This window comes from Phyllostomus discolor, chromosome X (genome assembly GCF_004126475.2).
Source record: "Phyllostomus discolor isolate MPI-MPIP mPhyDis1 chromosome X, mPhyDis1.pri.v3, whole genome shotgun sequence".
NCBI classification, from domain to species: Eukaryota; Metazoa; Chordata; class Mammalia; order Chiroptera; family Phyllostomidae; genus Phyllostomus; species Phyllostomus discolor.
This window is the reverse complement of record NC_050198.1, coordinates 43830874-43975052: the sequence shown is the minus strand read 5'-3', so window position 1 is coordinate 43975052 and position 144179 is coordinate 43830874.

Here is a 144179-nt window from a genome sequence, read left to right as displayed (position 1 = left end):
GAATGTTAAATGGTGAAACCACTGTGGAATATTTTGGTGGTTCCTCAAAAAGTTACAGAGAGAATTATCATGTGACTCTTAGCTATATATCCAAAAGAATTGAAAACACACCTACACACAAAATTCTACACAAATGAGTGTCATATCACTATTCATAATAGCCTTTATTCATTGTGCCCAAAAAGTGGACACAACCCAAATGTCCATCAATTGAGGAATGAATATAACTTCAAAATATGGTTTATCCATACAATGGGATATTATTTATCCACAAAAAGGAATGAAGTAATGACACATGCTACAACATATATGAGCCTTGAAAACATTGAGCTCAGTGAAAGAAAGCAGACACCAGAGTATATTATATCATATATCATTCCATTTATATATTCTGATTATAATAGGCAAATCCATAGAGTGTTTGCCAGGAGTTAATGGGAGTACAGAATGGAGAGTGACTGATAATAGATTCAAGGTTCTTTTTGGGCTGATGAAAATGTTCTGGATTTAGATAATGGTTGATTATCTAAGCTGTGAAATATAAGAACTACTAATTTATATACTTTAAAATGGTGAATTGTATTTATATGAATTGTACTTCAGTAAAGTTATTACAGAAAACTTTCACTCACTAGCTTTAAAATTCATTGATGTTTCATTGAAACAGCAATTAGATCCATTGTTTACAAGATAGCACAACAAAATTTTTTCCAGGAGGACTATTTTATCACTGGCATTTAGAATTGCTGCTTCATAGTGAGAAATAGCAGAGACTGGATAATTGTTAGAGAAATTACACTGGAACACATTCATCACTCTAGTTGGGTGAGAATCACCAAACCTCCAGAAAAAGATACACAGAAAGGACTCGGTGTTAGGCCAGAAAGCATTCAACATCAGTGGTTTGCTAGCTTTTGACCTTTATCCCCAGCACCTCCACTAGATGGGGATCAGAGAGATAAAGAGCTGTAATGAGCCTGATGCGTTAACAGCATGAGGAAATAGTATATGGACCACATAGGAAGTTGTAATTCTATGGTGGCATATAGTTTCTTGTGTATGTCTGTGAAAAGCAAGTTGGTACTAACCTCGTGTCTTTAAAAATGGTGATAAAGTGGTGGCAGGAAGATAGAGAAACTGTACTTAAACAACAATAAAAAGAAAAAAAAATTCTAAGAAGCCATCAGTTGAGGCTTACTAGCCACAGACTGAATGCACTGGCATAAAAGTCATTGATGATATTATCTATTCTATCCATTTCAAAAGCATATTATCTATTTAAATAACTCAGTGATATGACATATTTTATAAGCCTTTTCAAACAATAAGCTACTGTATAACTTTGATACTGTTACTATTACTAACATAATATAAATGCCCTTTTTGCTTAAAAATGATAAAAACATTTTTATTTTCAAGAAGAGCATGAAAAAGACATTAAAATTAGAACCTGAACTGAACATCAGAATTATTCTGAATTATATTTCTTAAAAAGCAAGTAAGAACGAAGGTTAACTTTGATGTAAACGATGATTGAAAACCAACAGCATATTTAAAGTTACCATCTCTCTCATATCTACACATAGGGACCTTTAGTCTTTTTTCCAGTCCCGGAAAAAGTTTGAGTAAAATAATGTAGGTATTTTTAATTTTATCCTATGGAAAGGGAAGTTAAAATACAGAAAAAGGAAACATTTTATATATTGGAAGAGAAAAAACTCATAATTCAACAATAAATTAATATTAACTGTCCCATTCTGATTTGATGATTGAAATGAAGAATGTGTGACAAATTTTCATTTCTCAGACTCCAAACTGAAAAGTTGAGAGCTGGATTTATTTCACCCTTCACATCCTGTATTCTGCCTTGATAAAGAGGAGACAAAGGAAAACAATCCTTTAAGAGACTAAATATAGAGATTACATCCCATGGATAATGGAGATTTAACCCAATCTATATTTCTCACAACAGCATCAGGGTTTATGATGACCTATATCATTCAAATAAAGAATAAATTGTATTCAGTAAAGATTTAGTAACAATTGGATTTTATCATTCTCTGAGTCCTGAAAATTGGTAACCCATATTTATAGTGTACTGATGGTTCAGGAAAATATTCAATGATCTGCAACAGCTTCTTCATTCTCGACAGTATATAGTCAGTTTTCACCAATATATAAGCTGATTTTCTGATATGTATATTTCTTCTGGCCCTCCTTCCTGGTAGACAAAGGGGGGCATAGGGGCTTTGTTAATGGATCTGATTGAATGGCCTTATAAGTGTTTGTATTAACAAAGCCAATGTTAGGAGATTCTTTATTATGATTCATGGCCTCTTGTGGGCAATAGCACATGCTGAGCCACAACCACAGCCTTGGGTCTGGTTGCTTTGATTCTAGTCAGTGATCTGGAAATCTCTTCTAATGATAGGAGCACACAGATTAGTTTTGTAACAAGGCAACTTGTTTATTCTTGCTTGGGTCAAAGTGTTCACGAAAAGGGATGTGACTGAAAAGGTTCTATTTTGGGCAAGGCATGGTGAGCTGAAATGGTGTTGCTTTTCCCTGTCCTTATGAAAATAACTGAACAATTTTATGCTAAGTGGCTTTGGCTTTAGCCTTTACCCACCTGCTAATATCTAATATAAATGACTACCACTTACTGCTGTTAGACCAAGTCATTTACTTACCTTGTCATTTAATCCTCAGTAAACAAAGCTAAGAAGTATACATTATTGCTTCCATTTTAGAAATGATGAGACTGAGACTCTGAGAAGTCCAGGGGATAATAATATTGCCTACTTTTGTTGGGATATTGTGAAAATTCATGAATATGTATATAAGTATTGTACTGGTGGACTGGTGTGTGCATGTGTGTGCACGTGTGTGTGTGTGTGTGTGTGTGTGTGTGTGTGTGTGGCTAGTACCTGAGCATCAGTCGTGGGGAAGAAGAAGCCCTCTCAATAAATGAGAGCCATACCTCTTTTATCTCACATAGCACTATTTTGCTGATGCCTAATGGGTTCAATAAATAGTAGCTGAATTGAATTAAAATCTCACTACATAGATTTTGCAAGTTGAATTTTCTTCTATAATTGGCTTTCTGACAATTTTAATGGTAATTGGCTAATGGAAATAATAATGAATAATAATGGTTGTTTATTAATGGGGCAAGCATTTAGTACAGTTTTCACTCCTTACTATCAGCATTTAATTCACAAAAGGCTCATAAATTAACTATATAGAAGTTACATTACTAAATATGAATAATAATTACAATACATAATATTTCCCCTTTGATTAGCAAACGGACTCTTTATTATGTTTTAGATAATTACATGACATTTGATTGTATTTATTTATCATTTGTGAAAGGTGATTACATTTCCACAGGATATAATTTTTATCACATTATTTTAAAATTTGATTGCAATATTATGCAGTATAGAATTCAGTGTATTCAAATCACCCTGAATTCTCTCACATTCTTTGCTTCTAGAAAATTTGCACTTCTTTTTTTCTCTCGATATGAGCATGATAAATAGGAATCCAATATTAACAAGTACAATAATAGTATAAATCTGTCCAAATGCTCCAAATCAGAGACTTTGGAGCTTGAAATTGGAAACTTCTACTTGTGTCCTATTGCAATAGACATCTCTTTGAAAATCAGTCTCTTTTGGCCTTGGCTGGCATAGCTCAGTGGATTGAGAGTGGGCTGCGAACCAAAGTGTCGCAGGTTCGATTCCTAGCCAGGGCACATGCCTCGGTTGCAGGCCATGACCCCCAGCAACCTCACATTGATGTTTCTCTCTCTCTCTCTCTCTCTTTCTCCCTCCCTTCCCTCTCTAAAAATGGATAAATAAAATCTTTAAAAAATCAGTCTCTTTTGCTAATTAAGTGAAAATAATATATAAATGCAAACAATAATTAATGGATAGTATAAAATGACATAATATTATATAAGAATTACATATTATGATATAATAATGTACATAAAATAATCTAATAAATGAAAATGAAAATAACTGCAAATATTATTTCTAAACATCTCTAACTCCTGAAGAAGCTCAATAACTTGTAGTAATAGTTGCTAGCTTTCTTCTCCCTTGGCTTTGAATAATTGGATTGATAATGTCCCCCATTGCCCTGCTACAAGATTGACACTGCAAGTTTTGCTATAACAGGAAATCAGTAGCTGTGTTTGTGTTGCTTTAATACACTCAGACCTCCCTGCCTCCATTTTTATAATGTTATTTATGATGAAGGCAAGATCACAGGCTGTGCAAATTATGGTTATTGTGGCATTCAGGCATCCGCAGATATGGCACCCAGATGCTTATTCACAATTTGTCTTATTAAGTTGATTATCTAATTTCTTACAAGTTCTGCAATGTCTAAATAGCACCCTTTGGAGGAAAAGTTTCATAAAATTAGCACTGTCCTATGCAAGGCAACTGAGTTGGTTTAAAATAAAATTCTAGCAGAGGAATGTGCAGAGGCTACAATTATATGGTCTTACAAAGATTGTTAAGATATTAAAAGTGAAGCAAAGCTCCTTCATTTACTTATTTTATTTTGTCCCAAGGAGTTTAAATAATACTGCTAAATGTTATCTGGATAATGTCAGGACTTCAAGAAAATAACTCTCCTATTTAGATTTGGTCATGTAGTCTGTTTAACAACTATTCTCTTTATAATGTTATGTTTGGTTCCTAGGATTCCTTAGGGCATGCAGGGAGAATGGCATGGGCCTTTTGAATAATTAATATGGTTTTCAGAGCAGTAGTCATGGAAACCCAAGCAGTGTCACATATTTGGATTATAAGAATTAGGTAGATTTTAAACATTACATTTAACCAAAAGAGGTGGCTATCCCCAAAAGACAAAAACATTTTTCCCGATTTCTGGAGCACAGTGAAGTGAATAGGAGTTTATTTATTTTTTATTATTTGCTGTGTGAAATTAATTAATGTTTTATAATAAAACTGGTTTTGTATTTTTTATGTTTAAATTGCTTAATAGGTTTTCATTGCTCTATATTTGGATTCTCTGTTTAATTGAGATGTTTTTACACGCAAGATCCCCACCATACTTCATCTAGTGCTATTCATGATCAGAGGTTATTACTTTTTTTATTACACGAAAAAAATGTAGAACTTAAAATATTATAGGCCACTAACTATTTTGAGTATTTCTAAGGTATCACATCCTTTCCAATACTGTCCCAAACTGCTAATGATATTAGGATATAGGATTTTCAAGAGTGTTAGAAAATTGCTATTCACAAAAAAGTCTACATACAGTGTTCCCATGAAGTTCTGTTAGACAAGTTGTATGGCTCTTTTATTTATCTCAAAAACATGTATCTTCAGAATCAATATTGTTATTACCTAGTGAGTGCATGTATTGTATAAGATGTCAACCAGGCAAGAGAAAAATGGTATAATTCAGTCTTCTATAGTAGTGTACTTATAAAGAATAAGAATAAATGGAAGTTACAGAGTATAAACCCTCCAGTTTTATAAACCATGTTATGCTCTTGTTTTCTCAGGTTTATTCCATAAACAATTACGGTGTCCAAGATTCCCAAGCTTTTACTTTCCTAGACTGATAAAATAAGTGATTAGTATGACCATTAACAAAAAAAAAGAGGGGGTGGGAATAGTGAAAAGGAAAGAGGAAAACAAAAAATTATTTTTGTTAGACTTCTAATTTTCTGGAAATTATTTAAAATTGACTTCCTCACAAAAATGCCTCATCTCATGAAATCAGAAACATGTTTTGACTATTTGGTTGTGTGCTGCCCCTTGCCAAGTATTCCTGAGTAGTGCATCCCCTCCTTGTCAGACCAGAGTCTCCTCTTATATTGGTATTTTCTCTATGATCAATATGTTCTGTGGGATCATCTTTTATTCCATAAGTATCTTTACAACAGTGCCACAGTGTCTTACTTGCATTAGTTCGCACCTACTTTTTACCTCTCAGGCTATGCTTGTGTTTAATTAGGATCCTGACTACATTGTTGGCCTGGCTTCCATCTGTCTGTTGATAAATTGTAGTTCCTCTGTGATTCATTTTGGAATTACGAGATAAATGCTAGACTGATGCGTCAGCAAAAGCCCAAAATCTTTTCTCTGGTCTCACAGTTGCTGCATCATATTACTGTTTCTATTTAGTTATGTGTTGCACTTATTGTAGCTTTTATTGTATTAGCTTTTAATTTTTTTCTATGAACTGATCCAGTCAGAAAATTCGAACCTCTAATTCAAGGTGCCCTTTCTTATATCATTTTGCTTCTGGTTTTTTATTTTGGAAATTTACTGTCATGTTTACGAAATTCACCTGCTTGTAAGGGCTTGATGACTTATTCCAAATGCCTGTGCTGTCTCTTTAACATTCTTCCAGTCTTTTCCTTCTTTTATTATTTCTTAAGGGCCAAGTTGTCATTTAATAGTTTCCAATCATCTTCCTTCTCTCCCATCACGTTTTCTAGTTTGCTCTCACTGATCTTTGAGGGTTCTACTTGAGGGTCATCTGCTTTTTAAAAATATTATTTATTTTTAGAGAGTGGGGAAGGGAGGAAAAAAGAGAGGGAGAAAAACACTGATCATAGAGAAACATCAATTGTTTGCTTCTCACATGCGATGAACTGGGGAATGAACATGCAACCCAGGCATGTGCCTTGACCTGAATTGAATGGGCTAACTTTTGCTTGCAGAATGATGCCCAACAAACTAAGCCACACTGGTGAAGATCAGGGTCACCTCTTCTCCTGTTGTGATACCCATCCCTCCCAGAGTGAACCAAATATCCTGTGTGCAGACCTACTTTCATGTTTGTCCCCATTGTAATGAAACTGAAAGTTTCTTAAGGACTTGGACTTATTTTTTTCTACTTTCAGTCCTTTGTACAGTGTCCAGCAAATAGAAGGTGCTCAATAAATGTTCTTAGTAATATTAGTTTCATTTTAAACTCTGAAAAAATTGTCAAGATCCTTTATTTTGTTGCCTTGGATAACTTTTGTAACCTATAGATGTGGTATGTGGTGGAAAATACACTATGTGACCCTCTGAGACACGATATATTTTGCCTAGCTAGCACCCTGCAAGAAAAAAATATTTGAAAATGGACTGTGAAATATACTGATTTAACAAATTAAGGCCCTGGCTGGTGTTGTTCAGTGAATTGAGTGCAGGCCTATGAACCAAAATGTCACTGGTTCAATTCCCAGTCAGGGCACATGCCTGGGTTGCAGGCAAGATCCCCAATAGGGGCATGTGTGAGACAACCACACATTGATATTCCTCTCCCTCTCTTTCTATCTCCCTTACCCTCTATCTAAAAATAAAAAAAAATAAATCTTAAAAAATTTAATTATTTTTAATTTGTCACCTTAGGATGCACATGCATTAAAGAAACTTATTTTGAGAGTGTCAGTTATATAAATATTTGAATCTGACTTCCTAGGCAAATGTTTTAAAATGGTATCCCCTAAAAAAAATCACCACTGTCACCTTACATATAAATAAAAATATCGCCCCTGGAGAGGGACTTCAGGAGTTCCACGAGAAAGGACACCTTTTCCCAGAGGCTGTATTTGTGCATTACCCTAGTTAGAGATTTTGTTTCTAGTCTGGAGTCAGCTACACTTGAGCCATGATTGTGTTAGCATGGTAGCTAAGCTATTTTGAAGCAACAAACACTATGGCTGTTGTAAACTTAAGGAAACTGTCTCTGTGATCAGTAATGCAGAGGCAGACAAAATCAAATAGTAATTTGGACTAAAAATGATTGCTTTCCCCCCTTTTTATTGTTGTTCAAGAACAGTTATCTCTGTTTTTCCACCATCATTCCCTGTCACCCCAGCCATCCCTACCTCTCACCCTCAATCCTGCTCCCTTTTCTTTTATCCATGTGTCTTTACACATGTTCCTTGACAACACTAGCCCTTCCCATCCATTATCCACTTTCATCCCCTCTCTGGCTGATAGTTTGTTCTTAATTTCAATGTCTCTGGTGGTATTTTGCTTGCTTTTGTTTTATTGATTGGGTTCTACTTATAGGTGAGATAATATGGTATATTTCTTTCGCCACCTGGTTTATTTCACTTAGCATAATGCTCCCCAGATCCATCTAAGCTGTTGTGAAGGGTAGGAGGTCCTTCTTTCTTTCTGCTGCATACTACTCCATTGTGTAAATGTACCACAGTTTTTTGATCCACTCATTTACTGATAGGCAGTTAGGTTGCTTCCAACACTTGACTATTGCAAATTGTGCTGCTATGAACATTGGGGTGTATATGTTCTTTTGAACTGGTGTTTCAGGATTCTCAGGGTAGAGTCCCAGCAATGGAATTTCCAGGTCAAAAGGCAGTTCCATTTTTAGTGTTCTGAGGAAATTCCATACTGTTTTTCACAGTGGCTGCACCAGTCTGCATTCCCACCAACAATCAACTAGGGTTACTTTTTCTCCATAACCTTCCCAGCATTTGTGGCTTGTTGATTTGTATATAATGGCCATTATAACTGGTGTGAAGTAGTATCTAATTGTGGTTCTAATTTTCATCTCTCTGATGGCTAATGATGCTGAGCATCCTTTCATATGTTTCTGGGCCCTCTGTAAACCCTACTTGGAGAAGTGTCTCTTCAGGTCCTTTGGCCACTTTTTAATTGTAATTTGTTTTCCTGGAGTGATGTGAGTTCTTTATGTATTTTGGAGATCAAACCTTTCTCTAAGGTCTCATTGGCAAATATATTTTCCCATAAGGTTGGTACCCTTTACATTTTGCTGATGTTTTCTTTAGCCATGAAGAAGCATTTTTATTTTCATGAAGTCCCATTTATTTATTCTTTCCTTTATGTCCCTTGCTATAGGGGTAATATCAGTGAAAATATTGCTATGTGGAATATCTGAGATTTTCCTGCCTATGTTCTCCTCTAAGACTTTTATGGTGTCACGACTTATAATTAAGTCCTTTATCCATCTTGAGTTTATTTTTGTTTATGGTGTTAAGTTGGTGACCGAGTTTTTACAGGTAGCTGTCCAGATCTCCCAACACCATATGTTGAAGAGGTTATTTTCATTCTATTTTGTGCTTCTGCTCCCTTTGTCAAATATTAATTGACCATAAAGATGTCAGTTTATTTCTGAGCTTTTTGTTCTGTTCCATTGTTCTATATGTGTGTACTTATGCCAGTACTGCGCTGTTTTTTTTTTCATTTTAATCAATGTTCAAGTAAGTTTTCTCCCTATACTCCCAATCCCACCCACCCTCCCAAACCTCCCCACTTCCCTCCCATTACCACTCTCCCCCTAGTTTTTGTCCATGTGTCCTTTAAATTTGTTCATGTGAACCCTTCTCATTGTCCCCTGAAAATCCCTCTTCTCTCCCCTGTGGTCACTGTCAGCCTGTGCTTTATTTCAGTGTCTTTAGTAATATTTTGCTTATTTCTTTGTTTTGTTGTTTAGATTCCTGTTAAAGGTGAGATGATATGGTATTTGTCTTTCACTGCCAGGCTTGTTTCGCTTAGCATAATGCTTTCCAGCTCCATCCAAGCTGTTGCAAAGGGTAGGAGCTCCTTCTTTCTTTCTGCTGCATAGAGTTCCATTGTGTAAATGTACCATAGTTTTTTGATCCATTCATTTACTGATGGGCATCTTGGTTGCTTTCAGCATCTAGCTATTGTAAATTGTGCTGCTATGAACACTGGGATGCACAGGTTCTTTTGGATTGGTGTTTTAGTGTTCTTAGGATATAGTCCCAGCAGTGGAATTGCTGGGTCAAAAGGCAGATCCATTTTTAGTTTTCTGAGGTAGTTCCATACTGCTTTCCATAGTGGTTGTACCAGTCTGCAGTCCCACCAACAGTGCACTAGGGTCCCCTTTTCTCCATAACCTCTCCAACACTTGTTTGTTGCTTTGTTTATCATGGCCATTCTGGCTGGTTGGAAGTGGTATCTCATTGTGGTTTTTGTGTCTCTCTGATAGCTAGCGATATTGAACATCATTTCGTGTGTCTTTGGATTTTCTGTATGTTCTCCTTGGAGAAGTGTCTATTCAAGTCCTTTGCCCATTTTTTAATTGGATTCCTTGTCTTCTTAGAGTGTAGTCGTGTAAGTTTTTTATATATTTTGGAGATTAAACCCTTGTCTGAGGTATCATTGGCAAATATGTTTTTCAATACAGTTGGTTCTCTTTTTATTTTGATACTGTTTTCTTTAGCTGTGCAGAAGCTTTTAATTTTGATGAGGTTCCATTTGTTTCTTCTTTCCTTTATGTCCCTTGCTCTAGGGGACAAGTCAGTAAAAAAGTTTCTGCGTGAAATATCTGAGATTTTCCTACTTATGTTCTCCCCTAGGACTTTAATGGTGTCACGTTTTATATTTAAGTCTTTCATCCACATTGAATTTATTTTTGTGTAAGGTGTAAGTTGGTGTTCGAGTTTCTTTTTTTTTTTTTTGCACGTGGCTGTCCAGTTCTCTCAACACCATTTGATGAAGAGGCTATTTTTACTCCATTTTATGTTGCTGCCTCCTTTGTCAAATATTAATTGACCATAGAGACTTGGGTTTATTTCTGGGCACTCTGTTACGTTCCATTGTTCTATGTGTCCATTTTTATGCCAATACCAGACTGTTTTGATTACAGTGGCCTTGTAATCAAAACAGTTTAGTGTCGGATATTGTGATCCCTCCTACTTTACTCTCCTTTCTCAAAATTGCAGCAGCTATTCAGGGTCGTTTATGATTCCACATAAATTTTTGAAGTGTTTGTTCTATGTCTATGAAATATGCGATTGGTACTTTAATAGGAATTGCATTGAATGGGTAAATTGCTTTGGGTAGTATGGACATTTTGATTATATTAATTCTTCCAATCCATGAACACGGTATAAGTTTCCATTTGTTTGTGTCTTCCTTGATTTCTTTCCTGAGTGTTATATAGTTTTCTGAATACAGGTCTTTTACCTCTTTGGTTAGGTTTATTCCTAGATATTTTATTTTTCTTTTTTGGTCTTTCAAATGGGATTTTTTCCTTGATTTCTGCTTATTCTGTTTCATTTTTGGGGTACAGAAATGCCTTTGATTTCTGGATATTGACTATGTATCCCGCTGTTTTTCCAAATTCACTTATTAGGTCAAGCAGTTTTGGCGTGGAGTCTATAGGATTTTCTATGTACACTATCATGTCATCTGCAAACAGTGGCAGTTTTTCTTCTTCCTTTCTAATTTGGATGCCTTTTATTTCTTTTTCCTGTCTGATCACTGTGGCTAAAACTTCCAGTACTATATTGAATAGAAGTGGTGAAAGTGGACAGCCTTGTCTTGTTCCAGATCTTAGTGGAAAAGATTTTAATTTTTGCCCATTGAGTATGATGTTGGCTGTAGACATCTCATATATGGCCTTTATTATGTTGAGGAATGCTCCCTCTATTCCCACTTTGCTGAGTGTTTTTATCGTGAATGGGTGCTGTACCTTGTCAAATGCTTTTTCTGCATCTATTGATATGATCATGTGGTTTTTGTGTTTGCTTTTGTTTACGTGATGTAATACATTTACTGATTTGCAAATATTGTACCAACCTTGCATCCCTGGAACAAATCCCACTTGCTCATGGTGTATGATATTTGTAATGTATTGTTGGATGCGGTTTGCCAGTATTTTGCTGAGGATTTTAGCGTCAATGTTCATCAGTGATATTGGCCTGAAATTTTCTTTCTTTTTTGTGTCTTTATCTGGTTTTGGAAATAGGATGATTTTGGCCTCATAAAAGGATTTTGGGAGTCTCCCATCTTTTTGGATTTTTTGGAATAGTCTGTGAAGGATAGGGGTAAGCTCTTCCTTAAATGCTTTGTAGAATTCTCCTGTGAAACCATCTGTTCCAGGGCTTTTGTGTGTTGGGAGTTTTTTGATTACTGCTTCAATTTCTTTTGTTGTTATTGGTCTGTTCATGCTTTCTGCTTCTATTTCATTGAGTTTTGGAAGAGTATATTTTTCTAGAAATTTGTCCATTTCACCTAGGTTTTCAAATTTCTTGGCATACAGTTCTTTGTAGTAACTTCTTACAATCCTTTGTATTTCGGTGGTATCTGTTGTAATCTCTCCTCTTTCATTTCTGATTGTGTTTATTTGGGACTTCTCTATTTTTTTCTTGATGAGTCTACTTAAAGGCTTTTCAATTTTGTTTATCTTTTCAAAGAACCAGCTCTTGGATTCATTGACCCTTAGAATTGTGCTTTTAGTCTCTATGTCATTTAATTCTGCCCTGAACTTTGTTATTTCCTTCCTTCTGCTTGCTCTGGGCTGTGTTTGTTTTTCTTCCTCGAGTTGTTGTAGACTTAGGGTTACATTGTTTGTTTGGAATGTTTCTAACCTTTTTAGGTGGGCCTGTATCGCTATGAACTTCCCTCTCAGGACTGCCTTGCCTGTGTCCCATAAGTTTTGGGTTGTTGTGAGTTCGTTTTCATTTGTTTCCAGAAACCTTTTGATTTCTTCCCTAATATCATTCTCGACCCATTCATTGTTTAATAACATGCTATTTAATCTCCATGATTTTGAGTGTTTGGGGTTTTTTTTCCTTGGGGTTGGTTTCTAGCTTCAGTCCCTTGTGGTCTGAGAAAATGCTGGGTATGATTTCAGTTTTCTTGAAATATTTGAGGCCTGTTTTGTGTCCTATCATGTGGTCGATCTTTGATAATGCCCCGTGTACATTTGAAAAGAATGTGTATTTATCTTCTTTTGGATGGAGGGCTCTGTATATATCAGTAAAGTCCATTTCATCAAGGGTATTGTTCCATGCTACAATATCTTTGTTAATATTTTGTTTGGAAGATCTGTCCATTTTTGATAGTGGGGTGTTAAAATTCTTTACTATAATTGTGGTTCTGTCCATATCTTTCTTGAAGTCCTCCAAGATTTTCTTTATGTATTTGGGTGCTCCTATGTTGGGTTCATATATATTTACAATATTTATATCTTCTCAGTGGATTCTTCCCTTGAGTATTATGAAGTGACCTTCTGGGTCTCTCTTTAAGGACCTTTTTTGGAAGTTTATTTTGTCTGATATGAATATTGCTACCCTGGCTTTTTTTTTCTTGTCAATTTGCTTGGGAGATTTGTTTCTAGCCCTTCTCTTTCAGCCTGTGCAGGTCTTTTATCCTGAGGTGGGTCTCTTGTAGGCAGCGTATATGTGGGTCATTTTTTTTTTTATCCATTCAGCTATTCAATGTCTTTTGAATGGAGCATTTAATCCATTTACATTTAAGGTTATTATTGATAGGTACTCATTCATTGTCTTTTATGTATGAGTGGTCCCTTCTCTCACTCCCTCCTTCTCTCACTCCCTCCTTCTCTCTCTCTCTCTTTTCCTTCCCTTTCTTAGAGTGGTCCCTTTAGAATCTCTTGCAGAGCTGGTTTTGTGGAGGTGTATTCTTTTAGAATTCTTTTGTCTGAGAAGCTTCTTATTAGGCCTTCTATCTTGATTGAGACCCTTGCTGGGTAAAGTAGCTTTGGTTGCAGACCTCTGGTTCTCATTACTAGGAGTATTTCTTGTCATTCTCTTTTGGCTTGAAGTGTTTCCATTGAGAAGTCAGCTGTTAGCCTTATTGGGGCTCCCTTGTATGTTACTTCCTGTTTCCCTCTTGCTGCCTTTAAGATTCTCTCTTTGTCTTGGAATTTTGCCATTATAATAATGATGTGTCTTGAGGTGTCCTCTTTGGGTTCCTCTTGATTGGGACTCTTTGTGTTTGCTGGATTTGTGTGGCTTTTTCTCTCATCAAATTAGGGAAGTTTTCCTTCATTAGTTTTTCAACTAGGTTTTCGAACCCTTGCTCCTCTTTTTCTCCTTCTAGTATCCCTATTATACAGATATTATTAGGTTTCATATTATCTTGCGTTTCTCTTAATTCCTTTCATTCTTTCTGAGCCTCTTTTCCTTTTCTTGATCTTTCCAGGTGTTTTTTTCCACTTTGTCCTCTAGCTTGCTAATCCGATCTTCTGGTTCATCGATCCTGCTTTTCATTCCTTCTACTGTGTTCCTCAGTTCAGAAATGGCACTCTTCCTTTCCTCTTGGCCCATGTTGAGAGTTTCTATTTCCTTTTTCATGTTTATATAGTTTGCAGTGAGATTTTTATAGCTTCCCTCTAGTTTCTGATAGCTCATTGTGAGTTCATTGAACTTCCTGATAATCATTGTTTTGAACTCACTATCTGATACTTGAGCTGCCTCTATTTCATTTAGCATTATTCCTGAGGCTTCCTCCTTTCCCTTCATTTGGGGTTGTTTCTTTGTTTTCTCATTGTTCATGGGTTTCTTCTTGTTAGCCTCTGTTTCTTAAATTGATCTGTTCTGGTTCCCTGTGATTATGGTGTGAACTTCTGTGGTAGAATACATGTGAGATTCAGTGGTGCAGTCTCCTTCATGTATCCTGGTGTTCACAACTTCTCCCTATTCTTTTTTGTGATTAGTTGGAGGAGTGAGGCAAAATGGTTTAAGACAGCAAGACAGTATACTATGATATTTACATTAGCAGTCAGTAGAGAAGAGATGGGTTATCCTTTGGCTCCTTATAGTGTTAACTGTGATCCTCCACCACACTATCCACGTTTTAGAAAGGATGGAAAGAAGGTAAGACTCTTACTGGGGTCGAGAGGATTGTTAGTTGGATGTAGAAAGCTGTGAGGCTGTGGGAGGTCAAATTCTAAGGTAGGGTTTTAATAAAGTTTAGTAAATAGTAGTAGTTTGTAAAAGAATAGAGACCACCCCTGCAATAGTATAGTTCAGGAAATTGCAAAGTGGGTTAAGATTAGGTATGGGTGTTGAGTGGTATTTACAATTATATGAACTAGGCCTTATTAACTGTAATAGTAAAGCAACAGTCTTGTGATAGAATCAATGAGATCTAGATAACAAGAATAAGGAGTATAGAACCTTGAGAGGTGTATTAATGGAACACAGATGAAGGATAGTAAATTACAACACACTGTGACTGAGATACTAGGGGGAACCTATCAAATGACAGTATAAGCAGCCAAGCAAAGAAGATTATACAGAAAGAAAAAGAATACCAAAATACTATTAAAATAAAAAATGTCAGAAAAGTGAGAAAAAGATAATACAAATTTACAGTAACTTGCAAGATCAAAAAAAAAAAAGGAAAAAAGGCAGAGAATGGAGTGTAGGAGTGATAAATTTGGAGTGGAAGGAATAACATTAGGATGAATGGAAGAGAAACATAAGGGATTGAGAGATATAAAAATAATAAGAATTGAAAAATAAAATGTCACTTGAAACACAAGATAAAATCAATCAACAACAACCACAGAAACAAAACAAAACAAAACAAAACAAAACAAAACAAAAAACCTCTTGTTGGTTTCTAACTGGCCTGACCAGTTTTTCTGATTTTGCTGGCTTTATCTGGCTGAGGGGCATTCGAAATGCTTGTCACTCTTTCCAACCAAATCTCAGTAAGTCTCTCAGGTACTATCCCCAGGGCCAATCTGACTTTCCCCTACAGGACCCTGGGCTTTCCCGATGCACGGTGGCTTTCTGGAGCTCACTGCTGCGTTCTTCCAGGTTCCATGGTCCCTGAAGTGTTCCTGCGGGTTCCTGCGACTTTTTGGTTTCAGGATGCAAGCTCCTGGAATTGCAAGGAGACTTGCCCTTCTGCCAAATTAGGCCACGGCCGAGCTCTATGATCTCATGAAGCACCTGCAACGATTTTGGATGCACTGTGCCATCTCAAGGTATCATAAAAGGGCGCGCCCATCCACCAAATTTTTGAGTTTCGGGCTCTAGGAATGCACTACGTGCCTCGTCCCTTCCGGGTTCACAGCGCGAGAGTCAGGATTCCCGATGGGCGTCCGCTTCCACAGTTCAGCACCACAGGCTCCAGAAACCTGAAAACGCCCACGCCGTTTCCTGGATCTGGGCTGCAATGTCTGGGTTTTTCACCGATCCACACTCCCACCAGGCTAGGGGTGCGGGCACACTTCCAGGCTGCCCCTGGTCATGCTGGCTGAAGGCACTCACTTTTTTCCACTCCAACTGGTCTCTCTGTGCCTTCAAGCAACAAGGTCTCCCCTGATGTTGCTCAACCCCCATATTCCTGGGGAAGAGTAGGGACTCCCCTCTCCCGGGAGCCCTGAGGCAGACCTGGGAGCACTGGGCCTGGGGACTGCAACCCCCCTGGTCCCCGTGCTGATCCCTGGGTCCCTTTTTTCCTGAAGCAGTCTCCTTACCATCTGGTTTTTCAATGATCGCAATAATTTTTGATGTCCTGTTTTCAAAAATGTTTCAGTAACCTAGGCCACTTGCTCTGTTCCTCCACGGATCCACAAGTTTCCCCCCTCTTCACAGAAACTGAGAATCATGCTTCCTAGAGAAAAGCTGCCATCTATCCACCCTAGTACTGCACTGTTTTGATTGCTGTGGCCTTGCAATATAATTTGGTATCAGGTATTGTGTTCCTTCCTACTTTGTTCTTCTTTCTCATAATTGTTGTAGCTTTGGGGGGTCATTTATGGTTCCATATAAATTTTTGAGATATTTGTTCTATATCTGTGATCTATGTCATTGGTATTTTAATTGGGATTGCATTGAGTCTATAAATTGCTTTGAGTATTATGGACATTTTGATGATGCTAATTCTTTTGATACATGAACATGATATATGCTTTCATTTGCTTGTGTCTCCCTTAATTTCTTTCTTCAGTGTTGTGTATTTTGCTGAGTATGTCTTTTACTTCCTTGGTTAGGTTTATTCCTGGTACTTTATTTTTCAGTTTGCTATAGTAAATGGGATTTTCCCCCTGATTTCTGTTTATGATATTTTATTGTTGGTATACAAAAATGACTTTTATTTCTGAACATTGGCTTTATATCCCACTGTATCGCCAAATTCATTTATTAGGCAAAGTGGTTTTTCAGGTGGGGTCTATAGGATTTTCTATGTACACCATCATGTCATCTGCAAACAATGACAATTTTGCTCCTTTTTTTCCCAATTTTGATGCCTTTCATTTCTTTTCCTTGTCTGATTGCTGTGCCTAGGTCTTCCAATACTATGTTGAATAGAAGCTGTGAAAGTGTACATCCTTGTTCTGTTCCTGATCTTAATGGGAAAGCTTTTAGTTTTGCCCATTGAGTATGATGTTGGCTGTAGGTGTTTCATATATGGCCTTTATTATGTTGAGGTATACTCCCTCGACTCCAACTTTGCTGAGTGTTTTTATTATGAATGGGTGCTATACTTTATCAAATGTTTTTTTTCCAGATCTATTGATATGATTATGTGATTTTTGTCTTTCTTTTTGTTTATGAGATGCATTACATTTATTGCTTTGTGAATGTTATACCATCCTTGCATCCCTAGGATGAATCCCACTTGATCACTGTGTATGATATTGTTAATGCACTACTGGTTGGAGTTTGCAAATATTTTGGTGTGGATTTTAATGTCTCTGTTCATCAGCGATTTGTTCTGTAGTTTTCTTTCTTTGTTGTGTCCTTATCTGGTTTGAGGATTAGGGTTATGCTGCCTTATATACAGAGTTTGTCAGTGTTCCCTTTTCTTGTATTTTTGGAATAGTCTGTAAAGGATAGGGGTTAGCACTTTCTTATTTGTTTTATAAAATTCTCCTGTGAAATAATCTGGTCCAGGGCTTTTGTGTGCTGGGAGTTTTATTATTACTGTGTCAATTTTGTCATTTCTATCAGTCTGTTCAAGCTTTCTGCTTCTTCTTTGTTCAGTTTTAGAATACTATATGTTTGTAGAAATTTGTCTATTTCACTTAGGTTTTCCAATTTCTTAGCATATCGTTCTTCATAGTAATTTCTTACAATGCTTGTATTCCTCAGAAGAGGTAGCAGTTGTAATCTCTCCTCTTTCATTTCTGATTGCATTTATTTGGGTCCTCTCTCTCTTTTTTCTTTTTTTGATGCGTCTGCTTAAAGCCTTGTCTATTTGGTTTATCTTTTTAAAGAACCAGCTTCTGGAATTAACGATCCTTTGGATTTTGATTTTAGTCTCTATGTCATTTAATCCTGCTCCGATATTGGTTATTTTCCCCCTTCTACTTACTCTGGGCTTTGTTTGTTGCTGTTCCTACAGTTCTTGTATGTGTAGGGTTAGGTTGTTTATTTGAAATGTTTCCATGTTTTTTAGGTCAGCCTGTATTGCTATGAACTTCCCTCTCAGGACTGCCTTTGCTGTGTCCCATAGGATTTGGACTGTTGTGAGTTCATTTTCATTTGTTTCTAGAAATTTTTTTTTATTTCTTTTTAGATCTTATCCTTAACCCACTCATTGTTTAATAGCATGCTGTCCAATCCCCATGAATTCAAATGTTTTTGAGTTTTTTCCTTCACATTGGTTTCTACTGTCCATCCCTTGTAGTCTGAGAACATGCTTGATGTTTCACTTTTCTTGAATTGTTGGGGAATGTTATGTGGTCTATCTTTGAGAATGTTTCATATGCATTTGAAATGCATGTATATTTTGCTTCTTTGGGATGACAAGTTCTATATATCAGTTAAATCCATTTGATCTAGGGCATTGGTCAATGCCACAATATCCTTGTTGATGTGTGGTTTTGAAGATCTATTCATTTTTGACAGTGGGGTGTTAAATCCCATAGTATAAGTGTGTTACTGCCTATATCTTTCTTGAAGTCCTCCAAGATTTGCCTTATATCTTTGGGTGCTCTTATGTTGGGTGCACATATATTTATAATATTTATATCTTCTTGATGAATTCTTCCCTTGACTATCATGAAGTGTCCTTCTGGGTCTCTTTACGGCCTTTGTTTTGAAGTGTATTTTGTCTAAATATGGGTAGTCCACCTTTTTTTTCCTGTGCATTTGGTTGGAATACTTTTTCCAAACTCCTTATTTTGTCTTCCATTTTTATTGAGACCCTTGCTGGGTACAATAGTCTCTGTTGCAGGTCTTTGCTTTCCATTACTTGGAATATTACTTGCTATTCCCTTCTGGCTTTTAGTATTTCCATTGAGAATTCTGCTGCTAGCCCTGTCAGGGCTCTGTTGTATGTTATTTTCAGTTTCTTCATTGGTGCCTTTATGAGTCTGTCTTTGTCTTTGAATTTTGACATTTTAATTATGATGTGCCTAAGAGTGGGCCTTTTTGTGTTCTACTTGATTGGGACTCTCTGAGCTTCTTGGATTTGTATGACTTTTTCTTTCATCATATTAGGGAAGTTTTCCACCATTACTTCTTAAAACAGGTTTTCTATCCCTTGTTCTTCTTCTCATTCTGGTGTTCCTATTATATGGACATTATTATGTTTCATGTTGCCCTGCAGTTTCCTTAACACCTCTTCATTCTTTCTGAGTCCTTTTTTTTTCCTTTTCTTGCTCTCTCTGGGAGTTTTTTTTTTTCTACCTCGTGTGCCAGATTGCTGGTTTAATCCTTTGCTCCATCTAGCCTGCTTTTTATTCCTTCTACTGTGTTCTTCAATTCAGAAATTGTATTCTTCATTGCCTCTTGGCTCATGTTGATAGTTTCTATTTCTTTTTCATGTTGATATAGTTTGCAGTAAATTCATTGTAGTTTCCCTGTAGTTTTTGGTAATTCTCAGTGACCACATTAATCTTCCTATAGCCATTGTTTTGAACTCAGTACCTGATAGTTGACTTTCCTCTATTTCATTTAGTATTCTTTTTGAGGCTTTCTCCTTTTCATTCAGGGTTCATTTCTTTGTCTTCCCATTGTTAGTTTGTCTTCTTTTATGCCTCTGCTTCTTAAAGTGATCTGTTTTGACTCCCTGAGTTTGTGGTGTGAACTTCTAAGGTAGAAGACTTGTGAGATTCAGTGGTGCAGTCTCCTTGATCTCCTGACCTTGATTGTCTTGGGATGCCCTTTATGCCATTTATGTTGGCTCTCTGGATGTTATTGAGTTTTCATTGTTGTTGAGTCATTCTTTGGTGAGTCCTTCTGCCCTGCTGGTTGACTGAGGGACACTCTGCCAACCACGTCTTTTATGCTATTGTGCAGGTGCTGCCAGAACAAAACCACAAATCCAAGAGAACAAACCCACATCCATGAAAATACCTCCCCACCACAATCCCACTATCCACAGCTAATGAACCAGTATTAATAAGGGTATAAAGAGATTAAGATTTTTATTAGGAGAGAAATAAATGGTAGTATAAATTCTAGTGACTTAATATGCACAAAGTTGCTGGACAATAAATGAATGTTAGAAAGCTATGCAGAAAATAAAATATCACTAATCATGGAGAAGACCACAGTGGATTGTGTTTGGGTACCCTCTCGTATTTACCACTGGTTTTTATTTCTGTATCCACCTCTGTTGATGCCAGATGTTGAACATGTCTGACCTTAGACAGCCTGCTCCTAGAGTGCCAGGGATCTACTGTCTGCAGCTGTCTCCTTCAGTTGTTAATCTATTCACTCTGCACTCATCTGTCAGGCTTAAGCACCACAGAGAAGATTCAGAGCCTCTCCTGGGGGTAGGGCTATTGTTTCCCCCTAGGCTGTTGCTGCTCTGAAGGGAGAGATCTGCATGAGCACTATGGCTGCTGCCATAAGGGGGATGACTCAGCACTGGAATCCCTGCAGCTACTCTTTCAGCTCTCTCCCCAAAGCTTCTGCTTCCAGCCTCTACTCAGGTGTCCCTAGCCCACTCTGCCCCTACCTTTGCAAAAGCCACGGGTAAGTGGCTACAAATGAAAATGTGTGCATTGGCCCTTTAAACAGTTCTTTGCATTTCAAGCCATCAGTTTCTGACAGAGAGCAACCCTTCTGCTTTTTGCCACTGGTTGTGATCTGTGTACTTTTGGGGGCTCCAGTGCTCTAGCCTGGGAATCCCAGCTTACAGTTTGGACCCCATTCTTCTCAGGGGGATCCAACCGAATGCTTAATTGTCCCTGTGGTGCTACCAAATGTGGGCACCTGGCCAGCCCCCTCGAGTCTCCACTGCACTCCTGACCAAACAGGTTGTGCTGAGGCTGATTCTTCTGTGTAGCCCAATGTTTTCATTTTGACAACTAAGCAGTATTTTCAGTCTCCATATGCTGAACTGAAAGCCCAAGTATGTCTCTAACTGATGGCTGAAATGGTTGAATATAGCCTCCATGTTTGTTAACAGATTGTTTCCAATATATTTTGTCTATAAATGACATTGGAGTAGTAAACACATCCATAAGGAGCTAAATTTTACCTGAGATGTACAATGCAGAATTTTCCAAGTTCAATGCAAGGCCAAACACACTTTATTTCAGTGAACAGCAATGTGTATGTCATAGACACTTGTGTTTTGAAAAATAAAGTGATTGTTGTCATTTGCCATAGTAAAAATAGTGTTGTCTGTAGTAATATATTTAAATAATGCTATCAGTCATTTATGCGCCAATGTTTTTATTAAATCTAATAGTATAACAAGAATTTTTTGATACTCAGAGACTTAAATGAAAATTGGGCTAAATAAAATTAAAGAGTAATCACTGCATGCAGCATGTGGAAACTGAGTTAAAAGAGTTTTATGTTTTGTGACTGTGCCCAGGAAGCTTTCAAGGAACTACCAGCTTGGCTTTATTGCATTCAGTCTGCAAGATGGCCCAATAAACATGATAAAATATAAATATTTCTTTAGACTAAATAATTGTGAGATGCTATGAATGACAGTAAGTGGAAGAATTTGACATGGGGCTCTTGGTCTGCTGGGATTGACAAGGGGAGGATGTATAACATTCCTTTTGTAGTCACATTAAACTAATTTGGTGGGGGTCTGCATCTTTGGCATATATTAAGTATATATGGCTTTATAAAATTTCTAGCACTAAACTAGGCTATGTCCTCTGCTACCGAGTTGGCATTTTCTCAGAAACTTTAGTCTGAACTGAACATGCTTTGCTACTTATAACTAAGAGGCCACTATGGAACTAGCACTTTAGTTATTTCTCAAAAAAAAAAAATACTAGGTTTTCCTGGGTAAACTTGCCCATTCATATCCAGTGTCCTTTTGCCTATTGCCTCAAATTTGCTAGATGGTTGCTACTATTTATGAGTTAGTGAGGCCTATGGTCATCAAACTGAACTCAGCTCCTTGGAATCTCAACTTCTTTGGGGTTTATCCTTGCAGTGAGCTTATAAACCTTACCTAAAAAAAAAACTCTGAAAAAAATGACCTAAAAGAACTCTGAAAAAAAAAAGTTATTGGATATTTATTTTAAGATAAAGAACAAGTAAAATAAAATAAAAATAAATTTATCTTCTCTTTAAAAGCAATGCTTTAATTCAAACAGAACTGTGGAAAAGGTCAAAAATTTTTAAAGGAAACTATTTGAAATTACTTTTTTAAAGAATAAGCTTATAACAACTATATTAAAAAAAACTTAGATCAGTGGGTTGAAATTAAACAATTTTACTCTATATGAATAAGATATCCTACTATTAAAGCTTATTTCTTCTTTTAACTTTTTATTTTACATAGTTTCAGATGTACACAAAAGTTTTAAGAATCATGCTAAGAATTCTCATATACATGTTACCCATAATATCCAAATATTATTATTTCCACATTTACTTTTTCATCTCTGTCTGTCTATCTATCTTTGAAGTTTTTTTCTGAATTATTTGATAATAAGTTATAATACTCCTTTACCCTTAAATAGTTCAATGTATATTTTCTGAAAAAAAAAAAAGACATTCTCTTACAGAAGCATGGCATGCTATTCATAATCAGGAACTTAATATTGATATAATATTACTATTTAATCTAGACATGTTCAGATTTCACCAGTTGTCCCAATAATGTCCTTTATTGTGTAGTCACAAATGACCACACATATTGTATGATTCCATTTATATGAAATGTTCTGGGTACACAAATCCATAGAGACAGAAAGCATATTTTTAGTTGCGAGGGACCTAGGGAAGTAGAATGGGGAGCAACTGCTTACCTGGTGTGGGGCTTCCTTTTGGATAATAGAAATGTCCTGTAACTAGTGGTGATGGTTGTAAAACCCTATGAATATGATTTTAAAAGCCCACAGAATTAGCATTTGTTGATGATTCATTGATTATTCCACTGAACCAGTTATTATGGTGGATGCCAAATAGTCATTTTTTAAATTCCATTATTCTTTTGAAATTTATGTTGGGGCTCTGTACCCAAAACAAACTGCCTTCTCTTCTCCTTCATCCCTCCCTTCTGCCAACACTTCCTCCCTCCCTCCTACCTCCCTTTCCTTTCCTATGCTTTCTTCTTCCTCCCTTCCTTCCTTCCTCCTTCCTTCCTTCCTTCCTTCCTTCCTTCCTTCCTTCCTTCCTTCCTTCCTTCCTTCCTTCTTTCCTTTTTATTTTCATCTATTACTATGGATTCATATTTTGTCAATGGTTATATTTCTTTATTGTTATATGTTTTGAGGATTAAATTGTACCATTTTCTACCCATGACAGTCTTATTAAGGTGGCTTCTGTGTCCTTTTGAAAATTTTCCATCATTCTTTAAAGTCTTTCCTTACTTTATGCATAAAAAAAAATCCTGTTTCATCTTGTACTTTCTCTGTACCAACCCTGGAATCAGCAGTTTTCCAAGGAACATTTTCAGTGGAAAATTAGATTAAAACGACAATGAAGTATCACTTCACACCAGTCAGAATGTCCATTATACACAAATCAACAAGCCACAAATGCTGGGAAGGTTGTGGAGAAAAAGTAACCCTAGTTGATTGTTGGTGGGAATGCAGACTGGTGCAGCCACTGTGAAAAACAGTATGGAATTTCCTCAGAACACTAAAAATGGAACTGCCTTTTGACCTGGAAATTCCATTGCTGGGACTCTACCCTGAGAATCCTGAAACACCAGTTCAAAAGAACATATACACCCCAATGTTCATAGCAGCACAATTTACAATAGTCAAGTGTTGGAAGCAACCTAAGTGCCCATCAGTAAATGAGTGGATCAAAAAACTGTGGTACATTTACACAATGGACTAGTATGCAGCAGAAAGAAAGAAGGACCTCCTACTCTTCACGATAGCTTAGATGGATCTGGAGAGCATTATGTTAAGTGAGATAAGCCAGGCAGTGAAAGAAAAATACCATATGATCTCACCTATAAAATGAATCTAGTCAACAAAACAAATAAGCAAGCAAAATATAACCAAAGACGTTGAAATTAAGAACAAATGGACAGTAACCAGAGGGGTGGTGGTAGGGGATATTGTGGGGGAAACAGGGAAGGGTTGTCATGGAACATATATAAAGGACTCGTGGACAAAGCCAAATGGGGGTAGGATCAAGGGTGGCAGGTGGGAATGGCTGGTGTGGGGAAAGTGGAGACAAGTGTACTTGAACACCAATAAAAAAGAAAATAAATAAAATAAAAACAAATATGGGTAACTATGGGTGCTTATTATTACTGGAATAGAATTGATTCTAAGCTCTTTTAGCAGATTATATATATGTATATATATACATACATGTATACATACATATACACTCATATACACACATGTATTATATTTCTATAATGGCCGATTGCCTATTTTCAATATATATTCATATAGACTTCAATATATATTACATACAGACTTCAATACATGTCTATATATAATGTATAACTACAATGTGTGAATGTATGTGCACATACACACATTTTAAATCAGGAATCTGCACTCACACCTCTAATTCCTATCCCACATCACAAGGTTCACTCCATCTTCTTTAATTTCTGTACTTATAACTCCCTTCTCTGACATTGAGAAACTTGGATCTCATTAGTCATTGTATATTAACTCATTTTCTCAGCCCTATAATACACAGAAAGCAGTTTCAGAATTTGTAACTCATACCACTATGAAAAGAAACTTACTAACTAGTGTACAATAGCCATTTTTGTCTTTATCCTAAAGGTATATAGTTGTAAGATTGTATTACATATTGCCATATATGAGAGACCTATTGCCAATATCATACTCAATGGGCAAAAACTAAAATCTTCTCCACTAAGATCAGGAACAAGACAAAGTTGTCCACTTTCAATACTTCTATTCAACATAGTATTCAAAGTTTTAGCCACAGCAATCAGGCAAGAAAAAGAAATAAAAGACATCCAAATATGAAAGGAGGAACCAAAACTGTCACTGTTTGCAGATGACATGAGAGTAACATAGAAAATCCTATAGACTCCACCAAAAACACTACTCGACCTAATAAATGAATTTGGCAAAACAGAGGGATACAAAGTTAATATCCAGAAATCAAAGGCATTTTTGTATACCAACAATGAAACAGCAGAAGCAGAAATCAAGAAAAAAATCCCATTCGATATAGCAAAAAGAAAAATAAAATATCTAGGAATAAATCTAACCAAGGAGGTAAAAGACCTGTATGCAGAAAACTACACAACACTGAAGAAAGAAATCAAGGAACACACGAACAAATGAAAACATACACCATGTTCATGTATTGGAAGAATTAACATCATCAAAATGTCCATACTACCCAAAGCAATGTACACATTCAATGCAATATCTATTAAAGCACCAATGGCATATTTCACAGACATAGAACAAACACTTCAAAAATTTATATGGAACCATAAACAGCTCTGAATAGCTGCTGCAATTTTAAAAAAGAAGAGCAAATTGGCAGGATCACAATACCTGATACCAAACAGTATTACAAGGCCACTGTAATTAAAACAGCCTGGTACTGGCATAAAAACAGGCACATGGACCAATGGGAAAGAACAGAGAACAAAGAAATAAACCCAAGTCTCTACAGTCAATTTCTATTTGACAAAGGGGACAGCAACATAAAATGTAGTAAAAACAGCCTCTTCAACAAATAGTGTTGGGAGAACTGGACAGCTACATGCAAAAAAATGAAATTTGACCACCAGTTTACACCATACACAAAAATAAATTCAATGTGGATTAAAGATTTAAATGTAAGCCATGTCACCGTTAATGTCCTAGAGGAGAACATAGGCAGGAAAATCTCAGATATTTCTGGCAGAAACTTTTTTACTGATATGTAAAGCAAGGGACATAAAGGAAATAATAAACAAATGGGATCTCATCAAAATAACAAAAGCCTCTGCACAGCTAAAGAAAACAGTATTAAAATAAAAAGAGAACCAACTGTATAGGAAAACATATATTCCAATGATACCTCAGACAAGGGTTTAATCTCCAAAATATATAAGGAATTTACATGACTCCATTCTAAGAAGACAAACAACCCAATTAATAAATGGGCAAAGGAATTGAACAGACACTTCTCCAAGGTGGACACACAGAGGATCCAGAGACACACGAGAAGATGCTCAATATCACTAGCTATCAGAGAGATGCAAATTAAAACCACAATGATATGCCACTTTACACCAGTCAGAATGGCCATCATAAAGCAACAAACAAGTGTTGGAGAGGTTGTGGAGAAAAAGGGACCATAGTGCACTATTGGTGGGACTGCAGACTGGTACAACCACTATGGAAAACAGTATGGAACTTCCTCAGAAAACTAATAATGGATCTTCCTTTTGACCCAGCAATTCCCCTGCTAGGATTATATCCTAAAAACCCTGAAACACCAATCCAGAAGAACCTATACACCCTAATGTTCATAGCAGCACAATTTACAATATACAAGTGCTGGAAGCAACCTAGGTGCCCATCAGTAAATGAATGTATCAAAAAACTATGGTACATTTACACAATGGAATTCTATGCAGCAGAAAGGAGCCCCTACCCTTTTCAAAAGCATGGATGCACCTGGAAAGCATTATGCTAAGCGAAATAAGCCAGGCAGTGAAAGACAAATATCATATGATCTCACCTTTAACAGGAACTTAAACAACAAAACAAAGAAACAAGAAAAATATAACCAGAGACACTGAAATAGAGATCAGGCTGACAGTGACCAGAGGGGAGAGGGGAGGGAATCTCAGGGGAATTTCAAAGGAAAAGGGGAAGGGTTTACAGGAACAAGTATAAAGGACACATGGATAAAAAACTAGAGGCAGGTGGAAATGGGAGGGAGGAGGGGAGGGCTGGGTGGGTGGGCTGGGATGGGAGTAAAAGATAGAAAATTGTACTTCCAACAACAATTAAAATAAAATTTTAAAAAAAGTTTGGGTGGGAAGGAGACAGGCAGTCAAGAGGTTAGGATGCTCAGTAAGGCAGCAGACAGTGCAGGAGAGGTGGATTGGCTGAATGGGAAACTACTGAATTGAAGATAACTGTAAACGACTGCAGGGTTCCCATGACAAGAGAAGCTCCTAGTCTCACACAAGATCGTTCATTGGAAAGGGAAGCTAGAGCTGAGTAAGTGAGCCACATTGTTCCCTCTCTGACCCCTTCCCCACAGACAGTGTGACAATTCAGCAAACAGTGTTCCATCACCTGTGTGAGTGTCTAAGACCCCACCCCCTTACAACACAACAGGTGCATTAAGACAAATGGATATGGCCCAAATGAAAGAACAGATCAAACTCCAGAGAATGAGCTAAATGATGAGGAGATAGCCAACCTATCTGATGCAGAGTTCAAAATACTGGTAATCAAAATGCTCACAGAACTGAATGAGCTTGATCACAAAGTGAAGGAATAAATGAAGGTTACTCAAAGGAAAATAAAGCAAAATATACAGGCAAACAACAGTAAAAGGAGGAAAACTAGGACTCAAACCCATGTTCTGAAACAAAAGGAAGACAAAACATCCAACTGGAACAGAATGAAGAAACAAGTATTGAGCAACAACAACAACAACAAAAGAGAGGCTTAGGAAACTCTGGGACAATTTTAAATCCTCTAACATCAGAATTATAGGGGTGCCAAAAGGAGAAGAACAAGAGGAAGAAATTGAAAAGTTATTTGAACAAATAATGAAGGGAAATTTCCCCAATCTGTTGAAGGAAATAGACTTGAAGAAGTCCAGGAAGCTCAGAATCTCCCAAAGAATTTGGGCGCAAGTAGGAGCACACCAAGGCACATCATCATTAAGTTACCCAAGATTAAAGACAAAGAGACAATCTTAAAAGCAGCAAGAGGAAAGGAAAGATTTACCTACAGAGGTGTTCCCATAAGGCTATCAGCTGATTTCTCAAAGGAAACCTTGCAGGCAAGAAAGGGCTGGAAAGAAATAAAGGCAAGGACCTATATCCAAGATTACTCTATCCAGCAAAGCTATCATTTAGAATGGAAGGGCAGATAAAGTGCTTCTCAGATAAGGTCAAGTTAAAGGATTTCATTGTCATCAAGCCATTATTATATGAGATGTTAAAGGGACTTATCTAAGAAATTTAAGATCAAAAAGTATAAACAGTAAAATGACAACAAACTTCACAACTATCAACAACAGAACCTAAAAAAAGGAAAAACGATGAAAACAAAAACTAAGTAAACACCTAGAACAGGAACAGAATCAGAGAAATGGACATCACGTGAAGAGTTTTCAATGGGGAGGGGAAAGGGAAGAGAAGGGGAAAAGGTACAGGGAATAAGAAGCATAGTTAGTAGACACAAAATAGACAGGGAGAGGTTAAGAATAGTATAGAAAACAGATAATTCAAAGAACTTATGTGTACAACCCATGGACATGAACTAAGGGGGGTAATGCTGGATGGTTGAGGGGTGTAAGGTGGAGGGTGGATAAAGGGGAAAAATTGGGAAAACTGTAATAATAAATAAAATATACTTAGAAAAAGAAATGTTTCCTACCCTGAAGACCAAGTAAAATGGGCAGCTCCCATTGAATTCATAGAGGTGTAATCATGATCAGTGGAGGGGTAATGTGCACAAAATGATTGGGGCATAACCTTAGAAGTGATATGTGAACTTGTGACTTTTTCCATGCCAAATATACCTATACATGTTAACTCAGTATGTGTGTGTGGGTTCAGATTACAATAGAACCCCTGTTTTACTTAGATATGTGGCATGATTTTTTTTTCTCTTCTAATTACTCTTGCTGCCATCTGGGTATTGTCAATTAATCAGTATAAATGAGAAATCTGTATGTTGTTCCAAACATTAACAATTTTCAGCAGAATGTGTTTGGTCTATTTTTCTTTCTTCTTGAGCTTACTGTACTCAGTGTGCTGCAAGCACAGGGAGTGTCATCAAAATATATTGGAATTTTTATGATTTTCTTTTTGTAGTTGTTCATTTATACTAGTCCCCATTTTTCCCCTTACTCTCCCCTGCCTTCTTTCCCCCATTATTCCCTCCCCACACCCATCTAGTCACTGTCACTTTGTGTTTTATTTCCATGTCTCTGGTTCTATTTTGCATGTTTGTTTGTTTTGATGATTAGGTTCCACTTATAGGTGAGATCATATGGGATTTGTCTTTCACTACTTGGCTTATATCACTTAACATAATGCTCTCCAGATCCATACATGCTGTCCTGAAGGTTAGGAGTTCCCTCTTTATTTCTGCTACATGGTTTTCCATTGTGTAAATGTACCATAGTTTTTTGATTCACTCATTTACTGATGAGCCCTTAGGCTATTTCCAGCACTTGGATATTGTAAATTGCACTGCTATGAACATTGGGGTGTGTCTACAGCATTACCATCCTGAACACGCCTGATTTAGTCTGAATGTTGGGGTGCATAGGTTGTTTTGAATTGGTGTTTCAGGATTCTTCAGGTATAATCCCAGCAATGGAATTTCTGGTTCAAAAGGCAGTTCCATTTTCAGTTTCCTGAGGAAATTCTATACTGATTTCCACAGTGGCTGCACCAGTCTGTATTCCCACCAACATCGTACTAGGAATCCTTTTACTCCACAACTTTGTCAGCATTTGTTTATTTTCCTTGCATGGCCATTCTGTTCAGTGTGAAGTGGTAACTCTGAAGTTTTAATTTACATCATTCTGATGGCTAGTGATGCTCAGCATCCTTTCATATGTCTCTGGGAGCTCTGTATGTCCTCCTTGGAGAAGTAGCTATTTAGGTCCTTTGCCCATTTTAAAATGGATTATTTGTCTTCTTAGTGTGGAGGCCTGTGAGTTCTTTATATATTTTGGAGATCAAACCCTTGTCAAAGTATAATTGGGAAATATATTTTCCCATACAGTTCATTCCCTTCTCATTTTGGTGATGTTTTCATTACTATGGAGAATGTTTTTAATCTGATGAAGTCCCATTTGTTTATTTTTTTTCCTTTTTATCCTTTGCTTTAGGAGACATATCAGTGAAAACATTGCTGTGGGAATATTTGAAATTTTTCTACCTATGTTCTCTTCTAGGACTTTTATGGTGTCACAACTTGTATTTCAGTCTTTTATCCATCTTGAGTTAATTTTGTGTATGATATATTTTGGTGGTTGAGTTTCATTTTTTTGCATGTAGCTGTCCAGATCTCTCAGCACCATTTGTTGAGGAGGTTATTTTTAGTCGCTTTAATGTTTCTGTCCCCTTTGTTGTATACTAATTGACCATAGAAACTTGGGTTTATTTCTGGGCTCTCTATTCTTTTCTTTTAATCTATATGTCTGTTCTTATGCCAGTACCAGACTGCCAGGACCTGGCATAAGAACTGGCATAATATTTTGATTACAGTGGTCTTGCAGTACAGTTTGCTGCCAGGTATCGTGATCCCTCATTCTTTGTTCTTCTTTCTCAAGATTGCTGAAGCTATTAGGGGTCATTTATGGTTCCATGATTTTTTTTGAAATATTTGTACTATATTTGTAAAAGATGTCATTGGTATTTTTTTATATATAGATATGTTTTTTTAAGATTTTATTTATTTATTTTTAGAGAGGGAAGGGAGGGGGAGAGAGAGAGAGAGAGAGAGAGAGATAGAGACATCAATGTGTGGTTGCTGGGGGTTCTGGCCTGCAACCCAGAAATGTACCCTGGCTGGGAATCAAACCTGGGACACTTTGGTTCCCAGCTCGCGCTCAATCCACTGAGCTACGCCAGCCAGGCTGTCATTGGTAGTTTAATAAGGATTGCATTGAATCTATAGATTGCTTTGGGTACTATGGACATTTTGATGATGTTTATTCTTTCAATCCATGAGCATGGTACATACTTCCATTTGTTTGTGTCTTCTTTAATTTCTTTCTTCAGTGTTGTGTAGTTTTCTGAATACAAGTACTTTTTAAAAATATTTTATTTATTTATTTATAGAGAGGGTAAGGGAAGGAGAAAGCAGGAGAGAAACATCAATGTGTGGACACCCCCTGCTGGGTGTCTGTCCCACAAACCAGTCATGTGCCTTAGACTGGGATTCTAACCAGAGACTCTTTGGTTCACAGGCCCACACACAATCCACTAAGCCACAACAGACAGGGCCTGAGTACAGGTCTTTAGCCTCCTTAGGTTTATTCCTAGCCTCTTTATTTTCCTTCTTGCTATAGCAAAAATAAGATTTTTGCTAATTTTTTAAAAGATTTTATTTATTTATTTTTTTAGAGAGGGAAGGGTGGGAGAGAAACATCAATGTGCGGTTGCTGGAGGCGGTGGCCTGCAACCCAGGCATGTGCCCTGACTGGGAATTGAACCTGCGACACTTTGGTTCACAGCCTGCGCTCAATCCACTGAGCTACACCAGCCAGGGATTTTTTTGATAATTTCTTTTTCTAATATTTCCTTGTTGCTATACAAAAATGCCTTTGATATGTCAATATTGACTTTGTATCTTGCTGTTTTCCAAATCCACTTATTAGGTTGAATACGCTTTTGGTGGAGTCTATAGTGTTTTCTGTGTATACTACCATGTCATCTTCAAACAATAAGAGTTCTACTTCCTCCTTTCCATTTTGAAGACCTTTTTATTTGTTTTTCTTGTCTGATTGCTGTGGCTAGGACTTCCAATACTATGTTGAATAGAAGTAGTGAAAGTAGACAGCTTTGTCTTCTTCCCAATCTTATTGGGAAAGCTTTTAGTTTCTGCCCATTGAGTTTGATGTTGCCTGTATATTTCTCATATATGCCTTTTATTATGGTGAGGTATATACCCTGCACTTCCATTTTGCTGTGTGTTTTTATTATAAATTGGTGGTGTACTTTTCAAATTCTTTTTCAACATCATTGGCATGATTATGTGACTTTTGTCTTTTCCTTTTTTATGTGCTGTATTATGTTTATTGATTTGTGAATATTGTACCATCCTTGCATCCCTTGGATGAATCCCACTTGATCATGGTGTATGATCTTTTGAATGTATTGCTGGATGCAATTTGCCAATATTTTGATGAGGATTTTAGTGTCTGTGTTCATCAATGATATTAGCTTGTAGTTTTTTTTTCTTCATTGCCTCTTCATCTGGTTTGGGGATTAGGATGATGCTGGCCTTGTAGAAATGCTTGGGGGGACTTCTCTCTTCCTGAGTATTTGTAATAGTTTTAGAAGGATAAGTGTTAGCTCTTCATTGAATGTTTTATAAAATTATCCTGTGAAACCATCTAGTCCAGGCCTTTTGTGTGCCAGGAGTGTTTTTATTACAATTGAAATTATTTAAATTTCACTAGCTCTTATTGGTCTGTTCAGGCTGTCTACTTCTTCCTGATTCAGTTTTGGAAGATTATATATTTCTAGAAATTTTCCAATTTCACCCAGGTTTTTAAATTTCATGGCATATAGATGTTCATAATAATTTCTTACAATCCTTTGTGTTTCTGTGGTATCAGTTTTAATCTCTCCTCTTTCATTTTTAAAAGATTTTGCTCATTCATTTTTAGACAGAGGGAAAGGGATGTAGAAATACATAGAAACATCAATGTGTTGTTGCCTCTCACACACCTCATACTGGGTACATGGTCTGTAACCCATAACTGTGCCATGACTGGGAATTAAAGCAGAGATTCTTTGGTTTACATGTCAGCACTCAATCCACTGAACCACAGGCACCAGGGCTCTCCTCTTTCATTTTTTATTTTATTTATTTGGGTCCTCTCTTCTTTCTTCTTAATGAATGTTGTTAAAAGCTAGTCAAATTTGTTTATTTTTCCAAAGAACACCCTCCTGAATTTATTGGCCCTTTGAATTGTTCTTTTAATCTCTATGTCATTACATTCTTCTCTGATCTGTATTATTCCCTTCCTTTTCCTTGCTCCGGCCTTCATTTGTTGTTGTCCCTCCAGTTCTTGTAGATGTAGGGTTAGGTTGTTCTTTGGAAAGGTTTCTATCTTTCTTGGTGTGCCTGTATTGTTATCTACTTCCTTCTCAAGACTACCTTCACCATGTACCATAGGTTTTGGACAGTTATGTGTTCATTTACATTTTTCCAGAAACCTTTTTGATTTCTTCTTTGATCTCATTATCAATGTATTAATTATTTAATAGCATACTCTTCAGTCCCCATAAATTTGTCAGCTTGTTTTCTAGTTTCAAGCTCTTGTGGTCAAAGAAAATGCGTGATATGATTTCACTTTTCTAGAATTTTTTGAAGCTTGTTTTGTATGCTGTCTTGTGCTCTATCTTAGAAAATAGTCCATGTACATTTGAAAAGAATGTGTATTTTGCTTCCTTGTGATGAAAGATTCTACATATATCAGATAAGTCCACTTGATCTAGTGCCACGATATCCTTGTTGGTATTTTGTTTGGAAGATATATCCATTGTTGACAGTGGGGTATTAATATCCCCTACTATAAATGTGTTGCTGTCTATATCTTTCTTGAAGTCCTTTAAAATTTTTCTTATATATTTGTGTGGCCCTGTGTTGGGTGCATATATATTTGCAATGCTTATGTTTTCTTGATGGATTCTTCCCTTGAGTATTATGAAGTGACCTTCTGGGTCTCTCTTTATGGACCTTTTTTGGAAGTCTATTTTGTCTGATATGAGTATTGCTACCCCGGCTTATTTTTCCTGTCCGTTTTCTTGGAAGATTTGTTTCTAGCCCTTCACTTTCAGCCTGTGCAGGACTTTTATCCTGAGGTGGGTCTCTTTTAGGCAGCAGACATGTGGGTCATTTTTTCTTATCCACTCAGCTATTCAATGTCTTTTGAATGGAGCATTCAATCCATTTACATTTAAGGTTATTATTGATAGGTACTTATTCATTGTTTTTTATGTACGAGTGCCCCCCCCTTTTCCTTCTCTTCCTTAAAGCAGTCCCTTTAGAATCTCTTGCAGAGCTGGTTTTGTGGAGGTGTATTCTTTTAGACTTCTTTTGTCTGAGAAGCTTCTTATTAGGCCTTCTATCTTCATTGAGACCCTTGCTGGGTAAAGTAGCTTTGGTTGCAGACCTCTGGTTCTCATTACTAGGAGTATTTCTTGCCATTCTCTTTTGGCTTGAAGTGTTTCCATTGAGAAATCAGCTGTTAGCCTTATTGGGGCTCCCTTGTATGTTACTTCCTGTTTCTCCCTTGCTGCCTTTAAGATTCTCTCTTTGTCTTGAAATTTTGCCATTTTAATAATGATGTGTCTTGAGGTGGCCTCTTTGGGTTCCTCTTGATTGGGACTCTTTGTGTTTGCTGGATTTGTGTGACTTTTTCTCTCATCAAATTAGGGAAGTTTTCCTTCATTACTTTTTCAACTAGGTTTTCGAATCCTTGCTCCTCTTCTTCTCCTTCTAGTATCCCTATTATACAGATATTATTACGTTTCATATTGTCTTGCATTTCTCTTAATTCCTCTTCATTCTTTCTGAGCCTCTTTTCCTTTTCTTGCTCTTTCTGGGTGTTGTTTTCCACTTGGTCTTCTAGTTTGCTAATCCGATCTTCTGGTTCATCGATCCTGCTTTTCATTCCTTCTACTGTGTTCTTCAGTTCAGAAATGGCATTCTTCACTTCCTCTTGACCCTTGTTGAGAGTTTCTATTTCCTTTTTCATGTTTATATAGTTTGCAGTGTGATTGTTGTAGTTTCCCTCTAATTTCTGAAAGCTCATTGTGAGTTCATTGAACTTTCTGATAATCATTGTTTTGAACTCACTATCTGATACTTGAGTTGCCTCTATTTCATTTAGCATTTTCCCTGAGGCTTCCTCATTTCTCTTCAATTGGGGATTGTTTCTTTGTTTTCTCATTTTTCGTGGGCTTCTAATTGTTAGCCTCTGTTTCTTAAGTTGATCTGTTCTGGTTCCCTGTGATTATGGTGTGAACTTCTGTGGTAGAATACTTGTGAGATTCAGTGGTGCAATCTCCTTCGTGTATCCTAGTGTTCATGGCTTCTCCCTACTTTTTTTTTTTTTTTGTGATCAGTTGGAGGAGTAAGGTGAAATGGTTTAAGATGGTAAGACAGTATACTATGATATTTACATTAGCAGCCAGTAGAGAAGAGATGGGTTATCCTTTGGCTCCTTATAGTGTTAACTGTGATCCTCCACCCCACTATCCACGTTTTAGAAAGGATGGAAAGAAGGTAAGACTCTTACTGGGGACGAGAGGATTGTTAGTTGGATGTAGAAAGCTGTGAGGCTATGGGAGGTCCGATTCTAAGGTAGGGTTGGATTAAAGACTAGCAAATAGGAGTAATGTGTAAAAGAATAGAGACAACCCCCACAATAGTATAGTTCAGGAAATTGCAAAGTGGGCTGAGATCAGGTAGGGGTATTGAGTAGTATTTATAATTGTCGGGACTAGGTCTTATTAACAGTAATAGTAAAGTGACAGTCTTGTGGCAGAATCAATGAGATCTAGATAACAAGAATAAAGAGTATAGAACCTAGAGAGGTGTATTAATGGAACACAAATGAAGGGTAGTAAATTATCAACACACTGTGACTGAGATACCAGGGGGAACCTATCAAATGACAGTATAAGCAGCCAAGCAAAGAAGACTATACAGAAAGAAAAAGAATACCAAAATACTATTAAAATAAAAAATGTTGGAAAAGTGAGAAAAAGATAACACAAATTTACAGTAACTTGCAAGATCAAAAAAAAAAAAGGAAAAGAAAAGCTGAAGATGGAGTGCAGGAGAGATAAATTTGGAGTGGAAAGAATAATAGTAGGATGAATGGAAGAGAAACATAAGGGATTGAGAGATATAAAAATAATAAGAATTGAAAAATAAAATGTCACTTAAAACACAAGATAAAATCAATCAACCAACTACAGCCACAAAAACCAAACCAAACCAAATAAAAGAAAACAAATAAAAAAAACTCTTGTTGGTTTCTAACTGGGCTGACCAGTTTTTCTGATCTTGCTGGCTTCAGCTGGCTGAGGAACCTTTGAAATGCTTGTCACTCTTCCCAGCCAAATCTCAGCAAGTCTGTCAGGTACCCTGGGTGCTCCCGAGCACACACACTCTCCAGAGCTCACTGCTAAGTTCTTCTGTGCTCCAGGTTCCCTGCAGGGTTCCAGCTCTATGATCTCAGGAGGCACTCGCGATGTTTTGGGATTCACTGTGTCCTCCCTTGGAATCGTAAAACGGACCGCCCCTTCAGCAAATTTTTGAATTTTGGGCTGTAGGAATGCCCTAAGGTCCGTGTCCCTTCTGGGATCACAGTGCCAGAGTCAGGATTCCTGATGGCGTGCATGCCTCCACAGTTCCGCACCACAGGCTCCTGAAACCTGAGAACGCTGGTGCCCTTTCCCGGATCTGGGCTGCGATGTCTGGGTTTTCCACCAGTCCACACTCCCGCCAGGCTAGGGGTGCGCGTGCATTTCCAGGCCGCCCCTGGTTGGGCTGGCTGGAAATTTTTGAGTTTCGGGCTTTAGGAACGCACTAAGCACCAAGTCCCTTCCGGGATCACAGCTCCAGAGTCAGGATTCCCATTGGGGTGCTCACTTCCACAGTTCAGAACCGCAGGCTCCAGAAACCTGAGAACCCCCGTGCCCTTTCCTGGCTTTGGGTTTTCCACCAATCCACACTCCCACCAGGCTAGGGGTGCTGGTGCTCTTCCCGGCCACCCCTGGCTGGCTGGAGGCCCTCACTTCTCCCACGGCTCTGGGTGGGTGTTCACAGTCGCAGGGCGATTTTTTCCCAGTCTAACTGGCCTATCTGTGCCTTCAAGCAACAAGTTCTCCCCTGGAGTTGCTCAACCCTCCTATTCCTGGGAGGGAGCAGTGACTCCCCTCTCCTGGGAGCCCTGAGGCAGACCGAGGAGTGCCAGGCCTGGGGACTGCAAACCCCTGGTCCCTGCACTGATCCCTGGGTCCCTTTTGTCCTGAAGCAGTCTCCTTACTGTCTGGTTTTTCAATGATTGCAATAATTTTTGATATCCTGTTTTCAAAAATGAATCGGTAACCTACGCCACTTGCTCTGTTTCTCCACCAATCCGAGAAAGTCCCTCCTCTTCACAGAAGGCGAGAAACACGCTGCCTAGAGTAAAGCCGCCATCTTTCCCCTGATACTGCTTTCTTTAGCTGTGTAGCTTTTTAATTTGATGAGGTCCCATTTGTTTATTCTTTCCTTTATGTCCCTTGCTCTAGAGGACATGTCAGCAAAAATGTTTCGGCATGAAATATCTGAGATTTTCCAACCTATGTTCTCCTCTAGGACCTTAATGGTGTCACAGTTTATACTTAAGTCTTTTATCCATCTTGAATTTATTTTTCTATAAGGTTTAAGTTAGGGCTCTAGTTTCTTTTTCTTTTTCCCTGTAGCTGCCCAATTCTCCTAACACAATTTGTTGAAGAGGCTATTTTTTACTCCATTTTATGTTGCTGCCCCCTTTGTCAAATAGAAATTGACTGTAGAGACTTGGGTTTATTTCTTTGTTCTGTGTTCTGTCCCATTGGTCCATGTGCCTGTTTTTATGCCAGTACCAGGCTGTTTTGATTACAGTGGCCTTGTAATACAGTTTGGTATCAGGTATTGTGATCCTCCAAATTTGCTTTTCTTTCTTAAAATTGCAGCAGCTATTCAGAGTTGTTTATGGTTCCATATAAATTTTTGAAGTGTTTGTTCTATGTCTGTGAAATATGTCATTGGTGCTTTAATAGGTATTGCACTGAATGTGTACATTGCTTTGGGTAGTATAGACATTTTGATGATGTTAATTCTTCCAATACATGAACATGGTGTATGTTTCCATTTGTTTGTATCTTTCTTAATTACTTTCTTCAGTGTTGTGTAGTTTTCTGAGTGCAGGTATTTTACCTCTTTGGTTAGGTTTATTCCTAGGCATTTCATTTTTCTTTTTGCTATTCCAAATGGGATATTTTTTCTTGATTTCTGCTTCTGCTGTTTCATTGATGGTGTACAGAAATGCCTTTGATTTCTGGATATTGACTTTGTATCCAACTGTTTGCCAAATTCATTTATTAGGTCAATCAGCTTTTTGCCCAAGTCTGTAGGTATTTCTATGTGCATTATCATGTCATCTGAAACAGTGACAGTTTTGTTTCCTCCTTTCAAATTTGAATGCCTTTTGTTTCTTTTTCTTGTCTGATCACTGTGGCTGAAACTTCCAGTACTATATTGAATAGAAGTGATGAAAGTGGACACCCCTGTCTTGTTCCTGATCTTAGTGGAAAAGATTTTAATTTTTGCCCATTGAGTATGATGTTGGCTGTAGGTCTCTCATATATGGCCTTTATTATGTTGAGGAATGCTCCCTCTATTCCCACTTTGCAGAGTGTTTTTATCATAAGTAGGTGCTGTACGTTATCGAACGCTTTTTCTGCATCTATTGATATGATCATGTGGTTTTTGTCTTTGCTTTTGTTTACGTGATGTATTACATTTCCTGATTTGTGAATATTGTACCATCCTTGCATCCCTGGAATGAATCCCACTTGATCATGGTGTATGATTTCTTAGTGTATTCTTGGATGAGGTTTCCCAGTATTTTGCTGAGGACTTTAGCATCAATATCCATCAGTGATATTGGCCTGAAGTTTTCTTTCTTTGTTGTGTCTTTATCTGGTTTTGAAATTAGTATGATGTTGGCCTCATAAAAAGAGTTTGGGAGTCTTCCATATTTTTGGATTTTTTTGTAATAGTCTGTGAAGGATAGAGGTAAACTCTTCCTTAAGTGCTTTGTAGAATTTTCTTGTGAGACAATCTGGTCCATGGCTTTTGTGTGTTGGAAGTTTTTTGACTACTGCTTCAATTTTTTTTTTTTTTTTGCTGTTATTGGTCTGTTCAGGCTTTCTGCTTCTTTTTCATTAAGTGTTGGAGGATTGTATTTTTCTAGAAATGTGCCCATTTCACATAGGTTTTAAAATTTCTTGGCATACAGTTTTTCATAGTAATTTGTTACAATCCTTTGTATCTCTGTGGTATCAGTTGTAATCTCTTCTCTCATTTTTGACTGTGTTTACTTGGGTATTCTCTCTTTTTTTCTTGATGAGTCTGCTTAAAGACTTGTCAATTTTGTTTACCTTTTCAAAGATCCACCTCTTGGATTCATTAATCCTTAGAATTGTGCTTTTAGTCTCTATGTCATTTAATTCTGCTCTGATCTTGGTTATTTCCTTCCTTCTGCTTGCTCTGGGCTGTCTTTGTTGTTGTTCCTCGAGTTCTTGTAGATGTAGAGTTAGGTTGTTTGTTTGGAATGTTTCTACCTTTTTTAGGTGGGCCTGTATCGCTATGAACTTTCCTCTTAGGACTGCCTTGGCTCTGTCCCATAAGTTTTGGGTTGTTGTGAGTTCGTTTTCATTTGTTTCCAGAAACCTTTTGATTTCTTCCATAATATCATTCTTGACCCATTCATTGTTTAATAACATGCTATTTAATCTCCATGATTTTGAGCATTTGGGGTTTTTCCTTTGAAGTTTGATTCTAGTTTCAGGCCCTTGTGATCCAAGAAAATGCTTGGTATGATTTCAGTTTTGTTGAAATTTTTGAGGCTTGTTTTGTGTCCTATCATGTGGTCTATCTTTGAAAATGTGCCATGTACATTTGAAAAGAATGTGTATTTAGCTTCTTTTGGATGGAGGGCTCTGTATATGTCAGTTAAGTCCATTTCATCTAGGGTATTGTTCAATGCCTCAATATCTTTGTTGATATTTTGTTTGGAAGATCTGTCCATTTCTGACAGTGGGGTGTTAAAATTCTCCACTATAATTGTGTTGCTGTCAATATCTTTCTTGAAGTCCTCTAAGATTTTCTTTATGTATTTGGGTGCTCCTATATTAGGTGCACATATATATTTACAATATTTATGTGTTCTTGGTGGGTTCTTGTTTTGAGTATTACGAAGTGACATTCTGAGTGTCTATTTATGGCCCTTTTTTGGAAGTCTATTTTGTTTGATATGAGTATTGATTCCCCGGCTTTTTCTTCCTGTTTATTTGCTTGGGAAATTTGTTTCAGCCCTTGACTTTCAGCCTATACAGGTCTTTTATCCTGAGGCGGGTCTCTTGTAGGCAGCATATGTGTGGGCCATGCTTTCTTATCCATTCACCTATTCTATCCCTTTTGATTGGAGCATTTGATCCATTTACATTTAAGGTTATTATTGATAGGTACATATTCATTGCCATTTATATACATGTGTTCCTCTGTTTCTCTCTCTCTTTTCCTTCCTTTCCTTAAAGCAGCCCCTTTAGATTCTCTTGCAGAGCTGGCTTAGTGGAGTTGTATTCTTTTAGACTTCTTTTGTTTGGGAAGGTTTTTATTTGGCCTTCTATCTTGATTGAGAGCCTTTCTGGGTAAGGTAGCCTTGGTTACAGACCTCTGGTTCTCATTACTTGGAATATTTCTTGCCATTCTCTTCTAGCTTGGAGTTTTTCCATTGAGAAGTCAGCTGTCAGCTTTATTGGGGCTCCCTTGTATGTTATTTCCTGTTTCTCCCTTACTGCCTTTCAGATTCTCTCTTTGTCTTGAAATTTTGCCATTTTAATTATGATGTGTCTTGAGGTGGCCTCTTTGGGTTCCTCTTGATTGGGACTCTTTGTGTTTCCTGGATTTGTGTGACTTTTACTCTGATCAAATTAGGGAAGTTTGCATCAATAGTTTTTCTTCTAGGTTTTCTATCCCTTGCTCTTCTTCTTCTCCTTCTGCTATCCCTTTTATACATATATTATTATGTTTTATATTGTCTTGCATTTCTCTTAATCTCTCTTTATTCTTTCTGAGCATCTTTTCATCTTCTTGATCTTTCTGGGTGTTCTTTTCTACTGTGTCCTCCAATTCGGTAATCTGGTCTTCTGCTTTATCAATCCTGCTTTTCATTCCTTCTACTGTGTTCTTCAGAAATTGTATTCTTCATTTCCTCTTGGCCCTTGTTGATAGTTTCTATTTCCTTTTTCATGTTGACATAGTTAGCGGTGAGATCACTGTACCTTCCCTGTAGTTTCTGGTAGCTCATTGTGAGTTCATTGATCTTCCTGATAATCATTGTTTTCAACTCAATATCTGATAGTTGAGTTGCCTCTATTTCATTTAGCATTCTTTCTGAGGCTTCCTCCTTTCCCTTCATTTCGGAATTGTATCTCTGTTTTCTCATTGTTCGTGAGACTCTTCTTGTGAGCTTCTGTTTCTTAAATTGATCTGTTCTGATTCCCTGTGATTATGGTGTGAACTTCTGTGTAGAATACCTGTGAGGTTTAGTGGTGCAGTCTCCTTCCTGTATCCTGGTGTTCACAGCTCTCCCCTACTCTTTTTTTGTGATCAGTTATAGGAGTAAGGCAAAATGGTTTAAGACAGCAAGACAGCATTCTATGATATTTACAGGAGCAGCCAGTAGAATACAGATGGGAGATCCTTTGGCTACCTAGAGTGTTATCCGTGATCTTCCACCCCAGTAGCCACGTTTTAGAAAGGATGGAAAGAAGATAAGACTCTTATTGGGGAGGAAAGATTGTTAGTTGGATCTAGAAAGCTGTGAGGCTGTGGGAGGTCAGATTCTGAGGTAGGGTGGGAATAAAGAATACTAAATAGGAGTAGTCTGTAAAAAATAGAGATAACCCCTACAATAATAGAATTCAGGAAATTGTGAAGTGGGCTGAGATCTGCAAGGGATGTTGTTTAGTATTTACAATTGTTTGAAATAGGTCTTATTTGCAGTAATATTAAAGCAATAATCATGAGACGTAATCTATGAGATCTAGATAACAAAAATAAGGAGTATAGAACCTTGAGTGGTGTACTAATGGAACACAAATGAAGGACAGTAAATTATCAACACACTATGAATGAGATAACAAGGGTAACCTATCAAATGACAGTATAACCAGCCAAGCAAAGAAGATTATGCAGAAAGAAAAAGAATACCAAAGTACTATTAAAATAAAAAATGTCAGAAAAATGAGAAAATGATAAAACATATTTGCAGTAACTTGCAGGCTCAAAAATAAAAGGGAAAAAAAACAGAAGATGCAATGCAGGAGAGATAAATTTGGAGTGGAAGAGATAACACTAGGTTGAAAGGAAGAGAAACATAAGGAATTGAGAGTTATAAAAATAATAAGAATTAAAACATAAAAAGTTACTTAAAAAACAAGTAAAACCAAACAATCAAACAACAGCCAAAAAAAAAAAAAAAAGAGTATCCCTCTTGTTGGTTTCTAACTGGCCAAAGCAGTCTTTCTGGTCTTGCTGGCTTCCGCAGGCTGAGGGGCGATTGAAATGCTTTTCACTCTTCCCAGTCAGAACTCAGTCAATCTCTGGAGTACTGTACTGTCCCCAGGGCTAGCCATGCACTCTCCCCAGAGCTGAGCTGATGCCTTCTCACAGGGTCCTGGATGTGGGTATGGGCACTCCCAAGCATGCTCTGCATAGCTCACTGCCACAGTCTCTGGGCCCCAGGGTCCTGCAGAGCACCCGTGTCTTTTCCAGGTTCATGGTGTAAGCTCCAGGGATCACAAGGGGTTGCACCCTTCCCCCAATTTCCCTGCTGTGGGTTCCAGGAACCCTCGAAGTACCCACATCTTTTCCATGTTCACAGTGTGAGAGTCGGGAATCCCAAAGGGGCATATTCTTCCCTGAGTTCACCACCACAGGCTCCAGAATCCCATGAACACCCATGCCCTTTCCTTGTTCAGGGCTGTGGGGTCTGAGTCTTCCACAGAACCACACTCTCACTGGTTTGGGTGCACAGCCAGGCCACCCTTGGTCACAAAGGCTGGGGCACTCACTCTTCCCAGGGCTATGTGTGGGTGCTTGCAGCCCCTGTGTGATTGTCCCTCAGTCTTTACTCCCCTCTCTGTGCCTTCAAGCAACAAAGGCTCCCCCAGTGCTGCTCAATCCTTGTTGTCCTGGGATGGAGAGGTTGACTCTACTCTCTTCCGTGTGACCTGAGGCAGACCCTGGAGCACCGGGCTTGGGGGCTTCAACCTCTGTGCTCCCTGTGCTGATCCCTGGACCCTTATTATTCTGAAGCAGTCTCCTTACCGTCTGGTTTTTCAATGTCTGCTATAATTTTTGATGCCCTGTTTTTATAAATGTTGTGGTATTGTTGGCCCCTTGCTCTGTTCCTCCTCAGATCAGCCAATTTCTCTTCTGTGCATAGGGGTAGGGGAATACGCTCCCTCCTACAACGCCACCATCTTCCTGCTTCTCTTGAGGTCTATTTTATTTGATATAAGTACAGCTTTTCCCCTGTCTATTCACTTGGAATATGTTTTTTCCCCTTCACTTTCAGTCTTGTATGTATTGTTCTGAGGTGGGTCTCTTGAAGACAGCATATGTGTGGGTCATCTTTTCTTACCCATTCAGCTACTCTATGTGTTTTGATTAGAGCATTTAATCCATTTACATTTAAGGTTATTATTGATAAGTACTTTTTCATTGCCTTTTTGCCACTTTGTGCAGATGTTCCTATCCTTCTCACTCTTGTTCTTCCTTTTTCAAAAGCAATCCCTTTATCATATGTTGGAGTATTGGTTTGGTAGAAGTGTATTCTTTTAAGCCTTTTTTTTTTTCTGGGAAACTATTTATTTTCCCTTACTTTTTAAATGAGATCCTTGCTGAATAGAGTATTCTTGGTTTCAGGCCTTTGCTTTTCATTTCTTGGAGTATTTCTTTCCATTCCCTTCTGGGTTGTACTGTTTCTGTTGAGAAATCAGCTAGTTGTTTTATCAGAACTCATTTGTATGTTACTTCCTGTTTCTTCCTTTCTGCGATTGATATTCTGTTCTTGTCTTTGAACTTTGCCATTTTAATTATGATGTGTCTTGGAGTTGGCCTCTTTGGGTTCCTCTTGATTGGTACCCTCTGGGTTACACTTGGGCTTGTGTAACTTTTTGTCTCATAAAATTAGGGAAGTTTTCCATCATTACTTTGTCAAACAAGTTTTAGAAACTTTGCTCCTCTTCTTCTTCTGGTATCCCTATTTTATGGATATTATTACATTTCATGGTGCTCTGTAGCTCCCTTACCCCCTCTTTGTTCTTTTTGAGTCTTATTTCATTGTCTTGCTCTCTCTGGGATTTTTTTCTACTTTGTCCTCCAGCTTGTTGATTTGATCATCTGCTTCATCTGACCCACTTCTGATTCCTTCCACTGTGTTCTCCAATTCAGAAAATGCATTATTCATTTGCTCCTGGCTGTTATTGTAGTTTTTTTCTTTTCCCATGCTGATATAATTCACAGTAAGTTCCTTGTAGCTTACCTGTAGTTTTTTTGTAATTCTCACTGAGCTTGTTGAGCTTCCTTATAACCATTGTTTTGAACCCAATATCTGATAGTTTGCTTGCCTGTATTTCATTTAGCACTCTTCCTGGTGATTCCCCCTTCATTTTTCTTGGGAGTTGTTTCTTTGTCTCCCCATTTTGGGGGAGACTCTTCTTATTTGCTTCTCCTTCTGAAATTGATGTGCTTTGACTTCTTGTCCTTGTGGTGTGAACTTCTGTGGTAAGAGACCTGTGGGATTAATTGGTGCAGTCTTTATGATCTCCTCATTAGTGCTCTTGGGATGCCCTTTATGCCATTTATGTTGGCTCTCTGGATGTAATTGGGTTTTGATTGTTGTTTCTCATTCTTTGGTGGGTCCTTCCCTCCAGGTGGTTGACTGAGGGTTACTCCATCCAGCATGCATTTTTGGCTGTTTTGCAGGTGCTGCAAAAACAAAACCACAAAGCCCAGGAAACAAACTGACAACCACAAAAATAATTCCCCCTGCAGTCACACTACCAAAAGCAAACGAACCAGTATTAAAAAGGGTGTAAAGAGATTAGCACTAGTATAAGAATGGAGAGCAAATATGAGAAGACCTACTGAAAGAAAAATGATTTTTGAGAGGATTGAGGGAGGTGCACTAATAAGAGTAGGGAATGAGCATAATGTGCAGAGAGAATGTAAAATTTACATCATAAATAAAAAAAGGGAGTGAAGAAGAAAAATGGAATAATAGAAGGGAAGTATATAGTACTAGGTTTAAACAGAAATTAATAAAATAAAATAAAGTGAGAGAAAGAAAATGGAAGTAAAGCAAATAAATTAAAAAAGAAAGAACCAAATTGGAGAAAAAGTTCCACCACATCACCATCAATGACAAATATACTAAAATTTATATAGGTGGGATGGAAATAAGAGGGGGGATAAAGAGCAATAAAGTATAAAGGAAAGGGAAGTGGTTTTGAATTTATAGAGGGAGAAGGAATACTAAGAGTGAGGAATGAAAACCAGGCTAAGACAGGAAAAAAAAATTGAGTGGGAGGGGGACTGGATTGGGAGTAAAAAGGAGAAAACTGTATTTGAACAATGATTAAAAAAATAAATTAATTAAAAAAGTTAAATCTGAGATGAAAAGAAAAAGGAAGAAAAAAGGTTGGATGAAAGAGGGAACAAAAATGAAAAGAAATAAGGTAAGGCAGGGAAAAAATAAATTTTGAAACAAAAAAAAAGAGTAGGAGAGGGGAACTATAAAGTTTGAGATTTGAGATACAAAATTAATGAAGATATAGGAATAAAACTGAAGAAATGCAACAACAACTACCCAATCTAAAATCAAGGAGCAAAGATTGCCAAAGGTGGAGAGAGAATGTGGATATTTTAAGAGTGGGATAAAGAATGTGAAATGACCATTGAGAAGAAAATTGGTTTTGAGTGGCTGGATGGGGGAGAAATAATAAGAGTGCAGAATGGAAACAAGTTGTAGTAACAGAGAAAGCAAAATTTAAATTGAAAAATAATAAGAGGAAAGAAGGTAAAATGTATAAGAGAAAGGAGGGGCAAATATGTGAATTGAAGTAAATTATAGTATACAATGTAGTGAGTTAATATGCACAAATTTGAGGGACAATAAATAAATGTTACAAAGCTATATAAGAAAGAAAACATTGCAAATAATGGAGAAGACCATGATGGATTTCATCTCAGTAACATCTGGTATTTACCACTGTTTTTTCTTTCTGGATCTACTTCTGGTGATGTCAGATGGCATCCCAGTGTGGCCTTAGGCAGCCTGTTTGAGACTTCTGGAGGGGAGTGTCTGCCTGAGTAAGGTGTCTGCTACAGCTTGTGGGATGACTCAGCACTGGGATCCAGGTGGCTACTCAGTGCTCTACCCAAAGCCTCCATCCCCAGTCTCTCTTCAAGTGTCTCTAGTCCACTCTGCTCTCCCCCTTTGCTGGAACCCAGGGTAAGTGACTGCAAATGAAAATCTATGTGTTGGCCTTTTAAATAGGTCTTTGTGTCTCCAGCTGTCAATTTCTGGCAGAGAGAAACCCTGCTGCTTTTTTCAGCTGGATGTATCTGTGTACTTTTTGGACTCTGGTGCTCTAGCCTGGGGAGCCCAACTTGGGGTTTAGACTCCACATTCAGGAGTCTAGACTCCAGGAGTCTAGACTTGGAGTTTAGACTCCACATCTCTCAGTGGGGATCCAATGGGCCACTTAAATATCTCTCCAGTGCTTCAGCTTCAGCCTATGGGTGCCCAGCTAGGCCTTGTACATTTCCAACACACTACCTACCAGTTACATTGTGCTGTAGCTGTTTCTTCTGTGTGTCCATGGTTATTAGGCTTCTGTCCCATTATTGTTCAGTTGTTTGTTCCAGATGGTTTTTCCACTATTTTGTTGTAGTTCTAGATTGGTCCTGAGAGGAGGTTAGTGTAATTTCCACTCACTCCTCCACCAACTTGGATGTCCCAAAATATAATATTAGACTTAAGGTCCACCCACAGAAATGAGCCACAGGGAATAAGGTGGCATAAGTCATCATAATTAGCTGACACGAAACTTCTTGGGCAGTATTTAAATTGAAAGAAAACTTGACTGTGTATGTAAGATTGTCTACATGTCAATCCCCTGGCCTAACCATAGTGTGAAGAGTTCTGGAGCTCTGCCGGCAGGATACCTGAGTTTCAGTCACAACTCCACTATTGATAGCTCAAGGTCTTTAGCTAAGTTAATTCACCCATTATCACCTTAGTTTCTCTTTCCTTCCTTTCATTCCTTTCCTTTCTTCCCTTCCGTCCCTTCTTTCCCTCCCTTCCTACGTTCCTTCTTTCCTTCCTTTCTTCCTTCTTTCCTTCCTTCCTTCCTTCCTTCCTTCCTTCCTTCCTTCCTTCCTTCCTTCCTTCCTTCCTTCCTTCCTTCCTTTCTCTCTTTCTCTCTTTTTCTTTCTCAAGCTGATAATAGTTTATGCCCTACCTTTCTCAGTAAGTGTCAAATGAAAAACAGCACAACTTCTTTAAATACCAAAAAGTGGCATTAGCATGCTGGTTATTGTGGTGGCTTGTTTATTATTACCTACATCCCTTATTTAATAGCTTCCAACCATGATCAATGCTTTCAAGACTTAGACTGGATTTATTGCATCATTGAAAGAGAAATGTCCTTTTCTGAGAAGGCCAAGATTACATTCTATATAATGTTGTCTTCCCTAGAAGTGACCACTTTCAAGTACTTATTTTGCAGGCTCCTGAGCATTTGGCAAATGAAGTAGAACACTTTTGAAAAAACATCATTCCATTTAGGCAATTGTTTCAAAACACAGACACATCATTTCTGATCAGTAAGACTACAAACTGTTTTCAATGGGACTTTTTGTTCTTGTTGTTAAAAATGCAGTTTTCTCACAATTTGTTCTTATCTAAGGAGAATACTTACCTCCACATTTTCTCATTAGCTTTGCCTAAGACAGACTCACAGATGAAGGAGCCTTGGTGAGCCTGTTAGCTAAATAACTGGTGTTTGCCTCGTTATGTCAGATCTGAGGGAACTCCTGGTATTTCTTTTTATTCCCTGTCTAACACCATCAACTGAGCAGCTGCTGTGCACCCATGATCAGGCCAGTTATGAAAATGTGTTCAGGAGCCTGACAACACAAATCGTCTTTTATCTGAAGAGGCCAACTGATACTGCCTAGAGGTTGCAGTTCTGTGAATGGCAGATTTTGTTCCAGGATAGAGAGGTGAGGATCACCCAAATCTATAGGAACTATGTGTAGAACATGAAAATTAGTTTTTTTGGAAATGATTATGACATATGTGCTATAAATTTTCAAATGTAAATGATAAAATAGAGGTATGACTTTCACTGGGAATGTCAAATTAGGTATAATAAATATTGAATTACAAAACCAAAATGTTATTTATTCATTTTTATAGACAGGGGAAGAGAAAGCTATAGGGAGGGAGAGAAACACCAATTTGAGAGAAATATCAATAGGCTGCCTCCCACTTGCGCCCCAACACGGGACCAAACCCACAACCCAGCTGTATGCTCTAAGAATTGAACTGTTGACTCTTTGCTTTTTGCGATAACACCCAGCCAACTGAGCCACACTAGTCAGGGAAAAATTAGTTCTGATTTATTAACGAAGTTCCTAGAAGGGCTGATCTTGTTCCTTTTAGGCATCTCCCATTTTCCCCTTAGAAGATTCTTTGGTCCTTTCATTTTAATTTCATGTTGTCAAGTTATTCTCAGGATTGTGGGAAGAAAGTTTATTAAGCCCAAGGCCTGCTAATAGATAATATATGTTTTTTTTTCTAAATGTACTTTTAAAAATGCAGGTAAATACTCTCTATAGACCATATAAAATTCTAGCAGTTCCTTCAATAAATTTTCCTGGATATGTGATGACAGCTTTTATACATTGTTAAAAATAAAAATGATCTGTAAGATTCTGTGATTCTGGGAGTGCTGCTCGCCTGACTGGAGTGGTCTGCACATGATGTGGCTTGGGTTCCCTTAGGACCACTGGTATAAACCCCTCCAAAGTCAGCTGGATGAGGTTAGGGGCTGTGGCAAGTGGCCTCTATATAGAACACAGGTAAGTGCTTCCTGGGAGTCAGCTCTATACCCTTGGTCTCATCAACTCCATATGCTCCCAACTGAGCTCAGGCAGGGTGACCTATTCCTGACAGATTTGACATTGAGCAAGCCTATTGCTTCTCCTTCTCTAGGCCTTTTATTCACCCAAAAGTAGTCATGTGGTATTTTCTTTGCCTCTTATCCCAGCCTCCCTTTGCATCTTTTCTTACTTGGAAAGACAGAAGTATATTTTAAATAATTTAGTTTGGAACCCCACATTGCCCTAACAGTGTTTGAAATAGATTATTCTGTAGAACCTGCAGGGAGGCCCAGGTAAACTGCACAGAAAGACCTCCCAATATATTCAGGAAAACTTGGTGAGACTGTAGCTGAAACTTGACATGCTCAATTCAAGTCATTTGTGACCAACGATTTGTTCTATAAACCAGTAAGTTCCTGTGGTAGTCAAACAGTGAGTAGAGTGAGACCAATTTTATGTTGGTTTAACACTTTTTAAAAAATAGTGTATCATGGTTGTGATTTTCTATACTGACCAGGGGTCTAGAACATGGGTGTGAAAATGGGCCTGGTGGAAGATAAAACACACAACTCAAGGCCACCTGGTAACTAAAGAGAAAGTCTGGTGAAACACATAGTTTAGAAACCTTGGCTTAGGATCAGAATTGCCTACAGAGCTTGGAAAACTTACTTGTGTCCAGGATCCACACTAAGTAGTTAAGTCTGAACCTCTGGGGAGTGCTCTGGCATGGCTGTTTTCACAGGTCCTAGGGAATTTGTGTGTTCAGTCAGGAATGAGAGCCACTTGTGTGGTAGAGGAAGCACAAGATAGGATATTTAAACCTAGTGTCTGTCTCTCATTGGCATTGTGAACTTGGAAAAACCACTTAACCATTCTGAATCTCAACATCTTCATATATGGAATGGGAATTCAAGTAATAGCTACTATTTATCAATTATTTCCTATGTATTAGTCATGTGCTGATTGCAGTACATGTGCAATCTTGTTTAATCTTTTTAAGAAATCCTCAGAATATTTGAATACAATAGTTATCTCCATTAGACAGATATGGAACTGAGACTCGAAGAGTTTGGATAATTGTTCTGGGTCCTAAAAATAATGAGTATGCAAGCAAGACTCTAACCCAGATGACACTGACCACAGAGTCTAAGTTCTTACACATTATTCTAGAAAATAAGGATGACTGTTATCACAATTTCTTTGCAAAGGTATGAATTAAATGAAATAATATGTTATTTTTTTTTAAATTTTAAACATCAATATATGTTTAAATATCCTGTAAACTGTACATGGATATGCACATGGAGGTTTTTTGTTTTTTGTTTTTTGTTTTTTTTTAGCAGTGGTAGAAGTATGAAGACTAGTCTGGGCACTTGGGTTCATAAAATGTCAGCTTCAGCTGAGAAGCTGCAGACATGTAAAGAAAACTGTGAGTGGGATGTGGTTGAATGTTCATGGACCCTGTGCCTTGGTCAGAGTTATAGGGGAGTCCTTTGAAATTGTTTAGCCCAAGCTAGTCAGGACTTACCAGGGTCTGGAATCTAGTCAGAAATACATCTGAGATACCCTCTGGATGAGCTCTCTTTACCTTATGTTTATGCTTGCTAAATTTCATATTCTTGCTCAGTTTAGAGAACTAACTGTGCAACATCAGACACATAATTGATACTCATGAAGTGAATCATTAGGGAGGAAGTCAACAGGGAGAGAGAGGGAAGGAGAGACAGACAGACCAACAGGTGTCATGTTTGAATTAGACGCTTTGACTTGGTGGTAGATTGGTCACATACACCTAATCTCACTCCCAACCAAAATCACACCAAAACTATAATTAAAGGAATTTTAAAAGATATAAACCCAAGGTATTTGGAAAAGTGAAGAGGAAGTACAATTTTGGTAGTTGGAAAGCATTTGGGCAAATAATAACTGTATAGCAGATTTAGAAAACCAAGTCCTAGACCCAATTTATGGCATAGGCCCTTCAAAAGCCACAGGAATTGATGGTGCCTGTATCCCTGGAAGTGGTAGTGAATAAGGTCCAAAACATAGAGGATTGGTTGAAGGTTGTGTAAGGAGGTGTTAGATCCATAATCCCCCTTCCTCATTCTTATACTCCTTCATTTTCCACTCCTGCAGAAAATGGGAGGTTTATTCCCTAGAAAGGGTAAAACAAAGTTGCTATCCTGGGGTACTTTCCTGGAAATGGGGATGCTAAATAAAAACAGGCATGTATCAGCAACTAAATTCAGGGATGACTAGTCTAGTCTGCTTTCCCCAAGAATGCTGACATCCAGGAGAGAAAGAGAAATTTCCACAACTTTCCAGTGGGAGGGAGGAAGGGAAGGAAGAGGGAGAGGGTGGGGGAAGGAATCAGGTGTCATACAAAGGCATAGAAATCAAAATGGGCTTGAACTTTAGAGCAACACTGGAAGATAGAATACAGTTCTTAATTCTAAAAGAAAATTACTTCCACCTTAAGATTTCTACATAGCCAAATTATCAGTCAAGTGGGATGGTATAATGAAGACTTCTTCAGATATTCAAGATCTCAAACATTGTCTTCAAGCAGTCCTTTCTTGGTAAGCTGCCAGAAGATATGCTTTATTTATCAAAGTGAAGGAATAAATCAAGGGAAAGGATGACATCCATATAGGGAACAGGAACACCAACACAGGAGAGAGGAAAGCTTAGGTTGCAGGATGATGGTTATGAGGTTCCCAGATATAGAGGGGAGCAGTCTAGGTTGGAGTAGATCAGAAAGCTCCAAAAGAAATATATAAAAAAGATGAAACTGGTAGTTGATGTAAGTGAATGTATTGATGGTATTTTCACAATTGGTAGAGAGTTTGGGGTTGCATTAGTGAAAAGTGCATAGAGTATTAACAAAAATAAAAACAAAAAGCCAAACAAAAATAAAAACCAAAGATGATGATTAACTCCAAAGAGTTGTGCACAAAAGGGAAAATCATAGTTTGGTATGTACTTAATGTTGAATGGCATATATAATCACAAGAATGTGATTTTTTTTATGTACTTAAAATTTTTATATAAATATGTTGGAAATATGTAAGTACTTAATAGATTTTGGTTATTAACACCTTATCAGATGTATTGGAGAATATATTCTCCCAATCTGTGGGTTGTCTCTTTATTTTGTTGATAATTGCCTTTGCTCTGCAAAAATATTTTATTTTGATGTAGTCCAATTTGTTTATTTTTTTTCATTTGTTTCCCTTGCCTGGGGAAATATATCTGATAAAGAATAGCTATGGGCAATGTCCGAGATTGTGCTGCCTGTGTCATCTTCTACAATTTTTATGGTTTGGGGTCTAACATTTAAGTCATTGATTCATTTTGAATTTATTCTTGTGTATGGTGTAAGAAGGTTGTCCAGTTTCATCTTTCTGCATCTATCTGTCCAACTTTCCCAACACTATTTATTGAATAAACCATCTTTAGCCTATTGTATATGCTTCTTTCCTCTGTCAAATATTAATTGACTATAAAGGAGTGGGTTTATTTCTGAGCTCTCTATTCTGTTTCAATGACATCAACACCAAAAAAAAAAACCAATTTAAAATATGATCAAAAGAACTGAGTGGACACTTCTACAAAGAGGATATACAGATAGCTGATAGACAAATGAAAAGATGCTCAGTGTCACCAATTGCCAGAAAAGTGCAAGTTAAAACCACAATGAGATACCATCTCAAACCAGTCAGAATGGTTATCATTAATAAATCAAAAAATAGCAAATGCTGGCCAAGATGTGGAGAAAGGGGAACGCTTTTGTAGTATTGGTGGGAATTGTGACTGGTACAGCCACTGTGGAAAGCAGTGTGGAGATACCTCAAAGATTTAAAAATAGATCTGCCTTTTACCCAATGATTCCACATATGGGAATGCATCCAAAAGAACCCAAAAACACTAATTAGAAAGAACATAAGCACCACTATGTTCATTGCAGCACTATTTATAATTACCAAGATATGGAAACAGCCTAAGTATCCATCAATAGATGAGTAGATAAAACAGGCATAGGGAATTTTTACAATGGAATACTACTAGGCCATAAAAAGACAATTTAACATTTTGCAACAGTATAAATGGGTCTGAAGAATATTATGCTAAGTGAAATAAGCTAGTCAGAGAAAGACAAATACCATATGATTTCAATCATATGTTGAATGTAATGAACAAACTGAACAAACAAGCAAAAATGAGACAGATTCATAGATGGAGACTGGATGACAGCATGTTAGGGGGATGTTAGGGGTTGGAGGGATTGAGCAAAAAGGAAAAAAGACTCATAGACATGGATAGTACAGTGGTGCTTGCTGGGAGGAAATGGGTATAAAGGGACTAAATGGTTATGGAAAAACACAATAAAGATGAGATTTTTTAAAAACACCCATATGGAAGTTTCCAGTCAAGATGGAGGAATTGATAGAAACCCTTTGCTTTCTTGCACAACCAAAAGAAGGATAACAACCAATCTAAGATCAATAAAGAACCAGAAGTGCCAGAAAATCAAATTGCATGGAACTCCAAAAACTAAGGGATTAAAGAAACAGACAACCAGACCAGTAAGACAGGCAGACGGAGAGAAACCATGGCAAGGCAGTGGACCATATGGGTGGGGCTAGCTAGCAGGAAACTGAGACTCAGAGCTGACACTGGACTACAGCAGGGATTTCCATGGTGGGAGAAACTCCCAGTCTCACATGAGGGTTCTTTGGAAAGGAGGGATAGACCCAGGCAAGTGAGCTGCATTGTTCCCTCTCCTGCCCCTCACCCAAAGTCAGCACTGCAAGGAGGGTTGCCTTGCCCTGGTGAATACCAAAGTTCCCATCCCCTTAGAACTTAACAGGTGTGCCAAGACAAAGAAATAGGGTCCAAACGAGAGACCAGGGAAAAACTCCAGAAAGAGGCTAAGTGATGAGGAGATAGAAAACCTACTTGATAGAGAGTTCAAAGCCCTGGTAATCAAAATGCTCATAGAACTGATTTAGCTTGGTCACAAAATGAAGGAAAAAAATGAAGGATGCCCAAAGTGAAAGAAAGCAAAATATTCAGGGAACCAATAGTGACAGGAAGGAAATCTGGACTCAAATCAATGGTCTGGAGCAAAAGGAAGAAATAAACATCCTACTGGAACACAATGAAGAAACAAAAATTCAAAAAAGAAAATGAAGAGAGTCTTAGGAAACTCTCAGACAACTTTAAACATTCAAACATCCAAATTATAGTGATGCCAGAAGGAGAAGAACAAGAGCAAGAAGTTGAAAACTTACTTCAACAAATAATGAAGAAAAACTTCCCCAATCTGGTGAAGGAAATAGACTTCAGGAAGTCCAGGAAGCCCAGAGAGTCCCAAAGAAGTTGGACCCAAAGAGGAGCACACCAAGGCACATTATCATTAAGTTACCCAAGATTAAAGGTAAAGAGAGAATCTTAAAAGCAGCAAGAGGAAAGGAGGGAGTTACCTACAAGGCAGTGCCCATAAGGTTATCAGTAGATTTCTCAAAAGAAACCTTGCAGGGAAGAAGGTGCTGCAGAGAAGTATTTGAAGTCATGAAGTGCAAGGACCTACATCCAAGATTACTCTATCCAGCAAAGCTATCAGTTAGAATAGAAGGGCAGAAAAAGTGCTTCTCAGATAAGGTCAAGTTAATGGAGTTCATATCACCAAGCCATTATTATATGAAATGTTAAAGGGGCTTATGTAAAAAATTGAAGAAGATCAATAACTACAAACAGTAAAATGACAACAAACTCACAACTACTAACAAATGAACCTAAAAAAAGAATAATAATGAAAACAAAGACAAAGCAAACAACTAGAACAGGAACAGAATCAGAGAAATGGATATCACATAGAGGGTTTCAGTAGGGAGGGGAAGGGTAGGGATGCAGGGGAAGGTACAGGGAAGAAGAAGCATAATTTGTAGGCAGAAAATAGATGGGGAGAGGTCAAAAGTGGTATAGGAAACAGAGAATTCAAAGAACTTATATGTACAACCCATGGACATGAACTAAAGGGGGGTGCTGGATGGTTGTGGGGGAAGGATGGAGGGGGGTAAAGGGGAATATTGGGAAAACTGTAATAGCATAATCAATAAATTATAACTTAAAATAAAAATACAAGATTAAATAAAAGTAAACATGTTGGAAATTTGGAGGGATGGGAAGTATTTCAGTATGTGGTGAGAAAGGGAAATGTAAGAAGGATTAATGCTCATCTTCCTTAGAGGGGAAGCAATAGAAAATATTTGAAATTGGCAAATCAAGAACTGCAATACAATTGTGTTATTTGGAGAAATAGGGATAAGTTCCCAAAGAAGCAACTGAAGAATAGTTGCAAGTAGTTTACTCTTGAGGAGGGGGAAGAAGATGGGGGTGAAGTGCAGAGCTGGAGATTGCTGTTTGTTTTAAATCTTTTGGAACTAGTTCACTCTTTATAATTAAGTACATACACAAATTTGATACAACTTTAAGTATCCGCTGTTCTCATTGCAAACACAACCATGAAAAATGCACTGAGATAGAAACTGAACTAAGTAGAGATTGGCAAGATGGTGGAGAAGTGAGTGGAAGCCACACTAACCTCCATGTAATTCCAGGACCAATCTGGAATTACAACTAAATTGTGCAGAAATTACGCAGAACAAAGAACTGAACAATAGAGAGAGATAACACTTACAAACTGAGACAGACAGAAGAATCACCTTCAGCACAAGCTGTCTGGTTAAGGCTGTGCTGGAGACATGAGAGTACTGTCTGGGCACCTGAGATGGAGACTCAAGAGGGCTGGCTGGGTGCTGGAGAGATAATTAAGCAGCAGGTTGGTTCTCCCTGAGAGGAATGGAATCTAAACTACAAGCAGAGATCCCCAGCCTAGAACACCAGAGCCCAAAAAGTACACAGATAACAACCAGCATCAAAAAGCAGTAGCATTGCCCTCTGCCAGAGACAGACAGCTGGAGATGCAAAGAGTCGTTTAAAGGGCCAACACAAAAATATTCAATTGCTGTCACTTCCATGGGGTTCCAGCAAAGGCAGGAGCAGAGTGGGTTGGAGATGCCTTAGGAAAGACTGGGGACAGAAGCTTCCAGGAGAGAACAGAGTGAGTAGCCACAGGGATGCCAGTGCTGAGTCACCCCCCAAATGGTGGCAGCCATTGTGCTCAGGAAGAGCACTCCCCTCCAAGTGGCACCAGCCTGAAGGGAAACAACAGCCTCACCACCAAGAGAGACTCTTCCCCAGCTCTGTGGTGCTTAAGCCTAACTGCTTGGTACAGAGTAACTAGATTAATAAATAAAGGAGATAGCCACAAATGTACATCCTGGCAAAGGAAGGGCAGAGTAGACTAGAGACGTGTGAGGAGAGGCTGGGGACAGAGGCTTGGGGGAGAGAACTGAGAGAGCAGCCACCAGCATCCTGGTGCTCAGTTACCACCCCTACTGCAGCAGCCATCTTGCTCAGCCAAACCACTCCCCTCCAAGCAGCAGCAGCCTGAGGGAAAACAATAGCTCCAACCCCAAAAAGAATTCTTCCCTGCCCTATGGGGCTTAAGCCTGACTGCTGAGTGCAAAGTAACTAGATTAACAACTGAAGGAGACAACCATAGACAACCAATCTCTGGCAGTTTCATAGCAGGCTGCCTAAGGTCAGATGAGATCAACATCTGACATCACCAGAGGTAGATCAAGAAAGAAAAAAAAACAGTGGGAAATAATAGAGGCTACCAAGAAAAAATCCACTGTGGTTTTCACCATGATTAGCAGTATTTTCCTTCCTGCGTAGATTTTAACATTCATTTCTTGTCTAGCAACTTGGTGCATACTAAGTCACTAGAATTTATAGTATAGTTTATTTCTCTCCTTTCTTATAACACTCTTAATCTCTTTATACCCTTATTAATACTGGTTCATTTGCTGTTGATACTAAGATATTGGGTAGAAATATTTAGAAAATGTGGGTTTCTTCCTTGGGCCTTGTGGTTTTCTTCTGGCACCACCAGTACAACAGAATACAAGACATGGTGCACAGAGTGACCCTCAGTCAAATAGCCTCAGTGAAGGACACACCAAAGAAAGATATCAAAACAATAAAAACTCAGTGACCAAAGAGCCAACATAAATGACATCCCCAGATCACCAAGTTCAGGACACCAAGGAGACTGCACCACCAAATACCACAGGTCTCCTACCATAGAACTTTACACCACAAACCCAGGAAGTCAGAACAGATCAATTTAAGATGCAGAGGCTAACAAGGTGAGTCTCACAAAAGTGGGAAGACAAATAAACAAACCCTAAATGAAAGGAAAGGAAGAAGCCTCAGAAAGAATGCTAAATGAAATAGAGGCAAGTCAACTATCAGATACTGAGTTCAAAGCAATGTTTATAATAAAACTCAATGAGCTGATTGAGAATTACCAAAAACTACAGGGAAACTACAATGAAATTACTATAAACGATATCAACAAGAAAAAGGAAATATAAATTATCAACCACCGCCAAGAGGAAATGGACAATACATTTCTGAATTGAAGAACACAATAAAAGAATTGAAGGCAGGCTAGATGAAGCAGAGGGTTCAATCAGCAAGTTGGAGGACAAGGTATAAAAAAATTCCCAGGAAGAGCAAGAAAAGGGGAAAAGACTCAGAAAGAATGGAGAGATGTTAAGGGAACTGCATGACAACATGAAATGTATAATATCATTAAAATAGACATACCAGAAGGAGAAGAAGAACAAGGGATAAAAAACACGTTTGGAAAAGTAATGATGGAAATCTTCCCTCATGTGATGAAAAAAAAATGTCACACAAGTCCAGGAAGCACAGGCAGTCCCAATCCAGAGGAACCCAAAGCGCCCAACTCCAAGACACATCATAATTAAGATTGCAAAACACCGAAACAAAGAGAGAACCTTAAAGGCAGCAAGGGAGAAACAGGAAGCAACATGCAAGGGTGTCCTGATAAGGCTAGCAGCTGACTTCCAATGGAAATGCTCTAAGCAGAAAAGATTGGTAAGAAATATTCTAAGCAATGAAAACAACAGGACTGCAACCAAGACTACCTTATCCAGCAAAGCTGTCAGTTAAAATGGAAGGTGAAATAAGAAATTTCCCAGACAAAAGAAAGCTTAAAGAATACATCTCCACCAAACCAGCACTTCAAGGTATGCTAAAAAAGAAGAAAAATAGTGAGAGACAGAGGAACACAGGTACAGGAAGTAAAATGGCAATGAATACATATATATCAATAACAATCTTAAATGTAAATGGCTTAAATCCTCCAATCAAAACACACAGAGTAGCTGAATGGATATCATGACACACATATATGCTGCCTACAAGAGACCCACCTCAGAACAAAAGACCTACACAGACTGAAAGTGAAGAGTTAAGAAAAAAACATTCCAAGCACATAGGAAGAAAAGCTGGGGTAGCAATATTTATATCACACAAAATAGACTTCAAAATGAGAGCCATAAAAAAAGACTCAGAAGGTCACTTCATAATACTAAAGGGAAGAATCCATCAAGAAGACATAAACATTATAAACATATATGCACCCAACATAGGAGCACGCAAATACATAACTAAAATCTTGGAGGATGTCAGGACAGATATTGGCATGAACAACAATTATAGTAGGGGATTTTAACACCCCACTGTCAAAAATGGATAGATCTTCCAAAATATTAACAAATATATTATGTCATTAAACAATATCTGAGATCAAATGGAATATGATCCATTTTATCCCAAAGAACCAAATACACATTCTTTTTAAATGCACATGGAACACTTGCAAGGATAGACCACATGATAGAACACAAAACAAGCCTCAACAAATTCAAGAAAATTGAAAACATATGCACTCTCTACAACCACAAAGGACTGACACTAGACACCAACCTCAAGGAAAAAACTCAGAAACACTCAAATTCATGAAGATTGAATGAATGTATAATAGCATGCCATTATACAATGGATGGGTTAAGAGTGAGATCAAGGAAGAAATAAAAAAGTTTCTGGAAACAACCAAAAATGAATTCACAACAGTCCAAAATATATGGGGCACAGCAAAGACAGTCCTGAGAGGGAAGTTCATAGTGATACAGGCCTAGCTAAAAAAGATAGAAACATTTCAAATAAACAACCTAACCCTATACCTACAAAACTTGAGGGACAACAAAACCAGCCCAGAGCAAGTAGAAGGAAGGAAATAACCATGATCAGACAGAATTAAACAACAGAGGGCCTAAAACCACAATTCTAAGGATCAATAAATCTAGGAGCACTTCCCTTGAGCAGATAAACAAAGCTGGCAAGCTTTTAAGCAGACTCATCAAGAAAAAAAAAAAAAAAAAGAGAGGACCCAAATAAACACAATCAGAAATTAAAGAGGAGCAATTACAACTGATACCACAGAAATACAAAGGGTTAGAAAAAAATACTAGTTAGAACTATATGCCAAGAAATTTGAAAATATAGGTGAAATGGACAAATTTCTAAAAAATCTAATCTTCCAAAACTTAATAAAGAAGAAGCTGAAAGCCTGAACACACTTATGACAGCTACTGAAACCAATGCAGTAATAAAAAAGCTACTGTCACACAAAAGCCCTGGACTGGAGGGTTTCACAGGAGAAATTTACCAAAAAACAAAACAAAACAAAACAAAACCTTAAGGAAGAGCTAACCCTTATACTTCACAGACTATTCCAAAGAATCCAAGAAGCAAGAACACTCCCAAACTCTTTGTATGAAGCCAGCATCATCTTTGTCCAAAAACCAGAAAAATACACAAGGAAAGAAAACTACAGGCCAATATTGCTGATGAACATAGATGCTAAAGTACTCTAAAAAATATTGTCAAACTGCATTCAGCAATACATTAAAAAAATTGTACAGCATGATCAACTGGGATTCATTCCAGGGATGCAAGGATGGTACAATATTCATAAATCACTAAACATAATACATGACAAACAAAAGAAAAAGACAAAATCACATAATCATACCATTTGATGTGGAAAAAGCATTTGGTAAGGTTCATCATCCATTTATGATAAAAACACTCAGCAAAGTGGAATAGAGGGAGCATTCCTCAACATAATAAAGGCAATATATAAGACCTGCAGTCAACTTCATACTAAATGGGCAAAGCCTAAAATCTTTCCCACTAAGATCAAGAACAAGACAAGAATGTCCACTTTCCTCATTTCTATTCAACATAGTATTGGAAGTCCTAGGTACAGCAATCAGACAAGAAAAAGAAATAAAAGGCATCCAAATTGGAAAGCATTTAGCAAAATTGGCAGTATTTGCAGATAACATGATAGTGTACATAGAAAATTCTATAGATTCCACCAAAAAACTACTTGACCTAATGAGTGAATTTGGAAAAACTGTGGGATAAAAAGATAATGTTCAGAAATTAAAGGCATTTTTGTATACCAACAATGAAATGTCAGAAACAGAAATCAGGAAAAAATCAAATTTGCTAATGGAAACAAGAAAAATAAAGTACCTAGGAATACACCTAACCAAGGAGGTAAAATACCTGTACTCAGAAAACCACACAACACTGAAGAAATAAATTAAGGAAGACACAAACAAATGGAAACATGTACCATGTTCATGGATCAGAAGAATTAACATTATCAAAATGTCCATAGTACCCAAAGCAGTGTATAGATTCAATGCAATCCTTAGTAGAGTTTCAATGATATGTTTCACAGACATATAACAAACATTTCAAAAATTTACATGGAGTCATGAATGACCCCATATAGCTGCCCTAATTTTGAGAAAGAAGAACAAAGTAGGAAGGATCACAATACCTGACATCAAACTATGTTTTGAGGCCACTGTAATCAAAAGAGCCCGGTACTGGCATAAGAACAGACACATAGAACAATGGAACAGAATAGATATCCCAGAAGTAAACCCAAGACTCTATAGTCAATTAATATTTGACAAAGGGGACAAAACATAAAATAGAGCAAAAAATAGCCTCTTCAACAAATGGTGTTGGGAGATCTGGACAGCTACATGTAAAGAAATGAAACTCGATCACCAACTTACACAAAACACAAATATAAACTCAAGATGGATATTAGATTTAAATAAGTCGTGACACCTTAAAAGTCCTATTCCATGCAGCAATATTTTCACCAATATGCCATCTACAACAAGGGAAATAAAGGAAAGAATAAACAAATGGGATCTCATTAAAATAAAAAGCTTCAGCATGGCTAAAGAAAATAGCATTAAAATAAAAAGAGAAGCAACCTTATAGAAAAGCATATTTGCCAATTATACCTCAATAAGGGCCCGATTTCCAAAATATATAAAGAACTTGCATGACTCCTCTCCAGGGAGACAAATAACCCAATTAAAAATGGGCAAAGGTCTTGAACAGACACTTCTCTAAAGAGGACATACACAGAGCTCAGATACATGAAAAGATGCTCAGCACCACTTGTCATTAGAGAGGTGAAAATTAAAATCACAATTTGATACCATTTCACACTGGTGAGAATAGCCATCATAAACAAATCAACAAACAACAAGCATTGGAGAGGATGTGGAGAAAAGGGAATCCTAATGTACTGTTGGTGGAAATGCAAACTGGTGCAGCCACTGTGGAAAACAGTATGGAATTTCCTCAGAAAACTAAATATGAAAGTGCCTTTAGACGTGGCAATTGCATGGCTGGGACTATATACTAAGAACCCTGAAACACCAATTCAAAAGAACCTATCCACCCCAATGTTCATAGCACCATAATTCATGAAGCCAATTGTTGGAAACAACCTAAGTGCCTATCAGAAAATGAATGGATCAAAAATCTGGTACATTTACAGGATGGAATACTATGCAGCAGAAATAATGAAGGAGCTCTTACCTTTTGGGACAGCATGGATGGATTTGGAGAGCATTATACTAAGTGAAATCAGCTAGGTAGTGAAAAACTAATACCATGTGATCTCACCTATAAGTGGACCCTAATCAACAAAACAAACAAGCAAGCATAATATAGCCAGAGACCTTGAAATTAGAATTGACAGTAACCAGAGGGGTGGTGGGAGGAGATAATGCAAGGAAAAGGGGGAAGGGTTTTCTGGAACATGTATAAAAGACACATGGATAAAATCAAATGGGGTTATGATCAAGGGTGGGAATTGGGGATGGTTGGGTTGGGGGGTATTATTGCAGGGAAAATTGAGTCAACTGTACTTGAAGAACAATAAATTTTTTTAAAGTGAAATTTCATACTTATCAATGATGAAGCCCCCTTCCAAGAAACAATTACAAAGCACAAGAAAACTGTAAGCCAACAGTGTAAACAGAATTAAGTACAGTCAAAAATAATTTTCATAAAAATGGCATTTGAAGAAATGAAAAACTACACTCAATCAGAAATGTAAAAACTAATATCAAAATGTATAAGAAAAATGAAATGTATTAAAAAGTGAGTTGATAAAATACATGAAAGAAATTGAATAATCAAAATTACCTGAAAAATAAAGAATTGCATGGTGCACAAAAGGAGAAAAATTTTAAATAAAATGTTGTAAAAGACATTGAAGAAAGGTCGAAAAACAACCAAGAAAATGAAAATCACATTCCAAAAAAGAAAACGTGTCAAAGAGAAAGTAGTGGAAATGAAAGGAAGGCAAGGAAGGAGTAATAGTCATACTACTGAAGTTCCTGGAAAAGAAGAACAAAATACTGAAACAAAAAATGTTTAAAATCAGTATATATGAAAATGTTCCCTAAATAGAGAAAAACCTGAATCAATTCATTGGAAGGGTTTATCCAGAATAACCACCTTAAAGGTATATGATAATGAAACTATTAGATTGAAAGATAAAGACAAAACTCTCAAGGCCTCCATACTAAAACCATCAAATAATTTACAAAGGCAAGACAATGTGACCCACATTAAATTTACAAAATAAAGGCAACAATGGAGCAGAATTTTTAAAAATTTCAATGAAAAAAGTGGCTAAATTTTATATTTAGCCAGTCTATTACTCTATATCAAGGTTACGAGGGGAATAAAAAAAAAAAAAAACTTCTAGCATATACACACATAGGGAATTCTTCATTCATTAGTTCTCTCTGAAGTTTTTCTCATCTCTGTTTTCTGATTGGAAAGTGTAATATTAGAGCAGGGGTTGGGCAGAAGCATGACAGCATGCATGGGGATTTGGTAACTTTTCCCTTTCTACTTATAGTTATTTCATAGTTTTGGCATTCTCTATCTTCCAATTATGCTGAGCATTTGGTTTTACACAGAATTTACTTCTCATTTGCTGTGATTTCTATAGTTTGGGGGGATCTTTCAAGATAGCCAGCTATGCTACTGATGTTGCCCATAGTTAACTGAAATTTCTGGTTTGATTGTTTAATGTATCTAATCAGAAATTTCACATGGGGTGATTTCTTTCAGCTATTAAATAAAAAACTTACACAAAATTCCAAAGTCATCTGATTCCTAGCACTCCTTTGTAAGGGTTCACTGAGCATTTACTATTTATGATACACTGTGTGAAGTATTCTACTGGCCACTAAAAAAGTCTACGAAGTAACTATTATCCCCCTGTTACAGATGAGAAAAATGAGGCATATAGAAGCAGAGTAGTTTGCTCAAGGATCAAAAGTAAGGCTGTTCCATTCCAAAGTTGGAACTCTTAACTATGACTCTATATTACCTATTTCTCCTTTATCCTCTTCTCATTTTATTTCCTGAGTAGCCACTCATATCATCCTTGATTCCTCACGTTCACTCAGCACCATGAGCAATTTTCATCTGTCTATCTCCCAAAATATGTTCCCTTCAATTCATCTATAATTCTATGACTCTGGTTTAATCCAGAATCAACTCTCTCCTGGAAAACTGCCATAATAGCCTCACTCTTTTCACTATCACCATACCATCACCAATCCATTCCCAACACAGAAACCTGAGAAAATTATTAATAAAATACAAATCTTATCTTGTCACTGCCTGACTTAATTTCTTCAATGGATTCCCACTACACTCAGAATGAAATATACCTGTCCTTGCCTACTTCTTTCCTTTAAAACTGCATATCATTCCACTCTCCAACTATATTATTTTATCCATGTAAATACTGACCTCCTTTCTCTTCCTCAAACTTACATAACTTATTCACACTTCAGAGACTTTGCATTTGCTGTACAATTAGTATGGAATACTTTTTAAAACCGTTTTTATTGTTGTTCAAGTATAGTTGTCTCCATTTTCCCACCACCATGTTTCCCCTGCCCCATCCACCCCCAACTTCCACCCTCAATCCTACCCTCTTCAGCTTTGTCCATGCGTCCCTTATACATGTGCCTTGATAACACTTTCCCTTCTTTAGTATGGAATATTGTTATCCTGGTACTCCTTCAGATCTCTGATGAAATATCACTCCCTCTGAAAGACTTTCTGAGCCCCCTATCAAAGGTAGACTCAGATTAGCAATGGTTAATTTACCATTTAATGGGATCTGTCCTTATCTCATTAGTCAATGAATTTTTATTTGTGGCAGCCATTGTTCTTTGCTTTGTCTTGTTGTTGCTACTACCCTCAAGCATCTAGAACATATATCACATGGTAGCCATTCAGTAGAAATGTATTGAAAAAATAATGAATAATATATTGGCTATATTTTTGTATATCAATAATGGGGATATAAGTTCTAACAAGACATTTTTATGTTGCTTGATGAAAGAGGCATCTAGAGTTTGTCAGTGGCACCCTGAGATATTTAAATTTCTAAAGGCACTTTGATGGCTTATGGGACTTAGGTAAAATATTTTAGAATGAACTGTTTGTGGTATATGTGGATTCCAAGTACAAAAATCATTGCCTTAAGAACTTCCTACTCTCTAGTTGGAAGGGGAAAAAAGAGATGACTATATTACATGCATATGTAATTTATACTGAATGTCAAGTGAGGGTCATGAAGTTAAAGGCCGAGGGAGTTTAAAAAGCTGGAGAGTCCTTAAGGAGGATGAACTGAAAGGGAACTTGAAGGATGGAAAATGGTTAGAAAGTTTTTCATTATAGTTTTGTTCCTTAAGATTGCATTTGGAATAAACCCATGGAAGATTTGCATATAGGCCAGATTCGTCTAAAATGGAAACTCTTCTCTGACTCTGAGATATTTTAATAACCTCAGAAAGTCTTTTCCCTCACTGGGATACAATTTTAAAACATGAAGCAGATACCTTGTTAAACAGTACCACTAGTGGTCTCTAAGAGTTCTTTCAGCTTCTTAAGATGCCTCATTCCCTAGGCAAGGTGTAGCTTCACAACACTAAAACATCATTCATTAGCTACATACAAGGGTGGACAAAGGTAAGTTTATAGTTGAGAGACTGTGAAACACAATTTATTCCAGTATTATTATTTATCTATTAATTACTATACTACTTATTATTGTTATTAACATACTTTTGCCCACCTCTGTAAGTGCTATATCTGTAACTACAGTTAGTACTTAAGTTGCAAGTTCCTCCCACAGAACATAACAATGACCAAATAATAGAAAAGAAAAATAAAATATTTCCAAACATTTTTTAAATTGTGCAATCACAATCTCTTTGGTGGAGTCTCACTCTAGTAAATAACTCTTGGGGTGTTGGCAGGGAGTTTAGCGTGACAGACACTTGGAGAGGGAAGGAGGTGAATTCCAAGAAATAACAGTTGAGGAACATGTAAGAATCTGTTCCACCACATTAGAAAATAAGTTGAATTTTCGGCAAACATTTCCTACACCTGGTATCTTTTATATGGCAAGCTGCACATTTAATAAAGAAGCAGCTGCCACTATTGAACACTTAATCAATACTGGTAAGCTGACATCCTAAGAACTGCCAAACTGAAGGTTTTCCTTCCCTTCTACATTTACAAATAAAGTGTTCAAGATTTGACTAAAGCCTGACAACTTGAACAGAAAAATATCAAGATGCTACTTAAATGATATTTTCAGAGAATACGATTTTCTTCTGAGTAAAATTTATTATCACTAATAATATCATCGGATTAGTGGGTTTAGATAGGCAGAGAAGCAATGACTTTTCTGACCCCTTCTTAAAGCTGGCTTTTCCGTCTGTCTTGCAAAGCTGTAACCCTACTTGTTTTGGCCAAAGAGCAAATCTTTTTTTTTTTTTTATTTTAATCATTGTTCAAGTACAGTTTTCTCCCTTTTATTCCAATTCCAGCCCACCCATCCAACCCTTCCCACTTCCCTCCCATTACCACCCTCCCCCTAACTTTTGTCCATGTGTCCTTTAAATTTGTTCCTATAAACCCTTCCCATTCATCCCTGAAATTCCCTCTTCTCTCACCTCTGGTCACTGTCAGTCTGCCCCCCATTTCAGTGTCTTTGGCTGTATTTTGCTTATTTCTTTCTTTTGTTATTTAGGTGCCTGTTAAAGGTGAGATCATATGGTATTTATCTTTCACTGCCTGGCTTGTTTTGCTTAGCATAATGCTTTCCAGCTCCATCCAAGCTGTTACAAAGGGTAGGAGCTCCTTCTTTCTTTTTGCTGCATAGAATTCCATTATGTAAATGTACCATAATTTTTTGATCCATTCATTTATTGATGGGCATCTAGGTTGCTTCCAGCACCTAGCTATTGTAAATTGTGCTGCTATGAACATTGGGATGCGTAGGTTCTTTTGGATTGATATTTTAGTGTTCTTAGGATATAGTCCCAGCAGTGGAATTGCAGGGTGAAAAGGCAGATCCATTTTTAGTTTTCTGAGGAAGTTCCATACTGCTTTCCATAGTGGTTGTACCAGTCTGCAGTCCCACCAATAGTGCAATAGGGACCACTTTTCTCCACAACCTCTCCAACACTTGTTTGTTGCTTTGTTTATGATGGCCATTCTGTCTGGTGTGAAGTGGTATCTCATTGTGGTTTCAATTTGCATCTCTCTGATAGCTAGCGATATTGAACATTGTTTCATGTGTGTTTGGATCTTCTGTATGTCCCCCTTGGAGAAGTGTCTGTTCAAGTCCTTTGCCCATTTTTTAATTGGGTTACTTGTCTTCTTAGAGTGGAGTCATGTAAGTTCTTTATATATTTTGGAGATTAAACCCTTGTCTGAGGTATCATTGGAATATATGTTTTCCCATACACTTGGTTCTCTTTTAATTTTGATACTGTTTTCTTTAGCTGTGCAGAAGCTTTTAATTTTGATGAGGTCCCATTTGTTTATTCTTTCCTTTATGTCTCTTGCACTAGGAGACATGTCAGTAAAAAAGTTTCTGCGTGAAATATCCGAGATTTTCCTACCTACATTCTCTTCTAGGACTTTAATGGTGTCACACTTTATATTTAAGTCTTTTATCCACCTTGAATTTATTTTTGTATAAGGTGTAAGTTGGTGCTCGAGTTTCACTTTTTTGCAGGTAGCTGTCCAGTTCTTCAAACACCATTTGTTGAAGACGTTATTTTTATTCCATATTATGTTGCTGCTTCCTTTGTAAAATATTAATTGACCGTAGAGACTTAGGTTTATTTCTAGGATCTCTGTTCTGTTCCATTGGTCCATGTGCCTGTTTTTATGCCAGGACCAGGCTGTTTTGATTACAGCGGCCTTGTAGTATAGTTTAGTGTTGGGTATTGTGATCCCTCCTACTTTACTCTTCTTTCTCAAAATTGCAGCAGCTATTTGGGGTTGTTTATGGTTCCATATAAATTTTTGAAGTGTTTGTTCTATGTCTGTGAAATAACCCATTGGCACTTTAATAGGTATTGCATTGAATGTGTAAATTGCTTTGGGTAGTATGGACATTTTGATGATATTAATTCTTCCAATTCATGAACACGGTGTAAGTTTCTATTTGTTTGTGTCTTCCTTGATTTCTTTCCTCAGTGTTATGTAGTTTTCTGAATACAGGTCTTTTACCTGTTTTGTTAGGTTTATTCCTATATATTGTATTTTTCTTTATGCTATTTCACATGGGATTTTTTTCTTGATTTCTGCTTCTGTTGTTTCATTGTTGGTGTACAGAAATACCTTTGATTTCTGGATATTGACTTTGTATCCCACTGTTTTTCCAAATTCATTTATTAGGTCAAGCAGTTCTGTGGTGGAGTCTAGAGGATTTTCTATGTACACTATCATGTCATCTGAAACAGTGACAGTTTTGTTTCCTCCTTTCCAATTTGGGTGCCTTTTATTTCTTTTTGTTGTCTGATAGCTGTGGCTAAAACTTCCAGTACTATATTGAATAGAAGTGGTGAAAGTGGACATCCTTGTCTTGTTCCTGATCTTAGTGGAAAAGATTTTAATTTTTGCACATTGAGTATGATGTTGGCTGTAGGTCTCTCATATATGGCCTTTATTATGTTGAGGAATGCTCCCTCTATTCCCACTTTGCCATGTGTTTTTATCATGAATGGGTGCTGTACCTTATCAAATGCTTTTTCCACATCTATTGATATGATCATGTGGTTTTTGTCTTTGCTTTTGTTTATGTGATGTATTACACTTCCTGATTTGTGAATATTGTACCATCCTTGCATCCCTGGAATGAATCCCACTTGGTCATGGTGTATGATCTTTTTAATGTACTGTTGGATGTGGCTTTCCAGCATTTTGTTGAGGATTTTAGCCTCAATGTTCACCAGTGATATTGGCCTGAAGGTTTCTTTCTTTGTTGTGTCTTTATCTGGTTTTGGAATTAGGATGACGTTGGCCTCATAAAAAGAGTTTTGGACTCTTCCATATTTTTGGATTTTTTGAAATAGTCTGTGAAGGACAGGGATTAGTTCTTCCTAAAATGCTTTGTAAAATTCTCCTGTGAAAACATCTGGTCCTGAGCTTTTGTTAGTTGGGAGTTTTTTGATTACTGCTTCAATTTCTTTTGTTGTTATTGGTTTCTTCAGACTTTCTGCTTCTTTTCCATTGAGTTTTGGAAGACTATATTTTCCTAGAAATTTGTCCATTTCACCTAGGTTTTCAAATTTCTTGGCATACGGTTCTTCATAGTAATTTCTTACAATCCTTTGTATTTCTGTGGTATCGGTTGACATCTCTCCTCTTTCATTTCTGATTGTGTTTATTTGGGACTTCTCTCTTTTTTTCTTGATGAGCCTGCTTAAAGGCTTGTCAATTTTGTTTACCTTTTCAAAGATCCAGCTCTTGGATTCATTGATCCTTGGAATTGTGCTTTTAGTCTCTATGTCATTTAATTCTGCTTTGATCTTGGTTATTCCCTTCCTTCTGCTTGCTCTGGGCTGCCTTTGTTGTTGTTCCTCAAGTTCTTGTGGAGGTAGGGTTAGGTTGTTTGTTTGTAATGTTTCTACCTTTTTTAGGTGGACCTGTATCGCTATGAAGTTCCCTCTCAGTACTGCCTTGGCTGTGTCCATAAGTTTTGGGTTGTTATGAGTTTGTTTTTATTTGTTTCCAGGAACCTTTTTATTTCTTCCCTAATATCATTCTTGACCCATTTGTTGTTTAATAGCATGCTATTTAATCTCCATGATTTTGAGTGTTTTGGTTTTTTTTTTCCCTTGGGGTTGGTTTCTAGCTTCAGTCCCTTTTCATCCGAGAAAATGCTTGGTATGTTTTCAAGTTTTTTGAAATTGTTGAGGCTTGTTTTGTGCCCTATCATGTGGTCAATCTTTGAAAATATTCCATGTACATTTGAAAAGAATGTGTATTTAGCTTCTTTGGGATGGAGAGTTGTATATATATCAATAAAGCTCATTTCAACTAGGGTATTGTTCAATGCCACAATATCTTTGTTGATATTTTGTTTGGGACATCTGTCCATTTTTGATAGTGGGGTGTTAAAATCCCCCACAATAATTGTGTCGCTGTCAATATGTGTCTTGAAGTCCTCTAAGATTTTCTTTATGTATTTGGGTGCTTCTATGTTGGGTGCATATATATTTACAATATTTATTTCTTCTTGGTCGATTTTTCCCTTGAGTATTATGAAATGACCTTCTAGGTCTCTCTTTATGGCCTTTTTTTTTTTTTTTGAAGTCTGTTTTGTCTGATATAAGTATTGCTACTCTGGCTTTTTTTCCCTGTCCATTTGCTTAGAAAATTTGTTTCCAGCCCTTCAATTTCAGCCTGTACAGGTCTTTTATCCTGAGGTGGGTCTCTTGTAGGCAGCATATGTGTGGGTCATGTTTTCTTATCCAATCAGCTATTCTGTGTATTTTGATTGGAGCATTTAATCCATTTATATTGAAGGTTATTATTGATAGGTACTTATTCATTGCCTTTTATGTACATGTGTTCCTCTCTCACTCTCTCTTTTCCTTTCTTTCCTTAAAGCAGTCCCTTTAGCATCTCTTGCAGAGCTGGTTTAGTGGAGGTGTATTCTTTTAGACTTCTTTTGTCTGGGAAGCTTATTTTTTGGCCTTCTATCTTGATTGAGAACCTTGCTGGGTAAAGTAGCCTTGGTTGCAGACCTCTGGTTCTCAATACTTGGAATATTTCTTGCCATTCTCTTCTGGCTTGGAGTGTTTCCATTGAGAAGTCAGCTGTTAGCCTTACTGGGCCTCCCTTGTATGTTACTTCCTGTTTCTCCCTTCCTGCTTTTAAGATTCTCTCTTTGTCTTGGAATTTTGACATTTCAATTATGATGTGTCTTGAGGTCGATCTCTTTGGGTTCCTCTTGATTGGGACTCTGTGTTTCCTGGATTTGTGTGAATTTTTCTTTCATCAAATTAGGGAACTTTTCCATCATTACTTTTTCTAATAGGTTTTCTATCCCTTGCTCTTCTTCTTCTCCTTCTGGTATCCCTATTATATAGATATTATTACATTTTATATTTTCTGGCATTTCTCTTAATCCCTCTTCATTCTTCCTGAGCCTCTTTTCCTTTTCTTGCTCTTTCTGGGTGTTTTCTTCTACTTTGTCCTCTAGCTCGCTGATCTGATCTTCTGCCTCATCGATCCTGCTTTTCATTCCTTCTACTGTGTTCTTCAGTTCAGAAACTGTATTCTTCATTTCCTCTTGACCCTTGTTGAGAGTTTCTATTTCCTTTTTCATGGTGATGTAGGTTTCAGTGAGTTCATTGTAGCTTCCTTGTAGTTTTTGGTAGCTCATTGTGAGCTCATTGAGCTTTGTGACGATCATTGCTTTGAACTCAATATCTGATAATTGAATTGCCTCTATTTCATTTAGCATTCTTTCTGAGGCTTCCTTTTTTCCTTTCAGTTGGGGATTGTTTCTTTGTCTTCCCATTGTTTGTGAGACTCTTCTTGTTAACTTCAGCTTCTTAATTTGATCTGTCCTGGCTCCCTGGGTTTGTGGTGTGAACTTCTTTAGTAGAAAAGCAGTGAGTTTCAGTGGTGCAGTTTCCTTGATCTTCCAAGCTCACTGGTCTTGGGCTGTCATTTATGTTGGGTTTGTGTTTGCCTTTGGGTTTTGATTGTTGTTCGGTCTTTCTTTGGTGGTTCCTTCCCACCAGCTGGTTAAAAGAGGGTCACTCTGTCGACCACCTCCTGTATTTTGTTGTGATAGTGAAGGCAGGTTGTGTTGAAGCTGGTTCTTCCATGTGTATAAGGTTTAAAGAATTCTCTCTTTCTCTTGTTCAGTTGTTTCTATTGGGTACTGTCTCTACTGTTTAGTTGTATTTCCAGATAGGTCCTTGATTGAGGTGTGTGTGGTTACCACTTTTCCCTTCACCTTCTTCTGTTGTTATCTGTTAGTGGTTCCTTTGTTGTTGGGTTTCCTCTTCTAGTGGGTATCCTGGTGTTCACCACCTCCACCTATTCTTTTTTTGTCATCAGTTGGAGAGGGGAGGCAAAATGGTTTAAGACAGCAACAGAGTATTCCATGATATTTATAGTAGTGGCAAGTAGGGAAGAGATAGGAGATCCTTTGACTAGGTACAGTGTTAACTGTGATCTTTCACCAAGCTAGCTGCTTTTTAGAAAGAATGGAAAGAAGATAAGACTCTTGTTGGGGACAAAAGGATTGTGAGTTGGATCTATAAAGCAGGGAGGTTGTGGGAGGTCAGATTCTGAGGTAAGGTGAGAGTAAAGAATAGTAGATAGGCATAGTGTGTGAGAGAATAGAGTTAACCACTACAGTAATAGAGTTCAGGGAACTTTAAAATGGGCTAAGATCTGGGAGGGGGGTGTAGTGAAGTAATTACAATTGCATGGAGCAGCAGTTATTTACAATAATATTATGGCAACAATCATGTGACAGAATCTATGAGATCTAGGTAACAAGCATAGGGAGTACAGAACCTTGAATGGTGTGCTAATGGGACACATGTGAGTTAAAGGACAGTAGATTAGCAATACTGTATGGAGAGAGATATCAGGAGAAAGCTGTCAGGTCATAAAATATATCCAGCCTAGCAAAGCAGACTATACAAAAAGAAGAGGGATGCAAAAATACTATTAAAAAAGGGATGTAGGAATACTGGAAAAGTAATAATAATACAAATATGCAATAACTTGCAGGTTCTCTGTAATAGAATGAAATTTATCTCATTGCCCCAGCTGTTGTGATGCCACTTCTCTGGGTTCAACTTTGGTTTTTCCACAGATCCAGGATTTTGTCTCACTTGTAGGTATTTAGAAAAAAATTTTAAAAAGTGAAAATAGAAAAGACAGATGAAGGAAGGGATAAAATTAGAGGAGAGGAAGGAGGAAGGAATAAAACAAGAAAACAGGAAAGAGAGGAAAAAGAAATCAAAAGAGAATAAAAACAATAAAAATTTAAAAATTTAAATTTGTTAAAAAAAATAGAATCAAGTTAAAAAGTCTCTTGGTTTCAAAGTGGCCAAACCAGTTTTTCTGCTCTTGCTGGCTGCAGCAGGCTGAGGAGTGATTGGTATGGCTTTTCTTCCTTCGTCAGCAGCGCACACTGTCTTGGAAGCTAACGTGGCTCCTCAGCCATAAGCCCTGCGTGTGGGAATCAGGTCTCTCCCCAGGGTTACTGCTGTGGACTGGGGTGCAGGGATGCTCTCCCTGCACGTGTGCCCATGCACCCACGAGCCCACAGCTGGGTGGCAGGGAGGCTGGAGCAATTGATCACTTTAGGAGAATTCCCCAAACAGTGTCTGACTATTCACTCCTTCCTCTTGAGAAATTCCTCCTGTTCAAGCGTGCAGCTCCCCTCAGTGGCCTGGCTTCTCCAGCAGCCACCAATCTCTCCAGCCAGAATGGTGACTGTGGGGTTTGGGGCCTGCTGTGTGACCCAACCTCTCTGGTGTCCACAGCCTCCAAAGGTGCTCATAGCCCTTGTGTGTTTGCTAGAACCTGGATTCCTCCCAGTGCAGCTCAGACCTTGTTTGGCTGGGGAGGGAGCAGTTGTCCTGGCTCTTTCCCAAGGACTCTGTGGCAAACCCAGCAGTGGGCCCTGGGCCTGGGGCTGCAGCCCCTGGACCCGGTGCTGATCCCCGGGACCCTACCTTGTTTCAGCACTCTTCTTAGAGTCCAGTTTTTTGGTTCCGCCACAATCCTTTGTCCCCTATTTTCACATATGCTGAAGTATGTTGCTTGCTTGCTTCTCTACTCCATAGATCAGTCAGGATTTTCTCCTCTGAGCAGAGGGCAGCTGAATCTGCTCCTTCCTACTTTGATGCCATCTTAGCCCCTCCTCCAAAGAGCAATCCTTAAAGGGCACTTCATTGATACCATGTGGAATATCTATCTAAACACTTATCATGTTGGAAAATTCCATATGAGACTTTATCAAGTCTACTTAGCCTTAAAAAATCAAAACACCTGCAATTTTTCAGGTGCAAAGATTTCTCTATACAATTGCCACCAAATGTGGATGGGTAGTAGAAATAAAAAGGAAAAAAATGACTAGTTTCAACTGATAGAGGATTTCAAATTAATGTCATTCATCAAGTAAGTTTCATCTGTCATCATTTCAATACATCATATACAATAAAATTTTACACTTTAGTGAATAACAAAGTCATTGTGATTGATTGCTTTTGGTGGAAAAAGTCCATGACCAAACACACATATGCAAATTTAGATGATTATAGGGAAAGACGACTTTATTATTATTTTACATGAATTGTGCAAGCTCAAAGAATGCATATGATTTAAAAATCTAAATGCCAGGTCTCCAAAGAACAAATCTAGGTATTTCTAAAGCTCTATCATAAATAACTAAACCTAATGTATTTTTCAGCATTTGACACTTTAAAATCCCTTTTATAATTCAAGCCTATGCTACTTAAGTTACTGATATTTCCTTCTCATAATGCATAATGTAAGCCTGAGTACTGCTGTGAACCTGATATAAACCAGGAGACTGGTATATACAGTATGAAGCCAATGTTTCAAGGTCATACTGATCACCTATCTCCTGTGATTATTTTGTGTTCAATAGCATTTTGATCATTCTTAACCATGACCAAAAGCTTTTTTACATGGTAGAAAATCTCATGCCAAGCACAGCCACATGGAAGCAAATGGTTTGAGTTGATCAAACCATATGGCTTGAATTGAATGTTTAGTAAAGTTAAAACTGAGACTGATTTTTTAAAAAATAACAGTCTTGAATAACTGATGCTTGAAGGAAAAACCTTGAGTGTAGTGTTCAACTGTTTTACTTACATATTTTTCAATATATCACACTGTCAACAACATTACATTAAAAACACAATGTAAGCAATGGGAGGATGCTATTAAGGAAGGGATGTACTCCACTGTCAAATTATGCATGTCATATTGTCAGTAATGTATCTTGCATATGACACAATTTGTCTTTATTTCATAGAGTCACAATAAGTACACAGCTACATTTCCTTTGGAAGCCCACAGATGCTAAAACTAAGCATACTCATTTTGAAACAAACCCAGCCAACTTGGATGAATGTCTTTAAGAATCAAAAACTATTTAAGTTCTCTGTCATTGCTCTAGAGTCAAAATTGGAAAAAAAAAAAAAAAAACATGTGTTTGAGAAAGGTCTAATTATTTTTGCCAAAACAGAGGTGGGGTAATATAAAAAGAAATAAATATGATCATTTTAAGTATAACTCAGATATAGAAATTAATCATAATATAAAATGAAGTTTAGTTGATCCAGAGAAAGATTGCAAGGCATTCATTTACAATGAACAAGAATAAACTTATTTTGGAACTTCCAGCCAAGATCCTAATATAAGTATATACCGCCTGCTTCCTTGTACAACCACATCAAAACTACAACTAAAATATAGAATAGCCATCAACAAAAACCATCAGAAATTAAGTTAAATGGAAGTCTGACAACTATGGAATTAAAGAAATCATATCCATCAGGACTAGTAGGAGGGGCAGCGACATGGACCTGGCTGGTCCCACATCCACGTGTGGTGGATAAAAATTCAGGAGGGATCTCTTGGGAACATAGAGTACCAGCCCCACACCAGACCCCCTAGTCCAGAGTTCCAGTGCCAAGAAGGTAAGTCCCCACAACTTCTAGCTGCAAATACCAGTGGGCATTGTGTCAGTGGAAGGAACTTTGGAGTTCTATGCAGTTTCCCTTAAAGAACCCACATATAGACCTACTCAGACTCGCTCCCTCTGAGCTCCAGCACTGGAGTGCAGTTTGAAAGGCACCAGTGACATACGGGAAGGAACTAAAGTTTCTGGATCAAGGTAAGAGCTTGTGGACAGCTTTGTCCCAGACAGGATGGTGGGCAGAGGGCATTGTCTATTTTCTGAACCCACCCCTACAGAGCCACATACCTGACAGGTGGGCATTATATCTGAGATGCCATCATCTGGCTAATACAGTTTGCCCCACACTGGAGATCCCCCGAGACTCCTTCCCACCCCACATACTGGCCTACCCAAGCTGTTAATAGTGACTTTCCCATATAACTAGCTGGTCTTGGCTCATGCTTCCTAAATCCTATCAAACAAGTAACAGCTGACCTCAGTAAGAGGCGAAGCCCCATACCACTTGTTAAGTGGTCCCAGGCATGGCACTACCAACAGCCATCCCAGATTCACAGCTTGGCTTCACCTGGGAATCTCCAAGCTCAGCACAAGTAGCAGCTGTCTCAAATTACTTTACGCCTCATACAGGGTAGCCCTAGACAGAACACAGGTGGTGATGGCCTTGGTCTGAACCACCTAGGAAACCCAAGAGCCTGTGCACCCAGTGGACAGCTACAGACCACATTGGAGCACCACCACCATGCCCCTGCACAGCTTATCCTCCACAGAGGGCAGAGGTTGGTGGTCAGTGGTCACAGCATGTCTTTAAAATTGAATGGCCTGTGTACGCCCCCCACTAACCTGCCAATAGCAACCAAGGCTCAACTACAAGAGGAGGGTGTACTCAGTCCACACAAGGGGCATACCTTGAGTACCCAGATTGGGTGACAGAGGAAGATGTGCCACTGGGCCCTACAGGACACCTACTACATTAGGCCATACTACCAAAACAGAGAGTCATAACAGCCTTACCTAATATATAGAAACAAACACAGGGAGGCTGCCAAAATGAGGAAACAAAGAAACAAGGCCTAAATGGAAAAAGAAAACATCAAAACTACAGAAAAAGAACTAAAATAAATAGAGATAAGCAAACTATCAGATACATAGTTCAAAACACTGGTTATAAGGATGGTCAAGGAACTTTGTGAGGACCTCTACACCATAAAAAAGATCCAGTCAGAAACAAAGGATACACTAATTGATATAATGAAACAATTTACAGGGAAACAACAGTAGAGTGGATAAAGCTGAGAATCAAATCAATGATTTGGAACACAAGGAAGTAAAAAACAACTAATCAGAGAAAGAATAAAAAATAATCCAAAAGCTGGAGAATAGTATAAGCAGTCTCTGGGAAAACTTCAAGCTTTCCAACATTTGTATCATAAGTGTGTCAGGAGGAAAATAAAAAGCAAGAAATTGGAAATCTATTTGAAAAAGTAATGAAAGAAAATTTTGCTAATTTAATGAAGGAAATATACATGCAAGTCCAGGAAGTACAGTCCCAAACAAGATGGATGCAAAGAGGCCTATTCCAAGACACATCATAATTGAAATGAGAAAGGTTAAAGATACAGAAAGAATCTTATAAGAAGTAAGATAAAAACTGTCAGTTACTTACAGGGGAGTCCCCATAAACTGCCAGCTGATTTCCCAAAAGAAACATCAAAAGCTAGAAAGGATTGACAAGAAATATTCAAAGTCATGAAAAGCAGGGCCTTATAGCCAAGATTGCTCTGTGCAACAAAGCTACCATTTAGAATTGAAAGGCAGACAAAGAGCTTTCCAGGCAAGAAAAAACTAAAGGAGTTTCTCATCACCAAACCATTATTATATGAAATGTTAAAGGGACTTTTAAAAAAAGACTTTATTTATTTATTTATTTATTTATTTATTTATTTATTTATTTATAGAGAGATGGAAAGTGAGGAAGAAAGAGAGGGAGACAAATATCAATGTGTGGTTGCCTCCCATGTGTCCCCAACCTGGGGACCTGGCCTGCAATGCAGGCATGTGCCCTGACTGGAAACCAGTGACCCTTTGGTTTGTAGGCCTGAACGCAATCCACTGATTCACATCAGCTAAGTATAAAATGTTAAAGGGACTTACAGGAAAAAAAAAAAGAGGATCAAAACTACAAACAATAAAATGGTGATAAATGCATATCTATCAACAATTGAATCTAAAAAACAAACTGAGCAAATAAGAAAAGAGACAGAATCATGGATATGGAGAGAGTTTTGATGGCTGCGATATGAGAGAGGGCTTTGAGCAAATGGATGAAGAGGTAAGGGAATTAAGAAGTAAAAATAGGTAGTAAAAAAGAAAATTTTAAAATAAATGACCTACCCCTACATCTACAAAAACTTGAGGAACAACAACAAAGAATGTCCAGAGTGAGTAGTAGGAAGGCAATAATCAAGATCAGAGTAGAATTAAATGACATAGAGACTAAAAGAACAATCTAAAGGATCATTAAATTCAGGAGCTGGTTCATTGAATGTAAACAAAGTTGACAAGCCTTTAAGCAGACTAATCATGAAAAAAAAAAAAAGAGATGACCCAAATAAATAAAATCAGAAACAAAAGAGGCAAAATTACAACCCATATCACAGAAACACAAAGGATCATAAGAAATTACTCTGAACAACTATATGCCATGAAATATGAAAACCTGGGTGAAATGGACAAATTTCTATAAACATATAATCCTCTAAAATTAAGTCAAGAAGAAACAGAAGACCTGAATACACTGGTATCAGCTAGTGAAATTGAAGCAGTAATAAAAAAAAACCTCTTGCACACAAAATCGATTGGCTGAATGGCTTCACAGGAGGATTTTATTAAATATTTAGAGAAGAGCTAACCCCAATTCTTCTCAAGAGCTAACCCTAATTCTTCTCAAAAAAAAAAAAAAAAACAGACAAAAAAACCCCAACAAAACAAAAAAAAAGAGGGAAAGCTCCCAAATTTTTTATTGTTGTTCAATTACAGTTGTCCCCATTTGTCCACATTAGTTTCCCCCACCCTATACACACCCACTTCCCGTATTCAATCCCCTGATTGTCTTTGCCCATGGGTCTTTTATATATATTCCTTGATGACCCCTCCCCTTATTTCACCCATCATTCCCTCCCCCCTTCCCTCTGATTAATCTCAGTTTGTTCTTTATTTCCAATTATCTGGTTCTATTTTGCTTGCCTGATTGTTTTGTTGATTCGGTTCCAATTACACATGAGATCATGTGATATTTTTCTTTCAACACTAGGCATAATCTCACTTAGTATAATGCTCTCCAGCTCCATCCGTACCATTGTGAATGGTAGGAGTTCCTTCTTTCTTTTTGTTTCATAGTATTCCATTGTGTAAATTAGGCCAGTATTATCCTAATTCCAAAACCAGATAAAGATGACAACAAAGAAAACAATAGTCCAATATCACTGATGAACATAGAGGCTGAAGTACTCAACAAAATACTGGCAAAACACATCCAGATAGATTAAAAAGATCATACACCGTGATCAAGTGGCATTCATCCCAGGGATGCAAGGATGGTACAATATTTGCAATCAATAAACATAATACATCATATAAACAAAAGGAAAGACAAAAATCATACGATTATATCAATAGATATGGGAAAAACATTTGATAAGGCACAACACATATACATGATAAAAACACTCAGCAATGTGGGAGTAGAGGAAGCATACCTAAAAATAATAAAGGCCATATACCAAAAAACCTACAGCCAGCATCACAATCAATGGGGGGTGGAATAAAAGCTTTACCGCTAAGATCAGGCACAAGACAAGGGTGTGCACTTTTGCCACTTCTATTCAAAATAGTATTAGAAGTTCTAGCCACAGCAGACAAGAAAAATAAATAAAAGGGATCCAAACTGGAAAGGAAGAAGTAAAATTGTCACTGTTTGCAGATGACATGATAGTGTACATAGAAAACCCCGTAGAGTCCACAAAAAAACTATTCGACTTAATAAATGAAGTTGGCAAAACAGCAGAATACAAAGTCAATATTCAGAAATCAAAGGTATTTTTATACACCAAAAACGAATGATAAGAAACAGAAGTTAAGGGAAAAAATCCCATTTACTGTAGCAACAACAACAACAAAAATATTTAGGCATAAAATTAACCAAGGAGGTACAAGACCTGTACTCAGAAAACTATATAACACTAAATAAATAAATTAAGGAGGACACCAAGGCTGGTGTGTCTCAGTTGATACAGCCCTGACCTGTGGACCAAAGGGTCGCTGGTTCAATTCTCAGTCAGGGCACATGCCCAGGTTGCAGGCAAAGTTCTCAGTGTGGGGCACGTGAGAGGCAGCCACACATTGATGTTTCTCTCCCTCTCTTTTTCTCACCCTTCCCCTCTGTCTAAAAGTAAAAAAATAAAATATTTTTAAAAAGAAATTAAGAAGACACAAATAAATGGAAGCATATATGGTGCTCATTGATTGGAAAAATCAACTTTATTAAAATGGCCTTACCACCCAAATCAATCTGTAGGTTCAATGCAATCCTTATCAAAATACTGATGACATATTTTAATGGCATAGTATTAAATCCAGATATTTCAAAAAATTTAAGGAAGCATAAACGAGTCCAAACAGAGATTTTGAGAAAGAAGAACAAAGTAGGAGGGATCACAATATCTATTATCAAACTATATTACAAGGCCAAAGTAATTTAAAAAGTCTGCTATTAGTATAAGAACAGACACATAAACCAATGGAACAGAATAGAGAGCTCAGAAATAAACCCAGGTCTCCATGATCAATTAATATTTGACAAAGGGGGCAGCAACATAAACTGGAATAAAAATAGCCTTCTCAATAGATGGCGTTCAGAGATTTGGACAAGTACATGCAAAAAATTAAACTAAACCACCAACTAACATCATACACAAAAATAAACTCAAGATGGATAAAAGACTTAAATATAAATTTAAGACACCATAAAAGTCTTAGATGAAAACACAGGCAACAAAATTTCAGCTATCCCACACAGTAATATTTTCACCTATGCTTCCTCTGGGGCAAGAAATATAAAGGAAGGAATAAACAAATGGGAGTACATCAAATTAAAAATCTTTTGCATGGGTAAAGAAAACATCAACAAATGGAAAAAGAAGAAAACACATGGGAATGACACTTCAGGCAAAGGCTTGGTCTCCAAGATATATAAATAACTCACAAGACTCCATACCGGGAATACAAACAATCCAATTAAAAAAAAGTGGGCAAAGGACCTGAATAGGCACTTCTCCAAGGAAGACATATGGAGTGCCCATAGACATGTGAAAAAAAAAATGCTCAACATCAATAGCCATTAGAGACATGCAAATTAAAACCACAATGAGTTACCACTTCACACTACTCAGAATGGCCATCAGTAATAAAGAAACAAACAAGTGCTGGCGAGGTTGTGGAGAACAGGGAACCCTAGTACATTGTTAGTGGGAATGCAGATTATTGCAGCCACTGTGGAAAACAGTATGGAATTTCCTCAAAAAATAAAAATGGAACTGCCTTTTGATCTAGTGATCCCACTGCTGGGACTATACTCTAAGAATACTGAATTACCAATTCAAAATAACTTATGCACTCCAATGTTCATAGCAGAACAATTTACAATAGCCAAGTGCTGGAAGCAACATAAGTGCCCATCAGTAAATGAGTGGATCAAAAAAATGTGATACATTTACACAATAGAGCACTACATGCAGAAAGAAAGAAGGAACTCCTACCATTCACAACATCATGGATGGAACTAGAGAGCATTATGCTAAGTGAAATAATCCAGGAAGTGAAAAACAAATACTATATGATCTCACCCATAAGTGGAACCTAATAAACAAAACAAACAAATGAACAAAATATAACCAGAGACTTGAAAATAAAGAACCAACTGACAGTGAGCAGAGGGGAAGCAGGAGGATGATAACGGGAGAAAGAAAGGGAAAGAGCAAACAAAGGAATAAGAATAGAAGACTCATGGGCATGGACGATGGATGTAGGGATTGACTGTGTGTGTAGGGAGTATAGGGTATGGGAGAGCAATGGGAAAAAAGGCAGGGCAACTGTAACTGATTAACAATAAATATAAAATAAGAAATATAAATAGGTAGTTACAGCATAGCCATGGGGATGTAAAGTACAGTATAAGAAATGAAGTAGGCAAAGAACTTATATGCATGACCCATGGACCTGATCAATGATGGGGCGATTGCCTGAGGGAGTGTGGTGTGCTGGGTGTAGGGGGAAAGGAGGAAAAGTATCACAACTATAATAGCATAATCAATAAAATATAATTAAAAAGAAATTATTCTGAACATTAAACACAAACACTGTGCCACCAGGCATGTCAACCCTAGGTGTTAGTCTACACTCTTTATTGTTTAGAAGCTGCTAGTGAAAGTGGTAGGGTTTTGTTTGTTTATTTGCTTTTCTCCTGTGTAACCTCTGTTCTAACCCCATTAATGTTTTTAAATGCAGAAATGACTTGGTCTGATGGCTGGGGTGAATTCAGGTTTCCTATAGCATACATTGCACAAGCAGGGCTAAAGAAACTAATGCCATGGGACAGTGGCATCAAAGTAAGAATGCACTTCTCACCATGCCAGTTGGCCTTGGCACAGGAAGGATATTATTGGTCACTTTGCTTTGCTTTTGTCTCCGTGGGTTTGATTATTTCTTCATCCCCTTTTTCTTTGGATGAAATGGAGAGGAACCATGTCTTAAAAAGAGCTAGAAACCTGTCCACTATTTAAGTGGATGTAGCTCCCAATTGTCACATCTGGAGCTCTGTAGGGTGTAGAAAAAGTTTTGGAGCTGGAAATGATCTTATACATCATGGCTGATTGTGGTAGAGGTATTTTTCCTCTTTTTTAGGCTTTGGAAATGAGTTACTAACTATTTTTATGATGATGGAAGAGCTTCCTAATTATATGAAAATTAATTATTAGGAGCACGAGCATTTGAAGATTATGTTTCATACACTCAATCCACCAAATGTATGCACTCTCCAGTGTAAATAATAAATTTAAAATATTTACAATATTTACCATGGTCCCCAACACCTAGAGATAATGATTGATTATTTAACCTTCTAAAACACAAATTAATGTTGTCGCTATTGATAGATGAAACCTTTATATTGTATTGCACCATTTCGTATGATCAAAGTCATTTTTCCTAAATTTGTCTCTGCATAAAATTAAAATAATTTTCAATTACCAATAAGGTTTTCACAGGAAATGTGCTTATCTGAAGGTAATCAGTGCCCTGTGGGAACAGAGGTACTTTATTATACCTTTTGCTTTGTGACTCCTCAGGGGGGTGATTATCTTATGATAATCAAATACCCTCACCCCATTGTGCCTTATTGCTTAATTAGCTACTGTATGAAATGTAGTTCTGTTTGAGTCAATTTTATGTCTCTATAACTGTCCTAAGTTGCAGTTCCAAGATGAAAAAGGTGGATCAATTAACTATATATATTTTGTTTGATTAATCATAAAAAATCACTAAGGGGTTAAAGTGAAACCATTTTACTCCTGCAGATCATGTTTAGCGATTTAAAATTATTTTATGATCCTGATCAATGTAATTAATGAGAATGGCTATTAATTAGTTACATTAGCAGGTGAGCCATGAAAAATTTATTCACTTAATAATACCATAGAACAACATGAATTAAGTGTTCTTGTGTGGATTTTACCTGATGCACTGAAAGGAAGTCCCTGGCTAGCTCATATTGCTCTTAGAAATTACTGTTCTTCTTTCTTCATCCACATCTGCTTTCCCAACTCTTTCTAGGACCTTTCCTAGGGCAACACACAAAAGCAGTAGGGCTGAGATTTTATGTGCTATTAAACAGTTTTCAGCTTAAAAGCTCTTTTCTTTGTCGCAATGCCCTGCAAGTAGAGGTCTGGTACACTCCACTGAGGCACTCTCCATTTCACATTCACAAACTAGAGCTTCACCTGAGAAAATATGGTAATTCGGGATGCCTGCATTTTCATCTGCCCCATCTGATGTTGCTAACTAACCCTTTCTCTGGCTTCATAGTGAAAGACAGGGAGTGTTGATATAGCTATGCTACTGAGTTCTTCATTAGTAATTCTGAGCAGTTATTGGGAAGTTTTGTCATAAGGTGTATGTTCCCTGGGGAGTTAGTCAATATATACTGTCATCACCACAATTATATTATGCAGAAATACAAAAGGAGGTAAAAACAGTAACAGATAATTCCAGTAATCTCCTTGTTAAACTAGTGAGTCACAATGGTTATCTAAATGTCCACAAATACCTGTTAATAAGGTTTTCCTATGCACTGAGCTCCTAGATTTCATTAAACCCTGCTAACTGGCATTTAGGTCCTGCCTCAGTGTTCACCCTAATTGAAAGACTTGAAATACTAAAGAGTGATGCTAAAGTCAGGGGAAATCCAAATTCCTAGACCAAGGAGATGGTAACATAGCAGTGTTACTTCATGTTCTTTTCAGAAGCTATCTCTTCAGTGCCCATTGAATTTGGGTTAGTTCCATTGGATTTGTAGACAATTAAAGACAGACTAGACTAGATGAAAGGGTCTTTGTGCAGCTTTTCTGGCCCCTTGGCTAGGTAGCTACACCAATGCACAAGTTGCCATCAACTGGTACGGGGTGGGCTTTTATTCCTCCTGATGCACTGTAGCCCATTTTGTTGGTGTTAACTTATCTTTCAGAATTAACAATTGAGGAAGGTTTTGCTTCTTTGATGGTGAACTTAATTCTTTATTTTTGTTGTGACAATTACCACCTTGGTAATTTTCTGTTATTACTTTATTCACTTTCTTTTTTTTTTTCACATTTTTTATTGTCATTCTACCACAGTTGCATCCATTTTCCTTCCACCCCAGCCAGCCATCCCCACTTCCCACTCTTGATCCTACCCCCTTTGGTATTGTACATGTGTCCTTCATTCATGTTCCTGAAGCTCCTCCCCCCTTTTCCCACCATTATCCCCTCCCAATTTCCCTCTCGTTACTGTGGCTTAGTTCTTAATTTCAAGGTGTCTCATTATATTTTGATTACTTGTTTATTTTGTTGGTTATGTTCCACATATGCATGAGCTCATATGGTATTTTTCTTTCACTGTCTGACTGATTTCACTTGTTATAATGCTCTCCAGAACCCTCCATGCCTTTGAAAAGAGTAGGAGCTCCTTCTTTCTTTCTGCTGCTTAGTATTCAATCATGTAAATGTACCATAGTTTTTTTTTTTTTTGGCCCATTCATTTTTCTGATGGGCACTTATGTTGCTTCAAACACTTGGCTATTGTAAATTGTGCTGCTATGAACATTAGTGTACATAGGTTCTCTTGGATTGATGTTTTAGGGTTCTTAGGATCTAATCCCAGCAGTGGAATTGCTGGGTAAAAAGGCAGTTCCATTTTTAATTTTCTGAGGACATTCCATATGGTTTTCCACAGTGGCTGCACCAGTTTGCATCTCCACCAACAGTGCACCAGGGTCCCCTTTTCTCCACAACCTCTCCAACACTTGTTGTTTGTTGCCTTGTTTATTATGGTCATTCTCACCGATGTGAAGTGGTATCTCATTGTGGTTTTCATTTGTACCCCTCTGATGGATAGTGATGCTGAGCATCTTTTCATTTCTCTGGGCCCTTTGTAAGTCCTCCTTGGAGAAGTGCCTCTTCAAATCCTTTGCCCATCTTTTAATTGGGCTGTTTGTCTTCCTGGAGTGGAGTTATGTGAGTTCTTCATATATTTTGGAGATCGAGCCCTTGTATGAGGTATCATTGGAAAATATGTTTTCCCATATAGTTGATTCTTTTTTCATTTTAATGCTGTTTTCTTCAGCTATGAAGAAGCTTTTTTAATTTGAGGAAATCCCATTTCTTTATTCTTTCCTTTATGTCCTTTGCTCTATAGGATATATTGGTGAAAACATTGCTGTGTGCAATATATATTTTCCTACCCATGTTCTCTTTTAGGACTTTTATGGTGTCATGACTTATATTTAAGTCTAATATTCATCTTGCATTTATTTTTGTGTATGGTGTAAGTTGGTGATTAAGTTCAACTTTTTGCATGTGGCTGTCCAGATCTCCCAACACCATTTGCTGAAAAGGCTATTTTTGCTCCATTTTATGCTTCTGCCCCATTGTAAAATATTAATTGACCAGAGAGACTTGGGTTTATTTCTGGGTTATCTATTATGTTCCATTGGTCTATGTGTCTGTTCTTATTCCACTACCAGGCTAGCTCATATTGCTCTGATTTTAGTGGCCTCATAATATAGTTTGATGTCAAGTATTGTGATCCCTCCTACTTTGTTCTCTTCTTAAATATTTTATTTATTTATTTGTAGACAGAGGAGAAGAGATGGAGAAAGAGAGGGAGAGAAACATGGATGAGCAAGAGGTACATTGATTGGTTGCCTCTTGCATACCCCCAATTTGGGACCAGGACTACATCCCAGGCATGTGCCCTGACTAGACTGGTGAACCTTTGTTTCATAGTCCAGCACTCAATTCTCTGAACAATACCAGCCAGGGCTAAAATTTCTGTTCTATGCAATGACACATTCACAAATTTTGATATCATATTAGGCCACAAAGCAAACATCAAACTTTTTTATGAAGTATAAACAGTACAAATATCACTCTCCAATCACGATGTAATGAAACTTACAATCACTAAAGAAAATAAGAATTAGAATGTCACTTTGATATAGACAGTAAAGAAGCTCCAGTTAAATAACTTCCACATGAAAGAGGAAATAGGAACTGGAATTTAGATCAAGAGATGGGGATAAAAACAGTGCATATAAGGATCTATGTTATGCTACTTGACTGGTGTGGCTAAGTTGGTTGGGTGTTGTCCAACAAACTAAAGTGTTGCCGTTGGATTCTCAGTCAGGGCACAGGCCTGGGTTGTGGGTTCTGTACCCCAGTTGGGGTGCATGGAAGAGGCAACCAATCCATGTTTCTGTCTCAATCTATGTTTCTCTTCTTTCTTTCACTTTCCCTTCCCCTCCTTCAAAGAATGAAAAAATAAAATGTTTTTTAAAGAATCTACAGGATGCCCTGGCTGGCGTAGCTCAGTGGATTGAGTGCAGGCTGCGAACCAAAGTGTCGCAGGTTTGACTCCCAGACAGGACACATGTCTGGGTTGCAGGCCATGACCCCCAACAACTGCACATTGATGTTTCTCTCTCTCTCTATCTCCCTCCCTTCCCTCTCTAAAGATAAATAAATAAAATCTTAAAAAAAGAATCTACAGGATGCATTTAAAACAATGATCAGAGAGAAATTATTTGCAGTGAACCCTTTTACCAATAAATGTGAAAAGCTGGAAATAAATGAGAAAATATCCAGAGTGAGAAACTAGAAAATAACAACTTACTCTTAAAGAAAACAGGAAGAAGAGTCTCTGGGCAAAGATGGAGGCATAGGGAAATACACTTTATCCCCTCAAACAACAAAAGGAAGGACAACAACAAATTTAAAAGCAAAAAATAACCATAACTGTAAGAAAATTGAACTGTATGGAAGTCATACAACCAAGGAGTTAAAGAAACATTCATCCAGATGGGCAGGAGGAGTGGAGACAGGCAGCTGGTGTGAAGAAGACACGTGACAAGGCAGTGGTGTTCCAACATTTGAGTGCAGATAAACCAGGAGGAACAGCTTGGGGACAAGAAAGACCATGCAACCCAGGGTTCCACAGTGGGAAAATAAAGCTTCAAAACCTCTGATTATAAAAAAAAAAAAAAAAAAAAAAACTGAAAGGGTTACGGTGGGGAAGGGAGAAACTACCAGCCTCATAGGAGAGTTTGTTGGAGAGACTCACAGGGTCCTAGAATATATGCAAAACTACTGACCTGTGAATCAGCACCAGAAAGACACAATTTGCTTGTGGGTGGTGGGGGAAGTGACTGAAAGCCAGCTGACAGTCAAGAAAAGGGCATTGTTCCCTCTTGGACCCCCCCCCCCCCGCCACATACAGTGCCATAACACAGCAACATGGATTGCTGTGCCCTGGCAAATACCTAAGACTCTGCCCCTTACTAAGTAACAGGCAGCACTCAGACATATATATATAAAATGAACGAAGAGATCAAAGCTCCAAAAATAGAACTAACCGATGAAGAGATAGCCAACATATCAGATGCAGAGTTAAAAAACAAAACAAAACAAAACTGGTAATCAGGATGCTAACAGAAATGGTTGAGTATGGTCATGAAATAGAGGAAGAAGTAAAGACTATGCAACGTGAAATAAAGGAAAATGTGTGGGAAACCAACAGTGATGGGAGGGAAACTGGGAGTCAAATCAACAATTTGGAGCAGAAGGAAGCAATAAACGTTCAACTAGAACAGAATGAAGAAACAAGAATGCAAAAAAAAAAATGAAGAACATTTGAGGAATCTCCTGAACAACTAGAAACATTCCAACATCTGAATCATAGGGTGCCAGAAGGAGAAGAGGAAGAACAAGAAAATTAATACTTATTTGAAAACATAAGGAAGAAGAACTTCCCCAATCTAGCAAGGGAAATAGGCTTCCAGGAAGTCCAGGAAACTCAAAGAGTCTCAAAGAAATTGGACCCAAGGAAGCTCACACCAAGGCACATCATAATTACATTACCCAAGATTAAAGATAAGGAGAGAATCTTAAAAGCAGCAAGACAAAAGGAGACAGTTACCTACGAAGGAGCTCCCATAAGACTATCAGCTGATTTCTCAGAAGAAATCTTATAGGAAAGAAGGGACTGAAAAGAAGCATTCAAAGTCATGAAAAGCAAGGAACTACATCCAAGATGTCTCTATCCAGCAAAGCTATCATTTAGAATGGAAGGGCAGATAAAGTGCTTCCCAGATAAGGTCAAATTAAAGGAGTTCATCTTCACCAAGCCCTTATTATATGAAATGTTAAAGGGATTTACCTAAGAAAAGTAAGATTATAAAAATATGAACATTAAAATGACAACAAACTCACAACTATCAACAACTGAACCTACACACACACACACACAAAAGAAAAAACAGAAACAAACTAATCAAACAATTAGAACAGGAAAAGAAACACAGAAATTGAGATCACATAGAGGGTTATCAGTAGGGAGGAGGAAGGGGGATAATGTGGAAGAAGGTATAGGAGATAAGAAGCATAAATAGTAGTTACAAAATAGACAGGAGGTGGATAAAAAGAGTATGGGAAATGGAGAAGCCAAAGAACTTGTATGTACAACCTGTGAACATGAACTAAGTTGGGGGAATGCTGGTGGAGTGAGGGTAGTGCAGGACAGAGGGGACTAAAGGGGAGAAAAAAAATGGGACACCTGTAATATCATAATCAATAGCATATTTTAAAAAATCACAAGGAAGAAAATAAAAATAAAAATGGAAAATAATGAGATATTGAACAAAAATGTAGATCTAATCAATAAATCAAAATAGTGTGTTTTTTAAAATTACTATGAATAGAGAAATTGCTAGCTAACCTATTTTTAAAAGTTAGCTTATTATAAAACTTTACATTACCTGGCTGTTGTAGCTCAGTGGATTGAATGTGGGCCTGCAAAACAAAGGGTTGCCAGTTTGATTCCTAGTCTAGGGCACATGCCTGGGTTGTGGACCTGGTCCCCATTGGAGGGCTCTCAAGAGACAACCACACACTGACGTTTCTTTCCCTCTCTTTCTGCTTCCCTTCCTCTCTCTTTAAATATAAATACATAAAATCTTTAAAAACAACTTTATAAAAGAAAGGATGGGGAGGAAATATCCATTTGAAAAATAAGGAATTTAAAAATTCACAAAAGACTACTTTTGAGATACAAATGCAAAAGTTGAAAACTTAGATAAAAATTAATATTGGTAAATACATGTTGCCAAAATTTAGATCATTTGATCTGGAAAGCTTAAACAGAACATCCATGAAAGAAATAGAGAAAATTATTAATGAACTACCTCACGAAAGTGCACTAGGCCTTAAAGAAGGTTCCCACCATAACTGAGCCAAGTTGACATTCTGACCTCAGACTTCTATCCTTCAGAACTATAATCAGTAAATACCTGCTGTTTAAGGCACCTGGTTTGTGTTTTTCATAGATTAGCCTTAGCAGACTAAAACACTTAGGAAGCCTCTATAACAGATTTTTCAGTTTCTATAGCAATCACTTAATACTAAACCTAAATTTTATGTAACTGAAGATTTGAATAGGTAGGAAATACTTCTAGATTTTGTAGTACTGCCCAGCCATGATTATGAACATCCAATTATTATTTCAGAAAAGAGAAATGTCAAAGTAACAGAGGTTTCTAGTTGATACAATGCCACATAAATAAGTTTTTTCCTGATTTAGGCCTGAATTCATGAGAGTGAAATAAATAACTTGTTGTTTTTTATTAAGGCATTAACTCTGAGTGCACTTGATGATGTTTCTGGCATTCCACATGTTTGTTGTCCTAATACCAAAATAAAAATTTGGCTTTTTGTATCAAACTTCATATTTACAGTTATGAGAGGTAAAGAAAAACATTGAGGTCCTGATGTGGATCCTGGCTGGCAGGATCCGTGTGTCATGGCTGCAATGAACAAATTCACATGAACTACAGAAATCCTGTGGAGAAAAAGGGACAGCATGGCTGTTATCTAAGTGAGAGAGAGGGCCCTGGCCCCTGCCTGGACAGGTTTTTATTACTTTTCTGGGCACATTACATTGAGGATGGTCCTCATTTACTATGCACAGGTTTGCTGTAGGTGATTACCTTTTACAGAAAACAAAGGAAAGAATGTTGCCAATTACTTCAAAGAGAAGGATGTTACAGATCAAGGGGAAAAGTGGTTGAACTGGTTACAGTCCATATGTGGGAGGTTTAGCTCAGATTTTAGGAAGTTACAGTAAGCACTTGCTGCCTCAACTCAGGGTGAGGGAGTTTTAGCCAAAGAAAGCCTCATAGCAGCCTAGGTACAGTGCAGGCCTGATTCCCCACAGGAAAGCCTATCCATGGGCATGGCTCCTGTGTTCTGACTCATCCCCCCTGGCTTTTCTGTGTGGGTACTGAGCTACATTCCCACACTATGTAAAACAATTCCCTATAAGGTCCTACTATGTGCTGAGTATTTCAAGATGAAGAAATAAGATCTCAGAAAGGTAGAGTATCTGGCTCCTATGTTCACTCAGCTAATAAGTGCTTAGTAAATGGATCTATCATCCAAATATTCCAGATGGTACAGTTACACAATGGAATACTACACAGCAGAAGGAAAGAAGGAACCCTTATCCTTTGTGACAGTATGGATGGAACTGGAGAGCATTATGCTAAGTGAAATAAGCCAAGAAGTAAAAGACAAATACCATATGATCTCACCTATAAGTGAACTTAATCAACAAAACAAACAAGCAAACAAAATATAGCCAGAGACATTGAAATAAAGAATAAACTGACAGTAACCAGAGGGGAGGTGGAAGGGGATAATGGAGGGAAAATAGGGGAAGGTCCATCAAGAAACACATATAAAGGACAAATGGACAAAACCAAAGGGGGTAGGTTTGAGGGTGGGAGGTAGGGATGGGTCGGGTGGGGAGCCGAGTTGGGGTGAAAATGGAGACAACTGTACTCGAACAATTAAAAAAAAAAAACATGTTCTTTGCATTATTTCTGGTTGTCCCTAGAACAAGAGTACAAAATCATTTGAGGACTTGGTCTGTCTTAACTAAAGTGCAAAATTAAAGCACCACACAGAACTTTGTACAAATTCTAGAAGAATGCCCTGTGCATCATAGATATGTGACCTACTACAAACTGTTTCTTTCATCATCTGAAGATTTGTAACAGTGAATCCATGACATGGACACTTTGTTTTGTATTTAATTATAAGTAATTTTTTCTTTCTTCTTAGATAAGTTCTATAGCAGTAATGTGCCCAGAAGACCCTTGCTAGCTGATCAAATTTACAATGGGATTTGGACTCAAAATGTTTCCTATCTGCCATTCCAGTAAGAATAATAAAATGAATATTTTAAGAAGTTGCTGATAACCTTGCCAACTTTAGAACTCCTGCTAAAAATGTAATATTAAATATACACTATAAAGAGACAATTGTGTAATGTGCACTAGAAATCAACATTAAAAAATCTGCAATATACCTTTATTGCCTTTCCTGACGCCCAGGACTGAATATGACCCATAAGATTAAGGTCTTTTTTTGCCACTGATCTCTCTCTCTCTACATATATATCTGATATATGATTAGACACATTTACAACAAAGTCTTGATTGTTTATTGGTTTATACAGTCTGGCAATGTTTATTCCCAGGTTCACAACCCTGAATTTGAAATGCTCCAGTACATCACTGAATTGGTCCAGATGGTGTGATAAATCTACTGAAAAATTCTCAAAGCAAAATTAATTTTAATTAGTTTTTCTTAAAATAAATAGAAACCATTCAGTATGTATCTATAAAAGATGGGAAGGGTTTCATGAAGTCCAAGAAACACAGAGAGGGAATTACCTTTTCAGGATCAGTAGGAAATTGTGGCTTCCGTGTGACTTTTGAGAAGTTGCCTGTGGATGAGGCAAAATTTTTTTGTGTGTTTGTTTTTAATTTTTGTTTTGGTATAGGGGTCGGTGAAACATTTTAAATTCTTCTGAAGATGTCTATGAAATCTGCGTTTTTCATTCTCGTCCTGATATTCAATATTAGTTTGTAATGGCATATATGTAAAAGCACTTTTAGAAACAGGAATATTTAGTGCTGTGTAGAAAGTCTTTGAGCCAAATTCTGCCTTCAGTGTGTACTTATTTCCATTAAAAGAGAGTGATAACTATGCTTGCAGAGCTGAGGGAAAAATTTTAAATTCTGCCTCAGGAAGTCAGAATATTAGCAGCTGGGGATTTGAATTTCACTTTTCCCCAATGTTGACACTGACTTTCTTCTGGAGCATCACTAAGTAGTGATATCTACTTAAGTTCGATAATTTTTTAAAATTTCCCTCCACTAACCCAAATCCAGAGATATAAATCTAGGGCTTAGGGAGTGTCATATAGATTCTAAATATTCCTGAGGGTCTATGTGATCTTAATCACTTTTATATTTTATTTAAAAAGCAAGTGCTTCACGACATTGGAACATTAAATGGATTATACTCAGTCATGTGCAATGTATAATTTTTAAAATCTCTGATTAGTTTAACATGGATGATTTTCATTCTTTGATATGAACCCTTGATATAATTTATAGAAGCAATAAATACTTGAAATACTGTGTAAATGGTTTAGGAAATAGTATTAACACCTGTCTTATATGCTAGTTGAGTTATATGAAGCTCTGAATATATATGTGTATGTTTCTGAAAATTGATTTGTTTTATGTTCCATCTAAATTGGTGTATGTAGTGACTAGCTGGATTATAAGGGGTTGTCACTATTTTCTTAGCTTTTGATCCAAAACCAAATTTAAATTTTGGGGAGTTTTATAGCAGCATTCTTTCTTTTCTTCGCTTTTTAATTCTTGTGGAAGCAGCACTGCCAAAGTACTTCCCTTGCTAACTTTTCCCTTATTACCCCCACACATTTACCAATTCAGTCTGGACATTGTAACCAGGAAATAAATAACAAAATCTCTGCTAAAACCTGTACCCTGAGACAAAGACATAGGATATGGCCTTGGTGACATATGTCCTGTCAAGATATGGCACAGCCAATCCATGCTAGGACACAAGGATGAGGATTGTCAACAAATCAGATCTTTCCCTGCTTCTGTGGAAAGGCAGCCTCTAGCCCAGGGGATCAGACTTTTCGCTTATATGCATGGTCTGCCCTTTACCCCTCCCACATCCAGCTTGTCTTTGTGAAGGCAACAGTGAGTGTAAAGCAAAACATGTGAAAGCTTTTGGCTCTCCCCTAAGCATTTCCTGGGCCCCACTACTGAGTAATTGGAACCTTGCTAAACCTCACTTTCCTTTTCTGGAAACTAGAATTGTTTCGAGAATTAAGGAATAGAGAGAGAAAGCACATACCTGAGCTAGTGTAGGTGTATCATTATGATCACTGTTAATTTCCCTGCTATTAATAACCATAATTGTAAGTAACTTGGTATTGAGTCACAGGTGGTAAAAATCGTCTGTTTGTTGATCTTTTTGGTGACTTGTGTTAATAGCCAATCCATTAACAGAATCTAGGATGTCTGAATCCTACTTCAGGGCTTCTTCTACTGGGTCATGATGCTCTTACCCTCTCAATATCCCATGACAGATGATGTCTATATCTTTACTAATTTATTCTCCAAACAATAAAAAAGTAAAAAACCAACAAAATGCACCTAATTAGCATTTAAGGAGGACAGAGCAAGTTGTATTTCCATTTTCTCTTTTTCCACTTTCATTTTTGAGGGAGCCATAATATTTCTCTTTGTTTCTCATAATGTTTCTCTTTTATTCTGCAAGATGAGTGATTTATGGAGTCAACTAAGGACCCATGCCATCAACTGAATTACTGCAATTCCCAGTGCATTTCTAGTGGCTAACATGCTTGGAGAGGCTTGCAACTTGATGTGGCTGACATGTTGGGTGCTGCTGTAACTTGACATTTAGGAAATGGTATCATATTATCTCCTTATTGAATGACACTGGTCTCAACTTTTTGTTATAAGCCTTCACAAAGTTCATTGTGTTAAGAGTTAAAATGTATCTTTCATATATTTCATTTTCCCATGTAAACAATAAATCCTTCTTAAAAGGTAATTTTGGGAGCTTGTTAAATGGGAAATAAAGTTAAGAAGGAAATAACACTTTGAATGATCTGTATTAATGAACATGAAAGACGGCAGCTTATTGACATGTTTTATAATTCTTGTTACTCAAAGTAACAAGTCTTAAAAATATTGTCCTGTACTCCTAGTGTTCATAGTAGGAATGTAAGAAACAGGCCTATTTATGAACTATATAATGTAACTTTGGTTAGACACAAAACTGGAGCTTGGGCGCTCAGAGTTAAGTATATTGACCAGTAGGGAAGCCCCTGGGTAAGTAGCTGTTGTTTTAGGTAATGGAGTATATTCTATGGTACATTTTTGTCATGTATCATTATAATTTATTAAAATTGTCAGCAAGTGCCCTGGCCAGGTGGCTCAGTTGGTTGGAATGTCATTCTGTACACCAAAAGATTGCAGGTGCAATTCCTGGTTAGGGCACATACCTAGGATGCAAGTTCAACTGATCCATGTTTATCTATCACAACCATGTTTCTCTCTCCTCCTCTCCCTTCCTCTCTCTCTAAAATCAATAAACATGTCCTCAGGTGAGGATTAAAAATAATAATAATAGACAGCAAATGATGCTCTGAGAATGTTGTGATTTTGTGAATGATATGCCTTGGAAGGAAGGTGACACTTCCAGGAAAGCATTTGAATTTTGGAAGATGCCCTCTTGGGAGAAACTAGCTTGTTGCCTGCAGATTCTGGGTAGTTCTCTTTTTTGTTGTTGTTATTTTGTCTTCAATTTGTTAAAATTAAATACAAAATTCAGGTAGTATGGTCTAAGAGTTAGTATAAATCTATAAGAATGAAAAGTATATGTGTATATTAGTTTCCCAAGGCTTCTATAACAAATGTTTACACATTTAGTGCCTTAAGAAAACACAAGCCTGTCATTTGAAGACTGGAAGTCTAAAATGGGCCAGCAGAGTTGGGTTCCTTCTGGAGGTTCTAGGGGAGAATCCCTTTTCTTGTCTTTTCCACTTTCCAGAGGCTGCCTGCATTTCTTGGCTACTGGTACCATATAACTCTGATCTCTGCTTCTGTTGTGTCCTCACCCCTTCACCTTCCCTGACTCCACCTCCCCTGCCTCCTGCTTACAAGAACCCCTGTCCTAACATTGGACCCAAGCAGATAATCCAAAATAATTTTCACACATCAAGATCCAAACTTAATCCCTGTTGCAAAGTCCATTTTGCTACATGAGGCACACAGTCACAGAGTCCAGGGATTAGGATGTGGACATCTTTGGGGGCACATTATTCAACCTACCATAATATGATTAACCTTCATGTGCCTCATTTACTTCATTTGTGAAAGACTGATAAAATGCCCCTCCATCTTCTCATACCTATTAACAGTTCCACTCCTGGGGGTTTAGTGAAATACTTACTCCAAAGTTCTTTAAGCACCTTGGGAGATGGTTTCTATATGAATAAAATGTGGCTAACAATGATATGCTAGTTAAAATGTGAAACAGATGAAACTAAGACATTTTTTATTTATTTTTTTACATTTACAATTAGTACATTTTATTTTGTTCAAGTGATGCAGATATAAACCCGATTTTATTAATTCATTTATTTTAAAATTTATTTATTGATCATGCTACTATAGTTTTCACACTTTTTCTCCCCTTTACTTCCCTCTGCCCTGTACCACACTCCCTCCAAAATACCCACCCTTATGTCATGTCTACAGGTCACAAATATAAGTTCCTTCGATTTTTCATTCCCTATACTATTCTTAACCTCCCCTATCTATTCTGTACCTACCATTTTTGCTTCTTCTTTAAAAAATATATTTTATTGATTATGCTATTATGGTTGTCCAATTTTTTCTCCCCTTTAGTCCCCTCTGCCCTACAACACCTTCCACCAGCATTTCCCCACCTTAGTTCATGTCCATGGGTTGTACACATAAGTTCTTTGGTTTTTCCATTCCTCACACTATTCTTAACCTCTCCCTTTCTACTTTGTACCTACTATTTATGCTTTCTGCTCCTTACATCTCTTCCCTCATTCTACCCCCTCTACCTCTCCACTGACAACCCTCCATATGATCTCCATTTCTGTGATTCTGTTTCTGTTCTAGTTGTTTGTTTAGTTCATTTTTGTTTTTGTTTGTGTAGGTTCAGTTGTTGATAGTTGTGAGTTTGTTGTTGTTTTACTGTTCATATTTTTGATCATCTTCTTTTTCTTAGGTAAGTCCCTTTAACATTTCATGTAATAAGGGCTTGGTGATGATGAACTCCTTTAACTTGACCTTATCTGGGAAGCACTTTATCTGCCTTTCCATTCTAAATGATAGTTTTGCTGGATAGAGACATCTTGGATGTAGGCCCTTGTCCTTCGTGACTTTGAATACTTCTTTCTGGACCCTTCTTGCCTGTAAGGTTTCTTTTGGGAAATCAGCTGATAGTCTTATGGGAACTCCTTTCTAGGTAACTGTATCCTTTTTCTCTTGCTGCTTTTAAGATTCTCTGCTTATCTTTAATCTTGGGTAATGTAATTATGATGTGCCTTGGTGTGTGCTTCCTTGGGTCCAACTTCTTTGGGAATCTCTGGGCTTCCTGGACTTCCTGGAAGTCTATTTCCTTTGCCAGATTGGGGAAGTTCTCTATTATTTTTTCAAGTAAGTTTTCTATTTCTTGCTCTTCCTCTTCTCCTTTGGGCACTCATGTGATTCGGATGTTGGAATGTTTCAAATTGTCCAGGAAGTTCCTAAGCCTCTCATTTTTTGAACCCTTGTTTCTTCATTCTGTTCTGATTGAATATTTATTTCTTCCTCCTGCTCCAAATCATTGATTTGAGTCCTGGTTTTCCTCTCTTCATGGTTGGTTCCCCACATATTTTTTCTTTATTACACTTTGTGTTGCCTTTAATTTTTCCTGTATTTTGCAACTGTACTCAATATTTTCTGTGATTATCCTGATTACCAGTTTTTTGAACTCTTCATCTGATAGGTTGGCTATGTATTCATCACTTAGTTCTATTTTTGGAGCTTTGATCTGTTTTTTAATTTGGGTCATATTTCTTTGTCTCAGTGTTCCTGTTATTTTTTAAGGTGCAGAGCTTTTTGTATTCACTAAGGCAGGACAACTCAGGCCACTGCATTGTGGCACTTTCAGTCTGAATGAATGTTTCTTCTTTAACTCTTGGTTGTTGGACTTCCATACAGTTTGATTTTCTGGCAGTTCTGGTTGTTTATTCTTTTTAAATTTGTTGTTGTCCTTCTTTTGGCTGTGCAAAGAGGCAAAGTGTATCTACATATGCCTCCATTTTGGATGGAAGTCATTCTTTCTGTTTTCAATAGTTAAAGAAGCCAGATCCACACAGTTATTAATTTAGTGTCCAGAGATCACACAGCTAGTAGTTGGTGGAAGAATTAGAGTCCAGACATTAAATGTGGCCCAATGTGGTTTAGCTAATGAATTAACATAACTAGTGGGAGACTCAAGATGGAGTTTCAGTTAGACATAAAGAAAAGTGATGGCCCTGCCCTCTATTTCATGGAAAGGGTTAGAGAAGGCAGAGACAGAAGGAGAGAATAAGGCAAGTGTGTCACTTTTTGTTTGTGTACTTGGATAAATGAATTAACACAGGCAGAGAGTTTTTAGTCTGGGTTTCTACAATGCTAGATATCTGGATGATGTTTAACAGTTTAGCCAAAACCCAATATATTTCAAAATACATTTTTAATAAAATATTGGATTGTGCATAAACAGAACTTTAATGTAGGTAAGTAGAAAACAGAAAAATTCAAATCCATGATTGAGTGTATTATTGCCTTCAGCTGCAGGGGGAGGCAAGGAGGTATGTTCAGCATTCCTGAAGTTCTTTGAGATATTTGCTGTGGTGGATATCTTTAAACTTTTTCTAGCCACACACAGAATGTAGAAATTAACACAAGAATGTCTTAATTTGGCTTATTTTATATACAAAAAGAATAATGGGCTAAATAGACTGGAGTGAATGCCATATTTTTCCTTTATGGGAGAGAAGACACGATGATTCACAGAAGGCAAAGTCAAGCTCATTGAGCCTTCTTATGAGCAGAATAAGCATATGTCTTTTCATAATATTCTGCCTTCTAGTTGGTCTTTAAAGGTCCCCTAAAGTCACAAATATAAAAGATACAGAAAAATCAGAGATGATTCCTTGTAGTTTCACACACAGTAATTTCTTTTAGGGATTACAATGCAGAGCCACATTAATGGTTTGGCATTTTGTCTAAACTTTAACACACCGAGAATGACACTGGTAATATAAAATTCCATTATAACTCTTCCCAACTTATCACATGCCTCCTTTATGGGAGGTAATTATGGCAAAATTAATCAACTAAGGTGCCTGAGCTAATGACAGTTTTTCCTTGGCTTCTGAGAGCATTCTTGCATTTCATGATTCTGGGTATCGTGTATTAACTTTCTTAACCAAAAATGAGCTTGAATTCCCTCAGCATAAAATGACTGGAGAAAGAAGCAGAAACAATTTGTGCTGGGTGCCAAAGATCATATAATCTTGTTTCAGAAACTGAAGAATTGATGACAAAATTTTTAGAGCAGACCAAAAATCTATTCTAGTTAACGGAAATAGACTTGCCTTTTGGGAATTTAAAAGGTATGGGAAAATTATGTATAGGATCTCTTGTATAGAGTAATTCTTTCAGAAAATCTGGTTAGTCCTTTATCTTTGCCCAGAAATAAAGCTAAGAGTGAAGTTCAATAAAATATGAGTGAAAAATATGGAAGAAGTACCCTGCCACAGAAATTTGGATTCTGGTGACTCTGGAGGTTAGTTTCTACAAGTTCTGCTTGCTACGATAGGGCCAAAGTGTTCATCCTGCCAAGCAGGGATCACTCCTCACAGTGCTTAAAAACTGAAATATTGTATCTCACTTGTTTAATCTGGCCCCTAGCATTGCATCCACACATGGCATTAAAAGACATCACTGTCCTTCAAAAAGGTAATTTGACTTTCCATCTAATTCTACAGTAATGCCTGGGATTTTAGAAAAGTGTAGCTAAAAATAAATAAAACACAGTTTGTCAGTATCACAGGTGTGTGTGACAAGTGTGTTATTGCAAAGTTATGTGTAAATTAAGCTATCAACAGTCAATTCCCACTTTCTCATTGACTATTATTTCTAAATGGTTTGTCTTCATTTCCAATTGATCACCAATTGACAGTTTATCTTAAAAATTCATCTCCCTATCTCTGATGGTTCCCTAGCCTCTCCATTAAATTGTTCATGAGCTCTACCAACCCTTTATATATCTTATTTAAAGAAATGTGCTCATGTTTTCTTATGTCAAGTTTTTCCTAAGATAAATATATGGTTGCTATTTTTAAATTATATTTTATTGATTATGCTGTTACAATTGTCCCGATTCCCCACCTTTGCTTCCCTCCACCCAGTGCCCCCTACTCCATCAGGCAATCCCCTTACCATTGTTCATGTGCATGGGTTATGTGTATAAGTACTCTGGCTACTCCATTTTCTATACTGTACTTTATATCCCCATGGCTACTCTGGAACTACCTATTTGTACTTCTTAATCCCCTCACCTGTTCACCCATTCTCCCCTTCACCCCTCAGACAAGGTTTTATAGGAATATACAAATAAATTAGACATAAATCACTCTACTCAGGCCTAAGTACAAAAAAAATGTACAAAATCCTAAATGAATGTGGTGGACAAAGGTTTACCTTTGACCAGAGGATCTGAAAAGTATGTTAGAAGTGATGAGGATTTGAGGTGGATCTTAACAGATTAGTTAGGCTATATCAAGCAGTATAAGGCATTTCATAGAAAGGGAACAGCCTGAGTAAAAACAGGATACTAGAACACAGGGTTCCTGAAAGTGTGTTATGGGAGACAAAACTGGGGTGCAAATTGTTCTGGAGCTTAAATTCCAAGTCCAAACATCTTGCCTTGATTTTGAATACAATGGAGAGGGGTGGCAAGCTGTGATATTACTGAACTCTTACAGGGAGATGGTAAGGATTGTATATACCTCTAAATATCTCAATTCTCACCATACTCTTTGCATTTCTATTGTAAAGGGCTTAGGGTGAAGAGTCTCCTTTGCCTAATCAATTAAGGTCAATGCTCAGATAATTCTTTCCTGGGACAGCATCTGTTTCCATTTAATATTATTATTTACAAGCATCTCTTCACAAATCCTGCATCTTAGTGCATAACAAAGGATCCATTTCTTAAGGAGATTCCCACCAAAACCTCCCTATGGATGCCTTCAAGATTTTGCACCTGCAATTGGCTAATTGCCAGCACAACAGGTCACTTGAGCCCTCAAAATTAAATACTTAACTATAAGTGGGGAACTGCAATGATAAATGGATGGTTGAATTCACACTTGTGATTTCTATGGCCTCAAATATTAGAGAATTAAAATGAAGGAAGGCCACACAGAAGCCTAAAAATGAACCTTATGGTCGCCATTGTGTCTCTTGAGAAGAGTCTCTTCAATTTATCAACTAGGCTGAAAGACTGTCTTAAAATCTGTGATGTGATAATTATTATAGCTTCAAAAGGCAGCTTTGACGCAAACACAGTGATTATTTTATAACTCTGTGGAAGACTGACTCCCTCCTCCTCTTTCTCCCCCCTTCCTTTTCAAGGGCTAAATAAAAGGGGGGGAATAAAACAAAAGCCACATTCTCCATCACCTCAAATCACTTGGAAATTTTCACCAAGACAGTCATAAATATTTGCACATTGTTTATCTTCTCTTATTAATCTGAATATCTCTTTGTACCAAATGTCCAGTCCTAGTTTCTTCCTATTACTGGACTGATACAAGGAAAATAACCAAGTCATAAATCCAACTCTTAAAGAACCCACAAACCTTGGACAGGTCTGATGACACTGTTTCCTTTTTACTTTGAAAACTTCTAGAAATATTTTTTCCTGCATGTTCAGTGTCTATCTCTGCAAGCATCTTTGTTTGCTAATATGGCTGCATAATTTTTTTCAGTTTATGAATAATAGTGGTGGTTGGTGGCAGGTAGAGACATGCATATTGGGAAAGCAGTGCATATTCAATAGCTTTGGTAGAGTTTAATTCCTTATATTGGGGCACCCTTGCAGGAAATCACAAAGACTATAGCTTACAAAACCAGTGAACATGAGAGAGGGTTTTGTTAATAACAGCTTCTAATATATTGTGTAGGGGAAAGGTCTTCTTAGAAGAGAACTCACCTTGGACAGACTTGGTCAGATATATAGAATGAAGCTTAGGAAAAAGTCCTTAACTTCAGAACTGTACAATGTGTCTATGTACCTTACCATAAAACTTACATCAACTTTTGTATAGATTTTTAGTCATAAAAATGAGCCAGTATATAATTTTCTATAGCAGACAGAGAGGGGATTCATGTGCAAGCAAAAAAATTAAATTCCAATATATTTAAGTGTCATAAAGTGACTGATTAATAGCACAGAAAAAATAAATCCCAGAACAAAAGGCTTGCAAAGCTAATCCCTATTCACACACATACTGTTAGCAAGAAATATTTGAAATATATGTTTAAGACTTACTTGGAACTAAGTGCTTAGTGGAGAGCTCACCAATGTGAAAGATATAGCTCCTGATATCAAGATTATAATTATTTAGAGAAATAAGACTACTAACACGTAAAGATAATTAAGCAAATTAGATACTACCTAACAATGGCCAAATAAGTGTCACAGATTGTAACTAGAAGAGGATTTAGAGAAAGGACAATCCTTGAATACTGGAGTGGGAAAGTGAACCTTCATAGAGGAGTTGAAACTGGAGCCTTGCAATATGGAGAGGGTGCCAAAGGAGCCTAGGGAATGGAGGCAACATGAGACTCTGGGCTAGGAGTGCACTAAGCCCACTGAAAGGATAGTGAGTGTCTGAAACTGTTTGAAGAAATACCAAATTTAGGGAAGTAAAGGTAAATAAGTATGTAAAAGTAGTTTGGGGACATCAAGGAAGTTATGAGATATAGGCTGAGGAGTTTAGACTTTAGGCTTAGGGAAGAAGTGATTTGTGTCAAGGAATGGGATATAAACTGGATTGATGGGGAATTTACTACACATAGGAAAAAAACAATTGCATTTGGTCAGTGGGAGACAGTGGAGGGCATATGAAATAACAAACGAATGGTCAGGTAATAAAATAAGGTGATGTAAAAAATGTCTAAGTTTCAATACTTCTGGCCAAGATGGAGGTGTAGATAGATACACTTTGCTTCCTCACATAACCAATAGAATGATAAAAACAGATTTAAAAACAAATAAAAGATAACCAGAAATGCCAGAAAATTGAATTGTATGGGAGTCCAACAACCAAGGAGTTGAAGAGGAAACATTCACCCAGACTGGTAGGAGGGGAAGAGAAGGATAGCCAGGTCAGAGAGGACTCCAGGCAAGGAGGCAGCTAGAGGGCCAGGGCAGGTGAAGCAGCTGCTGGCAGACTGGGTTGTCCCACATTTGTGTGTGAATAAACCTGGAGGAACAACTGGGGAGATGGACAGATGGCTCAACCCAGGCTTCCAGAGCTGGGAAATAAAGTCTCAAAAGCTCTGACTGTAAAAACCTTTAGGGGTGGAGCTGGGGCTGGAGAAAGCCCCAGCCTCACAGGACAGTTCATTGGAGAGACCCACAGGGTCCTAAAATGTACACAAACGCACCCACCCAGGAATCAGCACCAGAATGGCCTAATTTGCTTGTAGGTAGTAGGGGAAGTGACTGAAAATCAATTGAGAGTTGGGCAAGTGACATTGTTCCCTCTCGGACCCCTCCCCCAGATACAGTGCCATAACACAGCAACATGGGTTGCCCCACCCTGGTAAATACCTAAGGCTCCACCTTCTACTGTGTAGCAGGAGCCATGGAGACAAAAACATGGCCAAAATGAAAGAACAGATCAAAGCTCCAAAAATGGAAGTAAATGATGAATACATAGCCAACCTATCAGATGAAAAGTTAAAAAAAATGGTAATCAGGATGCTCACAGAAATGGTTGAGCATGGTAACAAGGTAATGGGGGAAGTGAAGTCTATGCAAAGTGAAATAAAGGGAAATGTACAGGGAACCAACAGTGACAGGGAGTAAAGTGGAACTCAAATCAACGATTTGGAGCAGAAGGAAGAAATACACATTCAACCAGAGCAGAATGAATAAACAAGGATTCAAAAAAACTGAGGAGAGGCTTAGGAACCTCCTGGAAGTTGTCCAGGAACTTCCTGGAATGTCCAGGAAGGCATTCAAGTTTGAAACATTCCAACATCCGAATCACATGAGTGCCCGAAGGAGAAGAGGAAGAGCAAGAAATAGAAAACTTACTTGAAAAAATAATAGAGAACTTCCCCAATCTGGCAAAGGAAATAGACTTCCAGGAAGTCCAGGAAGCCCAGAGATTCCCAAAGAAGTTGTACCCAAGGAAGCACACACCAAGGCACATCATAATTACATTACCCAAGATTAAAGATAAGCAGAGAATCTTAAAAGCAGCAAGAGAAAAAGGATACAGTTACCTAGAAAGGAGTTCCCATAAGACTATCAGCTGATTTCCCAAAAGAAACCTTACAGGCAAGAAGGGTCCAGAAAGAAGTATTCAAAGTCACGAAGGACAAGGGCCTACATCCAAGATGTCTCTATCCAGCAAAACTATCATTTAGAATGGAAAGGCAGATAAAGTGCTTCCCAGATAAGGTCAAGTTAAAGGAGTTCATCATCACCAAGCCCTTATTACATGAAATGTTAAAGGGACTTACCTAAGAAAAAGAAGATGATCAAAAATATGAACAGTAAAACAACAACAAACTCACAACTATCAACAACTGAACCTACACAAACAAAAACAAAAATGAACTAAACAAACAACTAGAACAGAAACAGAATCACAGAAATGGAGATCATATGGAGGGTTGTCAGTGGAGAGGTAGAGGGGGTAGAATGAGGGAAGAGATGTAAGGAGCAGAAAGCATAAATAGTAGGTACAAAGTAGAAAGGGAGAGGTTAAGAATAGTGTGAGGAATGGAAAAACCAAAGAACTTATGTGTACAACCCATGGACATGAACTAAGGTGGGGAAATGCTGGTGGAAGGTGTTGTAGGGCAGAGGGGACTAAAGGGGAGAAAAAATTGGACAACCATAATAGCATAATCAATAAAATATATTTTTTAAAGAAGAAGCAAAAATGGTAGGTACAGAATAGATAGGGGAGGTTAAGAATAGTATAGGAAATGAAAAATCGAAGGAACTTATATTTGTGACCTGTAGACATGACATAAGGGTGGGTATTTTGGAGGGAGTGTGGTACAGGGCAGAGGGAAATAAAGGAGAGGAAAAATGGGACAAATGTAATAACACAATCAATAAAATATTCATTAAGGAAAGAAAACAGGAGTCCTGAGAAGAATTGGGACTTGTAATCACCAAGACTGCTTTGCAACCAAAAGTTCTGTGAATTCCTTTAGCTATGCCATGTTTGTGAAAATTAATTATTAATGAATATTATTTTGCCAGTGTGTCTTTTTTCATCCTTTAGTCTACTTTTAGGTTGTTATGACCTCTTGTAGGCAAATTGGTAGAGGATATATTAACTAAAAACACATAGTTTTCAAAACTCTAAAATAAAAGGACAGCATTTTTAATGTCCCTTCTATTTTTAATGTTGATGCAATACACTGTTACCTTACATTAACATGTACTAAAATCTTACTTGTGTATACCTTTTTAATTAGCTAATCTTGTAAGAACCTCATATAAAATATGTATCCCCAAGATGCCATAATGTTTGGTTGCTGGAAACATTTGGCTGCCACAAGAGATTAAACAAAGTTCCTCTGCATTATGATACAAAACTTTAAATTTAAAAATATTGGTTTATTTTAAGTTAACTTATGGTAGCGAGAGAATGATAAGCTTTTAAAGACAAGTGACATCTAGTGATTATATGTAGAGTATATATAATGAATTTGCCTTTCTCTCTCTATATACATATATGTATATATGTATGTATACATATATGTATATAATTTTACATTATTAGAAGAAGCTGAAAGTTATTTATAATATGAATTCTATTCTTCTTATAAGTAACTCATAAAAATACTACATATCTGTTTGAATCATGAAATAAAAACTCATTTTCTTACCTGGGGGACAAGGGAAGCTTATAACTTTTGACTGAATTAATCTTTTTTTTAATTACAATTTTATTCCTTTATAGATCTTTAGCTATAGATGACATATAGCAGAAATTGGTACAAGGTGGATTTTACAAGAAGGTCTCATTTTAGCCAGGAAGATTTATTTAGGCATGGTTATAAGTTTCTTACTGAAGAAAACAAATTGACCAAACAAGTATATTCTGCTATTGGAATATATGGGCAGGTCCTACACAGGGACAGAGTTCTAGTCAAAATGGATGCTTATTGAACAAAAATTTTGGAACTGAAATAATTTATTGTATCTTGTGTCTTGCTTCTGACAGTAGATCCATTCACCATTAGATCCATTCACCATTAGACAACCCATCATGGTGAAAGAGCTAATCACACTACCAGTTGAGGTTATGGCCTAACAATTTGGAAGCCAAAAATATTAAATAGGAATACCCAAGGATTCCAGGGGAATTGAGATGAACATTGTTTTCTTCTTGTTTTTTCCTCAGCTTTTTTATATACTATTTTCCTTCAACATGGCCATTTTTCTTCTTCAAAATCCCTCAAGCTTGATGTTTCGGAGAACTCCACAAATAGCTCTGCATACAATTCCTTCTACCTTTCAGAAAGACCCTATAATTTGTCCTGTACTAGTTCCTCTGGCCTCTCTTATCACAGGGCTGCAGACTCTCTTGCAAATTGCTCAGGTGTTATTATCAGTAAACCAGAGCTGTGAAAGGTGGGTGTTATTTATGGTAGTACAGTCTTGCTATTGAAGCAGAATGGGAATAAGGATATTTAACCAAATATAAGTTTGAACCCCTTGAGGTCTAATTATATAAGCAAAATCTCCCAGTTGCCCACCTTCAACATATTGTCCCAGGTAGCTCCAATGTCTTTGGTGTACATACTTTTCAACAGAGTTCTTAAAAATTGAGATAAAAAAGTGTTTTAGTTTTTATTCCTGCTACTAGCCCTCTATAAAGAGGGGGGTGACCAAAAGATGAGAGCTTGGTGGAAGAAGAAATGCTGAATTAATTTAAGATATATCTGTGTTGCTTATAATAGCATATTCCATGTATTCAATCTCTAAACAACCACGTGGGGAAGATTTATAATATTCTATGTATCTGAGTTCCCAGTTGCACAAGCTACATAGAGAAATCAAGAAGAAGCTACATACCTAAATATATAACCATACTTTTTTGTCATTTTAACTCTATAGGTGATTTTCCCAAGGGGCAGTCTTAGTGACTATTATTTCACACTTGACTATGTGGTTTTCTGAGTTCTGTGTTATCTACCAGCACATTTTTGTTTGTTCTAGCAATTTTGCCAAGAAATACTTAATTGGGATTATTGTCCTAACAAAGTATTTTCCTCAGTGTGATTAGAAGTTCATCATTTGCCCTGGCTGGCATAGCTCAGTGGATTGAGCACGGGCTGTGAACCAAAGTGTCGCGGGTTCAATTCCCAGTCAGGCCACATGCTTGGGTTGCAGGCCACGGCCCCCAGCAACTGCACATTGATGTTTCTCTCTCTCTCTTTCTCCCTCACTTCCCTCTCTAAAAAATAAATAAATAAAATCTTAAAAAAAAGAAGAAGTTCATCATTTGAGGGTTATAGTAACTACTACCTCAATGCAAACCTTTTTGTGCTCAGCTTGGGAGGATTAAGTCTTCAGCATGCCACTAACATGAATGAGCAGATGTAGTTATCATTGTGAAACCCTGTACATAGTACTTTAGGCAGAGCTGTCACCAGAATAGGAGTCAAGGGCATTATTTTTTCTTTTGGAGGTGACAGGGGCAGATTGTACCTTGGGACATTGGTTGCATAAAATAAGCCTTGTCTATCATCCCTACTCAGTGGTTTAGTTAACAATTAAAAAAAAACATACTTGATGGTTTGTGGATAGCAAATGTATGTAGAATGAACTAGGTGTCAGAAGAGTTGGGCTTGTAATAAAGATTGTTTTCATTTTTCCATGAATTCCTCTCTACCATACTATTTTTGTTCATGGGCTATACCTTAAAGTTCCCAAAAAGTGTATGTCCAGGATCCTTGAAAAATTTATATTAATCTATTCATTTGGGAGACACTGAAATTATAAATTGCTGCTTTTTGCCTCAACACATTAATTTCTGAATCACTCAGCATGCTCTGAGCTTAATAAAATATATAGCCATATCCTCTTTTATGGTGAGCTTTTGTTTGTAACTTACAGTGGCCTTACTCTGGAAAAGATGTCCAGATTGGGAGAGCTGGATGTTAGTTTTCCTAAGATTCTTATCATGCTTTGTGATAGTTACTTTATACACATCTCTAAATATGTATTAGCTGTTCTACCCCTACTGGGGCTCTTTTTCTTTCTTTAGAAGGTACTTTATTTTCCCCAAAGGAAAAGCAGTACCTCCTTTTCCTCCAAATAATAGCCAAACTTAACAACAGCTTATTTAATGAAAACCTTTTATCAGAGCTGCCAGATTATACCATACAGGATGGATGGGCAGTTTTCACCTCTTTTCTTCCCTGGTCTACCCTCTGTTGGTGATATCAGTGAGTATTTGCACACCCAACAACAGTCTTACAGAGCTAAATAATGATAGAAAGTACTCTCAAGGAAGAGCCTTCCAAGGTAGTAAAAGCTTATGAAACACACAAATGTATAATTTCAGAATAGGTGACCTCAGGGATCATGTCCTCGTCTGGCTGCTACAACATAAGTGATGCATGAACTAAGGACATATAGCTTTCTGAATTATGGTGCCTGTATTACAGCAGAAGCCCTCTTGGATTAGGACCAGGAATTTTTTGACTATTCAGAAAGTCAATGAAAGCGGGGAATTATTGAAAAATATATTATATAAAACATTTTATTTTACCTTTACATGTATAAAATATATATTCATGCACTAATTTTTGATGGTGTTTTTGAAATATTGGATGGCTAACTAGAGTTCTATATTGAATCTTTAGCATAATATATTTGCAGATTATTTCTTTGAAGTGAAGCAAGAGTTTAAAGGCATTTTAGCAAACCATCTCAGCCTTGACATTTTCTTCATCCTTTCCTTTTTATTTTTTGAATCCTTCACAGTTGTCTAATCCATAGTTTGACAGAAGTTTTTTAGTGATGCATTTTAATCAATTTTCTCCAGGCATTCAGCTTAGTTTTTAACAGTAACTCTGTTTTCCACTCATATTTAATCAGTTTATCTAATTTATATTATATTATATTATATTATATTTATTATTATTATGTCATGTCAATTATTATACTAATTCATGATAATGACTTACAACTACCATAAACAAGTTTGGGAACAAACTGAAAGCTTCATGGTAAGTGTATAACTCATCTAACCAGAACAGATGTGTGCAGGAACTTTACAGATGAGCCCATTAGCTATGAATATTGAGAGGTTTTTGACTAGCATGTGTTAAGACCATTCATTCATGTACTCACTGTATTTATTGATAACCAACTATGTGCTAGGAGCATATTAATAAATAAAATAGAATGCCCACCCACTAGGGGCTTACATTCTATTGGGAGAGGCAGAAGGAAACAAGTAAATATGATATAGAATTTTATTTTATTTACATGAGTTTTATTTACTTTAGTATTATTTGTATTACTTTTTTTATGTTAGACCATTAAAAGCATTAGGACTCATACCCTTTGCAACAGCATGGATGGAGCTGGAAAGCATTATGCTAAGTGAAACAAGCCAGGCAGTGAAAGACAAATACCACATGATATCACCTTTAACAGGAATCTAAACAACAAAACAAAACAAACAAAAAACTAGCAAAATATAACCAAAGACACTGAAATAGGGGATAGTCTGACAGTGGCCAGAGGGGAGAGAAGAGGGAATTTCAGGGGGGAATGGGTAGGGATTACAGGAACAAATTTGGAGGACACATGGACAAAAACTAGGGGTGGGGGGTAATGGGGGGGAAGGGGGGAGGGTTGGGTGGAGGGGCTGGAACGGGAGTAGGGGGGAGAAAACTGTACTTGAACAATGATTGAAATAAAAAAAAAGAAAAAAAAAGCATTAGGACTGTGCTTCTACTTTCCCCCTAGTTACTTTAATATTACCAGTTGTTTACTTAAAATCTAGATCTTTGGTGATAAAAATCATATATTCTAAAACTTGAAAGAGCAATGGTGAGTTGAGATGTTGTACTTACACATTAATAGTAGGTGTAAGCAACAGTTGATGTGGCTGGCCATGTCTGAGAGCTCTGTCAGTGATTTCTGTTCACTCAGTATATACAGTTAAGTACCATATTAGTTGGGGTTATCTAGAGAAACAGAATCAATGGGGGATTTAAAGAATTAAGTCACACAGTTGTGGGAGCTATAAGTCTGAGATTTGTATGGCAGACCAGCAGGCCAGAAATTTAGATGAGAATTGATATTATACTCTTGGGCCCTAAGGCTGGAAACTTAGAATTTCTATGTTGCAGTCTGAAAGCAGAATCATTTCCTCTTAGGGAAACCTGTCTCTGATCTTAAGGTTTTCAACTGATTAGGTGAGGCCCACTCACATTATAGAGGGCAGTCTCCTCTACTTAAAGTCAACTGATTGTAAATGTTGATTGCATATGGAAAATACCTTCACTGCACCATCTAGATTAGTGTTTGATTAAACAACTGGACACCATAGCTACTCAGTTTGATGCATAAAATTTATCATCACAAGCCCCTTTTCTCTAAAGGTACAGTGGTTGGTGCTGGGAGCACAGAGCCCACAGGCTCAGTCTCTGTTCTGTGGGGCTTGAGGTCTTATAAGTCACCATTCCCTGATTTGAGTGTCAGAACCCTTTGATGGAGAAAAAAGTCTGCTATCAGTGACCTGTGGTGATGTAGTCCCAGGCTACCCATGTCAAAATTGTGACATAAAATTGTTTTCCTGTTCATGTCATTCTCCCCATTTCTCTGCCTCATTCCCATTTTCTTGCTCCTCACATTCAACACACTGCTTGGCAGCCATGGTCAGTACAATATTTCAGGTCAATTGCCACTAACTTTCTTTCTAAGTACACTGTAAGGCCCTCAAGGACATTGTGAATTGGCATCCTCTCAAGGGAATGGATGAAATAGGGGCTGCAATGTGTAACCATTGATTGTAGCAAGAATCACCCAAGTATAACTAAAAAATAAATAGCTCTCAAATTAGCCCTAAAGGCTTATAAAGATAGCATTGTATACTATAAAGAACAGTAGTTCTCAGGATACCCACACTCTAATATTCTGGGTAAATCACTGCCCATCTTTGGCCCTTAGTTTTCTCACATGTAAAGTGAAGGGGCCAAATTAAGTGTTCTTTTTGTTCTAAATGCCAGTTATTTTAGTTTATACCTGTGCAGAAAACTATGAATGATCTTTAATATTGAAAGAATCAAAAAGACTTGGTTTTCTAAACATTCAAGATTCTTAGAGCTTGAAATAATTTCTTTATTCATATCTGTGTGAATGGGTGTACCTTAAAAAAGTGAAATGTCTTTGCATCTCCCCATTCCATTGTGCCTAGAATAGTGCCTGGCCAGGGGGGGTGCATATTAAAATTTGTAGAAATAAGCTGAAGGAAGAATGTAAGTATTGGGAGTTTCTTTTAGTCCTAATGTTTTATTGTTTTATATAAGTATATTATGTCTTCCACTAGGCAGAAAAAGTCCAGACATTGTTAATATAATGAACATGGTTTGCATGGCATTGACATAACCTAGCAGCCAGGGAGTGTTGACTGGAATGCACATGCATGAACAATAACAACTTCACTGTGCTGGTCAGTGGGAGTGGTAGAGCCATTGAGTGAGAATGTGTACTGTGTGGCCATTGCACTCAAAATGACTGAGCAAGCAAAGCAACAAATCTGCATCAAGGTTTGTGTTAAGCTTGAACATTCCACTGTAGAAACTATTCCAGTGATTCAGAAGAACACAGCTATGGGCAACTGGTGATTGGCAGCTTCATCACAACAATGTGCCCACTCATGCATCACACCTTATGCAGAATTTTTTGGCAAAACATCAAATCACCCAGGTGACTCAGTCCCCTTACAGCTCAGATTTGGCACCCTGAAACTTCTAGCTTTTCCAAAAACTAAAATGACCTTTGAAAGGGAAGAGATTTCAGACCATCAATAAGATTCAAGAAAATATGATGGGGCAGCTGATGGCGATTGAGAGAACTGTGTGAGGTCCCAAGGTGCCTACTTTGCAGGAGACTGAAGCATCATTGCCCTACTTACAATGTTTCTTGTATCTTGTATCTTTTATCTTCTTCAATAAATACCTCTATTTTTCATATTATATGACTGGCTATCTTCTGGAGATATATATAAAACTTCCTCCTGCTCAAACATTTGAATAAAGATGTTCTTTTTCACTTGTCCTAGAATAAATGAAAACATGTTTAAAACCATCTCAAATAATTTGAGGAACAAGGAGACATAACTAGCTAAGTAAGCAAAATAATAAAAATAGATAACTTCTTTGCAGGGAATACCTGTGTAGGTGATAGTCATTAACATAACAGAAGCTGCAGCTTTTCACAGTGCCTCAAGCTAAAAGGGTCACACCTGACCCACGGTCCCAGGTTTAAGCATCTCCTATCCAAGCTGTTTTGGAAACTTTGTCTCTTTTAACATGTGGTTTCATAACTCAATGAACAAGTGTGCCCCTTAAAGCCTACAGGACCAGGAAAAGGTCTGTGATTAGCTGACAATTTTATATTCAGTTAGTGATGTTCAGAGTGCAATATGACAAATGCTGCATTTATTTTAATTTGTGAATTATTTCAAAACAAGTAGCTCTAGATATTGCTAGCTAATGATACATACCACAGCATTGGCTGTTTTTTAAAGGTCTGAGTTTTTAAAATTTATGATTTAGTGGGAAATTTTGAAGTGTTGAGTGATACAATACATCTTCTAAAAGTTAAGCTTTCTTAATCATCAGAGGTCTTCCAGTCCACAGAACCTCTCTTCATCACCACCTCTAAACCTCTCACCAGCCACTTGTTATTTTGGACTTCTCTAGACTACCACCAACACTTTTCTTTTTAAGATTTTATTTATTTATTTTTAGGGATGAAAGGAAGGGGGGGAGAGAGAGAGAGAGAGAGAGAGAGAGAGAGAGAGAGAGGAGAGAGAGAGAGAGAGAGAAACATCAATGTGCAGTTGCTGGGGGTTATGGCCTGCAACCCAGGAATGTACCCTGGCTGGGAATTGAACCTGGGACACTTTGGTTCCCAGTCTGCACTCAATCCACTGAGCTACGCCAGCCAGGGCTAACACTTTTCAAAAATATTATGCAAACAAAGCTGTAATGACCTAGATTTAAATACATTTGATTCCAACATAACTTTAAAAGAAAAGACATCTGGAGGCATCAGCACAGAAGTTGCATCCTCCATTTAATGCCACATTATCAATATTATTTTACTTTCTAGAACAGTACCAATATAATCCTTAACATGCCTGGACAGAACATGTTTAACTTGCTGGTCATAAAAGGATGAGTTTCAGAATCCCAGCCAAGATGGATGTGTAGGTAGAAACCCTTCACTTACTCGGACTACCAAAAGAAGGATACCAACCAATCTAAAAAAATAAATAAACAACCAGAAGTACCAGAAAATCAAATTGCCTGGAACTCTGATAACCAAGGAGTTAAAGAAATATTCACCAGACTGACAGCACCACAATGCACCAAAGAGGGTTGCCTCAACAGGGTGAATAGCTAAGGCCCCACCCCCTACAACATAACTGGTGTGACAAGACAAAGAAATATGGCCCAAATGAAAGAACAGATTAAAACTCCAGAAAAAGAGCTATGTGACAAGACAGACACCCTATGTGATTCAGAGTTCAAAACACTGGTAATCAGGATGCTCACAGACATGATTGAGATTAGTTGCAAAATGAAGAAACAAATGAAGGCTACCCAAAGTGAAAGAAAGCAACATATAGAGGGAACAAACAGTTACATAAGGAAACTTGGACTCAAATCAATGATCTGGAGCAAAAGAAAGAAATAAATATCCAACAAAAACAGAATGAAGAAACAAGAATTCAAAAAAAAATGAGAAGAGGCTTTGGAACCTCTGGAACAACTTTAAACATTCCGAATTCAAATCACAGGGGTGCCAGAAAGAGAAGAACAAGAGCAAGAAGTTGAAAACTTATTTGAACAGATAACAAAGGAGAGCTTCCCCAATCTGGTGAAGGAAATAGACTTCCAGGAAGTACAGGAAGCCCAGAGAGTCCCAAAAACGTTGGGCTCAAGAACACACCAAGGTACATCATCATTAAGTTACCAAAGATTAAAGATAAGGAGAGAATCTTAAAAGCAGCAAGAGAAAAAGAGACAGTTATCTACAAAGGAGGTCCCATAAGACTAGCAGCTGATTTCTCAGAAGAAATCTTATAGGCAAGAAGGGGCTGGAAAGAAATATTTGAAGTCATGAAAGGTAAGGACCTACATCGAAGATTTCTCTATCCATCAAGGTTATCATTTAGAATGGAAAGGCAGATAAAATGCTCCCCAGATAAGGTCAAGTTCAAGGAGTTCATCATCACCCAGCCCTTTTTATATGAAATGTTAAAGGGACTTATCTAAGAAAAATAAGAATAAAAATATGAACATTAAAATGGCAACAAACGCACAACTATCAACAAATGAACCTAAAAAAATGATAGCAAAAACTAAGCAAACAACTAGAACAGGAACAGAATCATAGAAATGGACATCACATGGAGGTTTTGAGTGGGGAAGGGGAGGGAAAGAATGGGGGAAACATACAGGGAATAAGAAAGACAATTGGTAGGCATAAAATAGACAGGGAGAGGTTAAGAATGGTATAGGAAACAAACAATTTATACATACATTAACTAAGGGAGGGGGAATGCTAGAGGGATGGGGGTGCAGGGCACGGGGGAATAAAGGGGGGAAATGGGAAAACTGTTATAGCATAATCAATAAAATATACTTTTTTAAAAAAAGGATGCATTTCAACTGATTTTATATTTTCCCTTTTATATGTGTATACTTTTTATGGAACAATAATGACCATAACAAAAATAAGACTAGATTGTTTAAAACAAATGTTCTCATAAAAACCCTATAGACTCCCCCCAAAACTACTCAACCTAATAAGTGAATTTGACAAAACAGTAGGACACAAATTCAATATTCATAAGTCAAAGGCATTTTTATACACAGAAAATGAAATGTCAGAAACAGAAATCAGGAAAAAACATCCTATTTGCTATATCAACAAAAAATATATAAAGTACCTAGGAATAAACCTAACCAAGGAGGTAAAAAACCTGTACTCAGAAAACTACACAACACTGAAGAAACAAATTAAGGAAGACACAAACAACTAGAAGCATGTACCATGTTAATGGATTAGAAGAATTAACATCATCAAAAGGTCCATACTACCCAAAGCAATTTATGGATTCAACGTAGTCTCTATTAAAATACCTAGGACATACTTCACAGATATAAAATAAACATTTCAAATATTTATGTGAACGATTATTGACCCCTATTAGCCACAGCAGTTTTGAGAAAGTAGAATAAAGTTGGAGGGATCAGAATACCTGACATCAATATATATGACAAGGCCACTGTAATCAAAACAGTTGGGTACTGGCATTAGAACAGACACATAGATCAATGGAATAAAATAGGAACCAGAAATAAACCCAACTATTTCTCTGTGTTCAATTAATATTTGACAAAGGGTGCAGAAGCATAAATGGAGTAAAAATAGCCTCTTCAACAAATGCTGTTGGGAACTGGACAGCTATGTGCAAAAAAAATGAAACTTGACGAACAACTGCAAAAGTAAATTCAAGGTGGATAACAGACTTAAACATAAATTGCAACATCATAAAAGTCCTAAAGGAGAACATAGACAGTAAAATTTCAAATATTCTATGCAGTCATATTTTCAAAAATATGTCCCCTAAAGTAAGGGATATAAAGGAAAGAATAAACAGGTGGGACTTCATCAAAATAAAAAGCTCCTGCCTAGCTAAAGAAAACATCAGCAACAGCCATGAAGATGGAAACGGTGCGGGCGCTCTGCAAAATTCCCAGTGCCCATGGTCATGAACTAGGGGAAGTGTGCACCCCTCAGAATCCCCAAGCCCACACCCATGAACCCAGAAAAGGTGTGGGAGCTCTGCAGGATCCCCAGAGCACACAGCCATGAATACGGGGAAGGTGAGCACACTCCACAGGATCGCAGGAGCCCACTGCCGTGAGCTACAGAGAGCATGCTTAGGAGAGCCCCAATCCCAAACCCAGGGCCCTGTGGAGAGGCTCCAGACTGGCTCTGGGTAGAATGCAGCTAGCCCTGGGGAGAATACTAGAGAGGCTGTCCCAGTGCTGAACTGGAAGGAATAACAATCGCCCCTCAGCCTGCTGAAGCCAGCAAGACAAGAAAAAAACAGTTTTTCCAGTTTGAAACCAACAAAAGGTATTTTTGTTTGATTGTTTGATTCTGTCTTTTTTAAAGTAACTTTTTATTTTTTAATTCTTATTATTTTTATACCCCTCAATTCCTTATGCTTCTCTCTCTTTCTTTCTAGTGTTATTCCTTCTTCTTTTCTTTCCAAATTGATTTCTTCTTCCTTCCATCTTCTGCTTTTTTTCCTTCTTTTTTCTTTGTTTTTGAACCTGCAGGTTTTTGCATATTTGTATTATCATTTTTCATTATTCTTGCATTTTTAATTTTAATACTATTCTGGTATTCCTCTTCTTTCTGTGTAGTCTTCTTTGCTTGGCTGGTTATACTGTATCGTTTGACAGGTTTTCCCTGTTATCTCATTCATATTGTATTGCTAATTACTGTCCTTCATATGTGTTCTATAAGTACACTACTAAAGGTTCTATACTCCCTATTCTTGTTATCCAAATCACATAGATTCTGCCATATGATTGTTGCTCTAATAATATTATGAATAACAGCTATTTCATACAATTGTAAATACTACAAAAAAACCTTCCCAGATCTTAGCCCATTTCATGGTTTCCCAAACTCTATTACTGTAGTGGTTAACTTTATTCTCTCACACACTACATTTATTTACTATTCTTTACTGTAACACTACCTCAGAATCTGACCTCCCACAACCTCACTGCTTTCTAGATCCAACTTTCAATCCTTCCATCCCCAACAAGAGTCTTATCTTCTTTCCATCCTTTCTAAAAAGTGACAAGTAGAGTAGAAGATCATGGTTAACACTATACATAGACAAAGGATCTCCTATCTCTTCTCTACTGGCTGCTACTGAAAATATCATAGAATACTCTGTTGCAGCCTTAAACCATTTTGCCTTACCTCCCAAGTAGATCACAAAAAAACAGTACTGGGAAGCTGTGCAGACAAGCATACCAGAAGGAGACTGCACCACTGAATCTCACAGGTATTCTATGACAGAAGTTCACACCATAAACCCAGGGAACCAGAACAGATCAATTTAAAAAACTGAGGCTAGCAGGAAGAGTCTCATGAACAATGAGAATACAGATAAACAATTCCCAAATGAAGGGAAAAGAGAAAGCCTCAGAGATAATGTTAAATGAAATAGAGGCAACTCAAGTATCACATATTGAGTTCAAAGAAATGATTATCAGGAAGCTTAACAAGCTCACAATGAGTTACCAGAAACTACAGCGAAACTAAAATGAACTCATGGAAAACTATATCAACATGAAAAAGGAAATATAAATGATCAACAGGGGTCAAGAGGAAATGAAGAACACAATATCTGAACTGAAGAACACAGTAGAAGGAATGAAAAGCAGGACTGATGAAGCAGAAGGTCGGATCACCAAATTAGAGGACAAAGTAGAAAAAAAAACACCCAGAAATAGCAAGTAAAGGAAGAGAGATTCAGAAAGAATAAAGAAAGATGAAGAGAAATACAAGACAATATGAAACATAGTAATATCCATATAATAAGGATACCAGAAGAAGAAGAAGAGCAAGGGATAGAAAACTTATTTGAAAAAGTAATGATGGAAAACTTTCCAATATGATGAGAGAAAAAGTCACACAAATCCAGGAAGCACAGAGAGTCCCAATCAAGAAGAATCCAAAGAGGCCCACCTCAAGACACATCATAATTAAAATGGAAAAATTTAAAGACAAAGAGAGAATCTTAAAGGCATCAAGGGAGAAACAGGAAGTAACATGCAAGGGGGCCCCAATAAGGCTAGCAAGGCTAGCTGACTTTACCATGGAAAATCACAAAGCCAGAAGAGAATGGCAAGAAATACTACAAGTAATGAGAACCAGAGGTCTGCAGCCAAGGCTACTTTATCCAGCAAGACACTCAATCAAGACAGAAGGTCAAATAAGAAGCTTCCCTTACAAAAGAAGTCTAAAAGAATATACCTCCACCAAACCAGTTCTGCAAGAGATGCTAAAGGAACTGCTTTAAGGAAAGGAAAGAAATGAGAGAGAGAGAGAGAGAGGAACACAGGTTTGTATATGGCAATGAATAAGTACCTATCAATAATAACCCTAAAGGTAAATAGATTATATGTTCCAATAAAAAAAAAAAAACATAGAATACCTGAATGGATAGGAAAGCATGACCCACACATATGCTGCCTATAAGAGACCCACCTCAGGATAAAAGACATGCACAGGCTGAAAGTGAAGGGCTGGAGACAACTTTTCCAAGCAAATGGACAGGGAAAAAAAGCTGGGGTAGCAATACTCATATAAAACAAAATAGACTTCCAAAAAAGGGCCATAAAGACACACCCAGAAGGTTACTTCATAATACTCAAGGGAAGAACCCACCAAGAAGCTACAAACATTATAAATATATATGCACCCAAAATAGAAGTGCTCAAATACATAAAGAAAATCTTAGGAATTCAAGAAAGATATTGACAGCAAGACAATTACACTAGGACATTTGAATACCCCACTGTCAAAAATGGAAAGATTTTTCCAAACAACATATCAACAAAGATATTGTGGCATTGAAAAACGCCCTAGATGAAATGGACTGAACTGATATATACAGAGCCCTTGATCCCAAAGAAGTTAATACACATTCTTTTCAAATGCACATGGAACAGTTTCAAAAATAAACCATATAATAGGACACAAATCAAGCTGTCAATAAATTCAAGAAAACTGAAACCATACCAAGCATTTTCTCCAAACACAAGGGACTGAAACTACAAACCAACCCCAAGGAAAAGCACCCAAAACACTCAAAATCATGGAGATTGAATAGCATGCTAATAAACAATGAATGGGTCAAGAATGAAATTAGGGAAGAAATCAAAATGTTTTCGGAAACAAATGAAAAGGAACTCACAACAACCTAAATTTATGGGACACAGAGAAGACAGTCCTGAGAGAGAAGTTCATAGCAATGCAGGCATACCTGAAAAACATAGAAATATTTCAAACAAACAACCTAACCCTACATCTGCAAGAACTCGACAAACAACAACAAAGACAGCCCAGAACAAGTAGAAGGAAGGAAATAACCAAGATCAGAAAAGAATTAAATGACATAGAGATTAAAAGCCCAATTCTAAGAATCAATGAATCCAGGAGCTGGTTCTTTGAAAATATAAACAAAATCTTCAAGCCTTTAAGAAGACTCATTAAGAAAAAAAAAAAAAAAAAAGAGAGAGAAGACCCAAATAAACACAATCAGAAATGAAAGAGGAGAGATTACAAGGGATACCACAGAAATACAAAGGATTGTAAGAAATTACTACCAAGACTTTATGCCAAGAAATTTGAAAACCTAGGTGAAATGGACAAATTTCTAGAAAAATATAATCTTCCAAAAACTCAATGAAAAAGAAGCAGAAAGCCTGAACTGACAAATAACAGCAAATGAAATTGAACCAGTAATAAAAAAAAAAAAAGAACGCCCAACATACAAAAGCCCTGGAACAGATGGTTCCACAGGAGAATTCTACAAAGCATTTAAGGAAGAGCTAACCCCTATCCTTCACAGAGTATTCCAAAAAAATCCAAAACAGTGGAAGACTTCCAAACTCTTTTTATGAGGCCAACATCATCCTAATCCCAAAACCAGATAAAGACAAAACAAGAAAGAAAACTTCAGGCCAATATCGCTGATGAACATAGATGCTAAAATCCTCAAAAAAAAAAAAAATACTGCCAAACAGCATCCAAGAATACACTAAAAAGATCATACACCATGACCAAGTGGGATTCATCCCAGGGATGCAAGGATGGTACAGTATTCACAAATCAGTAAATGTAATACATCACACAAACAAAAGCAAAGACAAAAATCACATGATCGTATCAATAGATGCAGAAAAAGCATTTGATAAGGTACAGCACCCATTTATGATAAAAACACATGGCAAAGTGGGAATAGAGGGAGCATTCCTCAACATAATAAAGGCCATATATGAGAGACCTACAGCCAACATCATACTCAATGTGCAAAAATTAAAATCTTTTCCACTAAGATCAGGAACAAGACAAGGATGTCCACTTTCACCACTTCTATTCAATATAGTACTGGAAGTTTTAGCCACAGCTATCAGACAACAAAAAGAAATAAAAGGCACCCAAATTGGAAAGGAGGAAACAAAACTGTCGGTGGTTACAGATGACATGATAGTGTACATAGAAAATCCTATAGACTTGGGGAAAAAAAAAAACACCTTGACCTAATAAATGAATTTGGCAAAACAGCAGGATACAAAGTCAATATCCAGAAATCAAAGGCATTTCTGTACACCAACAATGAAACAGCAGATGCAGAAATCAAGAAAAAAATCCCATTCGATATAGCAAAAACAAAAATAAAATACCTAGGAATAAATCTAACCAAGGAGATAAAAGACCTGTATTCTGAAAACTGCACAACACTGAGGAAAACAATAAAGGAAGACACAAACAAATGGAAACATACACTGTGTTCATGAATCAGAAGAATTAACATCATCAAAATGCCCCTACTACCCAAAGCAATTTACAGATTCAGTGTAATACCTATTAAAGTACCAATGGCACATTTCACAGACATAGAACAAACACTTCAAAAATGAAATTTTGAAGTGAAATTCATGAAATGAAGTGTTTATATGAAATCATAAACGGTCCCGAATAGCTGCTGAAATTTTGAGAAAGAAGAGCAAAGCAGTAGGGATCAAAAATCCAATTCCAAATTTCATTACACAGCCACTGTAATCAAACCAGCCTGGTAGTGGCATATGAACAGGCACATGGTCCAGTGGAACAGAACAGAGAGCCCAGAAATAAACCCAAGTCTCTATGGTCAATTAATATTCAACAAAGAGGGCAGCAACATAAAATGGAGTAAGAATAGCCTCTTCAACAATTGGTGTTGGGAGAACTGGACAGCTATGTGCAAAAAAAAAAAATGAAACTTGAGCACCAACTTACACCCTATACAAAAATAAATTGAAGGTGGATAAAAGAATTAAATATCAGCCATGACACCATTAAAGTCCTAGAGGAGAACATAGGCAGGAAAATCTCAGGTATTTCACACAGAAACATTTTTACTGGTATGTCCCCTAGAGCAAGGGACATAAAGGAAACAATAAACAAATGGGACCTCATAAAAATAAAAAGTTTCTGGATGAGTAAAGAAAACAGTATTAAAATAAAAAGAGAACCAACTGTATGAGAAAACATATTTGCCAATGATACCTCAGACAAGGGTTTAATCTCCAAAATATATAAAGAACTTACATGACTCCACTCTAAGAAAAGCTACCCAATTAAAAAATGGGCAAAGGACTTGAACAGACATGTCTCCAAGAAGGACATACAGAGGATCCAGTGACACATGAAAAGGTGCTCAATATTGCTAGCTATCAGAGAGATGCAAATTAAAACCACAATGACATGCCACTTTACACCAGTCAGAATGGCCATCATAAACAAAGCAACAAACAACAAGTGTTGGAGAGTTTGTGGAGAAAAGGGGACCTTAGTGCAGTGTTGGTGAGATTGCAGACTGGCACAACCAGTATGGAAAACATTATGGAACTTCCTCAGGAACTAAAAATGGATCTGCCTTTTGACCCTGCGATTCCACTGCTGGGACTATATCCTAAAAACCCTGAAATACCCATCCAAAAGAACCTATGAACTCCAATGTTCATAGCAGCACAATTTATAATAGCCAAGTGCTGGAAGCAACCTAGATGCCCATCAGTAAATGAATGGATCAAAAAACTATGATACATTTACACAATGGAATTCTATGCAGCAGAAAGAAAGAAGGAGCTCCTACCCTTTGCAGCGTGGATGGAGCTGGAAAACATTATGCTAAGTGAAACAAGCCAGTCAGTGAAAGACAAATACCATATGATCTCACCTTTAACAGGAACCTAAATAACAAAACAAAGAAACAAGCAAAATATAACCAAAGACACTGAAATAGAGGTCAGGCTGACAGTGCCCACAGAAGATAGTAGAGGGAATTTCAGGGGACAGTGGGAAGGGTTCACGGGAACAAACTTAAAGGACACAATGTCATAAACTAAGGGGAGGGTGGTAATGGGAGGGAAGTGTGGAGGGGGGGGCTGGATTGGGAGTAAAAAGGAGAAAACTGTATTTGAACAATGATTAAAATAAAATAAAAAAAAAAGCTATGGTACATTTACACAATGGAATTCTATGTAGCAGAATGAAAGAAGGAGCTCTCACCCTTTGTGACAGCATGGATGGAACTGGAAAGCATTATGCTTAGTGAAATAAGCCAGGTTGTGAAAGACAAATACCATATGATCTCACCTTTATCAGGAACATAAACGACAAAGCAAACAAACTAGCCAAATATAACCAAAGACACTGAAATGGAGGGCAGGCTGACAATGACCAGAGGGGAGAGGGAAGGGAATTTCAGGGGAATAGGCGAAGGGCTTGCAGAAACTCTTATAAAGGACAAATGGACAATAACAAGGAGGGGTGGAAATGGGCAGGAGGTGGGGAGGGCTGGGCAGAGGGTTGGGATTGTAGTAAAAGACAGAAAACTGTACTTGAACAGCAATTAAAATAAAAAAAATACTTAAAATAAAACTCTTTATGCTTAAAAAAACCCCCAAAACCTCATAACAATAGTAATCACCCTCCTATGAATTCCCAGTAAATGGCTAAGAGTAAGTGTGTGTGTGTGTGTGTAAGTATGGGGTAGGGGGTGATTGGAGGAATAAGAGGTCATAACCTTTCTGGGTCTCTGTTGTTTCCTATTTATAAATGAGGGAACAACCAATTGGCCTCTAAGAGTGCTTCCAATGGTAAACATTATGCACTCCTAATACTGTGAATAGAAAAGCAACACACATGTGTAAAAGTTTGAGATAATGCCTTATTTGCTTTCAGATGGCAAGTGTTAGTTTAATTTATGAATAAAAATTTTAAAAAGTAAAATGTTTGTTTAATTGCATGATCAACCTTTTCCTATTAGTCCATTGAAATAAATTATTTATTAAATTAATATCCAGTTGGTAATATGTAAATTTGCAACCCCATTATGTATTTTCTTAAGATAAAAGGCACATTGATATATAGTTTGATGAGTGGAACATAGAAAATGTTAAGGAATCGGCTCAGCTGCAAGAATGATGATTTCTTACTACATTATTTGCAAAGGGAGAGATGGGTCAAGCAACCAGACCCTCCCGGAATTTTGGAAAAGCAAGATATTTATCGAATGTAAATTTCATTGCACACTGACAGTGAGTTGGTTCATGCTGTCCTCAGATAACCTGAAAATTAGATTTTCAGCAATGTGAAGACTTCCCAAGATTATCAGGCTCTCACTCATCTTGTTTGAATCAGCAACTCTCAGTCCAACTGTCCCACAAATACTGCATGAGCCCTTCTGGTGGAGCCAAGCTCTCCCCTCTATAAGCTCTCCTCTATAGGCGCCCTGGAATATCAGCTCCCTCTTTTCCAAGACTGACTTTCAGAAATTGATAAACAGCCCCTGTGTGCTCTGGGTCTTATTTTTTTAACGCTAAATATCCCTAGCTCTTTCAAACAGTGTCCACAGGCCAGTGTTGTGAGCCCTGTCTGCTTCCCTTAAAGCTGAGTACATCCTATTTGGCCTAGTTCCCCTGAGAGCACTGGGCCCCACAGAATACCCACTGTAGGGGGTCAGGGTAAACAAATATACTTTCTTTCAACACTTTTTTGCAAGCCTGGGAAACTCTTTGATGAGGGGGAAGTTTCCTACAAAACACTCCTAGGAAGCCATTTCCCAGGAGGGTATTAGTCCCTCATTGGGTTTTATTTGTGTTTTATATTTTAACAATTTTTTATTATTGTTCAATTGCAGTTGTCCCCATTTTTCCCTCATTGGGTTTTAAAATGCACTGGGTTTTTTATGAGGTGATTTGGTTTTGATTTTCTGGGTAGATGAGGGGAGGAGCAATGATTGGGGATAATGTTTGCACTTTTTTTTTTTTTGGTAATGAGAACTTTGTGATCTTGTATCTTAGCAATTTTATTTTTTTAATTTTTTTATTGTTTCCCAAGTACAGCATTTTCCCACCATCACTCTCCCCTGCCCCACCCACCCTTACCCTCAATCCTACCCTACCTTTGACGTTGTCCATGGGTCCTTTATACATCTTCATTGATGACCCTCCCCCTTCTTTTCCCCATTATCCCCTCCCACTCCCCTCTGGTTACTGTCAGTTTGTTCTTTATTTCAATGTCTCTGGTTATATTTTGCTCGCTTATTTGTATTATTGATTAGGTTCCACTTATAGGTGAAATCATATGGTATTTGTCTTTCCCTAACTGGTTTATTTCACTTAGCACAGTGCTCTCTCATTCCATTCATTTGCACTTGTATTTGTAGTGTAATTACAAAGGCATTTTGGGAAAGACTTCTCTTCTTTGTTTTCCTCAAATAGTTCCATCATTCTTGAAGGTGATAAACACTGAAGGTTACCAAGCTTCAATGATGGACGTTTATAAGATGAGAGGTAGATTGACCTTTCCTCTATTACCCTTTTGAAGGCACTGGAGGGCAAAGTACAGAAAGTTTCTCTTGGGCACATCCCTCTCCTTCAGCTGTTCCCATTCATGCTTGAGCCTGGGATTGACCTTACAGACACTTGACCTCTCCTACTTGTCCTGTGACCATTCTTGTCTCTGGCCAGCCTGCTCTCTTAGCTATATTTTTTTCCACTCAAGTTTCTTGGCAGAAAGACAGAAAAAAAATACTGTTGCTGGAGTCCAGAATAGATTCATTCTTGCTAACTTTTATGGGACCTCTCTCATTGCTGCTCAGCAAATCCCTGAATCAGTTTGATGTCTTCTTCACAGTTGCCATTTCAGAGCTTTTTTTTTCCTTCTGTGATAGATGTCCTCCTCTCTCTCCCAGCCCTTAGCAGATGCTCACTTCTCTTCATCAAAGCCATTTGGTTATTTGGCATGAGTTTCATAATCATTCTTCCTCTCCACATGTCACAGTACCTCTCAGTTTCCAACTAACTCTGAATCTTCATTTCTCTTCTTTCTACCTCAGGAAAAAAACTATGCTGCCACCTTCCCAATTGACCCCTCAGTCTAAGAACACTAGGGTTTTTCCCTGCTCTTTATGTTAGAGTTCAGGGTTCTAGATGGTTATATTGTCTAAAGACTGCCTGACATAGAAGCTACATGCTGAATCAGAAAAGACCTCTCTCAGTCTAAGAATGTGCAGTGGGATTACATTGATAAATTGTTTCTGCTTAAACCCATGAAAAGAAGAGGAAAAAAAGTTCCCAATCTTTCATAAAATTGTCTTAAGGAAGTTATCAGAGAGTGGAAAGAAAGATATAGTCTTACCTCAGTACTTGTCAGTGTCAGAACTCATCAAACCCTGTACTCATTGCATTTTGATGAGAAAAAAAAAATGTTTCAGCACTCAGCACTTGCTCAGGACTCATCACATTGCTAGAACTTGTATAAGTCACAATGTCACCCTGCAAGAGAGAATGCTGTACTGTTTGATGCTTGTTGGTTTTGTTACTTGCTGGTTTTAGCACTCATCACAAGTTCCCTAGATAATTAACAACGAATACCGAGGTATCACTGTATATAGTTGCTAAGCACACATGTACAAGAGAAGGACAAGGCAAAAGCCCTACTGATACAACTAGAAAATATATAGTAATATAAATTTATATTTAGTACTCATATACATAGTGCAAAGAAAGATGAGCCAAAGAGGGCAGGTCTTGTCCTACTTACACACTTAAAAAAAAAAAGAACAGGCAAATAAAAGTAACCACATGAATGCAGAGGTAACCTGTGAAATATCCCATTGCTGAAGAATTCATTGTAGGCTTCAGTGAAGGCTGTTTTTATCTACAACTTCATCCAAGAGGTTTGGGGGACATGGGCCATAACTAAGAAGTTGAGGAGAAATTGCATCATGACAGTCTCCTAGAGGAGATAAAGAGGTCAGTGGGAGATGGCCTTGGAGCAGCTCCTCAAAGGTCTTCTGTCTTCTCATGTTTTGGGAGGATCACAGAGCATTCTGCCAAGACTCAGATCAGCTGTGACTCCAGCCTCTGCCCACTTCCAAGGTCTCCAGGGCACCATGGCAAAACCTTGCCCCTATAGCAGTAAAGGACCAGATAAGGCACAGATGACAATGCTGTGCCTTAGTACCTATTTAAAATCCTGCCTCTACGAGATGGGGAATTCCATTGAAATGTAAACGTCATTTGGCTTTCACTGGCCCATGAAGCCAGTAGTGAGAGGACAAAAACTAATTTCTATTTAACTTGAATGTTAAGTTAATAATCATATAAATACCATCATGTTTAATGTTTAAGCAGAATTTCATTAAAATATTTTTTACATTAAGGCCATTTTGATGGTGTTAATTCTTCCAATCCATGAGCATGGTACATGCTTCCATTTGTTTGTGTCTTCCTTAATTTCTTTCTTCAGTATTGTATGGTTTTCTGAGTACAGGTCTTTTACCTCCTTGGTTAGGTTTATTCCTGGGTACTTTATTTATCTTCTTGCTATATCAAATGAGATTTTTTTCCTGGTTTCTGTTTCTGATATTTCATTGTTGGCATACAAAATGTCTTCGATTTCTGAGTATGGACTTTGTATCCCGCTGTTCTGCCAAATTCATTTATTGGGTCCAGTAGTTTTTTGGTGGACTGTATAGGATTTTCTGTGTACACTATCATGTCATCTGCAAACATCAAATGTATGGAAAAACATATTTGTCAATGATACCTTGGGCTAGGGTTTGATTTCCAAAAACATGAAGAACTCACATAACTCCACTCCAGGAAGACAAAACACCCAATTAAAAAATGTGCAAAAGACTAGAACAGACACTTCCCCAAGGAGGACATACAGAGGGCCCAGAAACATATTAAATGATGCTCAGCATCACTAGCCATCAGAGAGATGCAAATTAAAACCACAATGAGATATCTCCTCCTCACACCAGTGAGAATGGCCATCATAAACAAATCAACAAAAGAGTGTTGAAGAGGGTGTGGAGGAAAGGGAATCCTAATGCACTATTGGTGGAAATGCAGACTGGTGCAACCAATGTGGAAAACAATATGGACTTTCCTTAGAAAACTAAAAATGGATCTGTCTTTTGATGCAGCAATTGCACTGCTGGGATTATACCCTAAGAGCCCTGAAACACCAATCCAAAAGAACCTGTTCACAGCAACCTAAGTGCTGGCCAGCAAATGAGTGTATCAGAAAACTGTGGTACATTTATATAATGAAATTCTAAGCAACAAAGAGAAATTAGGAGCTCCTACCCTTTGTCACAACATGAATGGAACTGGAGAGCATTATGCTAAGTGAAATAAGCCAGGCAATGAGGAACAAATACCATATGATCTCACCTTTAACTGGAACATAATCAACTAAAGAAAAAATAAAACAAATTATAACCAGAGACATTGAAATTAGAACAATCTAACAATAGCCAGAGGGAAGAGGGGAGGGGACAGTGGGGGGGAGTGTTTTCAGGAACTACTATAAAGGACACATAGACAAAACCAAGGGGTAGGGTGGAAGCAAAAGAGGGAGGTGGGTTTGGCTGGGGTTGGGGGGAGTGGTGAGGAAAAAAACTCCGAAAACTGTAATTGAACAACAATAAAGTAATAAAATAAATAAATAAAATAACAAAGAAACTAAAATATTTTTTACATTAAGACAAATTTTCTTTTTTTCTTTTTTGTGTTGTGATTTAACAAAAGCAATGACAAAAACCACATGATCATATCAATAGATGCAGAAAAAGTATTTGATAAGGTACAGCACCCATTTATGATAAAAAACCCTCAGCAAAGTGGGAACAGAGGGAGCATTCCTCAACATAATAAAGGCCATATATGAGAGACCTACAGCCAACATCATACTCAATGGGCAAAAATTAAAATCTTTTCCACTAAGATCAGGAACAAGACAAGGATGTCCACTTTCACCACTTCTATTCAATATAGTACTGGAAGTTTTAGCCACAGCGATCAGACAGGAAAAAGAAATAAGAGGCATCAAAATTGGAAAGAAGGAAACAAAACTCTCAGTGTTTGCAGATGACACGATAGTGTACATAGAAAATCCTGTAGACTCAGGGGGGAAAAAAAAAAAACTGCTTGACCTAATAAATTAATTTGGCAAAACAGTGGGATACAAAGTCAATATCCAGAAATCAAGGGCATTTCTGTAGACCAACAATGAAACAGCAGAAGCAGAAATCAAGGAAAAAATCCCATTTGAAATAGCAAAAAGAAAAATAAAATACCTAGGAATAAATCTAACCAAGAAAATAAAAGACCTGTATTCTGAAAACTGCATAACACTGAGGAAAAAAAAATCAAGGAAAACACAAACAAATGGAAACATATACTGTGTTCATGAATCAGAAGAATTAACATCATCAAAATGTCCCTACTACCCAAAGCAATTTACAGATTCAGTTAAATATCCTACTAAAGTACCAATGGCACATTTCACAGACATAGAACAAACACTTCAAAAATTTATATGAAATCATAAAAGATCCCGAATAGCTGCTGAAATTTTGAGAAAGAAGAGCAAAGTAGTAGGGATCAAAAATCCGATTCCAAATTTCATTACACAGCCACTGTAATCAAACCAGCCTGGTACCGGCATATGAACAGGCACATGGTCCAGTGGAACAGAACAGAGAGCCCAGAAATAAACCCAAGTCTCTATGGTCAATTAATATTCAACAAAGAGGGCAGCAACATAAAATGGAGTAAGAATAGCCTCTTCAACAATTGGTGTTGGGAGAACTGGACAGCTATGTGCAAAAAAAAAAATGAAACTTGAGCACCAACTTACACCCTATACAAAAATAAATGCAAGGTGGATAAAAGACTCAAATATAAGCCATGGCACCATTAAAGTCCAAGAGAAGAATATAGACAGGAAAATCTCAGGTATTTCACACAGAAACATTTTTACTGGTATGTCCCCTAGAGCAAGGGACATAAAGGAAACAATAAACAAATGGGACCTCATCAAAATAAAAAGTTTCTGGATGAGTAAAGAAAACAGTATTAAAATAAAAAGAGAACCAACTGTATGGGAAAACATATTTGCCAATGATACCTCAGACAAGGGTTTAATCTCCAAAATATATAAAGAACTTACATGACTCCACTCTAAGAAAAGCTACCCAATTAAAAAATGGGCAAAGGACTTGAACAGACATGTCTCCAAGAAGGACATACAGAGGATCCAGTGACACATGAAAAGGTGCTCAATATTGCTAGCTATCAGAGAGATGCAAATTAAAACCACAATGAGATACCACTTTACACCAGACAGAATGGCCATCATAAACAAAGCAACAAACAACAAGTGTTGGAGAGGTTGTAGAGAAAAATGGACCCTAGTGCAGTGTTGGTGAGATTGCAGACTGATACAACCACTATGGAAAACATTATGGAACTTTCTCAGGAAACTAAAAATGGGTCTGCTTTTTGACCCAGCAATTCCACTTCTGAGAGTATATCCTAAGAACCCTGAAACACCAATCCAAGAGAACCTTTGCACTCCAATGTTCATAGCAGCACAATTTACAATAGCTAAGTGCTGGAAGCAACCTAGATGCCCACCAGCAAATGAATGGATCAAAAAACTGTGGTACATTTACACAGTGAAATTCTATGCAGCAGAAAAAAGAAGGAGCTCCTACCATTTCCAACAGTATGGATGGAACCAGAGAGCATTATGCTGGGTGAAATAAGCCAGGCAGTGAAAGACAAATACCATATGATCTCCCCTTTAACAGGAACGTAAAAAACAAACAAAGATACAAGCAAGATATAGTCAAAGACACTGAATTGGAAGGCAGGCTGACAGTGACTAGTGGGGAGAGAAGAGGGAATTTCAAGGTAAAGGGGAAGGGTTTGTAGGAACAAATATAAAGGACACATGGACAAAAACTAAGGGTGGGGTTTAATGGGAGGGAGGGAGGGAGGGATGGGTGGATGAGCTGGAATGAGAATAAAAGGAGGAAACTGTACTTAAAAATGATTAAAATAAAAAAAAATATTTGAGAAAAAAGAACAGAGTAGGAGGGATCACAATTCCTTATATCAAGCTATATTACAAGACACTGGAAGCAAAGCAGCCTGGTACGTCATAAGAACAGACACAGACAAATGAAATAGAATAGAGAGCCCAGAAAGAAACCCAAGTCTCTATGATCAATTAATATTTGACAAAGGGTGCAGAAGCAGAAAATTTAGTAAAAGTAATTTGTTCAACAAATGTTGTTGGGAGATTTGAACAGGTACCTGCAAAAAATGAAACTAGACCAACAATTTACACCATACATAAAAATAAATTCAAAGTGGATAAAGGACTTAAATAGAATTCATGACACCTTAAAAGTCTTACAGGAAAACATCGGAAGGAAAATCTCAGACATTCCACACCGCACCATCTTCACTATTATGTCCTCCTAGAGCAAGGAACATACCAAAATGAATAAACAAATCTGACCTCCTCTCATAAAAAAGTTTCTGCATGGCTAAAGAAAACATCATAATGAAAAGGGAAGCAACTACATGGGAAAATATATTTGCGAATGATACCTCAGAGAAGGGTTAGATGTCCAAAAAATATAAAGAATTCACATAACTCCACTCCAGGAATATAAAAAACCCAATTGAAAAATAGGCAAAAGACTTGAACAGACACTTCTCCAAGGAGGACATACAGAGGGCCTAGAAACATATGAAATGATACTCAGCATCACTAGCCATCAGAGAGATGCAAATTAAAACCACAGAGAGATACCTCCTCACACCAGTGACAATGGCCATCATAAACAAATTAACAAACAAGTGTTGGAAAGGATGTGGAGAAAAGGGAATGCTAGTTCACTGTTGGTGAAATGTAGAGTTGTGCAGCCACTGTGGAAAATGGAATTTCCTCAGAAATCTGAAAATGGAAATGCCTTTTGACAGAAATTCCACTGCTAGAATTATATCCTAAGAACCCTGAAACACCAATCCAAAAGAACCTATCCACCCAATGTTTATAGCAGCACAATTTGCAATAGCCAAGTGCTGGAAGCAACCTAAGTGTCCATAAGTAAATGATTGGATCAAAAAACCATGGCACGTTTACATAGTGAAATATTATGCAGCAGAAAGAAGGAGCTCCTTCCCTTTGTGACATGGATGGAACTGGAGAGCATTATGCTAAGTGAAATAAGCCAGGCAGTGAGGGACAAATACCAGATGATCTCATCTTTGACTGGAACATAATCACCAGAGGAAAAAGCAAAGAAAATATAAGTAGAGGCACTGAAAGTAAGAACAATCTGACAGTACCCAGAGGGCAGGTGGGAGGCAATAAAGGTGGGAAGGGTGTTCAGGAACTACTATAAAAGACACGTGGGCGCCCTGGCTGGCGTAGCTCAATGGATTGAGTGCGGGCTGTGAACCAAAGTGTCGCAGGTTCGATTCCCAGTCAAGGTACATGCCTGCGTTGCAGGCCATGACCCCCAGCAACCGCACATTGATGTTTCTCTCTCTCTCTCTTTCTCCCTTCCCTCTCTAAAAATAAATAAATAAATAAAATATTAAAAAAAAGACACATGGGCAAACCAAGGGGGGAGGTGGAAGCAAGGGAAGGAGCAGGCCTTGCCTGGCTTGGGGGGTTGTTGTGGGGGAAAATGCAGACAACTTTAATTGAACAATGATAATATAATTTTAAAAATATAAAAAATTAAAGAAATTGTACAAATAGAAAAAGGATCTAATATTGCAGACTGTCTGATTAGTTTAGGAGAGAAGTAACTTGGATGCTCTCCAAGAAAAGTTCATTGTTTAGCACAAGGCAGAGTTATTAAATAAAGAGGTGTGGACTAAATGGCTGAGTGACAGAATGCTTTCTTTGTAACTGGTTGTCTGAATGTTGTCTTATAGACATAACTGGAGGCTTTTAAACCAATTGTCTGGCTAAATATTGGTGTACAGTGAATGTTCATGGGGTGTATGTGTAGACACTTGCATATCCATAATTTAGGGATGTGGCAGATTTATATTATAGAATCTCAGAAGAGACCACAGGAGTCACCTGTTTCAACTGTTTAGCCTTCTCAATATATATATATATATATATATATATTGAGCCTTCAATATATATATATTGAGAAGGAGTGTATATATATATATATCCTCCTTCTTAGAAGTAGCAAGTTCAGTTTTAGGACACTCATGTTTTCACAAGTTGGCCCAAAGGTCTGCTTCTACAAAATTATGACTGAGTAAGGGTGTTGGATTGAATTTTTCCCTTTTCTACCCAAGACCTGAGAGCTTGATACTGCACTGAATAATATTTACTTCTATTTTTCACAGCATGCCTGAAATCCTAACTTTGAGGGTTTTGAAAGGAACGGATATATAATTCAGTTGCACTCCACTCTCCAAGTGACTACTGAGTGCTCTTTACAGCATATTACAAGTGTCTCCAACACTTGTTTGTTTCCAAGAAATCTAGGGATGTTAGATCCAATTATTTATTTATATATCTGCAAATAAACAAACCACAGGTAAGTGCATGTGGGTTTATATCTGGGAGTGGCAAAGCTCTCTGGATTGAGTCTGGACACCCAAAATTCCATCTCAGATTTATTACCACATAGCTTGGTGACCTCAAGCAAATTTATTTAACAGTTTCCTCACAGGTAAAACACAGAGTTTGTATTGGATAATTCTCAGGGTCCTTCTATCATTGTGTTCACTGTTTGGTAACTTCCCCTACCTTCTCTAATTGTAAGCTTATTCCTTTTGCACCAGCCCTATGTTGCCCCAGCTCTGGGAATGCTCAGGACAGCTCACCAATGGCTTCACTGACTCCATTATCACCCATACTAATAGATGGTATTGTGTATTAGCCAGCTTTCCCCTAAGTATCACAATAACAGTGAAATCAATAATCAGCCATTGCCACAAAACCCAGCACATGAAAACAAGCTAGAACTGCATGCTTAATAGTGTTTATATTTCAAAATCCTTTGCTCAAGCTTCCCCAGTGTCAGTATTAAATAACACACACGTTTTTTAGTGCATACTCTAATTCCAAGTCAAAGTATATGCTATTTTGAATTCTACACTTACAGTCTGTTGCCTAAATATTATGCTATGTAATGTGTAAATATTAAAATTTAACTTTAACAGTTGAGTCACACTCATTGGTATTTGGAAAAAGCTATCACAATGTTCCATTATTTATGAAGAAAGACCAGTTTAAGAAATGCAAACCAGTTCTAATTCACTTGAAAATTTGGTAGTATGGACATTTTGATTATATTAATTCTTCCAATCCATGAACACATATCTATTGATAAGATCATGTGATTTTTCTCTTTGCTTTTGATTATTTGATGTATTACATTTATTTATTTGTGAATAGTGTACCATCCTTGTATCCCTGGGATGAATCCCACTTGGTCATGGTGTATGATCTTTGTAATGTATTGTTGGATGTGGTTTGCCAATATTTTGTTGAGGATTTTAGCATCTATCTTCATCAGCGATATTGGCCTGAAGTTTTCTTTCTTTGTTGTGTCTTTATCTGGTTTTGGGATTAGGATGATGTTGGCCTCATAAAAAGTGTTTGGGAGTCTTTCACCTTTTTGGATTTTTTGGAACAGTCTGTGAAGGATAGGGGTTAGTTCTTCCTTAAATGCTTTGTAAAATTCTCCTGTGAGACCATCTGGTCCAGGGCTTTTGTGTGTTGGGAGTTTTTTGAGAGCTGCTTCAATTTATTTTGCTGTTATTGGTCTGCTCACACTTTCTGCTTCTTTTTCATTGAGTTTTGGAAGATTATATTTTTCTAGAAATTTGTCCATTTCACCTAGGTTTTCAAATTTCTTGGCATAAAGTTCTTGGTAGTAATTTCTTACAATCCTTTGTGTTTCTGTGGTATCTGTTGTAATCTCTCCTCTTTCATTTCTGATTGTGTTTATTTGGGTCTTCTCTCTTTTTTTCTTGATGAGTCTGCTTAAAGGCTTGTCATTTTTGTTTATCTTTTCAAAGAACCAGCTTCTGGATTCATTGATCCTTAGAATTGTGCTTTTAGTCTTTATGTCATTTAATTCTGCTCTGATCTTGGTTATTTTCTTCTTTCTACTTGTTCTGGCCTGTCTTTGTTGTTGTTTGTGGAGTTCTTGTAGATGTAGGGTTAGGTTGTTTGAAATATTTCTATCTTTTTCAGGTATGCCTGTATCGCTGTGAACTTCCCTCTCTGGACTGCCTTAGCTGTGTCCCGTAAGTTTTGGGTTTTTGTGAGTTCCTTTTCATTTGTTTCCAGAAACATTTTGATTTCCTCCCTAATTTCATTCTTGACCCATTCATTGTTTAATAGCATGTTATTCAATCTCCATGATTTTGAGTGTTTAGGGTTTTTTTTTAAGTGTTCTACCTTTTTTCTTAAGATTTTATTTATTTATTTTTTTAGAGGGGGAAGGGAGGGGGGAGAGAGAGAGAGAGAGAGAGAGAGAGAGAGAGAAATATCAATGTGTGGTTGCTGGGGGCCATGGCCTGCAACCCAGGCATGTGACCTGACTGGGAATCAAACCTGCAATGCTTTGGTTCACATCCCGCACTCAATCCACTGAGCTAAGCCAGCCAGGGCTGTTTAGGGTTTTTTTTTTTTTTTTCTTTTTTTTTTTCCTTGCCGTTGGTTTCTAGTTTCAATCCCTTGTGATCCGAGAAAATGCTTGGTATGATTTCAATTTTCTTGAAATTGGTGAGGCTTGTTTTGTGTCTTATCATTTGATTTATCTTTGAAAATGTGCCATGTACATTTGGAAAGAATGTGTATTTAGCTTCTCTGGCATGGAGGCGTCTGTATATATCAGTTAAGTCCATTTCATCTAGGGTATTGTTTAGTGTCTCAATATCTTTGTTGATATTTTCTTTGGAAGATCTGTCCATTTTTGTTGGGGGGGTTAAAATCCCCCACTATAATTGTCTTGCTGTCAATATTTTTCTTGAAGTCCTCCAAGATTTTCTTTATGTATTTGGGCGCTCCTATGTTCGGTACATATAGATTTACATATTTATGTCTTCTTGGTGAGTTCTTGCCTTGAGTATTATGAAGTTACCGTCTGGGTCTCTCTTTATGGCCCTGTTTTGGAAGTCTATTTTGTTTGATATGAATATTGCTACTCCAGCCTTTTTTTCCCTTTTTGCTTGGTTGGAAAATTTGTTTCCAGCCCTTCACTTTCAGCCTGTGCCGGTCTTTTATCCTGAGGTGGGTCTCTTGTAGGCAGCATATGTGTAGGTCATGTTTTCTTATCCAATCAGCTATTCTATGTCTTTTGATTGGAACATTTAATCCACTTATGTTTAAGGTTATTATTGATAGGTACTTATTCATTGCCATTTACATACCTCTTTCTCTCTCTCTCTCTCTCTCTCTCTCTCTATCTCTATCTCTATCTCTATCTCTATCTCTTTCCTTAAAGCAGTCCCTTTAGCATCTCTTGCAAAGCTGGTTTTGTGGAGGTGTATTCTTTTAGACTTCTTTTGTAAGGGAAGCTTCTTATTTGACCTTCTATCTTGATTGAGTGCCTTGCTGGGTAAGATAGCATTGTTTGCAGACCTCTGGTTCTCATTACTTTGAATATTTCTTGCCATTCTTTTCTGGCTTGGAGTGTATCCATTGAGAAGTCAGCTGCTAGCCTTATTGAGGCTCCCTTGTATGTTGCTTCCTGTTTCTCCCTTACTGCCTTTAATGTTCTCTCTTCGTCTTGAAATTTTGCCATTTTAATTATGATGTGTCTTGATGTAGGCCACTTTGTGTCCCTCTTGATTGGGACTCTCTGTGTTTTCTGGATTTGTGTGACTTTTTATCTCATCAAATTAGGGAAGTTTTGCATCATTACTTTTTTAAATAGGTTTTCTATCACTTGTTCTTCTTTTTCTTCTTCTGCTATCCCTATTGTATGGATATTATTACGTTTCATATTGTCTTGCATTTCCCCCAAACCTTCTTCATTCTTTCTGAGCCTCTTTTCTTTTTCTTGCTCTTTCTGGGTGTTTTTTTTTTCTACTTTGTCCTCCAATTTGCTGATCCCGTCTTCTGCTTCATGGATCCTGCTTTTCATTTCTTCTACCGTGTTTTTCACTTCAGAAACTGTGTTCTTCATTTCCTCTTGGCCCTTGCTGATAATTTCTATTTCCTTTTTCATGGTGATGTAGTTTTCAGTGAGTTCATTGTAGCTTCCCTGTAGTTTCTGGTAGCTCATTGTGAGCTCATTGAGCTTCCTGATAATCATTTCTTTGAACTCAATATGTGATAGTTGAGTTGCCTCTATTTCATTTAGCATTCTTTCTGAGGCTTCCTCCTTTTTATTCATTCAGGGATTGTTTCTTTGTCTTCTCATTGTTCGTGAGACTCTTCCTGTTAGCCTCTGTTTCTTAAATTGATCTGTTCTGGCTTCCTGGGTTTATGGTGTGAACTTCTGTCATAGAATGCCTGTGAGATTCAGTGGTGCAGTCTCCTTTGGGTATTCTGGTGTTCACAGCTTCCCCCTGCTCTTTTTTGTGATCATTTGGAGGAATACGGCAAGATGGTTTAACACAGCAAGAGAGTATTTTCTGATATTTACTATAGCTGGCAGTAGAGAAGAGATAGGAGATCCTTTTTCTATGTATAGTGTTAACTGTGATCTTCCACCCCACCAGCCACTTTTTAGAAGGGATGGAAAGAAGATAAGACTCTTATTGAGGTGGAAAGGAGTGTGAGTTGGATCTAGAAAACAGTGAGGCTGTGGGAGGTAAGATTCTGAGGTAGCGTCAGAGTGAAGAATAGTAAATAGGAGTAGTGTGTAAGAGAATACAGTTAACCACTAGAATAGTGGTGTTTGGGAAATCACAAAGTGGGCTCATATCTGTGAGGGATGTTGTATAGCATCTACAATTGTATGAAATAGGTCTTATTTACAATAATATTAGAGCTACAATCATATGACAGAATCTATGAGATCTAGATAACAAAAATAGGGAGTATAGGATCTTGAGTAGTGTATAATGGAACACAAATGAAGGACAGTAAATTAACAACACACTGTGAGTGAGATAAGGGAAACCTATCAAACAATACAGTATGACCAGCCAAGCAAAGAAGACTATACTGAAAAAAAAGGAATACCAAAATAGTATTAAGTTAAAAAATGTAAGAATAATGAGAAAAAGATAATACAATTTTGCAATAACTTGCAGGTTCAAAAGAAAAAGTAAAAAAGCAGAAGATGGGGTGCAAGAGTGATAAATTTGGAATGCAAGGAATAACACTAGGATGAAAGGGAGAGAAATATAAGGAATTGAAAGATACAAAAATAATAACAATTAAAAAATAAAAAGTAACTTAAAAAAGACAATATCAAACAATCAAACAGCATCAATGACAAAAAAAGCAAAACAACAACAACAACAACAACAACAACCTGTTGTTGTTTTCTTATTGGCCAAGCCAGTTTTTCTGGTCTTGCTGGTTTCAGCAGGCTGAGTGGCACTTGGAATGCTTTTCACTCTTCCCAGTCAGAACTCAGTCAATCTCTCATGCCCTTCTCCCCAGAGCTGGTCCGGTACCTCTCTGAAGGTCCCTTAGTGTAGGTCTGAGCGCTCCCAAGCATGCTCCCTGGAGCTGACTGCTGTGGTCTTCTGGGTTCTGGGGCCCCGCAGAGCACCTGCATCTTTTCCGGGTTCATGGTGTAAGCTCCAGGTATCGCCAGGGGCAAGCACTTGCCCCAATTTCCCCACCAGGATTTCTAGGTTCCCGTGAAGCACCTGCATCTTCTCTGGGTTCACCGTGTGAGATCCCGGAATCCCAAGGGGGTGTGCATTTCCCCAAATTTACCACCGCAGGCTCCAGAATCCTGTGAATGCCTGTGCCCTTTCCTTGTTCAGGGCTGTGGGGTCTGGGTCTTCCACAAAACCACACTATCTGTGGTTTGGGAGTGCAGGTGCATGGCCAGGTCACCCTTGGTCACACAGGCTGGGGTACTCACTCTTCCCAGGGCTATGTATATGTGCCCCCAGCTCCTGTGTGATTATCTCTCAGTCCTAACTCCCCTCTCTGTGCCTTCAAGCAACAGGGCCTTCCCCGGTGCTGCTTAATCTTTGTTTGGCAGGTGAGGAACCTGTTGACTCTGCTCTCTCCCGGGTGCCCTGAGGCAGACCTGGGAACACCAGGCTTGGGGGCTGCAACCTCACTGGTCCCTGTGCTGATCCCGGGGCCCTTATTGTCCTGAAGCAGTCTCCTTACTGTCTGGCTTTTCAATGTCCACTATAGTTTTTGATGTCCTATTTTCATAAATTTTGCAATATTGTTGGCCTCTTGCTGTGTTCCTCCAAAGATCAGCCAGTTTCTCTTCCATGCATAGAGGGAAGGGGAAAATGCTACCTCTTACCATGCCTCTATCTTCCCACTCTTCTTCTTTCTCAAAATTGTTGCAGCTATTTGAGTTCATTTATGGTTCCATATAAATTTCTGAAATATTTATTGTATATCTGTGAAATATGTTATTGGTACTTTAATACGATTGCATTGAATCTATCATTTACTTTGGGTAGTATGGAAATTTGATGATGTTAATTCTTCCAATCCAAGATTATGGTACATGTTTCCATTTGTTTGTGTCTGCCTTAATTTCTTTCTTCAGTGTTGTGTAGTTTTCTGAGTACAGGGCCTTTACATCCTTGGTTAGGTTTATTCCTAGGTAGTTTATTTTTCTTGTTGCTACAGCAAATGATATTTTTTAATAATTTCTGTTTCTGATATTACATTGTTTGTGTACAAAAATGCCTTTGATTTCTGAATATTGACTCTGTTTCCCGCTGTTTGCCAAAATCACTTATTAGATCCAGTAGTTTTTTGGCGGAGCCTATAGGATTTTCTATATGCACTATCATGTCAAGCTATGACAGTTTTGCTTCCTCCTTTCCAATATGGATGCCTTTTATTTCTTTTTCTTGTTTGATTGTTGTGGCTAGGACTTCTGATACTATGTTGAATTGGAGTGGTGAAATCAAGCATCCTTCTCTTCCTCCCAATCTTAGTGGAAAAGCTGTATGTTTTTGCCTTTTGAGTATGATGTTGACTGTCCATCTCTCATATATGGCATGCTTTATTATGTTGAAGAATGCTCCCTCTATTCCCACTTTGCTAAGTGTTTTATCATAAATGGGTGTTGTACCTTATCAAATGCTTTTCCTGCATTTATTGGTATGATTATGTGATTGTGGTCTTTCACTTTGTTTTGTGATGTATTATGTTTGTTGAATTGCAAATATTGTACCATCCATGTATCCCTGGGATGAATCCCACTTGATCATGGTGTATGATCTTTTTAAGGTACTGCTGGATGTAGTTTGCCAATATTTTTTTTGAGGATTTTAGTGTCTATGTTCATCAGCAATATTGGCCTGGCATTTACTTCTTTGTGGTATCTTTATCTGGTTTTGGGTTAGGATGATGCTGGCTGCATAAAAAGACTTTAGGAGTCTTCTGCTTTCTTGGATTTTTTTTTTTTTTGAATAATCCGGAATATAGGTTAGCTTTCCCCTTAAATGCTTTGTAAAATTCTCCTGTGAAACCTTCTAGTCCAGGGCTTTTGTGTCAGAAGCTTTTTGATTACTGCTTCAATTTCTTTTGCTGTTATTGGTCTGTTCAGGCTTTCTGCTTCTTCTTCATTCAGTTTTGGAAGATTATATTTTTCTAGAAATTTGTCCATTTCACCTAGGTTTTCAAATTTCTTGGCATACAGTTTTTTGTAGTAATTTCTTACAATCTTTTGTATTTCTGTCATATCAGTTGTAATCTCTTCCCTTTCATTTCTGATTTTGTTTATCTAGATCTTCTCTCTCTCTCTCTCTCTCTCTCTCTCTCTCTCTCTCTCTCTCTCACTCTCTGTCTCTCTCTCTCTCTATCTTTATGAGTCTGCTTAAAGGCTTGTCAATTTTGTTTATCTTTTCAAAGGACTAGCTCCTGGATTCATTGATCCTTAGAATTGTGCTTTTAGTCTCTATGTCATTTAATTCTGCTCTGATCTTGGTTATTTCCTTCCTTTTAATTGCTCTGGGCTGTCTTTGTTGTTGGTCCTACAGTTCTTACAGGAGTAGGGTTAGGTTATTTATTTGAAATGTTTCTATCTATTTTTAGGTAGGCCTGTATTGCTAGGAACTTCCTGCTGAGGACTGCCTTCACTGTGTCCTATAAGTTTTGGACTGCTGTGAGTTCATTTTCATTTCTTTCTAGAAACTTTTTAATTTCTTCCTTAATCTCATTCTTGACCCATTAATTGTTTAATGGCATGCTATTTAATCTTTGACAGTGGGGTGTTAAAATCCCCTACTATATTTGTGTTGCTGTCAATATCTTTCTTGAAGTCTTCCAAGATTTTTTTTTAATGTATTTGGGTGCTCCTATGTTGGGTGCATATTATTTACAATGTTTATGTCTTCTTCATGTATCCTTCCTTTGAGTATTATAAAGTGACCTTCTGGGTCTCTCTTTATGGCCCTTTTTTGGAAGTCTATTTTGTTTGATATGAAGATTGCTACCCTGGCATTTTTTTTCCTTTCCATTGCTTGGAAAATTTGTTTCCATCCCTTCATTTTCAGTCTTTGTAGGTCTTTTGCTTTGAGGTGGGTCTGTTGTAGTCAGCATCTGTGTGGGTCATGATTTCTTATCCATTCAGCTATTCTATGTTTTTGATTGGGGCATTTAATCCACTTACATTTAAGGATATTATTAATAGGTGCTTACTCATTGCCTTTTTTCATACCTGTGTTGTTCTCTCTCTTACTGTTTTTCTTCCTGTTTTTAAAGGAGACCCTTTAGCATCTCTTGTAGAGCTGATTTGGAGGAGGTGTATTATTTGAGGTTGCTTTTGTCTGGGAAGTTCCTTATTTGGCCTTTCATTTTAATTGAGAGCCTTGCTGAATAGAGTAGTCTCAATTGCAAGTGCTTGGTTTTCATGACTTGTAATATTTCTTGCCATTCTCTTCTGGCTTAGAGCGTTTTCATTGAGAAGTAAGCTTCTAGTCTTATCGGGGCTCCCTTGTATGTTACTTCTTGTTCCTCTCTTTCTGCCTTTAAGATTCTTTCTTTGTCTTAGAATTTTGCCATTTTAATTATGATGTGGTTTGAAGCGGACCTCTTTGGGTTCCTCTTGATTGGACTGTCTGTGTTTCCTGGATTTGTGTGACTTTTTATCTCATCAAATTAGGAAAGTTTTCCATCATTACTTTTTCAAATAGGTTTTCTGTCCCTTGCTCTTCTTCTTCTTCTTCTTCTTTTATCCCTATTATGTGTGTGTTCTTATGTGTTTCATGTTGCCTTGCATTTCCCTTAACCTCTCTTCATTTTTTCTGATTCTGTTTTTCTTTTTCTTGTGTTGTCTGGATGTTTCTTTCTACCTTGTCCTCCAGCTCACTGATCTGATCCTCTGCTTCATCTAACCTGCTTTTCATTCCTTCTACTGTTTTCTTCAATTCAGAAATTGTTTTCCTCCTTTCCTTTTGGCCCTTGTTGATAGTTTCTATTTCCTTTGTTTTATGTTGATATAGTTTGCAGTGAATTCCTTTTAGTTTCCTTGTAGTTTCTGGTAACTCTCTCTGAGTTCATTGAGGTTCCTGATGACCATTGGTTTGAACTCAATATCTATTAGGTGACTTGCCTCTATTTCACTTAGCATTCTTTCTGAGGCTTTCTCCTTTCCTTTCATTTTGGGGTTGTTTCTTTGTCCTTCCATTGTTTTGAGACTCCCCTTTTAGCTTCTGCCTCTTAAATTGATGTGTTGTGATTTCCTGGGTTTATGGTGTGAACTTCTATGGTAGAAGACCTGAGAAATTCTGTGTGCAGTCTCATTGGTCTCCTGTGCTCACTGGTCTTGGGCTGTCATTTATGTTGGCTCTGTGCATGTTTTTCAGTTTTTATTGTTGTTGAGTCTTTCTTTGGTGGGTCCTTCCCTCCAGCTGGTTAACTGAGGGTCATTCTGCCCACCACATCTTGTATTCTTTTGTGCAGGCGTGGGAAGGCTGTGTTAAATCTGGGTCTTCCATATGTATGAGGTTTTGAGGCTTCTCTCTCACTCTTGTTCCGTTGTTTGTTCTGAGTAATTTTCCCACTGTTTAGTTGTAAATCCAGATTGTTCCTGGGTGGAGGTTAATGTGGCTTCCACTCCCTCCTTCCCCTTCTTCAGTTGTTATCTATTGGTGGTTCCTTTGTTGGTCTGTTTCATATTCCAGCAGGTATACTGGTGTTCACAGTTCCCATCTACTTGTCTGATTTTTCAATGCCCTCTACAGTTTTGACTTCCAATCTTCATATATGCTGGGAATCCATTGACTGTTCACTCTGTTCCTCAGAATATCAGCTAGGTGTTCCACCTGTGCACAGGGGGAAGTGGACTCTGCTCCCACATATCTTGTTGACATCTTCCTCTCTCCTTTGTAACATCTGAGGCACTGCTTCTGAAGCTTTACTGTGTATATGAATACCTGAAGATGCTTAAGTGCAGAGACTGAACTCGTTCTGGTAAATGCCTAGATATTCTGCACAAAGAGCTCCACCAGATGCTAGTGTTTCTAGAGCTTTTTCATATGGAGTATATTTCTTCCAAACAATAACCTTTGTTAAGTTTTAGTTATTCATGAGCACTTTAAAAGATAACTTCCCAAATACATTTTATCTGTTCAATCCCCTGTTTAAAAATCTCTGGAGTAGAGGAATCCTCCTTTCCTTCCCTTTTTGCCTTCCATTTCTTTTACAAAACATTAAGTTCAGAGCACTGGATAAGAGTCAAGAAACCTAGTGTGTGGCAGGTACAGAGAGAAGAGCATTAAATTAAGAGTCAGAAAACCAGGGCTCAAGTCCAAAGCCATGCTACTGGCCAGCTGGGTAACATTGGGCAAGCCACTTCCCCTCTTTGTACTTGATATTGCCAATAATTAAAAATGATGGCTTTGATCTCCATACCCACTAAATACCCTTTGATTGAAGGTTGTTTTCATGCTCAGATTTGAACTAGAATAAAGTGTTTTTTCAGATGTGTGGTGCCTTTCAGGATAAATTTTCTTCTACTGGAAGATGTAGTGTCATCTCCATTGCTGTAATGTCATGGAACCTGCTTATTAGTCAATAAAATTAATGGGGTAATGTGTAGGGTTTTATAAATGAGTGGCCACAGGTTTAATAATCTATAATATGTAAACTTGATAAATCTATCTTTTATTGTTGTGCTTAAGTACAACATAAAGTGACAAGTGTTGTCCCACTTATCTTGAGCAATTGAGCATTTAGTTATTTGACATAATTTAAATGTTTTGCATCAGTCTCTTAAGCTACTCACATATGAATAAGAAACATTTCAGGTCACTTCCAAATGGTTATTTTTATTTACTTTTACTGAGTAATGATACTCTAAATCTCTATAAAAGAGAGACATTTTCCCTTTTGTCTCCCTCTCTTAAATATCTAGTGACTCTTCTCTTAGTGATAGCAAGGACAATGTTAAATAAGACGGTTAAAGCAATTTACCATCACAGACATTTTCACATACATTATCTTATTATTTGAGGGTCACAGCAATTTCTGGAGATACTGGTGAGAGAAGTCAAGCCTGGGAGAGCTAAACTGGCATTAAGTGACAAAGCTGGTGTGGATGAATCCAGGCCTTCTGGTTTTGCCCTGCTTCACTCATTAGGCACTTTTCAAGTGTGAGATACTTTTCAGAGGGAGCATTTGAAAGTTTTAATCAATTATTTTCATGCATTAATCAATCACCTCTGCTAAGAATAGTGAAGCCCTACTATATGCTATGTAATGCCCTTAGGCACTGGGGAGATAAAAGTGATTAAATTGTTGTACTTTCCATAAGCAGAATAATGCTCCCCAAAGATGTCCATGTTCTAAGCCCCTAAACCGGTAAATACAATACTTACAAAGAAAGAGAGACTTTGTAATGTGATTAACCTAAAGATCTTGAGCAGCAGAGATGATCTTTACCAGGATGATCTGCTGACCAAGATTGTACAAGTGGACCCTAAATGTAATCACAGGGTTGTTTTGTAAGGTGAAGGAGGGTCAGAGTCAGAAGAGATGTGATGACAAAAGCA